General features: G+C 36.4%; 2 protein-coding genes across 8 annotated transcripts; one reads left to right on the top strand and one right to left on the bottom strand.

Moving 5' to 3' along the window:
* The first annotated feature begins 30,898 nt into the window (after window positions 1-30,898).
* Window positions 30,899-110,498, top strand: SMARCAD1 (SWI/SNF-related, matrix-associated actin-dependent regulator of chromatin, subfamily a, containing DEAD/H box 1). Of its 7 annotated transcripts, none has more exons than XM_043572171.1 (24): window positions 30,899-31,040; window positions 31,656-31,897; window positions 49,318-49,495; window positions 56,088-56,259; window positions 59,089-59,155; window positions 64,186-64,289; window positions 72,001-72,102; window positions 73,640-73,721; window positions 75,145-75,536; window positions 85,088-85,287; window positions 90,961-91,051; window positions 93,432-93,531; window positions 94,241-94,300; window positions 94,402-94,477; window positions 95,950-96,085; window positions 96,597-96,734; window positions 98,193-98,288; window positions 98,387-98,504; window positions 98,822-98,943; window positions 101,678-101,866; window positions 102,480-102,598; window positions 103,508-103,690; window positions 104,633-104,742; window positions 109,149-110,498. In XM_043572171.1, the coding sequence occupies exons 2-24, from the start codon at window positions 31,708-31,710 to the stop codon at window positions 109,208-109,210; spliced, it is 3,087 nt and encodes a 1,028-aa protein (XP_043428106.1). In that variant the 5' UTR covers window positions 30,899-31,040; window positions 31,656-31,707; the 3' UTR covers window positions 109,211-110,498. The 7 variants fall into 7 exon arrangements, with proteins under 7 accessions (XP_043428106.1, XP_043428116.1, XP_043428115.1 ...); XM_043572181.1 differs by having other exon boundaries at window positions 30,917-31,040; window positions 31,686-31,897; window positions 64,189-64,289; XM_043572180.1 differs by having other exon boundaries at window positions 30,928-31,040; window positions 64,189-64,289.
* A 2,651-nt stretch (window positions 110,499-113,149) lies between these two features.
* HPGDS (hematopoietic prostaglandin D synthase) lies at window positions 113,150-141,977 on the bottom strand. The gene is given in 7 exon segments (XM_043572165.1): window positions 113,150-115,047; window positions 119,411-119,509; window positions 125,015-125,113; window positions 125,115-125,125; window positions 125,708-125,800; window positions 134,170-134,311; window positions 141,805-141,977. Coding segments are annotated over 6 exon segments (600 nt in total). The 5' UTR covers window positions 134,303-134,311; window positions 141,805-141,977; the 3' UTR covers window positions 113,150-114,882.
* Between the last annotated feature and the right edge of the window lie 2,202 nt (window positions 141,978-144,179).

Genomic DNA, 144,179 nt, shown 5'->3' with positions numbered 1-144,179 from the left:
TGTATATGTTTATATATGTTTGAATACGAGTCTTTATCAAAGGTTCTGGGCTGAGTAAATTCACTGCCACTCACTGAGTTGCCATTTCCTTTTTTTCATCGGTTTTCTTTTTTAGTTTTTCTGTTTTATTTACTTATTTGGCAAGAGAGAAAGAGAGAGTGCATGTGAGTAGGGGAGGGGTGTAGAGAGAATCCCATCTTGAATGCACGAACCGTGAGATTATGACCTGAGCCAAAGTCAAGAGTCATATACTTAACCGACTGAGCCACCTAGGCATCCCGCCATTTGATTTTGTTATATTTTTATATAAGTACACATTTGACCACATAAAACAGACAAAAAGAACCAAGTAACAAGAATCTCACCAACAAACTCCCACCAGGAATCTTAGGGTAGTCCTGAATTTTTAATAAATATGTGTGTGTATAATATATATATATATGTGTATATATATATATACATACATATATATATATATATATATCCCTCTTAAATTCTCTTTTGACTCTACTACCTTACTAACTTATTGCATTCTTCACAATTCTATTCACCTAATTACTGAAAGTAGGGATTTAAGGCATTTCAGTTTGCCCATACATTCCAGAATTTTGATTTTTGTGACACACTCCCTACAATTGCTATATAATATATATTGATATATTTTAATTTTTTTTTAACTTTGTTTACTTTAGGGATAGAGAACAAGCATGTGCACACATGTTCCTGTGACTTATTCATTCCTTAACTGGAAACCTGTATCTCCTACTTCTCTTCACCCATTTTGTCCATCCCCTCACTCACCTGCCCTCTGGTAACGATCAGTTTGTTCCGTATTTATGGATCTGTCTGATTTTTGAGTTTATTTGTTCTGCTTTTAGATTCCATATACAAGTGAAATCATGGGGTTTGTCCTTCTCTATCTGACTTATTTCTGGGTATTCTTGGGTAAATACCCAGTGGTGGAATAATTGGATTGTATGCTATTTCTATTTTTAATTTTGGGAGGGATCTTCATACTGTTTCCCACAGTGACTGCACCAATTTACATTTCCAGCAACAGTGCACAAGGGTTCCTTTATCTCCACATCCTTGCCAACACTTGTTGTTTTTTATCTTTTTGATTCTAGCCATTCTGAATAATGTGACATGATCTCTCACTGTGGTTTTGACTTGCATTTCCCTAATGACTAGTGGTGTTGAGCATCTTTCTATTTGTCTGCTGGCCATTTGTATGTCATCTTTGGAAAAATATGTATTAAATCCTCTGCTCATTTTTTGATAGGATTATTTTATTTTTTGTGTGTTGTGTTGTGTAAGTTCTTTATATATTTTGAAGTCTAATGCTTTATCAGATATATCATTTGCAAATATCTTCTCCCATTCGGTAGGTTGTCTTTTAGTTTTGTTGATTATTTCCATTGCTGTGAAGAAGCTTTTTATTTTGATGTAGTCCCAATAGTTTATTTTTTCTTTCATTTCCCTTGCATTAGGAGACATATCTGGAAAAATGTTGCTACAGCCAATATCAAAGAAATTACTGCCTATATTTTCTTCCAGTTTTATGGCTTCACATCTCACATTTAGGTCTTTAATCCATTTTGAATTTATTTTTGTGTATGTTGTAAGAAAGTGGTCCAGTTTTCCCAGCACCATTAAAAAGACTGTCTTTTCCCCATTGTATATTCTTGCCTCCAGCACGTTTTAATGCCTAAAAATGTTTAAATAAAAAAACCTGGTGTATCTTATAAGGTTAGATAAAACAAAACTGTGAACTCACTTGACCTGGGTGCCTTTTTTAATGTTATAGTTTAAATCACATTTCCAATCATCTTTATGGCAACTGTTCTATTTCAGTAGTTCTTATATTGTAGCATATTTCTACAATTACACAGATTAATAAGCCCCATTCCCAGAGTTTCTGATTTAGTGGGCCTGAGGATTTTACTTCTAACAAGTTCTTGATGATGCGAATACTGCAGACTGAGGGACCACACTTTGAGAACCATTAGTCACCATAAATAAACTTTTTTTTCTGGGTTTTCAAATTAGTAGCCATGAAGTCTCAAGTAATGGTCTCATAATTCCTTTTGCTCTGTGATATTTGCTTGATCATATCAAACCTTGTATACTTGTGGGTTGTTTTTTTTTTGTTTGTTTGTTTGTTTTGTTTAGTTTTGAGAGAGTGAGCAGGGTGGGAGGTTTGGAGAAAACCTAAAGCAAGCTCCGTGTTGACAGCACAGAGCCCAATGGAGGGCTCAAACTCATGAACTGTGAGACCATGACCTGAGCTGAAGTTGGATGTTCAACCAACTGAGCCACCCAGGCACTCCTATACTTTTGCTTTCTTTCACTTTTCCCTAGTCATGTTCTATTTGAATGGTCTTATCAAATAAAAGCTTTTGGGTTTTTTTCACCTATCAAATATGTTTTGTTACCATTTCCCTAATTTCAGCCTTGTGTTTAACTTTTTTGCTTATTTCTTCAGAAGATTATCAAATTCCTTTATTTCTCATCTTTAGGATTATTTTTAAAAGTTTTCAGACAATGTAATGCTGAGTATGTCAAAGGTGTACTATAATCTTTCTGTAAGGGAAAAGCCAATCCAGAGATAGTCTCTTAGTAAAAACAGAAATAATTATTTGCCTAAATACACACAAAAATAGTTTGGTATAAGGTCACTAGACTCCAATCTAGGTAGATTGGAGACTAGTAGTTAAATATATATTGTGATAGCCGATGATCCAAAATGGTCCCCAATGATCTCTGCCTCCCGGTTTTCACATCCATGTATATAGTTCCCTCCCACATTGTACTAGGATTAGTCTATGTGACCAGCAGAAACAGCAGACGTGGAGGCATGTCAGTAATGAAATGAGATTATAAAAGACACTTCTAACATTCTCTTTTTGGATTACTTATTTTGGAGGATGCTAGCTGCCATTGCCAGGCTGACTAGTGAGGACCCAAAGTCTGCATATAACAATGTGAGTGAGTTTGGAAGTGGATTCTTCAGTCCTACTTGAGTCTTAGGATAATTGTAGCCTCAACTAAAAAACTTGATTGCTATCTCATGAGAAACCTTGAGCCAGAATCACCCAGCTAAGTCACTCCTAATGACTTCCTAATGCTCATAAACAGTGTGAAATAATCAATGTTTGTTGCTTTAACCCACTATGTTTTGGAGGATAATTTGTTATGCAGCAATAGATAACTAATACATATTATTTTTTAAATTATCAGAATTTTTCTACCAAAGTTTCTGGAATTATGAAAGTACAATTTATACCAACTAAACAACTAGAAGAAGGTGAAGAGTGGAAGATTATTAGAATGTTAGAACATTTAGGAATATTGTATATTTTACTTTACTGGAATCTAGATACTTGTGTAGGCAAAGGAATAGTAAAATTGCTATAGAAACAACATGCATTATATACATTCTTTCTCATGTCCTCAACAAATATGGTTAAGCTGGTTTAAACACTTCAGAACTTCTTTTTTTCCTTCTTTTATTTTTTTTCAAAATTAATATTCATGTAGAAACTCATCTGAGACTGACAATCTGGATTTTAGTTTACAATTTATAGCAATGCAGAACACCTACTTTTAATGATGCTGAACAATCTTTGGGGACAGGTTCTAACACATGTGCTGCAAATGTTTGTTTCCAAGACAATGATAACCATGTCAATTACACACAGGAATGTGTTAGAATGGGGCTGTGTGCCAGTATTTGTTAAAAAACTTAAAACAATCATGAATCAATGACCAAAAAGATAAGGTTTAAAGGAAACTGGCTTGACAGAAAACTACTATCTTATATTATTACATATGTTTCTTAAATATACTAAAAATTTATGCTGAGATTATGTTATTTTAAACAAATAAATGTATTTTAAAAATTAATTTGGTAATCCCTACATTATTAAAGTTAGACAGTTTTGTAGAAATCACATGGAATATAAAAACAAAAACTTCTTGAGCTACAAATAGAAGTACTATAACTTTATGAAACTAAAGAACAAGGAGTTTACAAGAAAACTCCTTAGCCTCAAAATCCTAAAACGGAACACAAATATTTTTCATGCACTAGGAATCACCAACCCAATGTTTTTATTTACAGATGTGAAGCAAAGTAATAATAATGGTAGATAATATTTTACTGAAGGTTCATATTTGTCAAGCATATGCACCCACCTAACCACCCATCCCTACTTCTGATTTTCTCAATCTTACTTTACCCTCTTCTTTCCAAAAGCAATTATCACTTTGTAATATACCACATAATTTACATATTTATTAGACTAGTGTTAGGTTAAGTGACTTACCTGCTTTCATACAGCTTGAGCTGGGATTGGAATCTAGATTTCCTTATATTCATTTGACTCAATCTAGTCAACAAATATTTGAGTGCCTATCAGGTACCAAAGGAATCCGTCCAACCAACACAACTGCTTCTTATTTTACAGGGAATATAAAATTTTTTGAGAAGGAAATTGCTTTAAAAATGATTCTAAAAGTTTTTATTGCTTATTTAGAATATGAATGCATATTGTGAACTATTTTGTTACTTGAAAACACCTCTTATTCTATGACTCTCTTTTCTAAGTATACAGAAATGTATGTAACGAAATGTCCCTTGCAGTATCAGTTCTTTTATCTTAAAATGTTGTCACGTTTATAGTTAACTTTGTAATTAAGAACTGGAATTCAGGCACCGTAAAGACCTGTTTGGTTTGTGACTCATGGTGTTTAGATTTTGGGTGGCTTGATGCCTCTGGCATTTCAGACCTGTAATGACAAATCACTGCTGGAATAATGATTTTTTTCTCTTCAGTTTTGAAATCCTTCATCAAATGAATAAGTATACTTAAATAGTTTAACTTATGTGGGCTGATACAGCAAAAATAGATTTGGGGTTATGCTGTTAACACATCTTTCCCATAATTTTCACCAAGAGCTCACATTTAACCAACTACATTTCGATACCTATTTTTCCCTATAATTTAATCTTAAAATTCAATTTTAAATATCAAAGGTGTTTGTATGCCAAATTGTTAAAGTACATTTATACATTTCTTAACTATTTCTCATTTAATCCAGTTAAACTTGATGAGTCTTAGTCTGAGCTCAAGTCACTGATTCCTTTATTACCAAAATATTTATAGAGCATCTATTTTAAAAAAGCACTTTGATAGGCTCTGTCATGCAGCTTAGAGTCCATGAGGGGTGACAGAGAATTATATAAGCAATTATAATACAGTGTGATAATGACATCTGAGAGGGAAACCCTGTGATCTAAGAACACTGAGAATAATTGAGGGAGGACACAAAAGACAGTCAGCTAAATGAAGTGGGTCGAGACATCACCAGAATGGAATTAACAGTTTTTCAGGGCAAGAGAAGAGTTTGTGTAAAGGCTAGGAAAGGAGAGGGAAAATAGCGCACAGGAAGAACTGAAAGTTCAATGTGACTGGAGTAGAGGTAGAAGGGTCATGCCTAAAGATGAGACTGGAGAGGATCCCAAAGATCAGAGGCCAGAACACCTAGAATCCTATGAGCCAGGCTGTAGATTTTGTACCTAATCCTAGAGCAATAGAGTCACATAAATAAGTAAAGCTGATGCAATATCTCTGGAGAATGGATTAGAGACTGGCAGACCAGGCTATGGAAGTTAAACCCAAAGAAGGAATTGAAGATATAAAGGGTATTATCTAATTGAGAAGAATAAGTGTGGCAATTGAAATGGTGTTCAAGAGTCTAATGATTTTGGTAGGAAGAGATGGAAGTAGAAAAGATGTTGCACACAGAAAGAACATCCAGAATTCTTGAATTTAGGCTAGTAGTAATTTCCTTTATGAAATGGGAATCAAAAGACTGTTGGGATATGTGGCAAACACTGTTAACTGGCAATGTAAAAGCACCCTTAATCCCTCTTTTCTCTTTGGCACTTTCTACAATAAATCCAGGAAAACCAGGTTCTCATTTTCCTGGCCTCCCTTTGATCTCTTGGGTATACACATAACCCAGTTCTGATGAACTGATAGGAGCAACCTTCCTAGTGGCTTTCTAAAAGGAGGGTTGAAAAAGCAAGCTCACTGCACTGCCTCTTCTTTCTTTTTGCCTTGAATGTGAAGTGATGTTTCAAATTGTGCAGCCCTCTGGCAAATAACATAAGACAAAAATATGTGGATAAAATGCTAAGGCTATTGGAGACAAAGTTAGAAAAGTCTGGGTCCTTGACGATATTCTGATCAATTCTGAGTCCAACAACCGGTAGTCTTCTTATAAAGAAAATAAGAAATGGCCTTATGATTTACACCACTGTTAATTTTTTCTGCTTCTCATGGGAAAAGCATTTCTGAACAGGAAACTGAAACAGGGAATTACATGAGGAAAGGAAGACAGGGAGGAATAAACTGATACCAAATTAAGACTTCTGTGTCACCTGGAAGTGGCCTTAGGTACAAATTCTATTGAATGAAGAAATGTTCTCCATTTCCAGAACTGTTTCCTCATCTATTTACTGATGTTTCAAATTCAATTAATTTCCTTACTGGTTTCCTCCCCATTCAAACCAGACTCTTTTACAATGTAATTAAAAAATTACATGTAAACTGCAAAGATATATGGCTGAAATAGCCACTAATAGTGTTGATATATTATTTCATTAGTTCAGACAGCCAGGAAATGAGTCCTAGAAACCTAAAGTTGGGGAGCAAATCCATGAGGACTGGAATGTTGACCATTTATTACATATACCTTGAACAGATAGATTTTATCTGCACTTATCTTCACCCCTCTTTCAGAAGACACCAAAACATTCATAACTTAGTGTCTATGTGCAGATATTGCTTCCAGCCAGAAAGTCTTATCTCATCTCCTTGTTTGTCTTCTTCCAACTCCTCCTTTCAGGACCTAACTCAATTGCCATCATCTGAATGTAGGATATCTCCCAATATCCATAAAGTTAGTTGTATGTTTTCTGTGCCACCAAAGTATACGTATGTCATTTGTAGTACTTTTTACCCTGTGGTAATACTCTGTTGGCAAGCCTGTCTCCATCATTTGATAACAAGATCTTTCCCCTGAAGGTAATTGTCTAGGGATTGTCTCTGTATCCCTAGCACCAAGAATTGCAATTAGTATATAAAACATAAAACTACTGGGACGGAAGTCAAATTACTGGCTGGCAGGAACTGGGGAAGAGGGGAGAAAACTGGTAATAGGGAGACAAAATGGAACTTTTTGGAGTGATGAGAATGTCCTAGATCTTAGTCGTAGTGTTTAAATGACTATATACATTTGTTAAAATTCATTGAACTGTACACCTAAAGGGGTATATTGTACTGTATATGAATCATACCTCAATATAAACATGTATTATAAAAGAACTACATAAGAATGAGGAAATGAACATGAATGAATGCAAGACACATTGATATGTTTACCTGAGACTTAATTTTTTTTTCTAGAAGTGCTTAGTTTTTTTAAGCACCATCTAAAACCAAGGCAATGCTTAGCACAAATAAAACTTAAATGGCGAGAATTTTAGGTAAGCCAGTGAGATTTCTGAACAGTGATACTTGTATGAATTCTTAAATTATTCTATATAATTTGCCTAAGTAGAAAATATCTATCATTTAGAGACAACTTTAATATTGATTCTCACATAGTATGAAGTAATCCTTCCTAGCACACTAACTCAAATGTGCTTTGCAGGAAAAAGCAAGTGTGCTTTAAGAGGAAAAAGCAAGTATACTATAGAAATTTCAAATGAAGCCAAACTGAACATGTAAAACTTACAAAATATTTTGTCTACACTGTATTATATCACATTAGATTTCTGATCTTCTTACATATGTTTTGAGATTATCTTCCTAAAGAATTATCCTTGTACACTTTCAACTTGGTGGTAATCTAACAACAAACTAAATTTTTTTTTTAACGTTTATTTTTGAGACAGAGAGAGACACAGCATGAACAGGGGAGGGGCAGAGAGAGAGGGAGACACAGAATCTGAAACAGGCTCCAGGCTCTGAGCTGTCAGCCCAGAGCCCGATGCGGGGCTCGAACTCACGGACTGTGAGATCATGACCTGAGCAGAAGTCAGACGCTTAAACGACCAAGCCACCTAGGCGCCCCAGTTTGACAACAAATTAAACTGATGTTGAGTTAGAGTCCTAATAGACAACTAACCTATCTTTGCTTCATAAAGACTTAGGTTTAATTCCTCTTAGGGCATAAATTTAAATGTTTACTACTTCTAATCACCAGTGAAAGATGGTGTATGTCTGTGTACGTATGTACCCACAGCACCCATGTCACCTCTCATGAATTTCAATCTCTGCTCAGAAAAGGCACAATCCTACAATTAAAAGTGAAACTTTAAATCATATAGAGTGTCATTGTACATTCCCTGAAGCAGTGTCTGAGATCACATAAAGTTCACAGTTGTTTCATTTCTTCTTGCTCAATTTTTTAAACTCAGCATTTTCTATAGCACCTATGGGGCAGGGTAGGCCCATGTCTATTTTCCAGTTCTGCTTCTTACCAGCTAAATCATGGGCTAAGTTACTACCATTTAATCTTTCCGAGAGTCAATTTCTTCATTTATGATATGTAAAAATATCATCTTCATGATTAAAGTCAACATTAAATGAAATGATATATGTCTTTTATTATTTTTATCCTAGATTCTTATCTTAGGGCATGGACAAATCAGTAACTTTGTTGTAACTGGTCACAGTACAAGGCTGTTGATTGGTAGGATGAAAAGTGAACATGGGGAAATTTCAGAGATGTTATATTTAATTGAATATATATTTATTAAGCACTTATTATATACATGAGTATTATAGTAGGCACCTGGGCCACGATACAATTCCAGCTTTCCTGAGGTTTATTACGATATGACTAAGTATTATCCCTGTTTTACAGTCAGGAACTAGGCTCAGAGAAAAAAATATAACAAAAATTATTTCATTGGACTGTGTATGGATTATATGTGTAAATGTATTTGTAACTGCCTAACATACTTCTTGGTTTTACAATTTATTGTGAACTACATTTAAATGTCATCTAGGGGAAAATGGGTGGCTTTTCAAGCAGGTCTATAACATGCTGTGGTTATTGTGAGAGCTTTGTAGGTCCTGAAACCCTGATTGGTGATTATTATCCAACATTGATTTCACCATCTCCCTCAAACTAGTTCCCCCTTTTCCTCCTCTTCTCCCACCTCCACCTCCTCCTTTATTCCTTATCTATCTCCAGGGAACCAACATTTACATCACCGTTCACTCCAAAATTCTTCCCTTTCCTGGCCAACACCCTCACCACATGTCAAGCTATCAACAAATCTTGCCAATTTTACTTCATAATTTTGTTTTAAAATCCATTCTTTCCCCTCCATCTCCACCATCACCACCCTGGTTTAAACCACCATCACTTCACATTTGGAATATTATGACATCCCACCTGAAGTTCATTTGGCCTTCAGACTTGTTATCCTCTCTCTCCTCAAATTCTTACTTTAAATGTATAAAAAATAATGTAATTAGTTACTACATATTTCTCACTTAGATTCACCAATTAACATTTTGCTACATTTGCTCTGTGTCTCACTTTCTCTCTATATACATCTGTAAATTTTTCTCCCCAAACTCTTGAAAGTAACTTGAAAACACCTTTACCACTAAATGTTTCAGCATGAATGTCCTGATAAGAATATTATCCTACATAAACACAGTATCATCATTACACCAAGAAAATTAGTAATTCCATAATATTATGTAATTTAATATGTAACAATCCATATTCAAATTCTCTCAATTGTTCCAAAAATCCCTTTACAATATGAAAATATCTTCTTTCTCCCATTTAGGATCCAATCAATATTTACATATTGCATTAGTTATTAAGTTTCTTTAATTTTTTTTTTCATTTGGAATACCCCTCTCAACATTTTTTTTGGGGGGGGGTTTGTTTTATGAGTTTGACTTGACTATCCAGGTGAATTGTCATAAAATGTTCCACTTCTGGGACACCTGGATGGTTCAGTCAGTGAAGCGTCCAATTCTTGATTTTGGGTCAGGTCATGATCTCACAGTCATGAGACTGAACCCTGCGTCAGGCTTCACACCCAGCGTGGAACCTGCTTGGGATTCTCTCTCTCCCTCTCTTTCTGCCCCTCCTCCCTAAATAAATAGAAAATAAATAAATAGCTTCACTTCTGATTTGTCTCATTGTTTCCTTATAGTGTTTAACTTGATCCTGTATCTCCTGCATTTCCTGTAGATAGAAAGTGAGGTAGAGACCTAACTAGACTATTTTAAACATTTTTTGGCAAGAATATTTATAAAAGTTTATAAATATTAGTTCTGTATTAGTTTTCTAGGACTGCCATAACAAAGTACCACAGACTATGTGGTTTATTATTATTATTATTTTTTTTAATTACAGTATAGTTAACTATAACAATATAATAACACTTATATTATCTTATATTATATTGGTTTCAAGTGTACAACATAGTGATTCAATAATTCTATATATTATTCAGGGCTCATCAAGATAAATGTGCTCTTAATCCCCTTCACCTATTTCACACATTCCCCCTCCCACCCGCTCTGGTAGCCATCTGTTTGTTCTCTATAGTTGAAAGTCTATTTTTGTCTCTTTATTTTCTCTTTGTTCATTTGTTTTGTTTTTTTAAATTCCACATATGACTTAAATCATATGGTATTTGTCTTTCTCTGACGGACTTATTTTGTTTAGCATTATACTCCCTAGATTCATTCATGTTGTTGCAAAGGGCAAGATTTCATTCCTTTTTATGGCTGAATTATATTCCATTGTGTAGATATATACCACATTCTCTTTCCATTCATGTATCAATGGACACGGGCTGCTTCCATAATTTGGCTATTGTAAATAATGCTGCAATAAACATAGGGGTGCATATAGCCTTTTGAATTAGTGCTTTCATATTCTTCGGGTAAATACAAAGTTGTGAGATTCTAGATCATATGGTAATTCTTTTTTTTTTTTTTTAAGGAACCTCCATACTGTTTTCCATAGTGGTTGCAACATTGTACAAGGATTCATTTTTTTCTCCACATCCTTGCCAACACTTGTTTCTTGTGTTTATGATTTGAGCCATTCTGATAAGGGTGAGGTGATATCTCAGTGTGGTTTTGGTTTTCATTTCTCTGATGATTAGTGATGTTGAGCATCTTTTCATGTATCTGTTGGACATCTTTGTATCTTCTTTGGAGAAATGTCTGTTCATGTCTTTTGCCTACTTTAATTGGATTGGTTGTGGGTTGTTTTTGGTGTTTTGTTGATTATTTCCTTTGCTGTGCAGAAACGTTTTATTTTTATATAGCTCCAGTAGCTTATTTTTGCTTTTCTTTTCCTTGCCTCAGGAGACGTATCTAGAAAACTGCTGCTATAACCAATGCATGAGAAATTATTGCTGTGCTCTTTTCTAGGATTTTTATGATTTCAGGTCTCACATGTAGGTCCTTAATCCACTTTGAGTTTATCTTTGTGTATGGTATAAGAAAGTGGCCCAGTTTAATTCTTTTGCATATACCTGTCCAATTTTCCCAACATCATCTATTGAAGAGGCTGTCTATCTCCCAATGTATATTCTTATCACCTTTCTTGAAGATTAATTGACCATATAATCAGAGTTTATTTCTGGGATGTCTATTTTATTCCATTTATCTATGTCTATTTTTGTGCCAGTACTATACCGTTTTGTATAGCTTTGTACTATAACTTGAAATTTGGAACTGTGACATCTCCAACTTTGTTTTTCTTTTTTTTTTTTTTAATTTTTTTTTTAACGTTTATTTATTTTTGAAACAGAGAGAGACAGAGCATGAACGGGGGAGGGGCAGAGAGAGAGGGAGACACAGAACCGGAAGCAGGCTCCAGGCTCCGAGCCATCAGCCCAGAGCCCGATGCGGGGCTGGAACTTACTGACCGTGAGATCATGACCTGAGCTGAAGTCGGACGCTTAACTGACTGAGCCACCCAGGCGCCCCTGTTTTTCTTTTTCAATATTGTTTTGGTTATTTGGAGTCTTTTGTGGTTCCATACAAATATTACAATTGTTTGTTCTAGCTCTGGGGAAAATGCTGTTGGTATTTTGATAGGAATTGCATTAAATCTGAGGTTGTTTCGGCTAATATGGACATATTAACAATATTTGTTCTTGGGGTGCCTGGGCGGCTCAGTCATTCAAGTGCCCGACTCTTGATTTCAGCTCATGATCTCAGTCATGATCTCATTTGTGGGACTGAGCCTGTGTCAGGCTCTGAACTGACAGTGTGGAACCTGCTTGGGATTCTCTCTCTCCCTCTCTCTCTCTGTTCCTCCCCCACTTGTGCTCTCTCTCTTTTGCTCAAAATAAATAAACATTTTAAAAAACACTAATATTTGTTCTTTCAATCCATGAGCATGGAATTTCTTTCCATTTGTTTGTTTCTTCTTCAATTTTTTTCACCAATGTTTTATACTTTTCAGAGCACAGGTCTTTCACCTCCTTGGTTAAGTTTATTCCTAGGTATTTTATTCCTTTTTGTGCAATTGTAAATAGGATTGTTTTCTCAATTTTTCTTTACATTGCTTAATTATTAGTGTGTAGAAATGCAGCAGACTTCTATACACTGATTTTGTATCCTGCAACCTTAATGAATTTATTTACCAGTTCTAGCGGTTTCTTGGTGAAGTCTTTAGGATTTTCTATATATAATATGTCATTTGCAATTATGAAAATTTTACTTACTCCTTACCCATCTGGATGCTTTTTATTCTGTTTATTTATCTGATTGCTATTGCTCTATCAGTACTATTTTGAATAAAAGTAGTGAGAGTGGACTTTGTCTTGTTCCTGACCTTAGTAAAAACCTCACTGTTTCACCACTGAGTATGGTATTAGCTGTGGGTTTTTCATATATGGCCCTTATTATGTTGAGGTATGTTCCCTCTAAACCTACTTTGTTGAGGGTTTTTATCATGAATGGATGTTGTACTTTGTCAAATGCTTTTTCTGCAGCTATTGGAATGATCATATGTTTTTTATCATTTCTCTTATTGATGTGATGTATATTGATTGATTCATGAATATTGAAATATCCTTGCATCCTAGAATAAATCCCACTTGATTGTGGTGAATGATTTTTTTAATGTATAGTTGAATTTGGTTTGCTAATATGTAATTGAATATTTTTGTATTTATATTCATCAGAGATATTGGCCTGTAATTATTATTTTTTTTTTGTATGTCTTTATCTGGTTCTATTATCAAGGTAATGCTGGCCTTGTATGAATTTGGAAGTTTTCCTTCCTCTTCTATTTTCTGGAAGTTTGAGAAGAATAAGTATTAACTCTTCTTTAAATATTTGGTAGAATTCCCCTGTGAAGCCATCTGGTCCTGGACTTTTGTTTGTTGGTAGTTTTTTGATTACTGATTAAATTTCATTGCTGGTAATTGGTCTGCTCAAATTTTCTGTTTCCTCCTGATTCAGTTTTGGGAGGTTATGTGTTTCTAAGAATTTATCCCTTTTTTCTAGGTTGTCAATATTTTTGGCATATAAATTTTCACACTATTCTCTCACAATCCTTTGTATTTCTGTGGCTGTCAGTTGTTATTTCTCCTCTTTCATTTCCAATTTTGTTTATTTGATTCTTCGTTTTCTTCTTCTTCTTCTTCTTCTTCTTCTTCTTCTTCTTCTTCTTCTTTTTTGATGAGCTAAAGATTTATCAATTTTGTCGATTTTTTTTCAAAGAAACAGCTCCTGGTTTCATTGATGAGTTCTATTGTTTTTTTAGTTTCTATTTCATTTATTTCTGCCCTAATATTTATTATCCCCTTCCTTCCACTGGTTTGGGGTTTTGTTCTTCTTTTTTTTTTTTTAGTTCCTTTAGGTGGAAAGTTAGGTTGTTTGAGGTTTTCTTGCTTCTTGAGATAGGCCTATATTGCTATATACTTCCCTCTTAGAATCACTTTCGCTTCATCTCAAAGATTTTGGACTATTGTGTTTTCATTTTCATTTGTCTCCATGTTTTTTTTTTTTTATTTGCTCTTTGATTTATTGTTTGAGCTGTTATTGTTTAGTAGCATGTTATTTAATCCCTATGTATTGGTACTCTTTCCAGATTTTTTTCTTGGAGTTGATTGCTAGTTTCATAGCACTGTGGTCACAAAAGATGCATGAAATGACTTCGATATTTTTAAATTTGTTGAGACTTGTTTTGTGGCCTAATACACGATCAATTCTGGGGAATGTTCCATTGTGCACTTGAAAAGAATGTGTATTCTGCTGTTTTAGGATGGAATGTTCTGAATATATCTGTTAAATCCTTCTGGTCCAATGAGTCATTCAAAGCCATGGTTTCCTTTTTAATTTTCTGTTCGGATGATCTGTCCACTGATGTAAGTGAGGTGTCAAAGTTCCCTACTATTGCATTACTATCAATTAGTTCCTTTATGTTTATTGTTAACTGCTAAATGTATTTGGGTGCTTCCATGCTGGGTGTATAAATATATACAATTATTATAACATCTTGTTGGATTATGCCCTTTATGATTATATAGTGTCTTTCTTTGTCTCTTGTAACAGTCTTTGTTTTAAAGTCTATTTTGTCTGATATAAATACTGCTACTCCAGCTTTCTTTTCATATCCATTTACGTGATAAATGCTGCTCCATGCCTTTACTTCAAGCTGCATGAGTATTAGGTCTCAAATGAGTTTCTTCTAGGCAGCATATAGATGGAACTTGTTTTTTTCATCTGTTCTGCCACCCCATGTCTTGATTATTTAGTCCATTGACATTCAAAGTAATGAGTGATAGGTATATACTCATTGTCATTATGTTATTTGTTTTATGGTTGTTTTGTAGTTATTCTCTGTTCCTTTCCTCGCTTGCTCTCTTCTCTCACAATTAGGGGACTTTCTTTAGTGATAACAATTGGATTCCTTTTCTGTACGTTTTGCATATCTATTACTGGTTTTTGATTTGTGGTTACCATTCAGTTTGTATGTAACATCTTCTTAATATAGCAGTATATATTAAGTTGATGGTTGCATAAGTTTGAACCCACTTTTTATTCCTCTCCTTCCAGCATTTTAGGTAAATGGTGTAACCATTTTATATTTTATTTTATAAATTCCTTAACTGATTTTTACAGATATATTTATTTTTACTGATTTTGTGCTTCTTACTTTTCTTACTCTTACTTATGGCCTTTCCTTTCCACTAAAAGAATCTTTCTTTAACATTTCTTATAGGGCTGGCTTAGTGGGCATGAACTGTTTTAACTTTGGTTTGTCTGGGAAACTCTTTATACCTCCCCCTATTTTGGACGATAATCTTGCTGGATAGAGTATTCTTGGCTGCTGATTTTTTTTTTTCTTCCTTTTAGCACTCGTAATATATTGTGCCACTCCCTTCTGGCCTGTAAAGTTTCTATTGAAAAATCAGCTGTTGGAGGCGCCTGGGTGGCTCAGTCGGTTGAGCGTCCGACTTTGGCTCAGGTCATGATCTCGCGGTGTGTGAGTTCGAGCCCCCGCGTCAGGCTCTGTGCTGACAGCTCGGAGCCTGGAGCCTGCTTTGGATTCTGTGTCTCCCTCTCTCTCTGCCCCTCCCCTGCTCACGCTGTCTCTCTCTATCTCAAAAATAAATAACAGATTTAAAAAAAAAAAAAAGAAAAGAAAAATCAGCTGATATCCTTATGAGGTAGGGGAGGGGTTCCTTGGTGTGTAACTGTATTCTTTTCCTTGCTGCTCTTCAAATTCTCTTATTATGGCTACTTTTTGTCATTTTAATTACTATATGTCTTGGTGTGGGTCTCTGAGTTGATTTTGTTGGGGGATCGTTCTGCCTCCTAGGTCTGGTTTTGTTTCTATCCCCAGATTCAGGAAGTTTTTGGCTATTATTACTTCAAATACATTTTCTGCCCCTTTTCTTTCTCCTTTTTTTTTTTAAATTTATTTATCTATTTTGAGAGGGAGAAAGCACACATGTGAGTGGGGGAGGAGCAGACAGAGAGAGAGAGACAGAGACAGAGACAGAGAATCCCAAGCAGGCTCCACACTGTTAGTGTAGACCCCAATGAAAGGCTCAAGCTCACAAACTGTGAGATCATGACCTGAGCTGAAATCAAAAGTCAGACACTTAACTGACTGAACCTCTTATCCTCTTGAGATCCCTATAAAATGGATGTTATAATGCTCTGGTGTCATGGACTTCCCTTAGGTTATTCTCTTCTCTCTCTCTCTCTCTCTCTCTCTCTCTCTCTCTCTCTCCTGTTCAGCCTGATTGCTTTCTATTACTCTGTCCTCCAGGTCATTGATCTATTCTTCTGCTTCCTCTAGTCTACTACTTATTCTATCTAGTGTTATATTTATTTTCATTTATTGAGTTCTACATCACTGATTGATTCTTTTTCATGTTTTCTATCTCTTTGTTAGAGGTCTTGTTGTCCTTCCACTCTTGTGTCAAATCCAGTGAGTATCTTTATGATCATTACTTTAAATTCTCTACCAGGAATATTACTTATCTCTGTTTCACTTAGGTCTCTTGCTGTGATTTTGCCCCATTCTTTTATTTGTGACATATTCCTCTGTCTCTGCATTTTGTCTAACTCTCTCTGCCTGCATCTGTGTGTTAGGAAAGTCAGCTATATCTCTTACTCTTGAAAGTAGTAGACTTATGAAGAAGAGGTCCAATAGTTCCCTGCAGTGCAGTGTCCTCTGTTCACTAGAATCTGGGGCTTCAGGGATTGTCTGCTATGTGTGTTCCTGCACCCTGTTGTTGTGTCTTGGCCACTTTTTTTCATGAGTCCTGTCATCTGCAGTAGGTTTCTTTGGCCTGTTGTGGGCTGTATTTGGTCCCTGTGGTATTAATGGACCAGTCTGGGGCTGACCTGGGCTTAAGTTAGACCAGGTATTTGCCAGAGATGCAATACCACCAAACTACAGGGCACTTTCCCTGTATTGTCTCTGGAGAAGCTTTCACTGGTGGGTGGAGCCTACAGTCAGACCAGCTGTCTGCCCCACCCCCTGCTGGGGCACAGTGAGACTGGTATGTTTGGTTATCTTTCCTTCTACTTGAGATGAGAATCACTTTGAAGTGGTGCCAGCTTCTTTCAGGGCTGTTTGCATACTGCCAGACTTGTGGTACCACTTTGGATGGGATCCAGCCAAGGGCGTACTGGATGGGGGCATTGGAGGGGACAGAACTGCAAAGTGCTCAGGGGCAGGACATTCAGCATTAGTAAGGTTTGCATGCCTGTTCTCAGCAAGAGGGTACCAGCAGCCATGGGGCTGGTTTGAAAGTGGGGAGGGGATTGGGTGGGTTGCACAGTGTAAGCAAGTTAGGTAGTGTTAGCATCTTTCCGGTTCCCACAAGTGAATGTGTGTTTATGCTGGAGCATGGAGAAGGGAAATGGTACCTTCCAGCTCCTTTGTTCCTGGACAAGTCTCCCATTAATCTCTGTCCCCCCAGCACATCTTCTGAGATTAGTAAACAAATCTCCCTCTGGTATTCCCCAAGCATTTTTCAAACTCCTGCTTTTATTTGGTATCTCTGTATCTCTGCTTTTAGTTGTGCTGTCCCTACAAGGGCAGGGACTCAGTTTTCTCTTGACCTCCTTGCTCTCCCAGAGCCAAGCCTGATGATTTTTAAACTTCTAGGTTTTAAGTCTCACTGGTTGTTTGAACTCACAAAATTTGGCCCCTTTGTTTTTCAAAGCCAAATGTTATAGGGATTCATCTTCCCCATGTGGGCTCCCTGATGGAGGGTTTCTCTTTCCTCTCAACACCCCCAGTGTACCTCCCTCCAGCAGACAGTCCCATTGTCTGTTTAGCTCCTGACTATGTCTCTGCCCTTCCTATCCTCTTCAGTGTGGTCTCTTCTCTACATTTAGTTGTGGAGTTTGTTCTGCCAGTCTTTTGGTCATTTTTTGGGTTATTTACACTTATGAGAGTGTTATCTAGTTGTATCTATAGGACAGGGGAGTTTAGTGTCTTCCTACTCTGCCATCTCCCCTGGATGGACTAATCTGGGTTGTTTAAACAACAATTCTGGAGGCTAGACATCAAAGTTCAAGGTGTCATCAAGGTTAGTTTCTTCTGCAGGCATCTCTTCTTGGCTTGTATACATCCATTCTGTCTTCACATGGTCTTTCCTCTCAGTGAATCTGTGTGCTCATCTCCACTTCTTATAAGGACAAGGGTTGTATTAGATAAGGTCCATCGATGTGACCTCATTTTACATTAATTACTTCTTTAAAGGCCATATCTCCAAATACAGTCACATTCTGAGATACTGGGGGTTAGGATGTCAACATATGAATTTTGGAAAGACAAAATTCAACCTGTAACAACTTAGTATTGCATTACATCAAGAGGCACACAATGTCAAGCTCACTATATCTCTCCATGTAAGGATACAGATTTTGCTTTCTAACTAGTAAATCATCTCTGGGATGAAAACTTGAATATCTTGTGATTATCCTGTTCCTTATCATCCTTTCACCCATTCATTGTACTATCATCAATTAATGATTCTTCTCTAAATTATTATTTTAAGGATGCACAGTGGTGGTTTTCCAACTTCATCATTTCTCTGAATTTATTAGCTGTCATTCTTTTTTAAAGATAGACCATTAGTGATATTGCACTCCAATTCAATGTTTATATAATACCAGAGTCTATAACTGCTTAAAAATTTTTAATCCTTTCCTCTGCCCTGAAGATTAAAAACAGACTCCCTTACACAGCCTCTATAGGACTTCAGCCTCTTCTATCCTTGTCATCATTTTACCTCATTTACGGGTTTACTTCTAATCCTCCTTCAGGACTCAGCTGTCACTTTCTCCTTGGCTTCCTCTACTAAAATCCTAAGAACTCTTCTAGAATTCTATACTTCCACTATCATAGCATAATTTGTGCTATTTTGTAATTTATGGTTACTTGTCTCCCTGACAGACATTAAGCCCTCTGAAGACAGGAATCATATCAGACTTTTCATTCTTATGTTTCCCATCATCTCTCATTGTCCCTGGCACAGGCTAGGCACACAATAATGATTAATTAAATAAATTAATAGGAGTTATGTACTATTATAAATCTATGTACTCTATAATTTACTACTGATTTATTGAATTTACAAGTGTAATTTAATTTTTTTAATTTTGTAAAGTTTTATTTATTTAAGCAATCTCTATACCTAATGTGGGGCTCAAACCCATGACCCTGAGATCAAGAGTCATATGCTCTTCTGACTGAGCCAGCCAGGCATCCCATGGTAATTTTAATTAAAAGTGATTTTTTCACATAATTTGCTTACTGGGAGACTAACTCTTAAATAAGGTGAATTTTACTTTAAAAATCATAAATCAGAGCACGTGGGTAGCTCAGTTGGTTGAGTACCCAACTCTTGCTTTTGGCTCAGGTCATGATCACAGGGCCATGGGATTGAGCCCCATGTCGGGCTCCATGCTGAGCATGGAGAATGCTTAAGTTTCTCTCCCTCTCTCCCTCTACCCTTCTCCCCTACTGTGCTCTCTCTCTCTCAAAAAAAAAAAAAAAAATCATAGGTGTGCCTGGGTGGCTCAGGTGGTTAAGCAGCCAACTCTTGGTTTTGGCTCAGGTCATGATCTCACAGTTTGTGAGTTTGAGGCCCACATCAGGTTCTGCGCTGAGCATACAGAGCCTGCTTAGGATTCTCTCCCTCTCCCTCTCTCTCTGCACCTCCCACATCTCTCTCTCTTTCAAAATAAATAAATGAATTTTTAAAAATCATAAATATTTACTTGCTATTAACTATATGTCAGGCCTTACCCTAAGCATGAATTGTTTCAAATTTAATGCACAGAAACCCTTTAGTGCAAGTACTATTTTCCCTATTGTACAGATGAGGAAATTTAAAGAATATCCCACCACTAATCAACAAAAGAGATGGGATCAGGTGTCTTTAATTTCATAATGACCTTGTAATTTTGAAATTGCTTTCTTATGAAGAATTCATTTTACTCATTACAGACAACTATAAATATATCATCCATGACTATTTCTTGAAATCCATGTCTTTGGTTCAGTAATGCTTGTACTTTCAAGAGTATAGACATGTATAATGCAAAGCATTTATAATATTATCAAATAACGCAGTAGGAATAGTCCACAGATATATTGCACAAATATTGCACATATATTGCACAATAATGTAAAATGTTAAAATGAAATTTATCCTGAAAATTGTGTTTCAACTAACTAAGGTAGATCTGGCAGTAAGAAGAATTGTGAATTATACTTAATGTTGGTAGAATTTGAAATGGCTGAAGGAAAGGAATAACTTTTTTGGGAAAATCTTTGTAAAGACCATTTCTTTTTTTTTTTTTAATATTTATTTACTTTTCAGAGAGAGAGAGAGAGAAAGAGAGAGAGAACACAAGTGGGGGGGAGGGCAGGGACAGAGAGAGACACAGAATCTAAAGCAAGCTCCAGGCTTTGAACTGTCAGAGTTGTGTCCAAACTCACAAACTGTGAGATCATAACCTGAGCTGAAGTCAGACACATACCCAACTGAGCCACCCAGGAACCCCATGTAAAAATCATTTCAAGAAAAAAAAAATACATATATATATATATATATATATATATATATATATATATATGTGTGTGTGTGTGTGTATGACTGATTACAATGATACAATTTGAGTTAAATATATTGTAAAAAATGATATTTGCAGAATGAGAGATATAAAAGGTTAATTTCAAGGCAAGCATTATTACCGCAAAAAAAATGAGATGCCACAAGTACAGATGTGGTAAAGTTTGGGCTAGATGTGTGAACTGAATGACTCAAAGTATCAAATGCCATCCTGACATTGTGGGTATAGACAATGACAAAATGATGACACCACAGTGTCATGAGGAAAATGAATTGCAAGAACACAGGGAGAAAAAAGTAAAGTCTTGTGTGTTTGTGTGAACTCAAATTTCTAGTTGAAAGTGCCCTAACAATGATAAGACATACTTAACTAGAAAAACAAAAAGAGAAAAAAAAATTAGGATGAAAAAAATCAAATAAGGAAAAGATATAACATGAAGTTTTCTCGTTAATGGGCAGTTATTGAAAATCAAGCATTATGTGCTTTATATAGAATTTAAATCCCATCTTTTTCCAGAAAATTTATTATGCTAGTTATCAACATATAGCAGGTAGTTATCAAAAGGTGAAACATACTCAATACTTTTATTCTCCTAATTTGGTTTATAAGGATTTCAACATAATAAACACCATATATGAAAAACCCGCAGTTACTATCACCCTCAGTGGGGAAAAACAGAGCTTTTCCTCTATGGTCAGGAACAAGACAGGGATGTACACTCTCACCACTGTTATTTAACATAATACCGGAAGTCCTAGCCACAGCAATCAGACAACACAAAGAAATAAAAGGTGTCCAAATTGGCAAGGAAAAAGCAAAACTTTTACTATTTGCAGATGACACGATACTCTATATAGAAAATGTGAAAGACTACACACACACACACACACACACACACACACGCACAAACCTACTAGAAGTGATAAATGAATTCAATGAAGTCATGAGATTCAAAATCAGCATACAGAAAACTGCTGCATTTCTATATACCAATAATGAAGCAGAAGAAAGAGAAATTAAGGAATCAATCCCATTTACAATTACACCAATTGTAAGATACCCAATAATAAACCAAAAAAGAGTAAAAGACCTGTGCTCTGAAAACTGTAAACCACTGATGAAAGAAACTGAAGATGGCACAAATAAATGGAAAAACATTTCATGCTTATGGACTAAGAAAACAAATATTGTTAAAATGTCTATACTACCCAAAGCAGTCTACACATTTAGTGCAATCCCTATCAAAATACCACCGGTATTTTTCACAGAGCCAGAACAAACAATCCTAAAATTGATATGAAACCACAAAAGACCCCAAATAGGGGCACCTGGGTTGGTTGGGCATCCAACTTCAGCTCAGGTCATGATCTTGCGGCCTGTGAGTTGAGCCCAGTATCTGGCTCTGTGCTGACAGCTCAGAGCCTGGAGCCTGCTTCAGATTCTGTGTCTCCCTCTCTCTCTGCTCCTCCCCCATTCATGCTCTGCCTCTCTCTGTCTCTCAAAAATGAATAAATGTTAAAAAGAAAGAAAAAAAAAGACCCTGAATAGCCAAAGCAATCTCGAAAAAGAAAAGCAAAGCTGGAAGCACCACAATTCTGGACTTCAACTTATATTACAAAGTTGTAGTGATCAACACAGTACGGGTACTAGTACAAAAATAACCCAGAGATCAATGGAACAGAATAGAACACCCAGAAATCAATCCACAACTATATGGTCAATTAATCTTTGACAAAGCAGGAAAGAATATCCAATGGGAAAAAGTCAGTCTCTTCAACAATGGTGTTGGGAAAACTGGACAGCAACATGCCAGAGAATGAAACTGGACCACATTCTTACCCTATACACAAAAATAAATTCAAAATAGATTAAAAACCTAATTGGAGGCATGAAATCATTAGAATCCTAGAAGAGAACACGAACAGTTACCTGTTCGACACTGGCCATCACAACTTCCTTCTAGATATGTCTCCTGAGGCAAGGGAAACAAAAGCAAAATTAACTATTGGAGCTTCAAAAAAAAACTTCTGCCCAGCAAAGGAAACAATCAACAAAACTATAAGGCAACCTATAGAATGGGAGAAGATATTTGCAAATGACATATCTGATAAAGAGTTTGCATCCACAATATATAAAGAACCTATAAAATTCAACACTCAAAAAATGAATTGTCAAAAATGGGCAAAAGACATGAATAGAAATTTTTCCAAAGAAGACATCCATATGGCTAACAGATGCATGAAAAAAAAAAATGCTCAACATCATTCATCATCAGGGATATGCAAATCAAAACCATGAGATATCACGTCATACCTGTCAGGATGGCTAAAATTTTAAAAATGCAAGAAACAACAAGTGTTGGCCAGGATGTGGAAAAAAAGAAACCCTCTTACACTGTTGGTGGGATTGCAAACTGGCACAGCCACTCTGGAAAACAGTATGGAGGTTCCTCAAAAAGTTAAAAATAGAACTATCCTATGATCCAGCAATTTCACTACTAGGTATTTACCCAAAGAATACAAAAATACTGACTTGAAGGGACACATGCATGCCTACGTTTGTACAGCGTTATCTACAATAGCTAAATTATGGAAACAGCTCAACTATGCATTGACTAATGAATGGATAAATAAAAGGTGGTATACATATAAAACAGAATATTACTCAGCCATAAAAAGAAGAATGAAATCTTGCCATCTGTGATGACATGGACAAACTAGAGGGTATTATACTAAGTGAAGTAAGTCAGTCAGAGAAAGACAAATACCATATGATTTCATTCATATGTAAAATTTAAGAAACAAAACAAGTGAGCAAAGGGGAGAAAAAGAGAGAGACAAACCAAGAAACAGACTCTTAATTACAGAGAATAAACTGATGGTTACCAGAGGGGAGGTGGGTGGCAGGATGGGTTAAATAGGTGATGGGGATTAGGGTGTGCAATTGTTGTGATGAACACGGGGTATTGTACGGAAGCGTTGAATCACTATATTGTAAACCTGAAACTAATATTACACAGTATGTTAACTAACTGGAATTTTTTTTTTTAATTTTTTTTTTCAACGTTTATTTATTTCTGGGACAGAGAGAGACAGAGCATGAACGGGGGAGGGGCAGAGAGAGAGGGAGACACAGAATCGGAAACAGGCTCCAGGCTCTGAGCCATCAGCCCAGAGCCTGACGCGGGGCTCGAACTCCCGGACCGCGAGATCGTGACCTGGCTGAAGTCGGACGCTTAACCGACTGCGCCACCCAGGCGCCCCAACTAACTGGAATTTAAATATAACTTTTTTTAAAAGGCACATATAGGGATGGAATCATTATTAATTCCACCAGTTATGAGGATTCAGGACCTCTGTGTCAGAATTTATCAATGTGAAAAAAAAATTTCTCACTATGAAGAGCACAGAGCACTAGGGGGTACATGACCCTCCTGAAATTATGTACAATCCATAACATGCATATGCAGGTTTTTTCTAAAGCATTCCATGGCTTCTTAAAACTCAGATTCTCAAAAGAGGTTCATGACCATCCCCTCTACCTCACCAAATTATGAATTATTATTTTGAGAAAAGAAGTATTTACTTACAAACTGGTAATATTTGTCTTAGTTTCTTGTTACCAAATAAGAAAGATCTACTTAGTTTTATGACTTGGTATCTTGTATTTTCCATTTCATATTTATGTGTGGAGGTAAGATTAGTTTATACAAGTTTCCATTACCAACTAGGTGTGGTTTACATTTTAAGATATCAAGTTAAGAAGGGATCCAGGTTTGCAAACCCTATTTTTAATCTCTGTTGCTGTTTATTATTTTGTTTTGCTTCTTATTCAATTCAAGTTTGGAAGGATTTCTCTTTCCTTGAATTGCTTCATGGTTTTATTTTGGTAAATATAAAGCAAAAAGAAATAAAAATAAAATGTTGACAATCTTTCCTCCTATTTAATGAAGAAATTTGAGGCTTCTATAAAACATTTTCACTGAGCTTATTTCAAAGCTAACAAGCAATTAACAAGATTTTGGCAGCTATATTAGTCTGGAGCCTATGGAGAAACAGAACTGGTACAATATATGTAAGTATACAGAAAGAGATTCATTATAGGGATTGGTTTATTATTCACTTTTAGAAGCTGAGAAGTCCTGCTCCGAGCTAGAGCTGGTGCTCTACTTCAAAAGCCCAAGACCCAAGTCTGAAAGCCTGAAAACAGGCTCAAAGGCAAGAGAAGATGGATGTCCCAGGTCAAGCAGAAGGAGTGAATTTGCCGTTCTTCTACTTTTTTTCCTATTCAGGCCCTTCAAGAATTATGTAATATCTACCGACATCGGATGAAGGCAATCTTCTTTACTCAGTCTACCAATTCAAATGCTAAACTCTTCCAAAACACTCTCAGAGACACACTCAAAAATGTTTACCAGCGATCTGGGCATCCCTTAGCCCAGTCAAATTGATACATAAAATTAAACATCACAGCAGCCTTACGTAAATATTTGTTTTAACTTAAAAGGTGAATTAGGGGCGCCTGGTGGCTCAGTTGGTTAAGCATCCGACTTTGGCTCAGGTCATGATCTTGCAGTTCTTGAGTTTGAGCCCCACATGGGGCTCTGTGCTGACAGCTCAGAACTTGGAGCCTGCTTTGGATTCTGTGTCTCCCTCTCTCTCTGCCCCTCCCCCACTCACAACTCTTTCTCTCTCAAAAATAAACATTAAAAAATTTTTAATAAAAAAATAAATAAAATAATACCCATTTTACTGTATCTTATGATTTTATAGGTTAGGAATTTGGGCCAGGCTTGCTGAGTGATCAAATTTTACCATTTCTTTCTCATTTACTAGTTGGAATACTTTTATAAAGAAACACTCTCTCTCATCTATTATTTAATTACCTAGCAGAACCCTTCTGGGTAAAGGCAATATAAAAACTTGATTCTTTTCCTATACTTGTCAATTTTCATAACAATGAATTATCTTTTCCTTTCATTCTCCAAAGATAACCAGTTTAAAAAGAAAATCAAAAAGAACTGATGGATTTAAACATATTTGATGGCTTTCAAATAAATTCTTTAGGAGTACTCATGAGAACAACACCCATAGAGTTCCTGCACAATGTTAATAGTTTATCTGTGCCTATATATGTATATGGGTATATATATATATATATACCCATATACATATATACATATACACAGATAAACTATTGTATATTGTATAATATACAATATAATTGTATATTATATACAATATATAATATAATGTATATTATATTGTACATATAATATACAAATGTATAATATATATATATACATTTGTAGGCTCTGTGCTTGGAAGAACCCAACGTGCAGAGCCTGATGCAGGGCTCAATCACAAACTGTGAGATCATGACCTGAGGCAAAACCAGGAGTCAGACATTTAACTGAATGAGCCACCCAGGCACCCCTGTGCCTTTATATTTTAAAAGCACTTTTTGCCCAATATAAAATCTTTGGATCACATTTTATTTCTTTGAGCTTCCTAGATACAATGTTCCATTTTCTTTCAGCATAAAGACTTGTTGTTAAAACTGTGACGGTAATATAATTTTCTTTCCCTTATAGGTCACTTGCTTATTTTTGTCTAAATGTTTAAGGAATTAAAAAAAAATATTTTTAAGTCTAAATTTTATTAGAGTATGTCTTGCTATTTGCCATCTGGGTTGATATTCACAGGTATTTATGTGCTCTTCCAATATATGGTTTCAAATCTTTTTAATTTTCAGGAAATACTTTGGGAATTACAACTTTTAGTTATTTCTTCCACATCTTTGTTTTAGTTTTCTTCTGTAGTGATTCCTATTATAATTATGTTGGATCTTCTTTGCTTATTTTCAATATTTATTATTTTCTCTTGAAATCTATTTACCTCTCTTTTATTTTTTATTTTTTTCCCTTTCACCTGCTATTTCTCTTTAGGCATTATGTGTCACATCTAGTTTAGTCTTCATTTAAAAATAATACACACACACACACACACACATATATATATATATATATATATATATATATATATATATAACTTTCCTTCCCTTCTTGAGTTACATTATCTCTTTCCTGAGTTTTTTGTTTGTTTGTTTGTTTGTTTTTGTTTGTTTTAACTCTGGTTTAAAGGGTGCCTGGGTGGCTCAATTGGTAGAGCATGTGACTCTTGATCTCAGAGTTGTGAGTTCAAACCCCACAGTGGGTGCAGAGCTTACATAAAAAAAGTAAAAAAAAAAAAAATTAGTAAGAAAACACCTCTGGTTTATGTCATTCTTCCATGACATGTAACATTTTGAAGATACTCAGCTTATTTTAACATTTCCTTGTGGTTATCTGTATGCTTAAGGCATTTTATATAGTTATTAATATCATTCATTCACTCAACACATATTTATTGAACAAGTACTATGTGCAGACAGGCATTGTAGCCTGATTTTGAACCATACTAGCCAATCAAGATTAATGAGTTATGCAATTCAAATTTTGTGGTTGTTATGCAACAAAATGTTGACAAATATACCCTACTTACAATTATTAAGTCCTAACCGTGTTTAGTCTCAACAGAATACTTTTATACCATGAATTCTGCTTTCTTGAAATTCTCATTTTTGACCCTGTCAGCTGGATTTATGTCTTTAGGAACAGCTTAAGGAAGATATATTTTCAAGGAATTAAAAGTTTGAATTTTTTTTTATCCATCAATGAACAGCATATAGATAATCTAAACAATTACTGAGCCACAATATTTTCCCTCCCCATCTTTGTAGTTGTGTCATCATTAATTTCTGGCATTTAGTTTATTGAACAAGTTCTGACTTTTTTTTGCCCTTTGTACACTGTCTTTTCTGGAAAAAAAAGGGGGGGTGGGGGAGGCACCTGGGTGGCTCAGTCAGTTGAGCATCTGAGTCTTGGTTTCAGCTCAGGTCATAATTAATCAAAGTTTGCTTCTCACTACTCTGATCCTATGTTTATTATTTCTTTAAATTTCATTGATTTCACTTCTTTGTCTTTTCCCTCTTCATTCTAGGGGGAAAGGTGGTTTTCAAATTTTCTTCCATATCAATAATTAAATGTTGATAGTCACTTTTTACAAAATGTGTTAAGTTTATTGAGTTACAACTTATAAACAATTAGATTAAGCCTTAAAAAAATTTTTTTAATGTGTATTTACTTTTGAGAGAGAGAGAGACAGAATGTGGGGGGCGGGGGTGCAGAGAGAGAGGGAGACATAGAATCCAAAGCAGGCTCCAGGCTTTAGTCATCAGCACAGAGCCCGACATAGGGCTTGAACCTACAAACTGTGAAATCATGACCTAAGCTGAAGTTGGATGCTTAACCGACTGAGCCACCCAGGTACCCCAAGATTAAATTTTTTTAAGTATATAGTTGAGTAAGATTTGACAAATACATTTAGTTACCACTATAATCAGCCCACTTTGGGAAAGAGTAGAGTGAGACAAGCAGGACACCAAGGACTGAATTTTGGAGAATGACCATATTAAGGGTCATAAGGAAGAAAAGTCAGAGGACTGGTTTTTAGCCCCAATTACTGCTATAATTTTAGAAGATTTTAGGTTCATATAGCAATCCTTCCACTCTTTTGCCTCCTGTTATGGGCTGAATTATACCCCCTCCAAATTTATATGTTGAAGTCCTAATTCCCATTATCTCAGAATGTGACTACACTTGGACATAGGGTTGTTAGAGATGTAATTAAGTTAAAATGTGGTCATTTAATTAAATTATGAAAATTAGTCACAAGAACAGAGGGGAGACCATTTAAAGACACAGGGGAAAGATGCCCAAAGAAAGAGGGATAAAGCAGAAGAAGCCAATCCTGCCAACATCTTGATATCAGACTTCCAGCCTTCAGAGCTTTTGAGAAAAAAAAAAAATTCTGTTGTAGAGGCCATCCAATCTGTGTTATTTGTTATATATTCCCTTAACCTTTTAATCCACAATCAAGCAAAATCCCTATCATGGAAAATTCCAAGTCTCCCAGGTCAGTGAATGCTATAGAACAATCCCACCCTTAGAACTGGGCAAGAGTGGGGGGCCTGGGTGGCTCAGTCAGTTAAGCATCCAACTTCAGCTCAAGTCACGATCTCATAGTTCACAGGTAGAGCCCAGCATCAGGCTCTGTGCTGACAGCTCAGACCCTGAAGCCTGCTTCAGATTCTGTCTGCCTCTCTCTCTGCCCCTCCTCCACTCACATTCTCTCAAAAATAAATAAATGTTAAAAAATTAAAAAAAAAAAAAAAGAATTGGGCAAGAGGGGTCCCTCTACTGGACCTACTGCTTTACAGAACTCAATTCTGGCTCTTTTCCTGCTATGCCCAACCCCAAAGAGCAAGGAATCAGTGGGACCAAAACCTATGCCTTCAATTTTAGAGAATGCTTTTGAGTAGGTGGTCCCTGAGGTCTCTGCTTACACAGCTCCAAGAAGGCTAGCAGTGACTTTTACCCAGGTCTTTCCTGCTGAGGGCCAACAGATACTTCCAGTATCTATATTCTTAGATCCAACATGAAGCAAAAAGGCTTCTAGGCCCAAAAGGTGATGAAGCAGTAGGGCAGGAATAGGTTTGCCAAAGAAAATACAGGATATCTTGTTAAATTTGAATTTCAAACAAACAAGTTTTTAGAACAAGCAAGTTCCAAATATTTAATGGGGCATACTTTTACTAAAAAGTATTGTTTATCTAAAATTCAAATTTAACAAAAAAGCCTTTATTTTTTTAAACAAATATGGCAACACTAGATGGAGTTATAGCTAGGCATTTGAGCTGGGTGTCCATATGCATGAGCACCAGGCTCCTAATGGTATCAAAATGAATGGGAGGACATGATACAGGGAAGGCAGGATATACATGCCAACCAATTCTTGAATCATCCACATGCTGTCCAAAACAGAAATTCTAAATTCAATCCGGCTTTCCAGGTTATTTTCAAAATAGGGCAATAGGATGTATTTTATTTTTACATTTTGCTAACTGTATTTATGTTTAAATATTTAGACATATGATGTGTGGGTCTCAATTTTCACTCTTGTTCCAGTTGTACAAATGTCAAGGGGTGCTGTAGAAAATTGCCTTAAGAAATCAACAGAATCATCAATCACATATATAGGATTAGGAAACTAAGGGTTAGAGAAGTGATATATTATTTGCCTAAAGTCATTCAGCTAGTGGAATCCATTTTCAATGTTAGATCTATCTGAATATAAAGCAAATATTCTTTTTTAAAATTACATGTACTGAATGGTGACTATGGTTAATAATACTTTATTGCATACTTGGAAGTTGCTGAGAGTAGATCTTACAGCAAATATTCCTTACCACCAAAAATCACTTACTATGTATAAGTTGCTACATCCCTTGATCACATCAGTTACCATGCATGCACTAAGTTGGTGCATTTCACGGCATATCAAAAATAGGTATAATGAAATCTTAATTGTTCAGGCTTTGATTCTGAATTTTATGGTTAAAGACAGTTGATTTATAAGTGTGCCTGCATTTGATAAACCTGTGGGTTCATGTTATAATTATACAATTCAAAACACTGATTTATAAAGTAGAATGCCAATTTAGGATTACAATGGCCAGTGTATTTGGCAGAATGTTTTGTAGTAATTTCTCTTTAAGGGAAATGCCAACCAGAGGATCAAATTAAAACACAGGAAACTGCCTGTTTAGCCAATGCTAGGACAAAAAGAGTAAATATTCTAAAGGTAATATTTCGGTCAACATACATGAACGGTCATATTCCACTCTAAGAACAATCCAGCGAACAGTGGGGAGGCAGTTCATATGCTCTGAAGTTCAACATACCCGGCTTTTTACTTCTTATTATTTAACGTCTGCAGGCCTCAGTTTCCTTTTTTTGTATAAAAAAAAAAAAAGGCTTCATGTAAGGGTTGATTATTCACGTAAAATATCTAGCACAGTATCAACATGATACTATGTATAAATTATACAACACATTATACATAATACATAAAATACTATATTATTATTATGTTACTTATTGGCATTGCGCAATTTATTACTGTTTCATTTAATAACTCTCTAGCTAACCTGGAGAAAGAGGCCATAAACGAGCTCACAAGCGTAGAGGCGGGTACGAATTACCATGGCAACAGCGCGCGCCTAGACATCTTCCGCTCGCGCGTCGCTGGGGAAGAAAAAAAAGCCTAAGCTGCGTGTTGCGTCATCACCGCGCGCTCCTTTGGTCTCTCCGTGCTGTTTTGGAAGGTCCCGGCCCGGCTACCGTCGCCCCACGCCAGGAATTATTTTTTTCTTTCAACCTTTGTTACATTGCATCGAGCCTGCAAGACTGTAAGTACTAAAGAAAGAAAGAGGGCGATTGGGTGATCATTAAAAGAGATGCTGCAGCACACTCTCCACCTCTGAACCCTCCCTGTGTTTTCTTGATCCTATCAGCTTCCTCTCAGCTGGGATCGCGCCGCGTCAACTTCCGGGCGGGTGCCCGCCAGCACGGCCTCCGCCGCTCCCCTTCTTTGGCCCCTTTGTGTCCCCGCAGTATCGAGGCGCGGGCCCTGGCACGTCTTTTCTCGAGGCAGGGAGCACCGTAGTGCAGGGAGCCTCTCACTGTGGGCGGGGGCGCGGCCCGCAGGGGGGTTAGAGTGGGGAACGTGCCTGCGCGTGCTGGGGTAAGAGGAGGTTGCACGAGGGTCAGCGTGTGGTTTGAGGAAGGCGGGGCGGGGAGGGGGGTGAAGAAGGGGAGTAGAGACAGAAATGGAAAATTTTAAAAAGATATCCCTGTTCACCTTCTGATCATTGTGGCCTAACAATGAGGCGCAGCCATAATAGTCATCCTGTGCCACTGGCATGTTTGTGTGCTCTTAATTGCCTTGGGAATGAACTGCTAAGGCTTTGTATATTTTATATTGTTTTCATGGCCTCTTTTTCTCTTTTTATTTTTTCCTGCAGATAGTTCATTTAAAGCTCTTAATTCCACAGGGTGGTGGTGGTTTCTGCCAATATGAATCTTTTCAACTTGGACCGTTTTCGCTTTGAGAAAAGGAGTAAGATTGAGGAAGTGCCCGAAGCAACCCCCCAACCCTCCCAGCCTGGCCCTTCTTCACCAATTTCTCTTAGTGCTGAAGAGGAGAATGCTGAAGGGGAGGTTAGCAGGGCAGGCACACCTGATTCAGATATAACTGAAAAAACAGGTGAGTTACAATGTTGCAAATTGATGTAGCATCAAGAGGTATTTAGAAGATGAAAAGCAGAAGAGATTCTAATATTTATTCTTGATGTTATATGTACTAATACATTGTTCTCCACCTTGCGCTTTTAAATACGGCTTTGGGGCTGCCATAGGCACCATTGTACCATCAACTGAGCATCCATAGCTTCTTCAGTTTTATGTGAGTTCTTGGAATGTGGCCCAGTGATGGAAGTTGATATCTGAATTTAGGTCATCCTTAGGTCAGAATAGTTGCTGCTGGAAGAGAAACTAGGTGATTCAGTCCTATGATGTAGACTGAGTCTGCTATTTGGCCAGGCGTTTATATTAATTCCGGTATTTTCCAAAAAATAATTGCTCACTTAGTATGAACCAGACTTTACTCAAGGTGCGTGAAGACCACCTCTGAACAAATGAAGAGCAGATCTCATTCAGATTTTGCCACCACTGGACTTCTGGAGATTCCCCAGGGTGCAAATGAATAATTGGTATTGTTCAAGGTGAATGAACCATTTTTAACTTCTTAAGCTGGTTGTCACAGACAATAACACGATTTGAGAGGAAGCCAAAAATTAGCATTTCCATTTTAATCTATGTTCTTTGAACAATTAACAGAAGATATTTGAACTCTTCTTACGTTTTAGGCATAATACTGAGTACTACGCAGTCTCATTTAATTTGCACAGCAGTCCTGCAAGATTTTATCCACATTTTGTTGAAATGAGACCCAGAGAAGTTAAATTGTTAGGAAGTTGATAGCACTGGAACTCAAATCCAAGCAATCTAATTACTGAGCATAAACTTTTAATTGTTTGCATTATGCAGTTTCTTTTGAAGGGTGAAAGGAATATTAGAAGTTTTATTTTAATGTTTATTTTAGTAATTCCTTTTTTAATGCAAAACTCAGTATTTCCCTAGCAGCTTTTATGTTGATGTGGCCCTGACAAGATTGGTAATACATATGTTGTAATGTTGGTATCTTATTTTGTTTGCTAGTCTTCTGTTTAACAGTGATGGCAGACTCCCTACAAGTTATCATTTGAATCACACCTCAGAATACTGGGGTATAATTGGAACATGGTGGAATGATTTGGTAGGTTGAATTATGTGGTAATGAGGAGTCACATTTGGAAAAGCTTCGTTTGTATGAAAGGTTCTGAACTTGTCCAAATTCTGTGGGGGAACCACAGAAGCCCAGGAGTGATGTCCTTGTGTCCATTCCTTCAATAGATACCTACTCTGCATATCATGCTCTAGTTAATATGTAAACACCCAGGTACTTTAATATTTTAACAACACATGTATTAGTCTGTTTCCTATGTAGTTAGAGAGGGCTGGGAAGGCCAATGTGTAGGCATGGGATTTTGAATCCTTAGAAGTCTCGGCTGCTTCATTTTAGTTAAATTAGACATTGGACAAATTACTTACAATTTGAGATTAACAATTTTTTCATCTCTAGAATAAAAATCACTTTCTAAACTGGAGTTCAGTGGAATGTTTTTATCAATATTAATGTAAAATTCTTAATTGTCTCTTCCAGTCAGAAGATGCTGGTCTACTTTTTTTTTCTGTTTAAGGAGATTTTATTCACCTTTATTGGGATTTTTTTTCCCTTATGTGTACACTTTTACTACAAACTGAGATTGCCTTTACAAATCACATGGGTAGTCTTCATGACATTGGGAAATAGAAAAATTAAGTTTGTTCTGAGAATGGTAAGAAAAGATGACTGTAGGTGGTACTGTGAATTTGGAAGAATCTTAAAAACAAAGGTTAGGTTTCAATTTTACATTGTAGTTACTAGGGATCCATTAAAGCCCTCTCAGATAGAAGGGTAAAATGATGAAAGAAAGTTGTTTTGTCAAGAAAAATCAGTCTAGCAGTCATGAGTACTGTACATTTTTTGAAGGGAGAGAATTCATTTAGGAAGCTCTTTTAATCTAAACTTGATTATGATAGAAAGGGAGAAGGAACAGATATGAAATATTTCAAAGAAAGAAAGGGCAAAGTTTTACAACCAAATCTGGAGGAGGAATGAGATTAAACAATAATTTTAGTTTAGGTTATTGAAAAAAATGGTAGTTTTGTACATCAGAATAGGTATAAGGGACCCATCCTCAGCCATTGGGCATGCCTTTAAAAATTCAAATAATAATTAAATGTGCTGCCCCCAATGTAGCATGTCGGACAAGACCTGAGGCAACTTAGCATGGGGTGGGGAGTGCTGACCGAGTGTTGGAGTTTGGGCCCCAGTAGAGGACAAGGTACCGAAGTTCGTTTAGAATCCTAACTAGATAATGGAGATTAGGGACTCATTGGTTGGGATGTGGATTTTGACCTTACTTCCTTTATCACCGTATAACTTCTTATTCTACCATTGTGTGATAAATGCTATATTTGCTTATTTACAATGGGGCGTTAGGGTCTAAATCAGGTCTAAATCATCTAATTTTTAAAAAATTTTTGGGGCGCCTGGGTGGCGCAGTCGGTTAAGCGTCCGACTTCAGCCAGGTCATGATCTCGCGGTCCGTGGGTTCGAGCCCCATGTCAGGCTCTGGGCTGATGGCTCGGAGCCTGGAGCCTGTTTCCCATTCTGTGTCTCCCTCTCTCTCTGCCCTCCCCCGTTCATGCTCTGTCTCTCTCTGTCCCAAAAATAAATAAAAAACGTTGAAAAAAAAAATTTTAAAAAAATTTTAATTCTACTTATTTTTTAATTTACATCTGAATTAGTTAGCGTATAGTGAGTGCAACAATGATTTCAGGAGTAGTAAGTAGTGCCCCTTACCCATTTAGCCCATCCCCCTCCTGTAACCTTCTGTTTGTTCTCCATATTTATGAGTCTCTTATGTTTTGTCCCCCTCCCTGTCTCTATATTATTTTTTATTTCCCTTCCGTTATGTTCATCTGTTTTGTCTCTTTAAGTCTTCATATGAGTGAGGTCATATGATATTTGTCTTTCTCTGACTAATTTCACTTAGCATAATACCCTCCATTTCCATCCACGTAGTTGGAAATGGCAAGATTTCATTCTTTTTGATTGCTGAGTAATACTCCATTATGTATGTATGTATGCATGTGTGTACACACACACACACACACACACACACACGCCACATCTTCTTTATCCATTCATCCATCGATGGACGTTTGGGCTCTTCCATTCTTTGGCTATTGTTGATAGTGCTGCTATAAACATTGGGGTGAATGTGCCTCTTCAAAACAGCATACCTGTATCCCTTGGATAAATACCTAGTAGTGCAATTGGTGGGTCATAGGGTAGTTCTACTTTTAGTTTTTTGAGGACCCTTTATACCGTTTTCCAGAGTGGCTGCACCAGCTTGCATTCCCATAAATCATCTAATTTCATAAATAGGATGGGAATTGTAAAAATTACCTGTAATGACTCTTTCAGCTAACTCTTAATTTTACCAATCTTAAGATCTTATTTCCTACCACTAAGTTACTGTGTCACAGCCACACCTTTTTTATTTTTTTATTTTATTTATTTGTTTTTTTAATGTTTATTCTTGAGACAATGTGAGAGACAGAGTGCAAGCAGCAGAGGGGCAGACAGAGGGAGACACAGAACCTGAAGCAGGCTCCAGGCTCTGAGCTGTCAGCCCAGAGCCCGGTGTAGGACTCGAACTCACGAACCGTGAGATCATGAGATCATGACCCGAGCCCAAGTCAGACGCTTAACCGACTGAGCCACTCAGGCGCCCCCAGCCATACTTTTTAAAAATATGGCAGGCACAGCGCAATCTTTCCTTCTTCCCATTTGCTCTTTCTTCTGCCTCCAAGACCCTTCCTGCTGATATTTGCATATAACTTTGGGCTTAGTGATATATTTACTGCCTTTAGAAGGCCTTCCCCATCACAGTCTTTGAAGTAGCAACTCCAGCCCCTCCCCCCCCAGCTGTATCTACTGTATTTTTCTATATAGTATTTATTACTGCCTAACGTGGACTATATATTTGTGTCTCCCTTATTAGAAGATACCCATGCGAGCAGAGAGTTTGTCTATTTACTTGTTCACCATTGTTCAGAGCAATGACTGCTGTGTAGTAGGCTCTTAATAAATATGTGTTGAAGGAAGTAGTATTGAATAAGTGGGGTGATACTAGTAATTGTACAAATATTTGAAAATATCCTTCCTCCTGTTTATAATCTTGAAACAGTCTCATAGCTGTCAGGCATTCTTCAGCCATGGTCACTTGAAACTGCCTTTGATACAGGACAGGCTCCCTTGATCCAATCCGGCTTTTGGATATGAGATGACATACACTTAACTTGTGGGCACCTCTCCCTCCCAGGTATTTTGCTTTTATTGTATCCAGAGTTATTAGTGATTATTGCTTACACATTATTTCTCTCTTTTTCTTTGACCTTTTTGAGACCACAGTGAGTTTCAAGGGAATAAAATGATGGCAGATGAGAGAGGAAAGAGCTTATATTTTATGCATAAAGAATAAAAATATGAGCAAAGCTTGATCCTCAAGGAGCACGAGGAGAAAAGGACATGTATACGTACATAGTTAAAATGGTATAACGTAATAACTCACAGGGGAAGATGTTAAATAGTGTAGGATTGCAATGCAATTCAAAAATGCTCATCTATTCTTCCTGGGCAGGATCAGGAAGAGTCACAGAGAGATTACTTTGGACCCTAAACAATGAATCAGGGCTTATTTGGTGAACAAGAGGTGAAAATATATATTGCTTTGAAGTGTGGTATGTCTATGGGAATAGGAAGGTTGTGTTATCTGTGGAAGAGGAGGTTTAGGGCTGTATGGATGAAGCTGAAAAGATAGAAATGTAAACTGCTAGGTTGTGAGGGGCCTTTTTATGCTGTGCCAGGAAGGATGGACTTTTTTGGGTATATGCTATAGAGCATTTTAGTATGAGAAGACCATTGATAAAGCTGTTGAATTAATTGAAGTCTAAATATGGGAAAATGATAGTAGGACAGAGGAGGCATTTTAGGGAAATTTTATATTTCAGTATTTGATGGTATTTGGTGATCAAGTAAATGTGGAGAGTTTAGGGGCACCTGGGTGGCTCAGTCAGTTAAGCGTCAGATTCTTGATAATGGTTAAGGTCATGATCTTATGGTCCATGAGTTTGAGTCCCACGTTGGGCTCTGCACTGATAGTGCAGAGCCTGCTTGGGATTCTCTCTCTGTCTTAAATAAATAAACATTAAAAATTGTTTAAATAAATGTGGAGAGTTTAAAGATAACTCAGATATTTCTTGCTTAAACAGCTGGGTGATTGGCACAGTCTACTGAATTAGTGTATTTAGGAGAAAGATACTAAAACATGTTGAGTTTCAGTTCTCCTATTTTATTTTTTTTAATGTTTATTTATTTTTGAGAGAGAGACAGGTGTGAGTGGGGGAGGAGTACAGAGAGAGGGAGACAGAGAATCCAAAGCAGGCTTCAGGCTCCAAGCTGTCAGCAGAGAGCCTGATGCAGGGCCCGAACCCACGAACCGCGAGATCATGACCTGAGCTGAATTTGGACGCCTGACCGACTGAGCCACTCAGGCGCCCCTCAGCTCTCCTATTTTAGAAGCGAGATCTAGTAGAGAGTTGAACATTAGAGTTTGTAGCTCAGGGATGGTTGGAACCTGAGAAATCAACTTTGGGGGTCATCATTATAGTATTTAAAAAATGTCCCCAAGCACAGTGTATAGTAAAAAATATTTAATGATGGACAGATGAAGGGAAACCAGTGGAGGTATAAAGGATAACTAGAGTAGTCATAGAAAATGATAGTACCTTGAAAGCTAAAGAAAGGTGAGTTTCCAGTTTTGTGTGTAGTGAACAGTATCAAATACTGTAGAAAAGTCAAATTGGATGGGAACTGATAGAGACCACTTTCCTTGGAAATTAAACGTTGCGGTTAACCTTTTACAGACCTTTAACCCTTTCAGTAGAAAGGTAAGGAAGTGAAGATTAGTCTTTCAAGAAGGGAGAGAAACAACTTGACAGGAAGGCAGTGTCAAAAGATGTTTCAGGATTGTTGGACTGAGATACTTGTTGGCCAAGGGGAAGAAGCTAGTGGAGAGGGAAAGGATGAAGGGACGGGAGGTATCTGAAGACAGGCATCTAGGGATAGGAACAGGAGCACAGCTAGACTGTTTAATGTCACACAGAAATAGAGACACATTTTATCTGGGGAGAAAAAGTGATAAAGTAAAAATAAATGGGTTAATCAATTATTTTGAGGTTGGAATGGAAGAACGTTTTAGTATAAGCTTGATTAATTTCTTAGTGAAATATTCAGTGTCCTAAAATAATTGCCATTTCACTGTGGTTGTCATGTTGAAAGTAACTTTTTAATAGAAAAATTTAAAATTATTCCCGTTAATTAGAAAGATTTCCAGAGAGCACTGCTGTGTCATACAGGTTGTATGACCTTGGGTAAGACATCAGCATTAAAAACATTTTTTTTAGTTTTTTGTTTTTTTTTTTTTCCAACGTTTATTTATTTTTGGGACAGAGAGAGACAGAGCATGAACGGGGGAGGGGCAGAGAGAGAGGGAGACACAGAATCGGAAACAGGCTCCAGGCTCTGAGCCATCAGCCCAGAGCCTGACACGGGGCTCGAACTCACAGACCGCGAGATCGTGACCTGGCTGAAGTTGGACGCTTAACCGACTGCACCACCCAGGCGCCCCTAGTTTTTTTTTTAATGTTTATTTATTTTGAGAGAGAGAGAGAGCAAGTGAGCAGGGGAGGGCCAGAGAGAGAGAGAGAGAGAGAGAGAGAGAGAGAGAGAGAATCCCAAGCAGGCTCTGCACTGTCAGCACAGAGCCCGACACAGGGCTCCATCTCACAAATGGTGAGATCATGACCTGAGTCAAAGCCAAGAGTCAGATGCTTAACTGGCTGAGCCACCCAGGCACTGCAAGACATCAGCATTTTTTAACTTCACTTCCTTTGCTTAGAAGTTCTCTGAAGTCTCTGCAAATGGTAAAACAGGTATGATCCTTTGAATAATGGAGCTGAGTGTATCATTTTAGCATCATGATTTTGTAACCAGGTGATCCTAAGGTTTTTAGGTGTGTGTCACCAAAATGTGAATCATCTCTATATCTTTGGATAGTCGCTCTGGTTTCTTAATGTGTGCAAGTGTTGAAAAGCAATACTTTGTAGAAGGCTTAGTGCTGAATTGTTCTGATAGAAGAAAGTACAATGAGTACTCATACTTAAGTAAAAATCTTAAGTACATTTTAAGTGTATGCTTTCATCTGTCTTTCCTTTCTCTACCATTTTATTCTATGCTTAGCTATTGTTTCTTTCAAAATATATTTTAAAAAGATGCAATATTGTGTAACAAGAAGCTTCTATAATCCCTTAGTTTTGGTGTTTATTCTTTCACATTTTTTTCTGCCTGTATATATTCCAGGTTTTTGTTTTTACTATATGTATAGTGTATATTATATGCTATACCTTAATTTTTTTTAATGACTACAGAATGTTTTATATAGATGTATTATAGTTCATGTAGTTTCCTATTAATGGACATTGGTTGGTTGGGTTTTTTCTTTATTTGTGTGTGTGTGTGTGTGTGTGTGATATCAAAAGAATGTTATAGTGACCATCCTTTTACACAGATATTTTAGCTTGTGTATAATCTGTAGAAAAATTTTTGGAAATGGAATTGTCAGATTAGAGTGAATATTAGTAATATTTTAGTAATCACCAAGGTACCCTACAAAGCTTTGCCAGTTTGCACCAGACTACAGTTTGGTTTTTAGAGGTCTACTTTTTCATACTAAGCCAAAATATTGCACACCTTTTTAATGTTTAATAGGCAATGAAATTGCTTTATTTTTATTCTTAATGTTAAGGTTAAGTATGTTTTCATTAATATATTAGCCATTTGGACTTTTTCTGTGTTCCTTTTTCTCTTTTTCTGATAAACAATTTAAAATCTTTTGTTCTTTTGATTTCTTGTTTGTTGTTTGCCATAGAGAAATTTTACATTTTCATGTGGTCAATTTGTTCATTTCTTTGATGGCATTTAGAGCATAAGTCCTGATCAGACAGGCATTCCTTTATTGTAATAATATATATATATATATATATATATATATATACATATATATATATATATATACACACACATACACACACGTATAATATATACAGGACAGCTGTGTTTTTATTTTTAATTGTACTAAAATAAACATAAAATTTACCATTTTTGCTATTAAGAATACATATTGCGGGAGTGTTAGGTATGTTCACATTATTGTCCAATTAAACTTCAGAATTCTTCATCTTGCAGAAATGAAACTTTTTCCCATTAAACTCTTCCCTCCCATTAAACACTTCCCTCCTATCCCCAGCTTGTGGCAGCCACCCTTGTACTTTCTGTCTCTGAATTTGACTTCTCTAGATACCTCATAAAAGTGGAATTATACAGGATTTGTCTTTTTGTGAGTGGCTGATTTCCTTTTGCATAGTGTCTTTAAGGTTCACCTATGTTGTAGCATGTATCAGAATTTCCTTTTCAAGGCTGAAAAATACCCGATTGTGTGTATATACTACATTTTGTTTATCCATTCATTTGTGGATGGACACTTAGGTTGCTTTTACCTTTAGGTTATTGTGACTAATGCTTCTGTGAAATGGGTGTGTAACTATCTCTTAGGGACTCTGCTTTCAGTTCTTTAGGGTATATACCCAGAAATGGAATTGATAGATCATATAAGAAGCCATCACGTTTTCCAGTAATGCTTGCACCATTTTACTTTTCTGTCAGCAGTTCACAAGGGTTCTAGTCTCTCCACATCCTTGCTAGTAGTTGTTTCTTTCTTGTGTTGTTTTGTTTTGATAGCCAAACTAATGAATTTGAATCAGGTTCTGCGTTGATAGACAAACTGCTGAGTTGGGTTTTGTGTTGATTTTTATTTTGATCTTAAATCTCATCTGGAATTAATTTTGTTATCAGGACCAAAGAATGGGTGATACTGTTTTCTCCTTTGCTCATTATTTGTCTTTACTAGTTTGTTGTCCCAGAACAGCTTATTGATAAACCTTTCTTCTTATATATGAAACATCATTATAGTCTAAATTCCCATGTATATTTGTATCTTAACAGGCCATTAATCAATTTCTCTAATTCTATATTTGTTTACAACATTATCTTAATTCTGTGGTTTTAAGGTATGTATACGGTAGGTCATAGATTTTGAAGTGTTTTTTTGTTTTGTTTTGTTTTTTCTTCTTCTTTGACCTGAAAGTCCAAAGAAGTGGTTTCTGTGGCCTTTTTTCTTTTTTAAATTTCTAAGTAGGTGAAATTTTGCTTCAGTATTTTTATTAACATTTATTTCTAATTTTATTATTTTATGACCAGAGCATATGGTCTACAGTATTTCTACTTTAGCTAATTTACTGAAATTTTCTTTGGGGCCTAATTTGCCATTACTTTCTATAAAAGTTATAAGATTTCTTGACAAGATGACATAATCTAAGTGATAGATAATTATGTGCCAAATAATAGATGAATTTTATTTATATAATTTTTTTCAAACTGTGGAACACAAACATTGCGTCATAAAGTCAGTTTCTTGGATCCTGACTAATTACATGCAACTGTTTTTTAATGGAGTGGAATAAATAGAAAATTATCAAAGTATCATTTAATAGAAAGCCTCTGAAACTTTTATTTCAGTTATATGTATTTAAAAATGGGGCACTTGGGTGGCTCAGTTGGTTAAGCATCTGACTTCAACTCAGGTCATGATCTCACGGTTTTTGGGTTAGAGCCCCATGTCAGGCTCTGTGCTGACAGCTCAGAGCCTGGAGCCTGCTTCGGATTCTGTGTATCACTCTCTCTCTGCCCCTCCCCAACTTGTGCTCTGTCTCTCTCTCCTCTCTCTCCTCTCTCTCTCTCTCTCTCTCTCAAAAATAAACATTAAAAAAAAAGAAAAACTTTTCAAATGTCTCTCTTACAGTGGGTCCCAATCAAAAGTGTTTGAAAAGCACTAATCTATGTCTTAAATATTTTTGTGCTATTAAGAGCTTAGTTAAAGCCTCATATTTGTTTCTGTTAACTTTTTGCTTTATATATCTTGCAGTGTTTATCTCTTGTTATTAATATGAAGTTACGATGTATGTCAGTTATATTTCTATTGTAGATGTAAATTCTGTTATTAAAAAGTATCTCAAGTTTAACACATGCTTTGTCCAATAGTAATAGCATGGCTTTCTTTTTCTTTACATCTTTTATATTTATCTTTTATTTGGCTTAAACCTGAGATGCTTCTTTCTCATGTCATCTTAGAGTGATGTGTTAGAAACTATTCTTCAATCTTGTATTCAGTATATTCTTTGTCTTTTTATAGAGTTTTCATCAGAGAGATAGTTTATCTTTTAGAAGATAATAAAGGTATTTCTCTTTCTACTATGACATTCCAATTAAGACTGCCCAGATTTTACTATTATTTTGGTTACCTTTTAAAAAGGTAAATCAGTGATGTGTTTTACTTGGTATTCAGAGTTAGTTGCCATGTTAGAGAATTGAACCATGTAGAGCAACACAATTAGAGTATCATAAATGGCACAGTTTTATAAGTCTTCAGGATAGATACAAAGGTTTATGTGTTTTCATTCTACTTTATATATGGATTATCAAATTAATTTGGACTACTTTAGTGTCAACTCATAATCTCCTAGTAGTGATTTTTTGTTTTTGAGTGGTCCTTGATCTTGGACCATTTGGAAAGGTCATACTAGTGTCAGGCTTATATGCTGCTTCTTTTTTTTTTTAATGTTTATTTTTGAGAGAGATGGAGCATGAGCGGGGGAGGGGCAGAGAGGGCAGAGAGAGAGAGGGCAGAATCCGAAGCAGGTTCCAGGCTCTGAGCTGACAGCTCACAGCCCAACGTGGGGCTTGAACCCACAAACTGCGAAATCATGACCCGAGCCAAAGTTGAATGCCCAACCAACTGAGCCACCGAGGCACCCCAAATGCTTCTTTTTTTTTTAATGGTAGACTTAGATATGAGAATGGGTACAAACTGGAAAAATTTGGAATATAAGATTGCCTTCTTTTCTGCCTACCACCAATGGGGAATTTAGTTTGGAAAAACTTCCTGGAACCGTGGAGTCTTCTTGCATATTCTCATGATGGAGGTTCCCATTAACTTTTGGTAATGAGAAAATATCATCATCTTTTTTTTTTTTTTTTTTTAATGTTTATTTTGAGAGAGAGAGAGCAGGGGAGGGGCAGAGAGAGAATCCCAAGCCGGCTCTGCCCTGTCAGCATGGAGCCCGAAGTAGGGGTCATCTGGGGCTTGATCTCATGAAGTGTGAGATCATGACCCAAGCCGAAATCAAAAGCTGAACACTTAACTAACTGAGCCACCCAGGCGCCCAAAATCAGCTTCTATCTAAAACATGATAGGCCTTTTTATTGTTTTTATACGAAAGGGTAGGCTGTTTTCCTGCATGTTCCTGTAGCATTTTGTTTATTCTGTCATGGCATGAATTATATTTTATAAGTTACTTGTGTACGTGACTACTTAGTTCCTATTATTTATTTCTTTGGTGCAAGTTGGACGATAACTTGCCCTTTTTTTTCTTAACTAGTCCCTACCTCCTGGACAGTGTCTTTTACACAGAAGACAGTCAGCACATGTCAGATTTTAATAGTAGCTGATACCTTTATAATTATTTCTACGCTTTACCATTCTTTAATTTCCCGTCTCTTTTGTGCTGCTGTTTAAAAGTGCTTGTTTGCCTTGGCTCAGCATCATTGCATCAGGTTTTGGCCATTCCCTCTTAGCTATTTTTGCTGTTGCTTACTTCCAGAAATAGTTCAAACAAATCTAAGCATTATTATTCTAATTCTAAATTATTGACTATATTGGAAAGTTGATATTTTTATATAAACAAGCTCTTATTCTGTCCCACCTGTTTTCAGACTGTGGTATGTGAACCTTTAGGATCCCTAAGGGCAAGCTACTTTCATGACCATAAGATATTACTTGCCTTTTTACTCTGTTGATATTTGCCCTGATGGTACTAAAGCAATGGTAGGTGAAACTGCTGGTGCCTTAGCATAAGTCAAGGCCGAGACTCCAAACTGTTCTAATAGTTACCGGATTCTTAAAATTCTTTACATGGTAGTTTCACTTAATATTTTGGATAGGGGCACCTGGGTGGCTCAGTTGGTTAAGCATCCTACTTTGGCTCACGGTTCAGGAGTTCGAGCCCGGCATCTGGCTCTGTGCTGACAGCGTGAAGCCTGGAGCCCCCTTGGAGTTCTGGGTCTCCCTCTCTCTCTACCCCTCCACCCTCCAAAGAAATGTTTTTGATAAAGCGGTAAAAACTGTTAATTTTGGTAAATCTCGGCTTAGCAATAGGTGTCTTTTGTTTTTAATGTTTATTTTTGAGAAAGAGTGTGCAAGCATGAGTGTGGGAGGGGCAGAGGAAAGAGGGGGAAGAGGTTCTGAAGCAGGCTAACCATGAGATCAAGACCTGAGCAACTGAGCCTCTCAGGTGCCCCAACAGTGAGTGTCTTTTTAATACTTCATAAAACAAAATGTGAACCAGCCTTAGCTGCATCTTGAAGTATACAGTAATCCCTTTCTCAAGGGAAAACATTTGAACAGTTGCTTTCAGTTGTGAATTTAACTTACCATTTTTTCACCGAATACCATATTTACTTAAAGAATGACAAAATGTAGCTAAGCAGACTTAGGTATTTCAGACATTTTCTCAGAGATGAACAGTGACACCAAGGAAAACAACTGGCAGCATTTATTGCTGGTGTTAAAATTCCAGTTTTTGGGGCGCCTGGGTGGCGCAGTCGGTTAAGCGTCCGACTTCAGCCAGGTCACGATCTCGCGGTCCGTGAGTTCGAGCCCCGCGTCAGGCTCTGGGCTGATGGCTCAGAGCCTGGAGCCTGTTTCCGATTCTGTGTCTCCCTCTCTCTCTGCCCCTCTCCCGTTCATGCTCTGTCTCTCTCTGTCCCAAAAATAAATAAACGTTGAAAAAAAATTTTTTTTAAATAAAATTCCAGTTTTCAAAGGAAAGTTCGGATTTTGGAAAACTAGCATATCCACAACTGTGAGTTTGACAGTCTCCAGATACTTGAAGATCAATGGTGACATTAATGAATTTAATTTTTTGATAAAATATGAGATGTGTCAACATTTGGAAGATCTACAATAATCAGCAAGTGAACCAGTATTTTTCAAATCACCAATGCATTGGTGTTACAATGCACAGTGTTACAATGCACAGCACAGTGTTACAAAATAACACATTAAAGTGCAAGATAGACCAGTGGGTTTTAATGTAATAAGATGCAGAAGTTTATTCATATAGTTTCAGATTCCACATTGCAACTGGCCTTTAAAAAACTTCCACTTGTCAAATTCGGGTTTAGTATCAAGGAATATCCACAATATTGTAAAAAGGCTATGAAAATACCCTTCCTAACTCTATAACTGAGGCATGATTTTCTTCATAAACCTAAATAAAAACAGTATACTACAATAGATGAATTGCAGAAGCAGATAGAATCTGTCTTATGTTAAACCAAAGATTTTTACAAATGTAAAACAGTGGCATTCTTAGTAAATTTGGGGGAGCGGAGTGGCATGAGGGGATATAGTTTTCATAATAATATTTGTTATTATGTAAACAGTTTAATAAGTAAAGTTTCTCAGTTTCCGCTTTCCAATACGGTAGTATCTTAGATGTAACCAGCATAAGCAAGAGTTCTTTCGGGTCCTCAGTTTTTAAGAGTGCAAAAGGGGTTCTGCAGTTTGAGAAATGCTGTTGTATTGTAACCTTCCCTTATCCTCTATATTATCAAACTACCTCTTCTTTTTTTGTTTTTGTTTTTGTCTTTTAGTTTTTTTTTTTTTAATGTTTATTTATTTTGAGAGAGAGAGAGAAAGAGACAGAACGTGAGCAGGGAAGGGGCAGAGAGAAAGAGACACAGAATCCAAAGGAGGCTGCAGGCTTTGAGCCATGAGCACAAAGCCTGACACAGGCTCAAACCCATGCGCAAGATTATGACCTGAACTGAGGTCGGACGCCCAACTGACTGAGCCACCCAGACGCCCCTCAGACTACCTCTTCTGTTAGTCACTTACTATTTGGGCTGTGGGCATGCCACTTGGTTCAAAGCAGTGTACATGTTTAATGTATATTTTTATATATAGGTATATGTATATGTATAACATATCCTACACAATGTATGTTGTATACATAGAGTATAATGTGCATATTTTTATGATATATGTTACATAACCACTGAGAGCTCTAAGTGATTGCATATGTGATAGAGAGTAAGCCAAACTTCTTTATTTTTTTTTCTTGTTAAGCATCAGTAAGCATATTAAGCATTAGTTTTATTTGTTTTTTTAATGTTTATTTATTTTGAGAGAGAGAATGCGTACCGGGCTCGAGCAGGGGAGGGGCAGAGAGAGGGGGAGACAGGAGAAAAAGAATCCCAAGTTGCCTCCATGCCAAATGGGGAGCCCGACACAGGACTTGATCCCACAACTGTGAGATTGTGACCTGAGGCGCAGTCAAGAGTGGGATGCTTAACCAACGGAGCCACCCAGGCACCCCCAAGCATTAGTTTTAAAAATTGATACATCTTCATTGTATATTTTGTATTATAATATATGTAAAATAAGGGGAGAAAACCAAAGATGAATATGTAATCAAGTTCAAGAAACTCTAGTTCTCCTAATACTCATGAATAGATTTGTTTAGCCCTGCCCCCTCGGGCATTTAGGCATTTAAGTAGCTAATTTTGAAAAGATTATTATTCATATTGAATAAAGAGACTGAAAAACAGACATTCCAAATCATTTTGCCTTAGCCTTTTTTTTTTTTTCAACGTTTATTTATTTTTGGGACAGAGAGAGACAGAGCATGAACGGGAGAGGGGCAGAGAGAGAGGGAGACACAGAATCGGAAACAGGCTCCAGGCTCTGAGCCATCAGCCCAGAGCCTGACGCGGGGCTCGAACTCACGGACCGCGAGATCGTGACCTACCTGGCTGAAGTCGGAAGCTTAACCGACTGCGCCACCCAGGCGCCCTGCCTTAGCCTTTTGAAAGACAGCACTGTTTGGGCACCTGGGTGGCGCAGTCGGTTAAGCAGCCGACTTCGGCTCAGGTCATGATCTCGCGGTCCGTGGGTTCGAGCCCCGCCTCGGGCTCTGTGCTGACAGCTCAGAGCCTGGAGCCTGTTTCCGATTCTGTGTCTCCCTCTCTCTGACCCTCCCCCGTTCATGCTCTGTCTCTCTCTGTCTCAAAAATAAAATTAACGTTAAAAAAAAAAATTAAAAAAAAAAAAGAAAGCACTGTTTAATATATTTAGCTTTAGGTCAAATTTTTGATACAGTAGACATCTAGTTTTTAATTTTATGTATGATTTGTAATATATCAGGAACACTTTGTAAAAACAGAGTCCATAGGATGCTTATACTTATTCTATAGGAGTTGGGCTATAATCACTATTAACATAATTATCAGAATTTTTAAGTGTCTTCATGTTTATGGCAGTTAACGTAGCTGTAATTTGTTCCAGTGCAGAGTTCTTCATCCAGGTTCTTCACTCAACATTTGTAAAATTGTTGTTTTGGAAACAACGTAACTCGTTTATCAGTAGTGTTGATAAGACTTCATTGTGCTACGTAAAAGAAATTTGTTTTAGTGCCCTACAGGTGAATAGTAGTCATGTAGGCCTTGGTTAATGTTACTTACCAATATGGCTTATGAGCTTCATTACAATGATTACTACCATTTTGTGACAGGTATTGGGGATGGCCTGAGTATTAAGAGTACAAGGATTTGGACCTTTAGGCATGGATTTCAGATTTGCTCCTTATCTTTTATGACTTTGGACAAATTGTTTTCTCTATACTTAATCTGTAAAATGGTGATATAGTATGTGCCCTCAAGATTACTGTGATGATTAAAAATGTTTATGCATCACTTGAGGACTTGATACTGACCTAGAAAGTAGTTAATGGCAGTGATTGTTTTTTAAATTGATACCTTTGAGCTAAAAATTCATCTGGCCATTGCTTTGTAAAATCTATTCACTAGACTAAGACACTAACTACTTTAATATGAATTTCTTAAATCTGATCTTTTCCTTCTCAAATATGTAAGGGAGAATCGTGGTTTTGCTGAGAGTAGAGAGAATAATTTTGGAACTCAAATATTGAAGGGGAAAGACCTTGGTAAAATATTTTACTCACCTATTTGTAAGGATGCCAGCTTTTTTTTAGCTTGTGACAAGTGCCATAACAAATTACCATATTAGGTGGCTTAACCAACACACATTCATCTTGTTACACATCTGGGGGCTGTAAGCCCAGGATCAAGGTCGTTGGCGGTTTGGTTTCTTTTGAGGACTTTTGCCATGGCTTGCAAATGGCCACCTTCGCACTGTGTTCCCACATGGCCTTCCCTTCATGTATACATTTTTTGTGTCTGTCTCTTCTTGTAAGATATCAGTCATACTGAATTAGGATGCCCACCCAGACAGCCTTGCTTTAATTTAATCTCTCTGAAGACCCTATCTCCAAATATGTTACATTCTGAGGTATTGGGGTTTGCAACTTAAACTTAAGAATTTTGGAGGGGCCATAATTCAACCAACATTTGTGTAAGAGGTAATGTTTATTGAATATAAGCTATATGCCAATGACAAAACTAAATGCTGAATGTATATTTTCTGATTTTATATTCACATTAACCCTGTGATTATTAGCATCTCTACAGGTGAGGACACTGAGGTTTGGAGTGATTGATTACATTGAAATCCAAGTCTTTTAGGCTGTAGCGTCTGTGGTCATTTAGGCGAAAACTGGATAGTAGGAAATAAAAGCACAGAGAGAAAAAGATGAGACTATAAAGCACAAACCTCTCTTTTGCAGTTTTTACTAGGGCCTTGAAAGTAAATTAACCTGTGAAATGGGAAATCATTTAACATCAGCCCTGGTTGACTATTAATTTTTTCTTTAAAAACTCGTAGGGGGACCCATGGGTGGCCCAGTTGGTTGAACGTCTGACTCTTGATTTCAGCTCAGGTCATGACCTCAGGGTTCAGTTCCTGAGAACGAGCCCTGCATCGGACTCTGCACTGACAGCACGGAGCTTACTTGGGGATTCCCTTTCTCCCTTTCTCTCTTGCTCTCTCTGCCTCTCCCTGCTCATGCTTTTTCTCTCCCTTTCAAAACAAAATAAGTGAAACATTAAAAAAATAATAAAAATAAAAACTGGTAGGAATTTTTGGCTTTGAAATGGAAACTGTGAACAGAGTTAGAGACGTTTAGCACATGATTATAATTACCAAAAACACATTTATTTTCAAGTTGCTCAAAATGCTTTTCTCCTTTTTTTCTTTACAGAAGATTCTAGTGTTCCAGAAGCTACAGAAAATGAAAGAAAAGCTGGTATATCCTATTTCAAGAATCAAAGGGGAATACAGTATATTGATCTGTCTTCTGATAGTGAAGATGCCGTGTCTCCAAATTGTTCCAGTACAGTCCAAGAGAGAAAGTTCAACAAAGACACAGTGATTATAGTGTAAGCAGCTCAATAGATTGGTTATATTTGTCTATGTAAGAGGATTTTCAAGAAAAAATTGTTTAATTTGAAAATTACCTTGGTGACTTCTCTCTTTTCTTCATTTTTTTTGCCTTTTCCCTATTGCATCTTTGTTATTTTTCCCTGACTTAGAGCTATAGAGAGGTACCGTGTATGTGTATGGGCATGCACACACAGCGTATGCTTCTGGATAACAGTCATTTTCAGTAAAAAGGTTAGTGAGAGGAAATAACTTTTTTAGCCCTCCATAGATAGGGAAATTATTTTAACATGTACCTTTGATCATCTGTAACTGCTTTATGATCTGTTCTTGAGTCTCAGAGTCAAATCATTTTAACATTTTTGGGCACATCCTGTGGAGTAGCACGGAGCTTATATTATAGTCAGGTAGAAAGACAATAAACAAACAAACAATATAGTATGCCAAATAATATTATGGCCAAAAGGGAAGGAAAATAATGGAGCTCAGGGTCAGGGATAGGAGTGTGGTTTCTAAAGAACACAGTTGGAAAAAAGCTTTATTGAGAAGATAATGCTTGAGTAAAGACCTGAAGGGGGTAAGAAAGTGTGAACTATCTGGATATGAAGGTGGAAGGAAGGGAGGAGTATTCTGGTCATTGAAAGTAACTTGTTCAGTGACCCTGAAGTGGTATTATGCCCGATGTTTCTTTTTTTTTTTTTTTTTTAATTTTTTTTTTCAACGTTTATTTATTTTTGGGACAGAGAGAGACAGAGCATGAACGGGGGAGGGGCAGAGAGAGAGAGGGAGACACAGAATCGGAAACAGGCTCCAGGCTCTGAGCCATCAGCCCAGAGCCCGACGCGGGGCTCGAACTCACGGACCGCGAGATCGTGACCTGGCTGAAGTCGGACGCTTAACCGACTGCGCCACCCAGGCGCCCCTATGCCCGATGTTTCTAAGGAAACAAATGATAGAGAGTGAAAGACATAATGTCACAAGGTAAGCAGCAGGGTAGAAGAGGGATTTAATGGTATTAAGCCCATAGGCTATTTAGCTTTTATTTTGAATGAGGTAGGAAGCTAATGGAGTGTAGTGATAAGAGGCGTAAAATTATCTCACTCACTTGTTTAAAAAGGTCTTTGAGGCTGTAGGGGAGCAGTGTAGAAGTATGGATACTGTTATAACCCAGGCAAGAAATGATGGACACTTAGCCTGGGCTACTACTTGTGGGGATGATTAGAAGGGGTTAGATTCTACATATACTTTGAAGGTAGAGCAGAGAGGTTTTATTGTTGATATTGGGTGGGAAAAGGGAGGCAAACATGACCCTGAGATTGGCCTAAGCAACTGGAAGGACTGTTACTAATAGCTGAGATACGGAAGACAGTTTTGAGTGTGATAGGGGGAGCTCCTTTTGAAGGCAAGAAGACTCTTAGACATCTAGGCAGGAGATGTTAAGTAGGCAATTGGATTTGTGACATTTGAGTTCTGGGGGGAGGTCTGGGTAGCATCTAAATTTAGGAATTGTGAGAATATAGATCTGATATTTAAAGTCATATGATAAAATGAAATCACCAGGGGACACTAATATAGCTGGAAAAAAGAAGATCTCTTGGTTGAAGGACTCAGGTCAGGGGAACTTGGGATTTTAGGAACAGAGAAATGGGAAGAAATCTGGAGAGGTTCTAAGAAGGAATAGTTGTTGAGGTAAGAGAAAGGTCAAAAGATTGTGTGATCAGAAGCTAAGTGAAGAAAATGTTGCAAGGAGCGAGAGATCGGTACTGCCTATGGCTGATGAGAAGATGAGAATTTCCTCTTAAAATGAATTTATTGTAAGCTATGATGAGTATGCCTTTCTCCTGAAATTCACTCTGAAATAAAAAATAGTGAAGAAAAATAGTGAAGATCCTGCGTGGTTAAATGTATTAGATTCACATGTACCTGCTAAGAACAAGGTTATTCTCTTAAATTACAAAAGTAGAATTTCAAATGCAGAAATACCAGTTAACATTGGCACAGTATAGTTATCTAATGTACAGTGTATATTTAAATTTTACCTGTTAATCCCAGGTAAATGTCCTTTATAGTAGCGGTATTCCAAAGTCCTGGTTTGTAAATAAAGAATGTGCCCTGGAATGTAAATCACTGTACAGTTCCTTTGCCAGGAGGTTGTATAAGGAAAAATCAGCTGGATTAAGCAATATCCTTAGTAATGTTACTTGTTTTACCTTCTCGTATAAATTTCTTATCCTGTCATTGATGGATATAACAAAGTGTGAGTTTAAGAACTAGCGGTCGATCCTTGGACCATATTTTAAATAGTACTTTATAGTAATTTTTCCCTCAGTGTCATGTTGAATTTTTTTACCTAGTATCATACCTCTTTAGTCTCATTGAATCTGAAACAGTTTCTCAGCCTTTTTGTTTGTTTGTTTCTCATGTTTCTGGCCTTTGAAAGTAAGAGGCCATTTTTTTTAAGGATGTTTCTCAGTTTCTACTTAACCTGATTTTCTTCATGATTAAATTTAGGTTAAGTGGCAGGAACGCTACATAAATGATTTTGTGGCCTCAGTGTGTCATGTTTCAAGGCACAGTGATAGTGATTTGTCTCTTTATTGGGGAAGTATACTTGGATCACTCAGAACCCTGCCAGGTTTCACCTCTAAAGTTACCATTTTCCCCTTTACAGTGATTAATCTATGGGCAGATCCTTTGAGATTAGCTAATGATCTTATTCCTTAGCAGACCTTCACTTAGTAGTTACAGTATTTATTGATGATTCTAACCAGAATCAGTTATTATACTGATGGTTGTATATTGCTGGTTATTTTAACTAGCATTTCAGATTTTTTACTTTCATTATTTGGTATTCTAATAGAATGTGTGTTTTTCAATCAGGTTTTTAATCAGACTTTTTTTTTTAAGTTTATTTATTTATTTTGAGAGGAGAGAGAGGGAGAGAATCCCAAACAGTGCAGAGCCTGATGTGGGGCTTGAAGTCATGAACCATGAGGTCATGACCTGAGCCGAAATCAAGAGTTGGATGCTTAACCGACTGAGCCACCCAGGCGCCCTTAATGATTCCTTTAATTCTACTCTACCATTATAAGCCTCTTCCTTGCCTCCTTCTATATTTCCTTTTGTGAGTATGAGAACTCTGCCTTCTTACAATAGCAGTTTATTTCTTAATTGGTTCAATTATCCAGTATACATAAGATAGTTTAAGAATTGCTGTAATCCTACCACTTGACCATTGTAAGCCTATTAAGTAGAGTTCAGAATTTGTTTACAAGTTTTATTTTGTCTTTAGATTGAAGGCATATGATCAGAGTACTTGGATGACTTATTTAATGTTTTCTATGTGTCAAGGCTAAAGAAAAGCCTTCTTTAGGGGCGCCTGGGTGGCTCAGTCGGTTGGGCGTCCGACTTCAGCTCAGGTCACGATCTTGCGATCTCGCCGTCCGTGAGTTCGAGCCCCGCGTCGGGCTCTGGGCTGATGGCTCAGAGCCTGGAGCCTGCTTCCGATTCTGTGTCTCTCTCTCTCTCTGCTCCTCCCCCGTTCATGCTCTGTCTCTCTCTCTGTCTCAAAAATAAATAAACATTAAAAAAAAAATAAAAAAAAAATAAAAAAAAAAAGAAAAGCCTTCTTTAGAGATTAAGGATAAGTGGAGAGGTAAAGGAAAATCACAAGTACTAATGTTCCAGAACCCATGGGTATGGGGCTAGATTTTCAAAGAGATGTGTCAACAGTGGATGAGACTACAGAGGAATAGATAACCAATGAAAGATTTTTATTACATTTGACATTTTAGAGGATATTATTGCCCTCATAAGAACAATTTCATTGAAATGGTGGGGCAGGTGCATCTGGGTGGCTCAGTCTGTTAGGCGTCCGACTTTGGCTCAGGTCATGATCTCACAGTTTGTGGGTTCAAGCCCTGCGTTGGGCTCTGTGCTGACAGCTCAGAGCCCGGAGCCTGCTTCAGATTCCGTGTCTCCCTCTCTCTCTGCTCCTCCCCCACTCATGCTTGCTTGCTTTCTCTTGCTCTCTCTCACTCTCAAAAATAAATAAAGCCTAAAAAAATTTTTTTTTTTTAATAAAAAAAGAAATGGTGGGGCAGAAGGTAGTAAAACATTGAGATGAGAACTATATAGGAAATGAGCAAGTAGAAAATCAGTTTTATAAAATTTGTGGAGGAAAGGAGAATTTGCTTATTTCTTACTTTTTTTTTTTTTTTAATTTATTTTTGAGAGAGAGCGAGAGTGTGCGCACATACGAGTCGGGGAGGAGCAGAGAGAGAAAGAGAAAGAGACACAGAATTGGAAGCAAGCTCCAGGCTCTGGGCTGTCAGCACAGAGCCCGATACAGGGCTCGATCCCACGAACCGTGAGATCATGACCTGAGCTGAAGTCGGATGCTTAACTGATAGCCATCCGGGCACCCTGAGAATTTGCTTATTTCAGTGCTGTGTCCACAGTTCTAGAACTCTTGGTACATTGAATTCATTAATTCAGTCTTGAGCCCATTGTAGGCTTGGGAGGAAGAGCTTAGAGAGAGAGATTGAGGAAAGAAGACAGTAGATAGTTGAAACAAGGTACTGTAGGAAGTAGAAAGGGCTAGAATCCCTTAGCACTGAGAGGGGACTTTATCTTCAGCAGAAGGGAAGAACTTGATCTGAGACCAGATAAAAGGACACAAACTCTTGTTTTTGTAGATTTTTTTCCTTTAGTTTTAAATCTTTTAGGCATATAAGAAAATAAAATAATGGACAGTGAACACCCATATACTTACCACCTAGACTTAACATTTGTTAACATTTTTCCTTGTTCGTTTCATTGTTTCATGTATTATTACTGACCTAGAGTTTTTTAAATTATGGACATCCCAACATTTCTACCCTTACTAATACTTGGTGATACATCTTCCTCCTCCTGAAAATCCAGTACTGCTATCAGTGAAAAATTCTCCAGTATTTTCTAATTCCCAGTTTATATTCATGTATTTTATAGCTACTTTTTCAAACCAGGATCCAAACAAGGAGAATCCACTGCATTCGAATGTTAAAACTCCTGACTTTTCTTTTGATCTTGAACAGTCCTCTTCCCTCTTTTTAAATGATTTTAACTTAGTGAAGAATAGGCTTTTCTTAGAGAAAACAGATTTTTCTGATTGTTTCCTCATGATGGTATTGAATGTATTCCTCTCTTGCTTTTATTTCCTGTGAACTGGATGTTAAATCCAAGGCATGTTAAGATTTGTAGGCAACATAAATACTACGTCAAAAGGTACATGAGTTTGTCTCACCAAATAGTGGTGAATCCAATCATTAGGTGAAGGTAATGGCTGGCAGAATATGAACCTTTGAAAGTGGTTATCCAGGGCAGAAATTGTGAGAAGATTACAACCTGAATTTTCTCACTGAACTAGGTGGCAGAATCGGGAAATGTGACTGTAGTAAAGCAGAATGAGAATTCAAAGTTTAGTACATTCAGAATGAGAGGTGTGGGTGTCATGGAAAGGGAGAGCCATGTAATCACCTTCAAATATTGAAGGACAGGCATTAGTTACAAAGGAAGTGATTTATTTTACCTAGTTACTTTTCTCAAAGCATTTTCTCAGAGCAGGATCAAGATGTCTGCCAAAAGCTTGTTAAAGTATATATTCCTGGTCCTTGGGGATCTGCCTTTAAATGTTTTGGGGGACTCTCAGGAAAAACTAGTGTCCTGACCAGGACAACTGAACTAATAGGAGTAGGTAACAGTGAAGTTACTAAAACACAGATTCTGGATATGTTTCCAAGTACAGAATTAGCTGCATAGCAAAGTCATGTATTCTCTGACACTAGGAATGTTCATAACTAAATTCCCACCTTCCTTTCTCTGATCTTTATAACCTTTATCCACTTGATATACTTCTACCTTCAGATCTCCAGAATGGCCATCATGGTAGAAAACCAGCATTTCAAAATGAGATTTTTGTTAGTTTGGGAGATGGATGAGTAAAATTTGGCCCCAAATGTCTTTTGTATAGGATAAACATATAAATTAAGATGGAATGAGATTAAAGTTAGTTGTTATAAAATAAAACCTCACATGGAATAAATGCTCCTTGTCTGAAGACATGTTTTGTTCTTGGCAGAGATTCTGGTACTGAATGGGACCATTATGATTTTAATACTTAGATTCTGATCACCTAGGTAGGCCATGAAAGTTTGTTTATCTTTGTGTTAGTGTAGGCTTTATAATTTCTCAAGAACAACTTGACAATGCTGGTCTGATAATAGAGTATAGGTGAAAAAAGAATAGGAAAGAGAAAGTGGACATGTAATACATGTTTGTGTATCTTAAAATAAATACCAGGTATCTTATTGTTCTTTTCCATCCCAGCCCAGATAATATGAAGATCTTTACGAAGTATGCTAACTCTGGGAATGTAGGTTTATATATACAGTATAACCATACTGAAATGGAAAAATTTCTTTTAATCTTTGACAGGGATAGATTGCATTCTGATTGAAAAGAACTGTATTACATATATATGTATATGATTGTAATAAAATAACAATAATCCATTAAAATATTGTTTTTTTCCTCTGAAAATATTTTTAGTTCTGAGCCATCTGAAGATGAAGAGTCCCAGAGCCTTCCTACCATGGCAGGTAGACATAATGATGATATTTCAGAAATGGAAGACTTTTCGGAATTGGAAGACCTTAAAGATGCTAAACTTCAGACCTTGAAGGAACTTTTCCCACAAAGAAGTGACAGTGACTTACTTAAGGTTATACCATTTTATAGTAATTTGTTATTATAGCTATAATAATGTTGTATTTCTCTTGTATCTAGTACTGTATTTAGAGGATAGTCTTTTTTTAAGATATGTTTGAGATAATTAATTTTTATTTTATGTAATAATAGAAGTAAATGCCAGAGATTTTCTTGTTGGGAGTCTTAACTTTTTAAATAGGTAAGGTTATTCGCCTATAAATGATACAATAAGTTGTGTTTCCCTTAATAGCTAACATAGCTTGTGAAATTTTGTTTTGAGTTTAAATGGTTCTAAAGTAGAGACTTCCCCATCTCCCACTAGAAACTATCAGAAATGACAGCAGGCTTTTTTTTTGGTCATCATAATGACAAAGGGTTGGCTATTGACATTTAGTGCCATGGGGCCAGGAACACTAAACACCCTCTGTATGCAGGATGATCCTACATAACAAAAGAATTATCTCACCAATAGCACCCTTGCTGAGAAACATTGACCCATGTAGAAACAAAATACGTGGCTATATTTGGATTATAATAGGCAGCTCGTTACAAGGGCACATAAAAATTGATTATCAATTAAATTTCAGGTAGAGAATAAATCTCGGAAGATTACTAGTAAAGCGTTTATTCCTAGCTCTGTCACTTATTAGTTAAATGACCGTGTAAGGGGATCATTTAATTGCAAGTTTATATGTTTTTCACCTTTTTATCTGTCATCACCACTGTCTCCAGTCTGAACCTCAGGAGTTTCCATATCTGTATGGGCTAGGCAGGTAACTTTGAAGTGATAGACACCAGCATATTATAGAGTATTCGCTCTTTCTCAAACGGGTAGGTACTCTCTAGCACCACCGTGATATGGCTGTGTGATATCCGTGATAGCCCATTTTTTATCAGGTATTCAGATTTTCCAAATAAAGTCAAAATGCTGGATTTTTTTTTATTGTTGATCAATTTAATAGCATTCTTGGGATATAGTTTAAGTGTCATAAAGAACACCTATTTAAAGTGTGTCATTTAGTGGTTTTTAGTGTACCTGCAAAGTTGTGCAATTGTCACTGTAATCTAATTTTAGAACATTTATATTTCTAAAAAGAAACTCTGTAGTCCTTAACAATCACTCCCCACTTTCCTCCTCCAGCTCTAGGCAACCAATAATCTCTGTCTTTAGGTTTGCATATTCTTCACATCTTATATAAATGGGATTATATAATATGTGATCTTTTGCCACTGGCATCTTTTATTTAGCATAAGGGTTTGGGATTCATCCGTGTTCTATCAGTAAATTTGTTAACTTCTTATGGTAACAAATTTAAATAAAAACATAACAATACTGTTCAGGCCAAACAATGTGTCTGAACTGAAGGTGGTCCTGAGCCTCCTACTTTAAACTATAGAATAAATTATTACCGTTCTCTGTTACTTTTAACATGAATCTTTTTTTCCCTAAGTCATTTTGATACCCTCTTACTGTTAGCTAAATGAAACTTTAGTGGTATCTTGAGTTTGCACTTTGGGGTGTTATTTTCCTCCTGATGTGATTTTTTTTTTTTTTTTTTTCTTGGAATAAGAAGACAATGCATGTAATGAGTAGTAGCTACAGAAGCTACTTAACAATGTTGGAAAGAGCTTCTAACAGAATATACGTGATGGAGTATTAAATATTCAAAGGAACAAATCTCAATTTAAAAATATTTCTTAGCCTGATTGCTAATTGTTCATGTAGTTTAAGGGTATTTTTCTTCTGTAAGAATATTTATCTCTAATTTTATAATTACAGAGGGAGAATAGGATTGATACACAGAATTGTGTTCATGTTTCATTGCATGAATATTTGAAATTTAGGGAGTTTAGCATATTACTCCAAAGCAGAGCACTCTTGAAGTACTCTTGTTTCAGCTGATCCCCATCATTTCAAGAGATTTAACATAACATTTATAAAGTGCTTTGCAGAGGCTCTTACACCCATATAAGGCAATTCAAGAAGTTGTAAAATATAAATTTAATCCTAAACTTGATATGCATGTGATTTGGTTATTTTGATAATTGGGGGGGTCGGGCTTATAGGATATTTAAGGATTCAAGATTAAGAAAACCAGTAGAAGAGAGTGCTCTTAATTGATTTTAGACTATTTAATTTAATATAAAAATAGCTTATTAAAAGATGTAAGATTTTTCATTTGTTTTATTTTATCTTTTCCAGTTTTTAAATAAAAGCATTTATTCAATAATTATAAAACAAGTAAGAAAGATCTGAATTACCACACCAAAATGCAAGATTTTTTTAAAACAAGTAACTCATTGGAAATTAGGGAAACTATAGCAAAAGGAAAATGTAGGATGTTTAATTCCTTATGAAATACAAAGTGTTATAGAATAGTATAAAAATTATATATTGAGGATATTAATTATATAAATAGTATAGGACTATGTTCTTTAATAAATTCAGGCGATTCAGAAATAGAGGAAAAATCAAAAAGAACGCTTCATCCCACTCATCTTAAGAAGTATTAGATGTTTTAAAAAGTGATTACAGAATTGTGGGTTATTTTTTCATAAACAAAAAAGGAATAATACAGATGTCTACAAGTGTCCCTCTTCCTCACTACCTCTTCTCTCCCTCATTCTTTGCCTGGACATATAAGTAGGGAGTTTTTAAGGCTTCAGCGTAGAACCTTGCAATTAAAACACAAAAATAACGAAAGCTTGAATATACTGTATGTATTTCACCAACAGTGATAATACATCCAAAAACGTTTTAAGAAATGCTTACATTGTACAGACTTTTGTGAAAGACTTCTTAAACTGTTCTTTTTCAAACAATGTTTTCTCGTTCTGTCAGTTGATTGAATCAACAAGCACTATGGATGGAGCAATTGCTGCTGCCTTGCTGATGTTTGGTGATGCAGGTATGCCTGGCTTAGTTTCCACCCATGTGTATTTATTAGCTTTATAGTAATAAATATCTTCACATTTTTAATACTGCTCTACAATTTACCAGGCACATTCATGAATTCTTACAGGATCCTTACGAGTTACTAATAGCTTCAGTTTTTTTAAATAAAGAAACTGAAGCTTAAGAAGGTTAAGTGACTTACCTGAGGTCATACAGCTATTTGGGAACCACATTTTCTAGGTTGATTTTTTTTTTTTTTTTCCCCTAGGGAGGGGGCAGGTTTTCATTGGTAATTTTGCTTGTTTTCTACAGATCAAATCTCGTAACAGTGAAGTTTTGGAAGGTATATTTTCTTTCTTTCTTAAGTGTCCTTTCTAATTGCATTGTGGTTTTATTTACAGGTCTACAAATCTGAGTCAGTAGGAACATAATGTCTTGTGGAAAGTCCTAGCTGGTAATCAGCATTCCTTCATTTAGTAAATATTTATGCTATGTTCCAGGCTTGGGATACAAAAATAAATGCATTTCAAGGAGCTTGCAATATAAAAGCACCTCCAATATTCTTTTGGCAAATACTGTATTTTTCCCCCTAACTTGTGTATACCAAACAAGTAAAAATAACCTATAATCCCAATACCTAAAAAGCATTTAAATAATGAAGGCAAACCCACACTCCCATTGACCACCCTTGAATTTGCTTTGTATCATTTTCAGCTTTTCCCGTTTGTACCCACCACTACTGTACGACACACACACACACACACACACACGTGCGTGTGTCCGTTAAACTAGGAAATGTAATAATAGTATCGGTTTGCATTAAAAAAAAATAATTTGATAATTTTTCATGGATAACTTGTCAGAACAATCAGATTTATCCATCTTTTAAATATGGCCCATAACATTCTTCTGTAACTGCCTGTATGATTGGTTTATTAATTATTTCTCTGTTAATTAGCATTTATATTTTTATTATTTTATTATAGTGCTAAAGTAAATAGTCTTATAAGGAAATATTTATGTTATTATTTCTATAGGCTAAATTTCAAACTGGGATGCTGAATCAAAGAATATACACATTTAAAAGTTTAATATGTACTTCCATGTTACTTTCTTGAAGGTTGTGCTAATTTATTTTTTCATTAACATTGTGTGAATAAGTGCCCATTCCCCTAAGTGGATCTTTTTGGATTTTTAATATTTGTGAAACTTTAAAATATATATGCAAAAATAGAAGATGGCATAGTGTGTTCCCATGGGGCTGTCATCCCTCTTCAGCAAGTAGATTTTGTTGGAGTGCATTCCAAAGATGATAGTTGTTTCCTCCATATGAAATATTTTAATTCTTTCATTTTCTTCAATGTGAGTAAGGGAATAGTATTGTGTTATGTGGGTGCTACCTGTGCAGAATGTTAAGATTCTTCCTTTTCTTCCACTTACTAGCTGTGTGACCTTGGGCGGTGTTGCCTAACTCTTCTGTGTCTCTGTTTCCTTATGAGCAAAATAGTGTAATAATAGTACCGGTGTCATAGGTTGTTGTGAAGAAATGATAATGTAAATTTCTTACTGTAGTGTGTGGCACATAAGTATATAGTAAGTGTTAGCAGTTGTTTGTTCCCAGCGGCCATCTGATAGAAAATGGTACATACAGGAGAAGGTTGATATCTCCCTCGTTAACCATAGCCCTAGCACTTACTGGAAAAATTCCTGAAAAATGGTAGACTCAATGAACTCAATTTCTTGAGTTGCAAAATGTTTGGAAAATTTTACATATTCTTTCTTGTTCTTATAATACCTCAGTAGTCCATAATCTTTCCAAATTTGTAGAAACATTTTATTCCATAATAGCGTCTAATCTTTTTTCTCTTGAGCAACTTTTATCATTCAACTTATTAATTTAACAGATATTTGTTGCGCATCTACTGCTAGATGCCAGATGCTGTGTTAGGCATTGAGGATACGTATGGAAACAAAATGGACAAAATCTTCGCCTTTATGAAGTATAATCCTCATTAAATGTGAACTTCCTTTGAGTTTTTTTCTTCTCATTCTTGCACTATACATTGATATTTTCTTTCTTAAAAAGTATTTTCAAGAGGAAAGTTATAAGGAAAGAATAAATCAGGGCCTTCTTGGTTTTGAAGTAAACTTCCATGCTTCATTGTAGAATGGAACGGACAGTCGTATCGGCCATCTTCATCTTTAGTACATTACGCTTCTGAGGTGTATAGAATGGCAGCTTTGCCTCACCAACAGAAGATAGCCCTTCGATTTACGGTATCAACAGGAAACTGTTTTGGATATATTAGGACAGTTTTCCCCCAAAAAGGCCTTTTTAAACACATGTGAGAGATTTTGGACAGTTCTGTGCCTCATGATAAAGGATGTTGGTTTTAGCACAAATTATAATCTTATAGGTAATAGCTCCCATATTAAACAGTAAGGGTACCTTTTATGCATTGCTTTCTGAAAGTTTTCATTTATGAACACTGGGTTACAAAAGTTTTTATCCTATTTTAAAAAGTAAAAATGTGAATTTATTGATGTTGTCCAGAATATATCTACCTGTTTCTTCTTCTCTGTGTTTATATAAAAATAAGCAAAACATTCTTAATGTGATTGTGATCCTATTATATTTGTTGCTTTGTAAGCTTTTCATTAATTAGAGACATCTTTCCATGTTTATTTTTAGAAAGTCTACCTAATTTATAACAGTGGCATTTATGGGTATATTCTAATTTGTTTAATATCTTGGGCATTTAGACAGTTTGGGAAAATTCTTGTGTGTATACTTGAGCACACATTTCCATCAGTTTGTGGAGTAAATTCCTAGAGAAGGAATTGTTGGACTAAAAGATACGCATATCTAGAATTCTGAAGTGTGTTACTTAGATTGGAAAGGCTAGAACGATGCATAATGTTTAAAAGTGCCTTTTTGCCCGTGGACTGCTAGGGTCTATTTACTGTTTATTAACAGATACAAAATAATGGTATTTTTAAATTTTACTTGTTTTTAATTATTAAGAAAATTGAACATCTTTTCATTTTTTTTCTGTTAAACTGCCAATATGTGTTCTTTTTTTATAGTTTCATGTTTTATTTTTTATTGTTAAATACTGAATTTAGATGAAATTTCTTTTCATGTGGGGTATAAGGAATAATTTTAACTGTTTTTTGTTTTGTTTTGTTTTGTTTTTTCTGAAATTGATGGTGAGTGCTCCCAATAAAAGATGAGACCTTATGAAACACAATTTGAAAGTGATATTTAGTGTAGAATATTAACTTATTTTATTTAGATATATGCAAAAACTTTTTTTATTGAAGTATAGTTAACACACAGTGTTACATTAGTTTCGGGTGTACAACAAAGTGATTCGACAACTATATTCTATACTCACCACAAGCGAGTACATGTCACCACAGCACAGGGAATATAGTCAATAATAGTGTTGTATGGTGACAGATGGTAGCTGCACTTGGGGTGAGCATAGCATAACATATAGATAAACATAAAGTGTTTAATTACAGAGAAGATATAGATGTAGATAACAGTGTTGTGTACTGTTATGTAACATTTTTGTACTCAAATTTTATATTTGCATTTTCTCCCACATTTATTTGCAAATTTTTTGCCTGTAGCCTTTTTAACTATATGTAAATATTTGGTGTCATAATACTACTAACAAAAAGTAAAGCTGTATAAGCAGATATTTAAGGTTGAAGGATCCTTTATTGACAAAACAAAGCTCTTAACTCTTTCAGGAAAGAAATCTATCTAGGTGACCTGGCGTAAATCATCTGGTTTCATTGAAGCTTTTTTTTCAGACTTAGAATATGACTAACAGTGCTTACCCTACCCTACCCCAACAAATATAATTGTGATGATCCCTTTTCAAAGTGGATGCTGGGAATTACTTGGTTTTTGCAGACTGCACATTTACTCTATGAAATATAATTAGAAGACAAAAATTTAAGCATTCCCACTTACATGGAAATTATACTTTAAAATGTTAGTAACATTTACTTCTTTTGTTATAACCATATTACAAAATTTTCAGACTTAACCTTAAAAGCTGTCATGTTTGTATTTAGTTTGAATATTGTGCTTCTACAAGTTTTATTTCTGACAGCATAATTAGGATACTGGTGTAATTAATACTGCACTTTTGTAAACTGTAACAGATGCCTTCATGTTAGCAGTATGTCTAAGGAATTGGCTCTCTGAAAGTAAAAGTATATAAGAAATAGATAAATGTCTTCAAACTACAAATATGTAATATAGCTTCCTTTTTTTTTTTTTTAAGATTTTATTTTTAAGTAATCTCTACACCCAACGTGGAGCTTGAACTCACAACCCCGAGATCAAGAATTACATGTTCTACCAACTGAGCCAGCCAGGCACCCCTGTAATATAGCTTCTTTAAGATCATGTAGTTTGAGTTTTTCTTTCAGTTATGACAGAATATGTAAATTTTCTATCACTGTTATAGTCTCTATGTTACACTCTTCGTTTCTAGGTTAAGAGCATTAATCGCTTGAGCTATCCATGTTTCACTTCCTCCTCATTTATTAAATGAGACTATTACCTACTTTGTAAGTTTATTGTGGAAAATAAATGAAACAACAGTTTATAAAAGCCCTTTGCAAAGCCTGGTACATAGTAAACTATTATTGGTATCAGTGATGCTATTCAATAAGCTAGACAGATAGGGCTCAACTTTTTTTCACTGCTAAACACTCAGTCACTGAGGAGAACCCTTTCCTTTCAGTATTGCTCTGTAGAATGACCATTCAGTTTAGCGATGTTTGTTGTTACTAAATAATGTGATGGTTTACAAATAACATGATAAGAGTCTCTGTTTACTTTTCCTTTAATTCAGTTGACATTTATTGAGTATACATGAAATGTAGAAGAAATAACATTGGGCCTGATGTCAAGAGAACGATCTGCACGTGTTCATTATAATAACTTTTTTACCTTTGTTTTACATTAATGGTTCTTACAATACTTGTGCAAACTTTGATCGTTCATCTCCGTTTTAGAAGGTGGTGGACCCAGGAAAAGAAAATTATCATCTTCTTCAGAGGCATATGAGGAAGATGAGTTTAATGATGATCAGTCTATAAAAAAGAAAAGACTGGATCACGTAAGTTACCTTTGAATTGAAATATCAAAATCAGCTGTTAGACACAGAATGTGTTGAATATGTGGATATCAGATCTAAATGCATCTAAATGAATTAGACTTCTCTCTCACAACCAAATCAAACTGGGTTTGCATTTCATTTAGGACTGTTTTGCTTTCTTTTTAATTTATCCAGTATTAATTGCTTATCTCTGAGTTATAAAATTAATTATTAAAAATATTCTAGGGGTGCCTGGATGGCTCACTGGGTCCGACTTCAGCTTGGGTCATGATGTCGCAGTCTGAGTTCAAGCCCCGCGTTGGGCTCAGTGCTAACAGCTCGGAGCCTGGAGCCTGTTTCAGATTCTGTGTCTCCCTCCCTCTCTGCCCCTCCCCCACTCACATTCTGTCTCTTGAAAATGAATAAATGTTAAATTTTTTTTTTTTTTTTAATATTCTAGTGGCATGATAAAGTAACTTTGGGGAGAAATATACTGTTGTGGTTTTTTTTTTCCAAATATTTATTTTGTGAGAGAAAGAGAGTGTGAGCAGGGGAGGGGTGGGGGCAGGGGTGGGGGGGGAGAGAGAATCCCAAGCAGGCTCTGCTGTTAGTGCAGAGCCTGACATGGTGCTTGAACTCACAAGCCCTGTGATCATGACCTGAGCCAAAACCAAGAGTTGGACTCTTAACCAACTGAGCCTCCCAGGCACTCTGAAAATAGACTTTTAATATATGGTTGAACCAGCACCATTTCCTCCTCTCCAGTGTGACAACTAATTATAATTCTTCCAGATGACCTCTTTGATAACTTAAAACTGCTCATCTAAAAATAATTATGGTTATGCTTTTATTGGGTTACTCTATATTTTTCCATTAACTTTTGCTTTAAGAATAGAACTACTGAGGCCTCCCAGTGAAACCAGACATAGTCCTCCCTGTCTGCATTCAAGACAACACAGTTTCTTTTTGGTAATCAAAATCCGTCACCCCTGACCAGTATAGTAACTTGTTTTATTTTATCTTTTTACCTGTGACTTAATGGTATAAGAAGCCCAAAGTAGCAAGGTAGCAACCTCTACCCTAATTTAATGGGATAATTGTTATGTCCCTCCACGGAAGCATTCTTTTCTTGTGAACTAATACTGATGGGAAGTTAAAAATTCTGTGATTGGGTTTTAGGTATGGAGAGTAGCTATAGTATAAGAGACTAGGCCTACATTTTAGTTTACAAATCTATATATAACAGTTATGGGGGAAACAGCATCAAATTGGTGATTCAGAGCATTTACTTTGCTTGTACATCCTGTTGAACAACACATCGGTCTTAGGCGTTCTCTATAAGTTCATGCTCTATAAGCGATACCACTGTTCTGTGGTAGGTTTTGAGGCATGTGGTGAAATCACTAGACAAATTCATTGATGCACTTTTCTTAGTGACCTGGTCAGGAACACTGTGGTATCATTAGTGTACTGTGTGAATTAGGTTTATTTATTTTTTTTTTTTTAAAAAGTTTTTTTTTTTTAATGTTTATTTTTGAGAGAAAGAGACAGAGCATGAGCCGGGGAGGAACAGAGAGAGAGGGAGACACAGAGTCCGAAGTGAGCTCCAGGCTCCGAGCTGTCAGCATAGAGCCTAACTCAGAGCTTGAACTCTTGAACTGCAAGATCATGACCTGAACCAAAGTCAGACACTTAACCAGCTGAGCTACCCAGGCGCCCCTCAGTTAGGTTTTCTATATATCTATGTATATGTTAGTTGCTTATGGGTTCCATAACACAGCAGCACAAACTGGGTGGCTTAACCAACTGAAATGTATTGTCTCACAGTTCTGGAAGCTAGTGTGTCAGAAGGGTTGATTTTCTTCTGAAGGCTTTCCATTTCTTTTTGTTCCTGATGGTACGCTGGAACTTTGCCGTTCCTTGGCTTGTAGATCCTTGCCTTCATTGTCACATTGCATGTTCTTTGTTGACATGTCTATCTGTAAATTTCCCCTTTTTTGTAAGGATACCAGTTGGTAGATAGGGTTCACCCTAATTTTAACTTCATTATGTCAGTAAAGACCCTATCTCCAAATAAACACATTCTGAGGTGCTAGGGTGTTATTTATCACATGAATTTTGGAGGGACACAGTTCAACCCACAACTGGTATTGCCAGAGCAGGTAGATAGGAAAGGCATCTTAGAGTAGATTTCTGTTACTGTCCTTTCCATGATGAAAGGGGTCCAGTGTAATCAACTTGCCTCCAGACAATTGACTGACTCTCCCAAAGAACGGTGCTATTGTCGGAACTCCTTGTTGGCCTGTGCTCTTGGCAGGTTAAATATTTGTTGGTAACAGTAATCAGATAAATCTTGGTGTGGGACCATCTTGTTGATCTGTATACACAGCCTCTATTCCTGTTTCCATGGCCATTTGTTTATAGACCCAGTGATCAAGCATTCAAGTGGCTGTGTTGTTATTGGTGTTCACAAAATAGATCATGTTGTCTTCCTCATTACTCAAAATTTCCTCTATAGTAGATGCACTTTGACGAACATTCCTAAGGAAAACTGTTGCTCTTGCATTCTGTTCTCAGAAAAACTCTTGAGAAGTTCAACAGTGCACCTCTTTCCCAGACTTCTGGTCACCAGTCTTCTATTCTTATTCTCTTCCTTAGCTCCTGTCCATCATATATCATAGCTCTCTACCCCTGGCCACCTCTTTTTATACAAAGTGGATGGTAAGATTACTGCCCAAACCTTTCTTAAATGAGGCTAAATCATTTAACCTCAGTTGTTTGTTTACTTCACTTTGGGCTTCTTCTAATAGTATGTGAACTCTTTGAAAACCAAGTTCAAGATTTCCCCTCACTTTATCTGATTGTAAAGAATTCCCCAAATGCCATAAATCCTGTTTGAAGGAGGGGCAGAGTAAAGCAGAAGTAGGTACCGTGGGAGCCTGGGACAGCTGCAGAGGCAGCTTATCTGTTCCTCCTGAGCCTGCTCAAGTTCAGTTTCAAATCTCCCATTTTCACTTAATGATGGGTTGCTGCTCTTCATACTCAGTTTTAAGGTTGGTGGGTCAGATAACCAGATCACATAACAACTCGAGTCTCATGGTCACTTGATGTGCCATGATCATTCTGTTCCTATCAGGACTCCCTTTCAAGCCAACGATTTTTTCACAAGAAGACATCAGTCCCTTCTGCTTTTATTAAATCTTTTTTTTTTTTTAATGTTATTTATTTATTTATTTGAGAGAGAGACAGGCAGACAGGCAGCATGAGCAGGGGAAGGACAGAGACAAAGGGAGACACAGAATCCGAAACAGGCTTCAGGCTCTGAGGTGTCAGCACAGAGCCAGACACGGGGCTTAAACTCACAAACCATGACATCATGACCTGAGGTGAAGTCGGACGCTTAACTGAGACACCCACGTGCCCCAAGTCCCTTCTGCTTTTAAAATGTGAATTTGTTCCAGGGCAGTAAATACGTAAAACAGCAATTTTAGTATAACCTAAATTTTATGTTATTTTTGTGCAGTGTTGTTCATGAGAAGTACTAGGTGAACACAGAACACTGCATCCAGCTGCACTGAGCCACATAGATTACATAAAATGCACACACCCCAGACATGTACTGGCTGCCTCATTTCACCATGCTTATTTTCCCACAAGGCTGTGTTTTGCTATTCTTTCACATTGGTGAACTTTTCTATTGGAAAAACACCCATTCAACATCCCAAACATATTAAGCAATTTCATTAAAAAATATCAGGTAGTACATATAAGAAGGTTTAAGTATTGAGGAAAAGCTTGAAATAAATGTTTGGGAAGGAATGAGAACATGTGCTGTATCCTGAGCCACAGGCATAAAGGAATCCACATTGTGGAGCATCAGAGACAGTGCCCCAAAATAATATGGTTGGACTGTCATCAAATATTGGGAAGTCATAAAGAAAGGCGTAAAGAAATAGAAGAAAAGGAAAGATTGTTGAGCATCTGAATTAAAGACAAAAGTGAAAAAAGTCAGGAACAACCTTTTCCGTATAGATCTTTTTTTTTTAAGAAAATAAGTGTGTACTGCGGAAGTAGCTTCTTTTGGTGCCCGTAGTGGTTGCTTTAGTAGCTGCAAATAGTGCTACAAATTCCTAAGCCATCGGGTGTCACACAAAGCCATGAGTGCAGATGGGAAAGCTGCAAAGAATTTTTCAGCTGTGATATAAAAGTAAACCGAAGAAAGCAACTATACATTGAATTAAACTCAGATTTCATGAAACAGATATTTGTTGTGAATGCATGCCTCACAGATCCCAAATCTGAAAAACGGAAAACGGGAATTAAGATTTTGAAACATAGCATTACTGTGATATTCACTACTAGTGCCAGGTAGAGACTCGGAGCTGAAACCAGCAGTAGTTTATCACTGACCAAACTACGCTATGCCTTTTAAAAGAAGTAAGTCAGCCTTAGAGTTCACTACTGGTACAGGGAAAATGGGTGGAGTCCCCAAATCTGCAGTGATACTTTTACTTAATTCTCTGTTGTAAGAGGATTTTTGCAAAAGCAAAAACGAAAAGACTTAAAACCTCTTCTAATGCATCAAGCCTCTCTCTCTACAAAAACTGAACTCAGCCCCGTTTTTTTCCTTCTTTTTCCTCAAAAAACCACCTGAGATAGCCTTGTGATAAATTTATGATTACAGCATTTATGGCTTATTGTTTAAAGTGAGTATTTAAGACACTAATTGCTGTTATTGAAAGTGAGAATGCAGATTTGGTTATAGAATTTTGGAATAGATTTAACATCAGAATTTCATTAGTACCATTGTAAAAACCTGGAGTGATAAGAGCATTTGTATTATGTGTGGTGGAAAACTCTCCTTACCTTGATTTGCAATTTTGAAAGATTTGGTTCTTACAGAGAAATTTTTAAAACTCAGAAAAAGGTGTGTTGATTGAGGAAAGAAGGTTGGATTTGAGGAAGTAAAAAGTGGAGATGTTGAAGAGATAGGGTCCCGCTGATGATCTAGCCACAGAACTCTTGTAGTAATTTGCTCCTGATAGCCATGTGGATACAGAAAGTAATCATGATAATGATGGTGAAGACTAAAAGGCTACACCATGACAGCTTAACACATCAGGTTGTCAGATGCTTTAAGTGTTACTGAAAACAGTTGTGCTGGTTTGAAGATACTGGTTTTAGTACTGAATACAGTAAGAGTCCTAGCATCCAGTTGCATTTAGAACCTTACAGATGGCATTAGTATGAGAGGAGGAGGCTAGCAAAGGAGCAGAAATGTATTTATTTTATAATTTATCATTTATATTTTCAGCCAGTATAGCAGAGATAACACAAGGACAGTGAGCCGTGCTGTTCCATAGCTGGCGTTAAGAAATTTGTTCATTTTCAGATAACCTTTTTTCTACCGCTTCACAGTAACTCACAAGCAGTCCTTCCAGTGCTAATATTCCCAGGCAAGCTTCAGTTTACATTTATTGTGGTATTTATGCATTTCTTAGCCATTTAATGTGTGTGAAATTGTGCTATCCTGTTTCAAGGATCCTTCCTCTTTTTTTTAATGTGTCACTGATGAAGCTTTTGAATGTTGTGCCTCTAACACGATTTTTCTGAAACACTAATTTTTTATTTTCCTGATTTTGCACAGTGCAGTAATTTTGGAAATGGCATATGTTATATTGATTTTCTTGTGATTGGGGCTTTTAGAGACTTCATACAGCATCCTTATTAGCCACAGATTCTTTGAGAATCATTGCATCTACTTGGTCATGACGCCCAAGTGACAGAGCACCTTGTAGTGTATCCTGGGCCTCCTACGGAACCTTCTCAATCTTGGCCTCATTCATAACTGACAGTGTTAAGAGAGCTAGTTCATAAACAGATTAAGCAAAGAGGCCGATCCCGACCGATTGTTCTGCTCCTTTTTAGAGTTAGACAATATGTACCTTTTCTGTTTCCTTTTTTTTTTTTTTTTCTGAACGGCATTTGCAGCATGCCCCAGATTAGACGCCCCCATAAAATTCATGAAAGTGGTGTGGTGGTTCCCAGAATTGGGGGGGAGGGGGCGGTTATTTCCTATTCTTTGGCCTGCATGTGTCTTCCTGAGGTACCCATGCTTCCTGCTTACCAAGTCCAGTTAGTGATGTCTTCAGTGTAGGTGATTAAAGTGATATTCTGTGGACTGTGCAAAACCATCAGTCCTAGAGTACTATATTATGAAAGAGCAGGAGACCCCTGAAGACTGTGAAGGTATATCTATCCCTGACCCTTCCCAGATGAAAACAAATTGCTTTTGCTTGTCATTTCTAATTGGGATGGGGCAGTGTGTGAAGAAGCATGATAGATTTTAACTGCACGGTTATACTGATTTGCTCCATTAAAAATACCATACTGGTATAGTAACTGCTAGCTACAATTGGGGTTATCACCTCTATGTTTATGATAACTAAAATAATTCTCCAAAACCCATCACCCAGCTTTTGTATAGGCCAAGGAGCCACAGTACATTGGGATGGGATGGTGATACCAGTTTCTGCAGTTCCTTCAGTAACATGGTATTGCTGCTGTGGCTGATTCTGCTTGTACTTCTCTTCTTCCTCTTTCTTCTTCTTCCATTTACCCCTCCTCAGTTTTAGGGACTTGAATTTGTCTCTTTCCTGCGAGAATGGCCCTTACTCTCTGGGCCAAGGAGCTAACATGAGATTACTGCCAGTCCTAAATATGCCTGTTCCAACTCTCTATTATGGAACAGGAAAAATAACCACAGGATTAACTCATAACCCTACAGCCCACTGAGACAGATTTAGGCCCAAACTCTTTGTGTCACTGGTGTAACCACTGGACTACATAGGTATATGTCCCTGCCGTGTGGAACTTTGTCACATTTCTGTGTGCAAGAGAGGTATCACTCACAATTTTTAGTATTTGTACTTTGGGTAGTGAAAAAAAAACCTAACAATTGTTGGATAAGGAAGGAGGTAAAAGAAAGCATGAGACTGTGTTTTTCTAGATCTTGTTTGTGTAGCATGTGGTACAGTTGTAAGCAGAGTTAGGTAAATGATTTTTGATTGACTAAAATATAAGACTTTTCCTATGCATGACCCCAAGAATCTTTTTTTTGCTTAAATGTGGAATTTTAACCATTTTTTTTTAAGTGAAGTTAAGTGACAAAAGAAGAAAGTGATTATATGAGTAACACTAATTATTCCCAGATTAATGTTTTGGTTTCACATAAATTCCTATCATTGTGTTACTTTTATATTGTGGCTGAACAATTAATATTTGAGCCATTCTATAAATCAACACTGAAGTAAAAGTAACTTTTTTCTCTCAGTATTTGCAATTTGTAGGGAGGTATAAAATTGTGAGCATAGCTGAGATATTTGAGTCATTTTCTTTTACTTGCCATTAGGTTGGAAAGACTTCAGTATACCTGAATTATTTAGGGTAATTTGAGGAACATTCTAGTCTTTTAGCAGATTTATTTCGAGTACTGTATGAAGTGTGAGTTACTGGATATGTAGTCAGGGTCTTGCATTTTGTGATCTTAAAGCAGCAATATTCTTTACCCTTAAAGATATAAATTTGTCAGTTTTCACAAGAACAGAAAGAAACATTTTTGGATTCTTAACTGAATGTGGTAAGTTCCAAATCAAGCCAAAATATAAATGTAATTGTCTTAAGACTTAACGTTATAGGTGATCTCCTTAATTGTTTTTTTCTCCCCCATTAGGGAGAAGAATCAAATGAGTCTGCAGAATCTAGCAGTAATTGGGAAAAACAAGAAAGTATTGTATTGAAATTGCAAAAGGAATTTCCCAATTTTGATAAACAGGTGGGTAGTCATGAAAAGATGTAATCAGTGTGTATTAAATGTTTGAAACAAAATAGTGTTTGCGATCAGCTGTGTAAAATCTCAAGATGCATTTTACATTTTTCTAATTAAATACTCTTATCACTATTATAAAATACTTTTATACTACTTGTTAATTCCTCACATTGTTAACTGTATCAGCATAACAGCCATAATAATAACAAACATAACCGTAACAGTTGTAACTCCTGTATAAAATGTGAATATTTAGAAAACCAAGTTAGCTGTTCGCTTTTTTCATATTCTTGTCCTTTAAATTTCTCATTAAGAATTTTAAAGGGGTGGCTGAGTGGCTCAGTCGGGTAAGCATGTGACTCTTGATCTCTGCTCAGGTCATGGTCTCACAGTTTGGTGAGTTTGAGGCCCATGTCAGGCTCTGCACTGACAGTGTGGAGCCTGCTTGAGAGTGTCTCCCTCCCTCTCTCTCTGCCCATCCCCTGCTCGCTTGCTCACTCTCTCTCTCTCTCTCTCTCTCTCTCTCTCTCAAAAAATAAACAAATAAACTTAAAAAAAAAAAAAAGAATTTTAAAGTGTCGGGGCATCTGGCTGGCTCAGTCAGAAGTAGGTCCGACTCCTGATCTCAGGATCGTAGATTTGAGCCTCGCTCTTGGTGTAGAGATTACTAAAAAAATAAATAAATAAACTTAAAAAAAAAAAAAAAAGAAATTTACTTATTTTGTTTTAATTTCTATTTTTTTTAGAGAAAGAGAGAGCACACATGTGTGAGTGGTGAGCCAGGGAGAGGGGCAGCGGGAAGGAAAGAGAGAATCTTAGGCATGCTCCACACTCGTTACAGAGCCCGATGCAGGGCTGTATCCCACCATCCTGGGATCGTGACCTGAGCCACAATCAAGAGTCAGTTGCTCAGCTCAACTGACTAAACTACTGAGGCACCCCACCCCCAGAAAAGAATTTTAAAGTGTAATATTACATCTTGGTACTTTAATATTCCATAAGCTTTGTTTTACTTGTTAAATAGTAAGAAGAATTTCAGAGCCAAGCATGCCACTGGTAGAAGTGCCTCTGTTTAATCACATAAATGTATGTGGAAGCACATTATTTGTTTAACATTTAGAATACATTTACACTTGCATTATTTTATTCAGGTATATGCACAGGTAGTATTTTGATGAGCTAAATGCAAAATCTTGTTCTGTTTGTTCTTTACATGTGTTGAAACTATATGTTTTGAAGTTGGCAGTTCGTAAAAGCCTAACTGCATGTTAAAGTTTGAGCAGATATTTTTGATCCTCAAGTTTTCATAGCACTTCATAGGGAGAGGAGAAATGCAGAAAAAGTCAAACTGCTTTTCCTTTGAAGACTTACGTATTCACCCAAGTACATATACACAGAAAGTATCTGTAAAGCAGCATGAAAACAGGTGTGAAATAATCAGATATGAATTTTTAAGTGATTGACTTATTTTTAAAAGAGTATACAAGTTCTACAAGTTGCTAATTTTAGATTTTTAACAAAAAGATCAATGACTTATTTCTAGGAACTAAGGGAAGTACTCAAGGAACATGAATGGATGTACACAGAAGCTTTAGAATCTTTAAAAGTGTTTGCAGAAGACCAAGGTAACTAGCTCCTTTGTCATAGAAAGCACATACTTCCCATTGTATTCTGTATTTTGGTATATAAGAAAATGGTAAACCTGTGAGCTAATAAGCAGTGAATGGGATTGCAAAAGATACTGGAAATAATGATGTAAAAAGTTTTTAAATGAGTAGTTTCCATATGTTAATGGCACTATAAAATGAAATAGAAAATATTTTTTTCTGTTTAGCTAACTTTTTTTTTTAATAGGGCTACTTTTAAATTGCCATGTATTTTTGAGCATAAAAGAAACATCTTTTTAATATTTTAACATCTCTCAGGATGGATCGTATGATTGCTTGTGTTTTATAATCACTGAAATATAGGTGTCCTAGCCTGCCCTTACATGAATATCAAAAGTGCACCACTATCAGAAACCTAAAAGACGAATATCACTGGCATGGAAGAAAGTCCCTAAACCAGTATTGGAGCACTTTTAACTTTCAGAACCAAACAGTAGAGAAGTGGTGGAGAAGAGTTGAATGTTTATTCACATCCTTAAGCAATAATCAGTTAGATCAGCTCTTCGTAATTTCAAAGCCAGTTTAAAAAGGCCAGTACAGTGGCATTGGGGTTTTTTGTTTTCATTTTTTAATGAAGTCTTCTAAGAAATACCCTAGTATGGGTGCTCTTGATGGTACAGAGAATTGATAGTCTGCGGAAAGAAGGAAGCCACCAAATCACCAGTTCTGAGTCTGAAGAATGATTCAAAAGAGATAGATTGTGAATGTGGAGAATTTAAGGAATACTTTATCCAATTTATTTTTCCTTTTTTTGACATATGCACCAGAATGAATGTATAATAATGTGTAAGTCTGAAAGTTCTTTGAGTCAGTAGAACAAACATCCTAAACAGTAAACTAACGTGTTATAGGCTAACTGATAAGAGCTAACAGAACCTCTTCAATCACAGACATCTTAGAAATCTATGGAATACGATGGATAAACCAGCGAAAAAGTAGCAGTGCCTTTCAGTAATGATATATTTAAATAGGTGGAGATGGCAATGGAAAATTAATATAATCGGAATGGTTTTAATTTAGGGTGAACATTGTTTTTGCTATACCCATCAGTGTTGGCATAGAGATGGGGCTGCTAAGTGACATTGGGGATATCTTGTGAATATGCAGCTGCCATTTATATTCTCAGGACCTTTGTTAGGAAATGGGGGTTTATATTCGGTTTTTTAAAACTTACCACCTATTTTTTAAACTAATTATTTCAGCTCATTGTACGACTTCAGATTCTACTTCAGTATTTCTCTTTAAAGTATATCAAGATTTAATAAATTATAGTTGAATTCTGTATTCAAAACGACAATATCATGTTTAGATATTTTTTTATCTTACTTGAAGGCTTGTATTTATATCTTTCTAATTTAATTATTTTTGTCTACCTATATAGATATGCAGTATGCTTCACAAAGTGAATTTCCAAATGGAAAAGAAGCTTCTTCAAGAAGTCAGAATTATCCTAAAAATTCAGCTAAAACAAAACTGAAACAGAAATGTTCCATGAAACCACAAAATGGTTTTAATAAGAAACGTAAAAAAAATGTATTTAATCCTAAGAGAGTTATTGAAGACTCTGAATATGATTCGGGTTCTGATGTCGGCAGCTCACTAGATGAGGACTACAGTAGTGGTGAAGAAGTGATGGAGGATGGCTATAAGGGTAAAATTCTTCACTTTCTTCAAGATGCTTCAATTGGTGAACTAACTTTGATTCCTCAGTGTTCTCAGAAAAAGGCTCAGAAGATAACTGAACTCCGGCCCTTTAATAGTTGGGAAGCTCTGGTAAGGCTACATTACTTTTTTTTCCCCTGTCTGTGTGTATGTGTGTGTGTGTATATATACATGTGTGTGTGTGTGTTTAATTCACAGTACTGTTTATAGTCAAGGTGTCTTCAGCCCAGGGAAGCATAGATGGGTCGCCTCATCCTGTGTAGAGTCAAACATTACTTTCATTGTAAGCCAATAGTATTTCAAATAGTGTCATATGACCTAATTTTGAATGAATTAAGGGGTGATTTTCCTGAAAAAACCCAAGCTGATTGGCTGGGCATACTGTCACTCATTCTTTTGCATAGAAACTTGGTTCATTTCACTGCAGAAGAAGAAATTAGAGCTTACATTTAGGAAGGAGTCGTTTGCTAGCCTGTTCTGATCTGTTACTGCTGAGACTCCATGCAGAAAGCAAGAATGTGGCAGAAATTTTACTACAGCTACTTGAAGAGCAATAGCAACGTCCAGGGGAGCTCCATGATTCAAATACCAGCCTCAGTGTTTTATGCTTCACCTCAAAAGAAGCAATTGTTTATTTTCTTTTTCTTTTAAAAGTGACAGCTCAATCTCTAACATGTTTTTCTTGGTTAAACAACACGGCCATTTTATGGAGTGTAGCAGGCTGCAAGCGTTTTTTATTGGAAAGATAGTGTGTGAAGCCTAGAATTCAGGCGTTAGGTGAAGGGAAGGCATAAGCAACTGGTAAGTACACTTTGCATGATCGTTTTATGGAATTTGATCTATAAACAAATGTTATCCAAAATACCTGTATTTTGAGTTTTGTAAGTGTCAGCAGTCAGCAAATCTTACTCATACAGAGGAATAGAAGAACTCTGTCTTTTAAATTTTGCCTTGACTTTTGTGAGAATGGGGGCTTTTATATCATGAATTGTATATATAGGCCCTGCTGTGAAAACACTGTGGATGGTTTTTTACAGCTTTAGAAGATCAGCTGCCTCTTGAAGCTTTATAAGTTTTAAGGAAGTTTCGTGCTCTATCTTTGGGAGGAAAGTTGCACTTGTGATTAATTTTATACTTGTGACAAATCTGTAAGAGCTAAGTTCCCTTAGTGTCTTTAAAAGTGGCAGTGTGGGAGGGTCCCTGAACAGTGGTTCTAGAAAGCATTTTTTAAAAAGTTAAGATATTTGAAAAATAAAGAAACAATATTGCTAGTATTTCGTAGCTTAAAAAAAATAAAATAAATAAAGCCACTCGTTTTGCCTGCAGCCTTTGCTTTTCCAGAGAACATCTGTCAAAGCAGGCCCTTTCAAAACTTGTTCGGCTTTGCCTGAGTGATTATTTGTTGAAGTATTTGCTGAAGGGCTTTCTTGTTCTTCTTTTCTTCCTTTTCTTCTTTCTTTTAATCTTTAATGGTCTCCTGTGTTATTGCAGAGTCAGCTGCTTGGGCTTGTTGGGATTCTAATTTATTTCATAAGGAATGCAATTATCTGCAACCAGTGTATTTAGTAACTGTAACTACTTGCCCAAATATCTTACAGTTAAAGTAAATTATACCGGACTTATATGTGCCAGATGCTTTCAAAAATATTCAAGTTAACATGTAGAAAGCATATTTCCCCCACTAATTAATCGGCATAGTTTAAATTAGTCTCAACATGATTTTTTTGTAGATTATGCATTACCTTTTTAAACCCCCTGTTGCATCTTGCCTCCTCTCTAGAAATTAAATGCAAAGACGGTATTTAGTTGCTAGCTATTTAGCTAAATGTTGGTTATTTTATGTAACAGTTACAAAGTAAACCTGCTATTTCAGCAAAAACAGGACTTTGCTGTCCTGAAAAACGTAGGTAAATGAAGAGTTTTTGGAAATGAACAGTTAACATTGGCACATCCATGTATATGAGCTTTGAATTTTAATTTGCGTGGAACTTTTAAGCTCTACTTTCAGTCATTTTAGAATTTTGAATGTGACTGATTTAGGGAGCAATTTTGTATCTTAAAATCATCAAAGATAAAGTTAATCTTACGTACACGGTACTAAAAAGTTGTATATATGATTTACTACTTCATAGCATGTGAACTCTTAACATTATTGTTGAAGCTCTTTAGTCTTAATGATTGGGGAATTTGTGAGAACTTTAAGAGTCATTAGTATTTCATTTAAAAAGGCAAACTGAGCCAACAAATCAAGTACACATATGTTTTAATTATCATTTTTGCTAAAACAAGTCTACAACATTGGTAGATTAAATGTAATCATTACTGTTTCATTGCCTTATTAGAAAAACAATTTGTGAAAATTAGGTTAGCAGTGCCTTTTAAAACAAAATGTGGAAAGTACATCATTATGACTTTCTTGTCAGAATTACACTTTTTAAACATTAAATGTAAGATATTCTAGTCACCCTTATTTTTACATGAGAATTTGTTTAACAAAATAAGTGCATTGTTTACAAGGGTGTTTATGTTCGCAGCTTTATGCCTGTTTTCTTTGAACCAGAATTTATTGTTTGCCAGGTTTCTTCGTAAGTTTTCTGTTTTTCTGCTTTAGTAAAGGATGTGTTTTTTGTAAGAATAGACTTTGGAAATACAGCAAGCCAATGTCAGTTTAAAACATGCTATTAATGTGGTAAAATTGGTATTTTAATTGCCATATTTCACACATTTGATGGCATCAGTTCACCAACCACTTATGGGGTTTGTGTCTAGTCTTGTGCAGAGTATGGTGGGGACTGTTGTCTGTGATAATTTTATTATGCTGCGTCTTTTATACCTTAATCTGAATAGTAATGTGTGCTGACCAAAGGAAGATACCTGAGTAACTCATTCATGAATAACTCACCTTAAAACTTCATATATGCATCTGTTCTTCCTTAACATTTAGGTCAGTGTAGATGCAGTTTTCCTTGATCGCTAACCATGCAACCCAGGTTTTAGTTCATGCCAAAACACTTCATGCTCATTGTACTGTTCTCAACTGCTGGTAACTTGGACCACAGGTTTTCTTTTCTGCTTTGTTTTCCCAGTGGTTATTGTAAAATGTCTGCTTAAATTTGTCACTTAAAGCATGGTAATGCCTGTTCCTTCCTTCCTTATAGGGTCGTTTTCAATAAATTATGTTTAGGATGACTGTATTCCGGCTTTATTTTTATTTGCATAAGTTTGATAAACATTTATAAAATGTATTATAAATGCATTTTGAGTACTTTGTGAGCTGCTGCCAGGTATTTATAGCAGTGAATAAGATCAGGACTCTGTCCTCAAAAATGTTACTTCTTAGGTAGGGAGTTAAATCTGGCCTTAAACAATCCCTCCCTTCTTGTAGAAATTAAAAGATACTTGTATTGTAAGAGTGACACACTGTGGCAGGAGAGAGGTACTTCAGTATGTGGCTTTTTAAAAAAGTCCCCGAAGTGATACTTGAGTCTTTTAATCAAAGAGGTGGTAATCAGGGCCATATTGAGGTTCTTTTTTTTTTTTTTTTTTTTTCCACATAATTATCCAGCAAGTAGGAATTGCTTTTCCCCCCTTTCTTCCACCTGAAAAAAATAGCTTTATCATATTTTTTGGAGGAATAATTTTTCTTTGTCTAAAACAATACCTGCAAGAACAAAGAAGGTCAGGTTAGCCAAAATTCTACCAAAGATGCCCACCACTTAAGGCTTTGTTGAGCATCTTATTTGTGCACCATTTGTATATTTCATATTATGTAAATAGGACCATATTTTCTATGCTCATCAATAACTGTAGATTTACTAGTAGATCCTGCATTTACAGAGTCTCTGCATTTCTTAAAGCCTTTTGTGGTGAGGTATTTTGGTGAAGTATTTTATAGGATTATTAACATGCCTTTTGTCTTCAGGAAACAGTAATTTAACAGTAGAGTGTTCTTATACATTTCCCTAAGTGCCAGCTCATCTCTCTCTCTCTCTTTCTCTTCATCTCTCCATCTCTCACTTTCTCTTCATCTCTCCATCTCTCTCTCTGTCTCTCTCTGTCTCTCTCTCTCTCTCTCTGTTTCTCTCTCTCTCTGTCTCACACACACACACACACACACACACACACACCATTAATAAAGATATTATGGAATTACGTATTGAGATTTATTTAAGTTAATATAATTTTGAAGATCATTTTTTAGTATCTACATTATGACTTTGTAAATGCCTTTCTTAGCCATGTAGTATATTACATGATTACTTTTTTTTCCTTGCTTAGCATTTTGTTTTCTCTAGGTAATAGTGGTCTTGGTTTTACTTTGTCCAGTTTTCTCTATATTTATTATTTCAAACTTTCCCAGCTGTCTAAATTTCCCCTCAGTTTTAGACACTTCTGGTATTCCATTTGTATTTCATCTTCCTATAAAAAAAGTCTCATCTGGAATCTTAAGACCTGCTCTGGTTTAGACTGGTTGGATTATAGGCCCACTATTCAGCTGTGACCTTGGTATGTTATTTCCCTGACATCCAGGGGAATCCTTGTTGTCTCTTGTGTGTTGGATCTCTTCTTCCTGAATTTCATGCATGCCTCTTTATTCTCTTGGTTTTGTGAGTACATACTAGGAGGTAACAGGTGGGGGAATAATATAGTGGTGCTAGATCGCCTGATTTTGAGTCCCAGTTGTGACATTTCTAATATTTATCTGACCTATAGCAAGTGCTTATTCTACATTTCTTCATTTGTAAGTTGGGTGTAATTATGGTACTGACCTTTGGGAAGTCTAAGGGTTAAATAAATGCCCATTCAACTGAATTCTGGTTCTTAGAAAATGTTAGCTGTAGAGATCCACAATATTTTGCTCTGGAAGTGTTGTATATATTTCTAGTGAAATGCTAAGAAACTGTTGTTTTCTGCTTATCCTCCATATCAGTTATAGCCATATCAAATGCAACGTTTTTGGATCAAGAACAGTTTTTCTTTCTGTACTTTAAGCTGCCTCGAGGCTTTTAAACAGATTTATGGCTGGTTACAGTACCCACAATATATTAAGATGACATTTTTTTCAGCCTCCCTTTGTGGTAATTTGACAAAGGTCTGTCCAATGGGATGTAAGCAGAAGTATATTATGACTTTTGGAAAGTGCCCTTATAGGATCCCTTCTTCCTGTTGATTGAGATGTCAGTATGATAGTAGGAACCCCACGTATTGAGGATATGAAGCAACAAAGTAGAAAAATCCTTGACTTGGGAACCATCATATCGGATCTGAAGTGTTTCCACAGGTCTTCGTTTACATGAGAGAGAAATAAACTTGTTGTATTTAAACGCTTAGTGTTTTGGATTTACTGTTACTCATAACTGAACCAAATCCTGACAATTTCATCTTTCAGTGAAACCTTTTCCTTGAAAATCTGATGTTTTACATTCATGGACAACGTACATTACTGGATAGATTTAAATTCCAAACTGGCAACAATAATTTGGACCATCTCCGATGTTGGTTGGCTTAAATGGGAGGAGAGGTAGGGACAGTAGGAAGTCCCAAGGGAGGTAAATTTTGAAATTTTGACTTCAAAAATAACCAAAATGTCAAGCTCATTTAAAAATCTCAGTAACCAATCAAACTGATGCAGCTTGAAGTAAGAGTTACCTTTTGCACTCTCCTCGATTTCCTCTACAAGAATTTCAAACATAAAAAATTAGAATAAGGTGGCAAAGCCCCATGTCCTCAGCAGCAGCTTCAGTTCCTGGCTGATAATCTGATCTTGTTTCATCTATATCCTCATCCACTTTCTTCTGTCTCATATTATTTTGAAGCAAATCTCAGAATTCATTTTATCCATAAAAATCTAAATATATATCTCAAAAAAGATATTTTCCCTAAACAAAACTAACTACATTGTCACATCTAATAAAAATCATCAATAATTCCTTAATGTTAGGAAATATCCAAAAAGAAAATGTCTGCATTCAGTGTTCAAATTTTGTTTCTCCTAAATGGTGTAAGTTTTTTTGTTAAGTAATTTTGAATTAGAATCCATTAAATAAGGTCTACCTGCTGAGATTGTTTGATACCAGTCTTTTTTTTTTTTAATATTTATTTTTGGGAAAGCACAAGCAGAGAGAAGGGGACCAAGGGTCCAAAGTGGGCTCTGTGCTGACTGACTGAGCCACTCAGGACCCCATTGATATCAGTCTTTTAATTCTCTTTTAATCTGTAGGTCCCCCACCCATCTATCTTTCTTTCTTTTCCTATAATATCTTTGGTGAAGGAACTGGATCATTTTTTGTACAGTTTCCCAGTCTGGATTTTTCTCCTTCTGCTTCCCTGGTATAGTTTAACCAGATACAGTGTATATCTGGCTGTTTCTTTTTTGTAATGTTAGTTTATTTCTTCTCTAGATTCTGATGTAATTGAATTGATCTTCTTTGGGCCAATGTAGTTCTTTCTTATTTCTGGCCTTATTACTCTGGAAGAATTTTCTAGGTCCTAGATTATATTAGTCTCTATGAGAAAAGTGCCCATGGAGTTTTTTACTTTCCCTCATAATACCAGTTATTACACTTAAAATTATTGGTTGCATATCTTTCCCAATGACTGTAAACCACATGAAGATAGGGACTGTGTCTACATGCCAGGTACCTTCACCAGCTAAGCTAATATTTGCCAAAAAATTAAGAGAGCAGTAAATGGTAGTTGTTTACAAAAAAATGTTTTGTTTTTTTAAACTTTTAAAAGGTCTTTTTTTTTTTTTTTAATTTGGGAGGTACTAATTGTAGTGAAAAGAAAACAGTATGAACTTTGGAATCTTATCGTACTGTGTGACCTTGGAAATTGTACCTTGGTTTATTCATCCAGAATTGGTGGATTGATCTGGAGTTATTGTGAAGATTTAATGAGTTAGTGAATAAAAGACATCTGGTAGTTTCTAGACCATACAAGGCACACAATATATGTTCTTTATTTCCGGGTTATTCTTGTTCTCTCACAGACATACACATCATAAACATATACACTCACACACACCCACAAAAGACATGAGATTAGTTTTAGGCCTATAGTTTTGGGGTTCCTTTAAAAATATATTTAATTGGGGCACCTGGGTGGCTCAATCAGGTGAGTGACAGACACTTGGCTAAGATCATGATCTGACAGTGGCAGGATCGTCCTGCATCAGGCTCCACACTGAGCTTAGAGCCTGCTTTGGGATTCTCCCTCTCCCTCTTTCTCTGCCCCCTCCCTCTTGGTGTGCACATGCTTTCTCTCTCTCTCCAAATAAATAAACTTTAAAAAATAAAAATATATTCCTTTTTTGTTATTTTTTTTGAGAGAGAGTACATATACTCGCACAAGCAGTGGGGAGGGGCAGAGTGAGAATCTCAGCAGGCTCCATGTTGGGGCTCAATGCTGGGGCTCCATCACACCAACGTGAGAGCATGACCTGAGCTAAACCAAGAGTCCATGGCTCAACCTACTGAACCACCCCGGTGCCCCAATAAAATATATTTTAATTAAAAGTTCTTTTTTTTTTTTTAATTTTTTTAATGTTTTATTTATTTTTGAGAGAGACAGAGTGTGAGTGGGGGAGGGACAGAGAGAGAGGGAGACACAGAATCTGAAGCAGGCTCCAGGCTCCAGGCTGTTCGCACAGAGCCGGACGTGGGGCCCGAACTCACCAAACGCACCCAACCGTAAGATCATGACCTGAGCCGAAATTAGATGCTTAACCCACTGAGCCACCCAGGTGCCCCTTAATTAGAAATTCTAATAGAACCTCCTTAAAATCTTCATGGCACTTATTCTAATATACCCTGTTGTTTATGTGTAAATCCTTTCCTTGGAAAGCACAAAATGGGAGATCATATTGTGATTATTAATATTGTCCATGTGAAAATGTAAAGTAGTATGCAGATAACTTTGTATTTCACAGTGCCATTTTGTGAAGTGCTAAGTTGTTGTGTTTTTTAATCCTGCAGTACAATAATAACGTGGCTTTAGAATAGATTGGAAATTTTCTTTCCAACTTTTTCTATGTTAGAAGTGAAAAGTGCATATTATAAACACATTTTAGGGGCGCCTGGGTGGCGCAGTCGGTTAAGCGTCCGACTTCAGCCAGGTCACGATCTCGCGGTCCGTGAGTTCGAGCCCCGCGTCAGGCTCTGGGCTGATGGCTCAGAGCCTGGAGCCTGTTTCCGATTCTGTGTCTCCCTCTCTCTCTGCCCCTCCCCCATTCATGCTCTGTCTCTCTCTGTCCCAAAAATAAATAAACGTTGAAAAAAAATTAAACACATTTTAGTTAAATTATCATAGTATATCTTGTATTTCTATTATTTTAGCTTTTCTGTGAACTTAAATAATACTGTGATCACAGGGATTATTTAGAGTTGTTCATGTGATTCTTTTTTTTTTTTTTCAACGTTTATTTATTTATTTATTTTTTTATTTTTGGGACAGAGAGAAACAGAGCATGAACGGGGGAGGGGCAGAGAGAGAGGGAGACACAGCATCGGAAACAGGCTCCAGGCTCCGAGCCATCAGCCCAGAGCCTGACGCGGGGCTCGAACTCACGGACCGCGAGATCGTGACCTGGCTGAAGTCGGACGCTTAACCGACTGCGCCACCCAGGCGCCCCGTGATTCTTATTGTAAATAGGAATATGCTGAGTAAATAAGATGACATGAATCAAAATCATGTGTAGTTTTAACACGTAGTTTTACTCTAGTTTCCTTTATTCATTTCTGGATTGTGGGACATTTCTTTTTGTCCAGCCAGGTTGTTAGCTTTGTAGACAGCTGTGGGCTTTCTGTTATTCTTCACTAAAAATATTTTTTTATAACGTTCTTCAGGATATTCTTTTCAACTATCTATATAGAAAAATTCTAATTCTTTTACAGCTTTTACATGATGAAGTATTCAGTGTCTTCTTTAGAAAAAAATGCGAATACATTTTTGAAAGAAATTCTTTGAGCTTTCACAGAAAGCCATTTATACAAGCATATATGTATTGAAATTGACTTTTTAAAAAAGTTTTACCAAATTACTGATTGGTCATGGTTAACTTTTGATTCATGCGATATTTTTCCAAGCAATAGTCTCAGTTTAGGAACAAAATTTAAGTGACAAATAATAGTTGGAGTTTTGAAAGCTCGAGGGGTGGTACTTTGATGATAGATAGGGAAAAGTATATTTTAGGAAGATTAATCATGTAGTAATATGTCATAGGCAGGGAAAGTGATGAAAATGGGGCAAGATATCAGGTATGCAATTATACAATACTATTACTTTTGGTAATGAAGGCGAATCTGAGATTTTGAAAACAAAATTTGATAGGAGATGTTAACCATCACTTTAGAGTTTCTCCTATAAGAGAACAGCCACTAGGTTCAAAGTAATAACTAGCTTGAGATTGTGCATTTTGGGGGAGAAAGATATGTTTTATTTCAGCATGGTGAGTTGGAGGTGACAGTAGGATTTATCAAAGAGAAACATGGAAATTCAAATATAGACATGAAGAAAGAAACAGGTTCTCTTAGCACTTGATTAAGGTCATTAGTAAAATATTCAATGAACAAATTGTCTTTTCCTCATAAAGAAAGAAATTGATACTGGATTTTTATTTACTAGATCTGAACTGTTAAATTATTTTTCTTTTTATGCCATAGTTCACAAAGATGTCCAAAACTAATGGCTTATCAGAAGATTTGATATGGCATTGTAAAACACTGATCCAAGAAAGGGATGTAGTTATAAGGCTTATGAACAAATGTGAAGACATTTCAAATAAATTGACAAAACAAGTTACCATGCTCACTGGAAATGGAGGTGGATGGAACATAGAACAACCCTCCATTCTAAACCAGAGGTAATATTTGTTATACATACCTATTTCTTATTTTATCTCAGCTGTATGAAAATTCAGAACTTATTTCTGTATTGTGCCTAGGGAACTTACATGTGGAAGTTTTATGAAAACTAATGTTAGAAGGGAAGCCCAGAGTTTCCTTTAATGACACATAAGTGATGCAAGAATTATTTTTTATTGATACCCCTTTCCCCCGACCCTGCCAAGGGTATTTTACTCCATTATATCTTTACAGATTAGAGGGAGGAATTGTTATGGTCTTATATAACCTATGTTTTCCTTGTCTGATGACAGATGATTTCATATATAATCACAAAAACTGGAAAGGTGGTTTTAGCTACTACCCCTTTACACAGTTTGGTGCTTCAGAAAATCAGCTGCTTAATTGTATCAATGATAAAATTTGTCTTAGCTCAGTTTCTTTTTAATCATAAATAAAATGAAATTATTAACATATACTGTATCTGATTTAATATTTTAAATGCTTTCAAAAGCCCAGAGTTTTAAATCTCTTTCTGGAGTAGAAACATATCAATAATGAAAAGGACACTTATTAAATAGATTATGTAAGGAAAGATTATAAAAACTATATTTCCCAAAACTGCTAGTGTCAGTAAAATGCCTTTTCAGAATTCTTACAAAAAAGCAGATACTAAATTATTTTCAGTAAAAAAATTGTACAACAACCAGTACATATTAAAATGGCATTTTATAATTGTGATGCCCCCAGTTTGCATGGTGTTGGGATATTGGGATGGAAAGATTATTTTGAACTTCTTTAAAAGTTTATTTTTAAGTGGTTTGGGGACTCAGAACTATTCAGGATACTTCCTTTTAAAGAAATGTATAAAATTGTTTACTGTGATAATATTTATAGTGGCAAAAACATGGAAACAATCCAAGTTCCTAAAATCAGAGAATAGAATGAATTATGGTATGAATAGTTAGAGTGGATTATGGTATATCCATAGTATTCAGTAATACGTAACGTTAAAAATGAGTTACATTTGTTCAGAATATTTCTGATAGGTATTTAATAAGATTAGCACTAGGTACTAAAATTAATTACCTTGGTGATTTTATTTACTTCTTCTAGTCTTTTTCTAGTCAATGATCAAAGCATATTTGCTGATCATTGGTTAATTAAAAGTCAAGATATGGTTACTGGCCTTTAATAGTAAGCTACAATCTTTTCTGTGCCCTTCTAGGGTGCTATGGGATGGTGTAGGGAAACGTGATGCACTTCCCACAAAGAAGCTCTTTTCTCTGTAGAGAAAGAACTATGGCCATGTCAGCAAATTCATCTCCTAAAAGTGTAGTTGGAGCTGCTCCTTCTTGTTCTACAGCATTGGATATGGGGAGTTCTTCACTCTACAAGACTTACCCAGTTGAGTCTACTTTATCATAATTTGGATTTTAAAAAATCAAGTGCTTTATTGCATCACTTGAAAAATTTCTCTCTTAAACCCACATCCACAAAGTCCTGTTACTTGTAAATAGTATGATCAGGTAATACACTGTCCTTCCTTTATGCTGAGGAATTTTCTGATGAAATATTTAATAGATGAGAAAAATCGCTCTTTTTAAAAATTGCTCATTGGCTCTAGCCCGAAATAGAACTTCTAATACCTGTGTAGATAGTTTCTTGAGAGTTCATGTAAATGCACTTTTAGGGGGTGAAATTTGTTGTCTTGGTTTTTATTTTTAGCCAAGGTAAGAGTTGCACAAGCAATTTTACTTGGTATACTGGCCAGGCATCATTGCTGCTGAGCATAGAGACAATTAAAGTAGTTTTCTTGCCTTGGGAAAGGAGTTATTAGCATGGGAGGAAAATGTCAAACCATCCTGATGACTAAGCTACCCTGCTTTTCTTAACAGAACCAATTCTTTGTAGCAAAGTTTACGTTGAAGCAAAATTATGTTAACCATTTATTATTACAAATTTATATTAATTGTAACAGAAAAAAGTTGTCTTTCAGAGATAAAGGACATATAGACATACCAAAATCCTTATTAAAAATAAAGTCTTTGCAGAGGGAAATAAAATTTCTTGCGTGTATCTCGAAGCTCAAAACTATTACGTTCATAATTTTTATTTTAAAATGTCAAGACTAAAGATACCGAAAGTTAAAATATAATACAGTGAGGGAAAAGAGAAAAAAACCTCAGTATTTTTCCCTTTTTATTCCTACTGTTAATGTAGCCATCTCTCAAACTTTAGCAGTTGATCTAAAACATATTAGCTTTAAATTGTTTTATCCGAAAAGATTTCTCAGATGTTCAATATAAAATGTATTTAATTATATGTGTCCTGTCTTCTCTGGGCTAACTCTAGCAGGTTACTCTGATTTTGTTTGTCCTCAATTTGATAGGATGGTTTCCTATCATGTTCTAAACAGTTGCTGTGAAGCCTTTTGACAGTGATGTGGATGCAGATCAGTACTGCAGATGTGACTTGAGTAACTCCAAGTGCTATGATGTAAATATTTTAGCCGTTTGGATACTGTTAGTGCAAACTAATATTGTGGTATTGTCATCAGCTGTGTCACACTTAGGGAATATAAAGCTTTTGGTCAGCTACTATCCCTAATCTTATTTCATATCAACTGCTTGCAACAAGTCTCTCTAGACTATTTCTGCATTTTGAACTCACATTTAGCATATTATCTCCATTTCAAGCTTATCTCACCTTTCAAAACTTCGATACCAGTTTCTCCCAACAGGAGATTTAAACCCAATTAAATTTTCACTCTGAAAATAAATCCTGACTCTGGAAGGATTTTTTTTTTCCTCCTAACAAAACAAGTAACTTCAAAATAACATGCTGCCTCATTTTCTTTCATGGTCTCAGAAAATCTTAAAATAATTTTTTTTTTCTTTAGTGAGAGGTACCAAAAGATATTTATGGTCTGCTGATGAGAAGAGAGCACTTAAACTAATTCAGAAGGCGTGGGCAGATTACATTTTTATCTATAAACTGGTGGGGGGGGGGGGGTTATATGCAGTCATGAAAATTCTTAGAAAATGATAGAATGTCAAAATAAATAGAAGGTGTGATTGTACAGCATCTAAATATTAGATCCTGCTAGAGAAAGCATATAGCTGCCCTATTTTAAAAATTGGTCATAACAAATTGGATTTAAAGCATCTTTGTCAAAATCGCATTTTCATTGATCTTTTTGCCTTCTGAAGAAAGGATCTGTTGATGGGCAGCATTGTTGGGATACTAAGCAATAAAAAGTTATTGGAAGCTTAGATAAATCCAGTAGAGGAGCGTATACACAAAAATACATATGTGTGTGTACACATACACAAGCACACACATTGTATTTTTAAAACAAACATTTCAGTATAACAAAGCTATTTAGCATCTTGATAAGAAACAGCCAGCAGAGCTGTTTTGTGATATGGATGAAGCCATTTTTATTTGATTGAAAAACTCTATATAGTAGATGCTTCTCAAAACTCCTTCATCACTTTTTAAAGTTTTATGTATAGTGAAGAGTATTTTAACAGCTACACTAGTTTCTCAATATTTCTTGGCTATTTGTGATAGATCGATGTTGGGACAGCATGCTTGGAGCTTTGATGCATTTATAAATGATGTACTTTGCCCACCTTATGAAGTTTCATCATTTTCATAAAGTATGAACCTTACATGTGTGGGATGACTAAGGCATCAAGAGCGGCTCAAAAATAATAAAGAACTCAGTTTTGACCATAGAGCGGGTGGGTCAGGAGGAAAGAACTTTTTCATGTTCTGCTGTTGAAGGGCTGAGCTCTGGATCAGACCTAGATTGGATACCGTCTCTGCCACTGCAGTACAGTGCATTTGGATAGCTATATGACCTTGGGCAAGTTACTTCTCTTCTCCGAGTCCCAGAGATCAGCTCATCTCTAAAATGGGGATAATAATATTACTGCTTTATCATTAGATTATATGAAGTAATCATGCATGGCATGCCCGTAGCCTTGTGTCTGGAATAGAGTAAATATTCCAGTATGAGCATTTACTTTCACCATTGTAGAAAATTCATTTGGATCTGGAAATTAAAATATCTATGGTAATATGTTTTATTTATTATTACTTTTGTAGTGGCAGTTGAAATTACATGTCCAGGAAAACAAAGACTTTTTTTTTAAATGAACTGTAAAGATTTCAGCAATATTGCTGAATTTTTCCCCACCAATGCTTTTATTTTTTTTTAATGAGAAATGTTTTATAGATTGCATGCCCCACAGTTGAAACATAGATTTATTTTTAATTTTTTTTAATGTTTATTTTTGAGAGAGAGACCAGTGGGAGAGGGGAGGGGCAGAGAGAGAAAGAGACACAGAATCCGAAGCTGTCAGCTTCAGAGCTTTCAGCACAGAGCCCGACATGGGGCTCAAACTCATGAACTGTGAGATCATGACCTGAGCCGAAGTTGGACGCTTAACCGACTGAGCCACCCAGGTGCCCCGAAACATATTTCTAATTTAAGATGTATATCTTTCTACCCCACCTCTTTTACCCCATTCTAATTAAAGTCTATTGATTTTAGAATTTGGCCCTTTAACCATTTTATTATACCATAGCTGTGTTCAGACTCCTTACCTATGTGCAGATAGGGTGTGTGTAATAGGTAATTAAGGGGAGATGATAAAAGCTGGAGAATGAGAGGTATGTCTTTATCCTAGCTTTTCATGTTAATATGTATTGTGTGCTGACCTAGGGAGTATAAGAATAAACTTTTGAGTGAGATGGACTTCCTTAGTTAAAATCTTAGCCATCCATAACACTTTGTAGCTATGCAGCCTCAGGCAGATTACTTAGCATCAGGTTTTTCATCAGTTTCAAATAATGATAAAAGGCAGTCTTAATGGATGTTAAAAGATTAAATGAGGTGGTGCTTGAAAATGCTATTTGTGTATCTGTATGTAATAGGTATTTAGTAATAATTGCTATTGGTTTTTAACTACTTGAACTTTTAGAAAAAAAATAGTGTTTTTATTGGTAATAGCCTTCCAATATTACCTTCCAAACAAGTTATTTCCAAATTATGTGTTTCCAAATTAAATGAGATTTTTGACCCTTGCCTGCTACTTTCTACTTTTTGATGCTCATTGATGTCTCTCAAATTTATATTCATATACAGTTCAAAAACAAATACATATATATGCCTTCCAGATATACATACCACTGACATTAGAGGTGACTGACACTCATTCAGAAAGTGTTTATTCAGTCAACCTGGCAAAGAGGCAAATTAAGCTTGTGTTGTCCTAATACTTGAAGTTCCCTAAAGTGGTATAATTCAAATCCATACAATACCATTTTCTAGTATATATTAGGTTAGTAATATGTTATCATGGTTAATATTGTGATCATTTATGGAATTAACTTGGTGACATTACATTATGACTGAACATGGAAATATTTTTTGTAATTCTTAAAGCCAGAAAAAGTAAGTCAATACAAAATAAAAGTTGAGAAAATAGAAGAAAATGCATTGTGTTTGGGGCTCTTTTTTCTTAACTAAGTGTAAATAGCTTGTAAGTTAAAAGGTAAGATTAGACATAGGTATTTCAGTTTTTGTGTGCATTGTAAACTTAAACCTCATGTCATAAAACTAGTAGAGTATAAAAGTATAGAAGTATAAATCTGTAATATTTTGTAACTCTCTTTACCAGTTTGTCACTCAAGCCCTATCAGAAGGTTGGTTTGAATTGGCTGGCATTGGTACATAAACATGGACTTAATGGCATTTTGGCAGATGAAATGGTAAGTAGTACTCTATTTCTAGGATTCATCATTAAAAGGCCTTCTTGATATCATTTAAAAAGTAAAATTTTCCCTTGACCCCTGTAGTTAACTGTTCTCACGTCAGTATTTTATTACTCCAGTCACCCCTTCTAATTTTCTAGCACTTCTCTTAGCTCTGGCCTCCTCATTGCCCCTCAAAATGAAAATGGGCTTTTACTTTCTTTCTGATTATCAAATTAATATATATGTTTTAAAAATTAGACGTTACGTAAAAATTCCAAAAATAATCAAGATCCCTCATACTCCTGCTGCCTTGAAATAAGTACTATTTTGGTGTATATCTTTTGAGATTATTTTCTTATGCAAGTGTGTGTTTGTATGTACATACACAATATGCGTATGTATAATACTAAGATTTTGTTTTATGTGCTTTTCTATAGCTACTTTGAAAATTTATAGAGACTTATAAATAAATCCACACATTTATCAGCAACATCATTTCAGCCATTTTTTGTTAGCTGTCTCTGAGTTTCTGTGCACCCCCCCCCCCCCCATCACATTTGCTTGAAGCTGAGCTTAGGAAGTTCATTACACCCGGTAGTTCAGGTATTGTCACATAGAAACTTGACCTTTAACCTTAATGTCCTTCTGTTAAAAAGTTTATTAAAAATTAGTCCTGTTCAGTGGAGAAAATGCTTATTAAATACATATGTATTACAGTGTATATTACATTTTCAAAATAAAAATTAACAGTGATCCTTATTCTGTAGTTAGCTTCTAGTAATCTTGTGTACTTTAAGACTATTCCCACACATACATTATATTATTATAACAAAGATGCTCTTTATCTGATAGAAAACAATATATATGCAGGATTTCAAATAGTTATAGAATTAGATATAGAATATAGAACATTACAGTTGTGGAGAGCTGGACTTGAGAATCAAATCTGGGTTTGAAACCCAAACCTTTGCTTTTCATGGGCTAATCCTTACCGAATGGCCTAATCTCAGCCAATATTAATGAAACATGAGTAATTTCTGTATCTTATTATATTTGGCATCAAATGAGGTATAATATGTGAAACTGTTTTTGTAACCTGTAAAACACAATATCTATAAATTAGTGTCTTGCCTGGTTTGCTAGGGCTCCCATAATAAAAGATCAAAGAGTGGGTGGCTTAAAAAATAGAAATTTATTTCTCACATCTGTGGAGACTAGAAGTCTAAGATCAAGGTGTTGGCAGATTTGGTTTCTCCTAAGGCCTCTAGCCTTTGTTTGCAGATGGCCACCTTCTTGATGTGTCCTCACATGTCTTTTTCTCTGCTCACACATCCCTGGTGTCTTTTTCTCTGACAATGGGGATTGGGCCCCCATCCCTGTGATCTCACTTAACCTTAATTACCTCCTTAAAGACCCTATTTCCAAATATAGTCATATTGGGCATTAGGGCTTCAACACAGGAATGAGGGCAGTTCAGTTTATCACAGCTGGCAGTGTTTAGCTAAACTTGCTCAGTAGCCTAAAAATAAACCCCACTTCGCTTATATAGAATTTACTTGCAGTAAAATTCACAAATGTTCAGCTTAGTGACTTTTTACATATGTGTGCACCCATGTGACCACTTCCCAAATCAACATTTCCATTGTCCCAGGAACATGCCCTCATGCTTCTTTTTAGTTATTACCACCACTATTCTGATGTCTATAAACACAGGTTATTTTTTTTTTAATTTTGAACTCTATATAAATAGCGCCATTCAGTATATATTGTTTATTTCTGGTTCATTTGGTGCATGATAAAGTTACAGAGATTCATCCGTGTTCTTATATGTATTAGTAGTTTGGTTTTTGATTGGTATGTGATAGTCCATAGTATAAATATGTTGCAACTTGTGTATCCATTTTCCTGTTGAAGGTCATTTAGGTCATTTCCTGTGTTTGGCTACTGTCAACATTCTTACCCAAGGTCTTTGTGGATATATGTCCTCATATTTCTTGAATATACTCTTAGAAGTGAAATTGGTGGGTGATAGGATAGGCATATGATCTGATTAGTCATCGGAACATTGTTCTTTATCTAGTATGTATTAAATATTTGTTTTATATAAATAATTATCAAAATGATATCCTTTATATGCATTGCAAAGCTCTTCCATATTAATGTGTGTCATATTTTAACTAGCAGGATACATCCTGCTTATTAAACTGAGTTTTAGTGTAATTTGGACATTATGGTCTGTTTTATCAGTCATTGAGAACTAATATAGAACTCTCATACGGTTGCATTATGGGGAATCAAAAATAAATAAAACCAGAAGTATTATTTTTCCTTTTGTGTTTTCCAGTATTTTTTGTTTTTAAATTTCATATATTTTCTTTTAAACATTTAATTTTAGGGCCTAGGAAAAACTATTCAAGCCATTGCATTCCTGGCATACCTCTATCAGGAGGGTAATAAAGGTCCTCATTTGATCGTTGTTCCAGCATCAACTATAGGTTTGTAATATTGTGGACAACTACACTTGACTGTATAGGGTTGTGTATAGGGAGAAGAAAATCTGTGATTTCTTAGTTTATAGAGGTGAATATTATGTGGTCACCTTATATTTTTTTCTCCCTTTGTATATGTGTGAGTATGCATGTTTGATTATACTGGACATCTTTTAAAATAACTGCAATACAAGTCAGTTATTCACCTTTTGAATTATTATGGAATTATTATGGATCAGGGACCATCAACAAGATCATTGAATATTGTAATACTTCTAGAAAATTGTTTTAATGAAAAAATTGTTTTGATGAGTAATTTAAGAGAAATAAGTGCTTTTAAATTTATAATTAAACATTTATAGAATCAGAAAGTATATAATTCATCCCCATTGGAGTTACTCTTTCTTAATTGATTGGATGTTGACTAGAGTAAGAGAATATACGTATGAACATAATCCAAAAAAAGTCTTTAAAATGGAAATTAATGATCTATAAATATAATGGTTGGCCATCTGCCTTTCATTTTATGCCTCTTCAAAATTACTTTAATCATCAGGAGTAAAATTCTGAAAGGTCTTTGATTTTGATTTTTTTTTTTTTTTTAATCATTATTTTGCAAAAGAATTTCTGGATAGAATTCATTTCACTACATATAACCTGTTGTAGCACATAACCTGTTGTAGCAGATACAAATAATATCTCTTTTGCTTTATAGATAACTGGTTGAGAGAAGTTAATTTATGGTGCCCCACTTTAAAGGTGCTCTGTTACTATGGTGAGAATGTCATTTTGCTTTAATTAGAAACTTTAAAATCCTTACATACAGTAAAGTACAGTAAATGTAACCAATATGTGTGTGGTGTTTTTAAATTGTAGGCTCTCAAGAAGAACGTAAACAGATTAGATATAACATCCATAGTAAATACGAAGAATATAATGTAATTGTGACCACGTAAGTATGGAGACAAAGAAGTATATTTGAGCAGGAAAGATTTTGTGTAACCCTCAAATTTTTAAAAGTATCTTAGTAGTAATATGAAGGAAAATTTATGCTAAGAACTATGCAGCAAAAGTAATGGAATGATTTATGTTGAGAATTCGGGCATTTTTCAGTTTTTTAATAGTATAACAGATGATGGTTAATGGTTATAAAAAGGCTTTGTCCACTTGATTGAAAGTGTAGTTTTATAAGACTTTCTGTTAAACTTAAAGTAAAATTTAAGATTTCCCACCAAATGATTTGTAATATTTCTAACTTATGTCAATTATTAATCATTGATTGTTGGAGAACAAGAAGCCGGAAGTACCGTGAGAATGTCCTGAAGGAAAAGCACGGAGCAGCAAGGAACTGAAATCAGTTCCATTCCTTTCCTTCAGGACATTCTCACGGTGCCTCCAGCTTCTTGTTCTCCAACAATTAATAATTTTGTGTTAATAAATACAGTGAAATCTCACTCTCTAAATGAAAAAAAATTGATTTATAGAAGTACGGGTGGAAAATATAACTTTCTACCAAGTTAATCATGACTTGGTGTACTGGCTGTTTTAGCGTAAATATTTAGCAGAGGGGTACCTGGGTGGCTGTCAGTTAAGCGTCCGACTTCTGGTCAGGTCATTATCTCACAGCACGTGGGCTCGAGCCCCACATCCGGCTCTGTGCTGACAGCTCAGAGCCTGGAGCCTGCTTTGGATTCTGTGTCTCTGTCTCTCTGCCCCTCTCTCCCTCATGCTCTGTCTCTCTCTCAAAAATAAACATGGAAAAATTATTTAGCAGAGAAGTTACTGCTCTCATACTGCATTTTTAAATATAGGTTATTTCAATCTTCATGTTAACTCTCGGTAGTTACTATTTTCTCTACTGACTTCTGTAGGAGGCCATGATTAAAAGAATTCATCCAGAATTCATCTTTTCTAAATAAAATGGACTTCATATATAGTCTATATAGTCTATTTTCATATATAGTCTAGTACTGGTAGCTGCTATTAACTTTTTTCTTGGATGTACTCTACTACTTTAATACAATAGTATTATGTACTTAACAAATGTTTTAATTTCATGTCCTTTTTTTTTCCTGTTTGTTCTGAATGTATAACAGTTCATGAGAAAAAGTATATAAAAATTGCAGATTACATATAAATTATACCCAAATTGGCTTCTTCCTAGGTCTGTAGATGTTGTCTAATTGTAACATTTAAATTTTCCTTTACCTACATATGGCAGCTTCTGTAGTTTGGTTACATATAAGTAATTATTGGATACAAGTGCATCAGTATTTATTTGAACAGCAACTATGTCTAGTGGTATCTTTTAACTACTGGTTATTAAAATTGCATGAATAAAAATTTTATAAAACACTAAATCTCACTGTGGTCCAGGCTTTTAAAGGTATAACCTTAGACTTTTTTTTTTTTTTTTGGTGACAGGTATAATTGCGCAATCAGCAGTTCTGATGATCGTAGTCTGTTTCGAAGGCTGAAACTTAATTATGCTATTTTTGATGAGGGCCATATGCTGAAGAATATGGGCTCTATCCGCTACCAGCACCTTATGACAATTAATGTAAGAGAGGATTTTGTGAATTATTCCAATTATAATTTAATGTATTTAGTATTTGATATCAGGGGTCAACAAACTTGTTTTGTAAAGGTCCAGATAATAAATATTTCATGCCTTGTGGGCCATTAAGCTTCTGCCACTTCTTTGCTTTTTAACTACCCTTTAAAAATATAAAAATCATATTTATTGGTTCATGAGCCTCAATTTGCAAACCCCTGTTCTATGTGATAAACTTTATGAATATCAAATATAATCTACTTTCATTGCCTCGTAAAAGTGATTGATAGGAGGACATAAGTTACCTACTTACAAATGAAAACCATTATTTTTACACATTCTACCTTAAAACACAATAGATGATAATTTTTCTCAGTTACTAGTCTTTCATCAGAGAATGTTACATTATTAATAATGGTCTTAACATTTTTTTCCTCCCCCACTGAGAAATGCAGACAAGGATTTGGCTTTAAAAAAAAAAAAAAAAAACCTAAATTTTACTTTCATTCATTCACAGGCAAATAACCGTTTGCTGCTCACGGGCACACCCGTACAGAATAATCTGTTAGAACTCATGTCGCTATTGAATTTTGTTATGCCACACATGTTTAGTAGTAGCACCAGTGAAATACGAAGAATGTTTTCCTCTAAGACAGTAAGCATAAATTCATTATTTTCTCCCAAGTGTGTCACTTTGTGTTTCATGGGGGCCATTTTTCAATTTTGTCTTTTTTTTTGTTTTCATAGTGTATTTGTGCTATCAACTAAGTTTAAGTAGTTGATATCCCTATACTTGGGTGAATTGGGAAGTTAGCCAAAATACAGTGGGAAATAAGTTGGTAACTTTTGTAATTAATGTCTAAGAGTTTTGGTTTTAATATCCTGATTTTCTGAAATGACAGGTTTAGTTTAGTGGAGAACTCAGATACATAATTTGTGTGGAAAATTTGGTGATTGCATTTGCCTTACTAAAATTAGGTAAATTAGGAGCATTTCTTTATAGGTAAACTGTAGAACTGGACAAAGGTAGAATGTCCAGAAAATTCCTATACTGGAAAATATATTTTGAAATAAAATTCAAAAGTAACAATTTCTAAAAGTTACCCTTAAATTCTATTTAAAAGAAAGTCTGGTTAATTTTCTCCCTGTTGCTTAGAAAAAGTACAGGATTTGCCTGGGTGGCTCAGTTGGGCATCTGACTCTTCATTTCGGCTCAGGTCTAGATTTTGTGGTTTGTGGGTTCAAGCCCCACATCAGGCTCTGTGCTGACAGTATGGAGCCTTCTTGGGATACACTCTCTCTGCCCCTCTCCTGCTCACTTGTGCTCACTCGCTCGCTCTCTCTCTCTCTCAAAATAAATAAATAAACAAACTTAAAAGTACAGTATAATCTTCAGAGACTCCTAAATTTTCTAGTACAGCAATGTTTATACACATTTTTGACTGTCTCCCAAGTCTCACATATTTTCCAAGAATTTCCTATGGTGGTCTTCCACTGCAAATTAATGGCCTTTTAAACTTTCACTAATGGATTCACTCCCACTTGATGGCCAAGCAGATTATAGAATATGAAGGACTTTGTCACTTCTTAGAACAAAATTCCACTTCTTTAATTCTCCAAAATTAACAGATTTTGATTAGGAACCATCCCTGTCTTTTAGACCACATGGTTTACATCCCCGGCACTAGCTTTCTACCTAGAACATAAGTTTCCTACCTATCTCTCTTTCTCTTCCTCTTCTCTTCTTTTTCCCAACCTGTTAAACACACACACACACACACACACACACACACACACACACACACACTTTTTCATGAGACCTGGTATAATTTGTTACGACTCATTAGTTGTGACTTAATGATTCTGAACGCCATCCTAGAACAGTTCAGTTTCGTTAGCTTAGCAGAATACATGAAACCTCAAAATACATATGGAGCTTGAAGAGGTAGATTATAGCCCAGAGTTGACATGTGATATTCCATCTAGAATGAAGTGCATTTCTGTGGAAAATAACTCCTGATGATAGTGAGGATGATTTTCATGTTATGTAATGTTGTTACTGTGATCATTTAAATAAGTAATTTCTAAAAGGATATGTTCTTTTTTTACTTAGAAATCAGCAGATGAGCAAAGTATATATGAAAAAGAGAGAATAGCACATGCAAAACAAATTATAAAACCATTTATTCTCAGAAGAGTAAAAGAAGAGGTAATTCTTATTTGCATATTTTTTTATTATGATTGCTTTTTAAAAATCTGTTTTCTTCTTTATTTGAATGATCTGCTTAAATTGTTTTCCTTTCTCAGGTTCTCAAGCAGCTACCTCCCAAGAAAGATCGAATTGAATTGTGTGCAATGTCAGAAAAACAGGAGCAACTCTATTTGGGTCTTTTCAACAGATTAAAAAAATCTATCAATAATATGGGTATCATCTGACTTTCACAATTTCATGTGAAAAATAATCTGTACTGGGGCTACATTTTGTTTAGTCATGTTATGGTGGGATTTGCTCATTTTTAAAAAAATAGTTAGAATTTGAAGAAATAAACTTTTGTTTGCATTGAGGTATATTTCAGCAAACATCAGCTTGGGTTTTGTGGGTGTTTTGTTTTTAATGTTTATTTTTGAGAAACAGAATGAGAGCATGCATATGTGAGGGAGGGGCAGAGAGGGGAGAAACAGGATCTAAAGTGGGTTTCCTGGTTTGGGGGTTTTGTTTAATGCATGTTCTTTGGATCACAGAAAAAAATACAGAGATGTGCAATGTAATGATGCAGTTGAGAAAAATGGCCAATCATCCTTTATTACATCGCCAATATTACACAGCTGAAAAGCTCAAGGAAATGTCTCAGCTTATGCTAAAGGTAAGGATTTCACATTATGTTAGCACTAAGCTTTAGCAACATAAGGTTAAATTAAACCTAACGAGCATATTGACCCCATACTTAAGAAAAGCATGTTTATTTTTATGTATTTTATTTATTTATTGAGAGAGAGAGTGCAAGTGAGCAAGTGGCAGAGAGAGAGAATCACATGAGGCACACTGAGGGAGAGAGAGAGAAGCGGGGCTTGCCCGATTCAGGGCATGAGCTCAAAAACCATGAGATCATGACCTGAACTGAAGTCAGATGCTTAACAACTGAGCCACCCAGGTGCCCTAAATTTTTTTTAATGTTTATTTTAGAGAGGGAGCATGAACAGGGAAGGGGCAGAGAGAGGGAGAGACAGAGGATCCGAAGCAGGTTCTGCACTGACAGCAGAGAGCCCAATGCAGGGCTTGAACTCAAAAATCATGAGATCATGACCTGAGCCGAAGTTGGATGCTTAACCAGCTGAGCCACCCAGGCATCCTGCATTTTTTTTTTTTATATTGTTTATTATTTTTGAGAGAGAGAGACAGAGAGCAAGCAGGGAAGGGGCAGAGAGAGAGGGAGACACAGAATCGGAAGCAGGCTCCAGGCTCCGAGCTGTCAGCACAGAGCCTGACGCGGGGCTCGAACTCACAAGCCGTGAGATCATGACCTGAGCCGAAGTCGGCCGCCCAACCAACTGAGCCACCCAGGTGCCCCTGCATTTTTATTTTTAAGACAAAGGTCAAGATGGGGCATCTGGGTGGCTCAGTTGGTTAGGCATCCAACTTTGCCCCAGTCATGCTCTCACAGTTCATGAGTTCAAGCCCCGCATTGGGCTCTGTACTGACAACTCAGAGCCTGAAGCCTGCTTGGGATTCTGTGTGTGTGTCTCTCTCTCTGCCCTTCCCTCGCTACACTCTGTCTCTCTCTCTCTCAAAAATAAATAAACATTAAAATAATTTTTAAAAAGACAGTGTGGAGAACTTCTATAATACCCAAGAGGACTGACAGTATGTATCAGAAGTCAGCAAACTGTGGCCATAGGGCCATTTTTATAAATAAAGTTTAACCAAGTCTTTTAGTTTCTGTTTTTTTTGTCTGTGACTACTTCCTCAATACCTTGGAGATATTGCAGGCTTTATTCCAGACCACCACAATAAAGCAAGGCAGATGAATTTTTTTGTTTCCCCATGAATATAAAAGTTATGTTTAGGGATGGCTGGGTGGCTCAGTCGGTTAAGCGACCGACTTTGGCTCAGGTCATGATCTTGCGGTCTGTGAGTTCGAGCCCCACAATGGGCTCTGTGCTGACAGCGCAGAACCTACAGCCTGCTTTAGATTCTCTGTCTCCCTCTCTATTCGCCCCTCCCCTACTCATGTTCTGTCTCTCAATGTCTCTCAAAAATAAATAAAAATGTTAAAAACCAATTTTGTAAAAATTAACAAAATAAAAGTTACGTTTACACTGTACTGTTGTCAACTAAATGTGCTACAGCATAATGTCTAAAAAAGTGTGCATACCTTAATTAAAAAATATTTTATTGCTAAAAGAATGCTATTGTCATCTGAGCTTTCAGCAAGTCGTAATCACTGATCATCATAACAAATATAACAGTAATGAAAAAATTTGAAATATCTGAAGACTTACAAGAGAGACAAAGTGAGCAAATATTCTTAGGAAAATGGTATCAATAGACTTGGTCAACACAGGGTTGCCACAAACCTTCAGTTTGTTAAAAAATACATTATCTATGAAACACATAAAGTGAAGCAACATTATGCCTGTACAAGTGCAAAGTTGAGTAGTTGCAAAACAAATCATTTTGCCTACAGAGCCTACCTAAGATATTTACTGTCTGGCCCTTTTTAGAAAATCTGCCAGCTCCTAATCGAGACTTCCATAATGCACTTCTTTATTATTTTTTTACCAAAAAGATCCCTCAGATTTTATGTCCTAGATAGTGCATTGGTTTTCTTCATTTGTTTTCTTCATTTTTTTCTTTATTATATTTTGTCTGTAGGTTATTATTTTTTTTAATGTATATTTACTTAGAGAGAATGCATGGGGTGGGGGGGTGGGTGGGTAGGGACAGAGAGAGAGGGCAGGAGAGAATCCCAAGTAGCTCCAGACTGTCAGCACAGAGCCCAATGTGGGGCTTGATCCCATGAACCCTGAGATCATGACCTGGGCCAGAATCAAGAGTCGGTTGCTTAACCAGCTGAGCCACCCAGGTGCCCCTTGTTTATAGTTTTAATTTTTGTTTTTGCCTCATTCTCCCTTAGCACCCACCCATAGTTCTTCTTTATAGATCTTGGTGTTAAAAGTCATTATTTGCTGTTTTAAATGTGTTTATATTATTTTAAATCTATTATAGAAAATTTTAAACATGTAAGAGTAGAGAGAATTGTATAATTAAATCATCTACCCATATAACCTTCACCCATTTTCTTACACAGTTATTATGTGGAATGACACTGCTCTCATTTCATCTAGACCCCTCCTTAGGATTATATTGAACCAAATTGTAGACCTTATTTCATTTCTGAATATTTCAGTATGTTATCTCTAAAGCAATAAGGGCTTTCCCTTCTTTATTGTACCTAGAAAATGAGTATTTCCTTTGCTAAATTGGTTGCAGTGACATGTGATATTTAGCTATTTTACCAGATGTGAACAATTTTATTCAAGTGTTCTGATCATATAAATTAGCTTCATTTTTAAGTGTGTATTCTGTTTTGTTTTGAGGAACCTACACATTGTGAGGCTAACCCTGATTTGATCTTTGAAGATATGGAAGTTATGACAGACTTTGAATTACATGTACTTTGTAAACAGTATCGACATATTAATAGCTTCCAGTTAGACATGGACTTGATTTTAGATTCTGGAAAATTCCGAGTTTTAGGATGCATCTTGTCTGAATTGAAACAGAAGGTAATAAAGAAGAATGCTATTCCTTTTACATTTTTACAATTACATAAACTTCTTAAAAATAATTCTGACATGATTTGACTTTCTTGAAGTTGTAGCCTGTGTCTGTTCTACATTTTTCTAGAAACTAATGTTTTGACCATTTAGGGGATATATTTGGGGATATGTTTTCCTGATTACATTTCCTCTGTTGAGTCTCAGAAAAAAAAAAAAAAGAAGAAGCTAGTAGAGTTGCTTTTAAAAAATAATCTTGTCATTTCATAATGACATAATTGGTTATTTGTATGATTGCCTCTAAATTATTTTGAAGATATTTTGAAGTTAACTACCACTCTAGTTTCTATGTGAAATAGTGTGCATTTTTAAGATCATAATCCAAATAGTACTTTTGTAGTTGTTTTCATTAACTGTCCTTAAAAACCAAAACTAAGCATTATGTTTTAAGTCTGAAGTTCAAAAGTTAAGATAATTTATTTATATATAAACTTGTTATATCTATAATAAGAAATTTACCTTAGCTGTGACTACTTGATTTTTATTAAAGAAGCAGTTGATCATTATATGCTTATATCATTTTATTTTTCCATGTATCTAATCCATATATGTATTTTCACAGGGTGATAGAGTTGTATTATTTAGCCAATTTACCATGATGCTGGATATTTTAGAGGTTCTCTTAAAACATCATCAGCATAGGTACCTCAGATTAGATGGAAAGACTCAGATTTCTGAAAGGTTCGTATACTTCACTTTAGTTTCAGAAAAATCTCCACTTCACCTTCAAATAAGAGTAAATGCTAGAATTTTAAATGTGTATAGAGCATTTGAATTGTCTTACTTTGAGTCTTTCATGTGGTTATTTGAAATCATTGTGTTAAGATAAGGAAATTTTCCTTTTTTAAGTTTTTGATCTGAATTGCATAGAAATATATTTCAGTGTCTAATTGGAATTGTGTACCTTAAAATGTTTTTCCCCTTTAAAACTCATTCAAAGCCTTGAAGCACCTTACATTAAACCAAGATTGTTTTAAAACCTTGGGCTTTTTGTATTTTAACAGTAATTGAGTAAGTTTGGTTGTTTATTTTTTTAATACCCAGAGATTAGAAAGATTGTCTTCAAAACAAAAAAAGAATGTTTTTAATAGTATGTTTGCACTTCATTATTTCTTTTGGTTTGCTTTTTATCAGCCAGGTTTTTTTTTTTTTTTTCCCCCTGCGTTAAAGATAGAAGTCATCCTAAAAGAGAACAAACACCTGCTAGTTTGATCTTGAGATCCTTGGTTCAAAGGTATCAAGAGCAGCTGCTGACAGACTTCTGAGAAGACTAAAGCTGACGAAGGCCAGAGATTGAAAAGCCATACACAAAATTTAGATAGAAGTCATTAAACAAAGGAGAAAATAATCCATTAGGATTACTCAAACCTGAATAGTTGAATTAAAGTGAGAGTTAGTAGGAAGATACATGGTATGGAAAAGAAGTTAGTGAATCGAGAAGGTCTTTCAGTAAAATAACTGCAGGAAAAGTGCTTTAGTGCCAGGAGCATGCATTTACATCTTCAAGGTTTTTTTCCATGTAGTGTGATTGTTTTCAATTTTAATTGTGTACATTTTAGTGAAATTTAGCCTAATATATTTATCTGACAGGATTCATCTAATTGACGAGTTTAATACCGATATGGATATCTTCGTGTTTCTGCTGTCAACAAAAGCTGGTGGCCTAGGAATAAATCTGACTTCAGCAAATGTTGTTATACTTCATGATATTGACTGTAACCCTTACAATGACAAGCAAGCAGAAGATAGATGCCATAGAGTAGGCCAGACTAAGTAAGTGTTTTGAATTGAAATTTAGTTTTAACCAAATGCCTGTTTAATTTGTATAGAAGAGTAGAATATAGTCTGTCAGTATTCTGCTTCAGTTTTTTTTTATTTTCGGCAAAGCCTGGCTGCTGATATCTTTCATACCAGCAACGCTGAGTATGACATATCTCACTATGTCATGTATTCACTTTCTAGTAGTTAAAATAACCTCGCACCCACCCCAATTTTGATGAAAACAAAATACTATCAATGGTTCAGCTCATTTGAAAAATATTAGTAACTGAAAAGGCTTTTTTTGTTAGACCATTTAAGAGCCAGATAGACGTAATAATATATATACTGTTGATACTCTATTATCCTTTAGGAAGCACATTATCTGAGTTGTAGATATTTTAGGTGAAGGATCATTTTGACATTGGAGGTGAAAATACCTGTAATTCAACTCTGCTGTCAGATGTGAGTAGCCAGTAATCATTATTTTCTCTGTGGAGTATATGTTTCCAAAAGACATTGATAAAATCATTTATGAACCAAATATTTATCAGTGCCTATTTTGGGACTAAAACTTCCTGTGTAATCTTTTTACTTTTCTATACTTCCTTACTTTTTGTACTGAATTATTCATTGGAACCTGATGAGCAAAGCATGTTCCTTTTTAAAATGGAATATCTCTCTGAACTCAGACTGTTTGTTGAAATAAGTTTTACTAGTAATTTTTGGAGTACAGATATCTTTCTGTCTTCTTGGATCAATAAGAAAGGATGTTTAGAAGTTACACGCTCAGAAAATGTTAATCCCACGTAATATGAATAAAAGGAAATTTAAAGTTAGGGATCTATTTATTATGCAATCTTCACATTATTCTTACCTCTAAGATGTTTTATATAGTTGATATATATTCAAATTTTATATTAAGTAACCAATGGACATATTTTCTATTTTCTTTAGAGAAGTACTAGTTATAAAATTAATAAGCCAAGGGACAATTGAAGAATCCATGCTAAAAATTAACCAACAGAAATTGAAACTAGAACAAGATATGACCACAGTAGATGAAGGTAAGTTGTTTGTAAGCAGAAACTTCGGTATTTGTATGAAAAAGAGCAGTAGCAAGGAATTAGCAAAAATGGCCTGAATCCTTACCTGGCATACAGTATAGGGATGGCATGGTAGAAGATAAGCATACTCATTTCAGAAGTACTACAATAACTAAGATTATTTCACCAGAACTGATATAAATGTTTGATTTGGGGAAATCCTGTCTCTTCCATCCCTTATCTCTTGACACCAAGATATCCCCCAAATAAAATTAGATCTGTAATTTTATCCACAGTTTTATGATATACTTACTATATAAGTAATATATATGAACCCAAAGATTTAAAATGCCTGACATAATATTAATTTATTAAGAACTGTAACATTTACATTTCATTTTGACTGGTAATTACTTACTGCACTATAGTGCAATAAGATGCTTCTTCCCCCACAGCCCCCAAAATTTAGTAATTTCAGACTGAAGTTTGTTGGGTACTACAAAGAACCCTCTAAGAGAGCCCTCTTCACTTGACCTTTTTGAATTTTTTTTTTTCAATGTTTATTTATTTTGGGGACAGAGAGAGACAGAGCATGAACGGGGGAGGGGCAGAGAGAGAGGGAGACACAGAATCGGAAACAGGCTCCAGGCTCTGAGCCATCAGCCCAGAGCCTGACGCGTCACTTGACCTTTTTGAAAAGAATAATTTTAAAGTTTTGAAAAGATAATACATTCACATAATTCTAGATTCAAAAGATACGAAATGGCAAACAAGACTCCTTCCCACTCTGTCATCCAGTTTCCCCATAAAAGTGACATATTGTCCTTTTTAAAAAGCATGTGACCACTTTTTTTAGGTAGATAGAAGTAAATAAGTCTGTGTATTCTTTCTTTAACACAAGTTAGCAGGCATTTACATCTTACCTAAATTCAATTGGATGTAAGCTATTTTATCATTCTAATAAGGATATTACTAATATTGATCACAGTTTATTTCAGTTCAGCAAACTTCCATTGAATATTTACTATGTCCCAGTATTTTGCTGGGCACTCTGTATTATAAGAGTTCAGTATATTTTAATCTGTTTTAAGAGCGAGAAAGCCATATGATGAATTACTATGTCTCCTTCCTGTGTAGTATTTATTTCCGGGTGCTTCAGGTTGGGGGGGGGCACGCATTAGAGCAAGTTTGAGTAAGAAGTAACCGTGACGATTATAACCTAAACAGTTAATCACTGGGCTTTGAGTGGAGGTGGCAACTTGCTGATTTCAGATTATGTAGCAAAAGCAATAGAGTGAATGCATAAGACAGATTCCGCAGGGCAGCATTTTTTCCTGATTGTTTTCTTAGGGCATCTTTTCAAATTTAGGAAAACAATTAAATATTCTCATTTAGTAATGTTAGCACATACCCAGATATGTAGATTTTATTCTAACGAGAAGTCTTCAAGTAGAACCATCATAGTTAGTTAATTGAGGTTTCAGCAGTTTGATTGTTGGACTCCCAGCTATCTTTAAGTATACAGGTTGCTTCTCATGAGCTAGTTCATTTCCCCAGAAACATACTTTCCAATCTTTTATGAAATGAGGATGGTGGCAGATGCAGTAAGCCTACTGACTGCATTCTTACAGCAAAGGAGAAGCTGTTCCAGTCTTCTACTGTCCCCACGTCCAGCATTCTTCAGATTCAAACTTTCCACAGAATAAACCTTCATTTGTATATGGCTGGCTCTTGCACAGGCTTTAGGTATCCTATTCTGCAACCTGTTTTAGCTCTGTATATTCCCCATCTTTTAGAAGCCATGTAGTACCTCCATGTTCTTGAGCTTTGAGAGGCAAGGAAAGGATTGTGAATGTGAAGTAACCTTCCTACATTTCCCACCTGCACACACTTAAGTGTTTGCTTTGTCTGTTTTGCTAAAGTCCGCTTCCATTCTTCCATTTGCTCTTCATCTTCCAAAATTTGACAGCTTTCTCTCCACTGTTGTCTTTTTTTTCTGTTCGTTCTCTTTTGTATAGTACCCTGGACTTTCTTTTTTTTTTTTTTTTATAGCATTTTAATTGTATTTCAGGTGAGACCAGTGTGTGTTCAGTCATGTCTAGTCATAATTCATGTAAATTGTTTATATTTACATAAATTTGTTTAGTCTAAAATTGTACCTGTGTTTTCACATCAAGTATTTGTTAAAATAGCAACTTATTTCAGCTATGCTTTTAGGCTGTTAGCTTTAAGATGTTCAGAATTAAAGAATCATTCCCCCCATTATCACTCTTCGTTTCTGTAGGAAATTTTCCTTTGTCTTGTTTTAACAAGAAAGAGCTTTAGCTATTTGTGTATCCATTTTTCCCAGTATGTGTTTTATTTGGTAGGCTAAAGATACAATAATGTCTTTACTCTCTAAACTATGATTTTGCTTCTGATTTCATTTAAATAATTTGACACTGACCTAATGAGAGTACATGTACCCTTCTTTTCATCTCTCACAGTAAGGTTCTTTTCCACTGTAAACAAAAAGTATATTTATAATTGTGTCTATGCTTTATGTTAACAGTCTGTATGCCCCTCTTCCCATGAAACTGAAAGATTAAGTACCATGATTCCTCTCAGAAATGCTTGTCAGATTTTTGTATTTCTAGAGCTTGCCTTAGTGATTCTCAGAGTGCAGTGCCCCTGGACCCACAGCAGCATCACCTGCAAAATTGCCAGTTTGAAATGCAAATTCCTAAGCCTAACTCCAGCCCTTCTCAGTCAGAAATTGGGACTGGAACTCAATCTGGTTGGAGTTTCTGATCCAAACTAAAGTCAGAGAACCCTTGCTTTAGAATAAGAATTATGGTTTTGGGATGTGTGTGATTTTTCTTTAACCTCTTTATGTGATTATATTAATAAATTTTCTACCTTTTAAAACTTTTATTATGGAAATTTTCATGCAAAAATGTTGAAAGCATAGTATAAGTGAGTTTAACAGTTGTAAACATTTTGCTTCATCTAGCTTCTTTTACTCATGAACCATTAGTCAGTTGTAGACTTGACACTTCATTCTGAATATTTCAGCATTTCCTCTCAGTTGCCACAGTACCATTATACATCCAAAAAAATTAACAGTAATTTCCAAATATTATCATATATTGCCCATATCTGGATTTTTCCCAATTATCCCCTTAAAGTCTCTTATAGGCTTAAAAAAAAAAAAAAAAAAAAAAGGATCCAGAGTTCGTACATTGCATTTTATTGCATTATATCATTAGTATCTTAAAATTTAGAAGAGTTTCCTCACCCTTTGCTTTTTTCTACCTCTTTCTGAATTCCTAGAATACTGAATTCTCTACAGTCTTGTTGTCTTACATGTTTGTAACTTTGTTGTCTTACTGTCTTCTGGATCTGATTATTTACTTGGCTCACTTAATTTGGGACCAGTTTCAATTTAGATTTCATGGGCTATTGTTAAGTCTGTGGATTCGTTTCAAAGCAAGGGTGTCAGTGAGCTCCCTGATAGTTTATGGAATAGTTTTTCTTTCTGTGCATATGTTTTTTACTAAAAGGAGAAGAGTAGGTAAAAGTACTCTCGTAATTTTAGATTCTAACTAGAGTGTGTATGTGTGACAGAGAGAGAAAAGTGATTAGTTTTGCTGCATTTTAGCCATATCTGATTTCTAAAATTATCCATTGCTAAAAATCTACAAATAGTTGTATACCATTGTCACTTTAATCAGCTCATCTAAAAACAGCTATACCATTGTCCCTATAAACTAATAAATCAGTTCATCTAAAAACAGTCTGAGTGACTCATTGAATTAATCAAGGATAACTAGATTCTACACCACCTTGACACAAGATGTTTTCCCACTGTAGAAAATCCTGAATACTAACTGGGTAAGTGTCTAGATACTGGAATCTCATTTAATATGGGGAAAACATTGGGAAAGGGTTATTTATAGTTATGGGCACTTTACTCTTCAGCTGGTATGCCATATTCACTATTTTGTTTAGATGTGCCAGTTTTAAGTCTAAGCCAGTGATTGTATCTTTGTACTGAAAATAAGGGTGTTGATGGATGATTCTGTTTGGTTGTCTTTGTTTCCACTCTTCAGTTTGTTACATGAAGGTTTTCACCAAATAACCTGAGGAGAAAATACTGTGTACTGTATGAATAGAATGTCTTCCAGATCAATACCTGTGTATCTTTAGATATTAACTTATGTGAAATCAGAGCCTAGCCTATAGATGGCTGTGCCGGCATGAACGTTAGCACAGAGGAAGTAGCCTTAAATACACATAGGGCTTTGCGAAGGTTTTTAAACAAGGAGTGACACTGAGACAAACGGGGCCTTGAAAAACAATTAGGCATTCACCAAAGTTAGAATCAGAGAAAATATATTTCATAAAATATTTTTATGAAACTTTTAATGCTGCTTTCTGACCTGCAGGTGATGAAGGGAGTATGCCAGCAGATATAGCCACATTACTAAAAACGTCAATGGGCCTGTGAAGTTAAGAATTGTGAATTCCTAATTGATGAGGAAATATCAACTTGGTGCACTCAAGGACATTTACATTATGATGACCATGGGGTTTATGAACATTTATAACTTTTTATAATTTCCATATTACATTTCTCATAGTATGGACAACTTTTTTGCCACTAACTGAATTCTCCAGATGCTCACATGTGAAATTTCAAACAAAAAGCCACAAATAATGTAGTCCTGAAGATGTTGAATAATCATTTTACAAAACAGTTTTCTGAATGGGGATTAGTTGGTGATTGTTTGTAACAAATATGCTAATGCTTTAGAAATGTCAGTATTTTTGTAATTATTTCTACCTCCAAATATATATATATTGTCTTTCACTGGATAATGTGTGTAGATTTTTACATGTGCCTTATTTGACAATGCTTATGTCTTGTTTTTCTTGTCTCCTTTGAAGTTCTTTTTTGTTAGTTTAAAGGATGCAGCTGTATAGATTATATAGCTTTCATTTTATTGCTATTTGAAGCAGATGTTCACCACTGTCAACAAGAACTCAACCTGAATTTAAAGGTGGCATTCCATATACTAACACCCCCAGGTCCTTCCAAGTACTTCTGTTAAAACAAATTTGTTTGGCTAGGCACTAAGTTGTTTTCCAGTGAATAGTAACTGAAGAAGCCCTTATCTTGCTCCTTGGATTAATTCCTTCTGTTCATTTCCCAACTGCACTAATTGTGCTTATTACTCTGCCTATTCTTGTGCATGTTTTCATTGATTTCCCTCTCCTGGCTTTTGCTTCTCTTGAAACTGTTGCCCAGTCACTTCTGCTCCAGTTCTCTTTACTCTCTAAATAGTAGTTTATTCCTGCCACGTCTCCACGTATCAGCAAAATGTGGGTAACATTTGTCTAGCCTGGCAGAACAGATTAGCAGGCTATTTCACTTCAAAGCAGACTGAACGTGACTTCACATTAAGGCAGCGATAGGTACTGCATGGAAATAGGTCATTAACGTTAAACACTTCTCAAAATATAACTTACCAGTTTCCAGAATTTCCAGTACAGGACCTCCTGAAGAGAGAGCCATTGTTCAATTCCAATTCAGTGTGGGTGACAAAGTGAAATTTAGAAGAAGTAAAGTTGTCTATTTGATATTTAACTCTTTATTAAATCTTTCTTTAAAATTTTGCCTGTCAGTCTATCTTGCTGTTTTTATTATACATCAGTTTCTTTGTATAACTTGTGGGTTTCATGTGTTTTGTTTTTATTATGTAAATATCATTATAAATAAACTTATTTATAAATCACAGACTTGGTAATTATTGGAGATTATACTTTCGAGGCATCCTCACTTGCTAAGATGCTAAGGTAATATAGTCCTCTGGAGTTAGAAGAGTATTGAAGCTCTCAAAGCAGTCTTTAGATATTATAGACTCTGAAACTCACGATTGAGTAGGTTTACCCAATCTTGAAGGTACATTGAATATATTCAGTATATTTTAGTATAATGGGGCTAGAAGGAATCTGCAAATATTATTACTACCTCCTACATTGCAGGACCCAAATCACTTAGATTGTTGGAAATACTACCTTTTAAAAATCTCTCAAAATGGATTTCTCATAAGTTTTCTGTGTTACTGTGTCTTCAGTGATCGGCTGTTTCATTTGCTGTTAAATCCATAATATCTTTAATAAAAGCATTCATGAACATAAGTTGTATTTTCACACCCTTTTTAATAGTTTCTAACTCTCCCTTTACCCTTAAAAATATAATATGGAGCACAAATGAGATCATATGTGCTTAATATTGTCTGTTTCTCAATAAACTGAAATTTATTACTTAGGATATATTCCCATCAGTGTATTCATTGGACTGATGTCAGTGAACATCATAATCCATTATCAGTAAAGGGCATGTGAAGCCATAGTTATTGGAATATTATCTTGACCAACCGAAGCAACTTTTATTTTTTAATGCAACTTACAAAGAGGTAGGAAACATATGCCTTATGTGTGTTCATAACTGTATTCCTGACCCAGAGACATGTTACTTTATACCAGGAGATATTTTTGTCACAACATTACTGTTGTTTCTGATGGTATTACTGTATAGTGGTTAGATTGGAGTATCAGGAGATTTGGTTTTCATTTACTTGACCCTGAGCCAGACACTTAAATGTCCATAAAATTAAGGAAATGATTCTTACGATTCTTTTCTTCCCAAAATGTGTTTTTGTCTGATTACAATATGCAACTTTGATTCATTCATATTCTCTCATACTTGCTCACTCACCTAGGAGCCATTTAACTTGGGGACAGGATGGGATAATGGAATGTCCTTCAGTGAAAAATGGTGACCTAAAGGTTAATGATGATGCTATGATTGAAATATTTACTTATGAAACCTGCTGTGGTTGCATTTTATAGTTGAATTATGATTTGTGTAAACAAATTGATTATCTTATTTTGAATTATTATAATTTTAGGTAAGCATTGTATTTCTCACTTTTCTCACTTTTTCCTAAATTCTGTTTTAATTAAGGCTTGTCAGAATGTAATTTTATGGCAGAAAACGAACATGCATAAGAGGGAAGAAAAGTTACTACCTTCATTATCTAGAGTATCAATTTAAATTCTTTTGCAAAAGATAATTTTTTTTTCTTTAGATTGCCTTGATAAGAGGATAGAGTACTTTGCAATGAGACTCACTTAAAACCAACATGTTATTATTTATTAACAGCCACTAGTGATAAGAAAATGTGACCCAGGGTGCCTGGGTGGCTCAGCCAGTTGAGTGTCTTGAGTCTTGATTTCAGATGATCTCGTGGTTTGTGGGTTCAAGCCCTGCGTCAGGCTCCACACTGACCTTGCAGAGCCTGCTTAGGATTCTCCCTCTCTTTCTCCCTCTCTTCCTCTCTCTCTGCCCTTCCCATGGGTGCTCTCTCTCAATAGAAATAACGCTTTAAAAAAAAAAAAAAGTGATTCAAAGAAGCAAGTTATTTGGGAAATGCACTTTGTTTTTATGTATAATTCTTAATAATGTATAAAGCATTTAACATCTTTTCTCCTATTTCATAGAACATTGTTGTGATGAAAGAAGCACCTTAAAACAAGATCATACTTGGCCGAACATCCCTTTTCTTTTTATTCCCTTACACTCCCCATTTCTGGCTTTTCAACCATGTTCTCCTTCCCCTGTCCTGCATTTCAAGTATAAGGCCATCTATTTCATTGGTCTGTTTCTATATATAACATGATAATGCTAAGATTAGACAAACCAATATTAATAATATTAACATGTAAATTGAACTGAAATATATACCAGTGCTGTAATTATGGTTTAAAATTGGCTGAGGGCTAATCCATATTTCCTTGCAAGATTTCTAAAACTTGTTTAGAAATCACTTGTTTATATGGGTGGTTCTTGCTTTCCATGGTAGCATGGGGCCATAAAAATGACTGCCAAATTGAGATTGTACGAAATAATCTTAGTCATTGGAGAAGACCGTTGTTCTATGACTTTAAAACTTTTTTCTCAGCACATTAAAAACATTGTTGGTTATAAATGTGTAGGTAAATGAAAAAAATAAAATTTTAGTAGTAAAAGAAACATTGATAGTTACTTTTGTAAAAAACGTTATCAAGAATAGTAATAATACTTTCTTTTTTTAATTTTTTTTTCAACATTTATTTATTTTTGGGACAGAGAGAGACAGAGCATGAACGGGGGAGGGGCAGAGAGAGAGGGAGACACAGAATCGGAAACAGGCTCCAGGCTCCGAGCCATCAGCCCAGAGCCCGACGCGGGGCTCGAACTCAGGGACCGCGAGATCGTGACCTGGCTGAAGTCGGACGCTTAACCGACTGCGCCACCCAGGCGCCCCTAATAATACTTTCTTGTATGATTACAAGAGAGCATTCTTTTTATACCTTGGCAAATTATAATTCTGAATTTGTATCACCTTCCAAAATTTTATTGCGTTTTCAGTGTCCTGAAAACTATGCCTGCTCTTTTTTTCTTTTTTAATAGGCTTTATTTTCTAGGTGAGCTTTAGGTTCACAGCAAAATTGAACAGTAAGTAGAGATTTCCCATATATCCCTTCTCCTTCCCTCCCCCACCCCCCACTTTCATCAACGCCCCCATTCCAGAGTAGTACATTTGTTACAATCAGTGAACCTACATTGACACAAGATAATCACCCAAAGTCTATTGCATTAGGGATTGCTCTTCGTTTTGTATATCCTGTGAGTTTAACAAATTCATTATAGTATACAGAATAGTTTTACTGTCTAAAAATTATATTCCATCTTTTCAACCTTCCCTCCTGCTCAGCCCCCGCACCATCACAGGCTCCACAGTTTGCCTATAGTTGGAATCAGAATGTCCTATAGCTGGAATCATAACAGTAGCCTTTTCACATTGGCTTCTTTCACTTAGTAATCTGCACTTAGATTTCCTCTGTGTCTTTTCATGGCTTGATAGCTCACTTCTTTTTAGTGCTGAATAATCCCTTGTTCGGTTGTGCCATGGTTCACTTATCCAACTCACTATCAAAGGGCATTTTGGTTGCGTCCAAGTTTTGGCAGTTACCAATAAAGCTGCCACAAACATCCATGAGCAAGTTTTTGCATGCACCTAAGTTCTCAATGCCTTTGGGAAAGTACCAAAAAGTGTAATCGCTGTATCATATGGTAAGAGTAAGTTTAGTTTTGTAAGAAACTCAAATTCTAAGTTGTCTTTACCATCTCGCATTCCTGTCAGCAGTGAATAAAAGTTCATTTTGCTTTACATCCTCACCAGCGTTTGATGTTGTCAGTGTTTTGAATTTTTGCCATTCTAACAGGTAGGTAGTGATATCTCCTTGTTTTCATTTGCCTTTCCCTGGTGACATGATGTTGAGCATCTTTTCATATACTTATTTACCATGTATATGTCACCCAAGAGGCGCCCATTCAGTTCTATTGTCCATTTTGTAACCGCTCTTTCCATTTATATGCAATTTGAATTTGGCTCCAGCATTGTCACTTTTCCTTTCTTTACTGTACTTCATCTTTGTTGCTGAGCTCCCTTTATAAATTATCCACTTTTTAAAAACTTTCGAGTGAGTGTATCACTGAGAACCAAGCAGGCAATGCAACTACACCCTTTGCTGTCTGTACATGAATAACAGATGTGCAGTGACCAGTCACTAACAGACTTTGAGAGCAGTGATATGATAGGTGGTTACTCATGAGACGTATCTGTTACCTACATAGTGATTTGTGGACTGAAGAGTTAGCAGCAAACTTAATACCTTATGCAATTACAGCAGAAGTCCAACCCATTTGGGAAATGTGTTACTTAACCATTGTGACTGAGATCCAATGCTTGTTGAAACTGATGCAAAGTGAGCCCTGCCTGGATTGTAAACTTTTCTTTCTCAGTTGTAAATGATGTGAAATTATTCTGGGGAAAAGAAAAAAAAAAATGGATACTGGAAACTAAATGTTCTCACCCCCCCACCCCCCACCCCCCACGCCCCACCCCCGCTGCTCTTTTTTCCTTGTTTGTTTGCTTAAGCAGAATATGGAAAGAGTGAAAGTCTTGATGGAGCTGGGGAAGGGAGTGTGTGGGTTACATGGCTGCTGTAGCTTATCTGATGGAAGCGATGCTGTGAAGAACAGTAAAGCTTGGAGGTAGCACACGTCACCTAGAGTTTGGTTTGGGGCCTTCGTTGTATCCAGTCAGCGATGGCAGGAATGGCTTGAACTTTCTTCCTTAATGTTACCAATCTAGGATGGTTATCCAGCAAGTCAGGTTTAAAGACCAAAAGTGTGGTGCTGCAAATTTCCCAGTAGAAATCTGCCCAAGTTACCTAGTTGAAACAAAAATTGCCATTTGAACATAAAAGGCATGGCTTCTTAAATCAAAAATAGTTTCTTTTGGGGGCACCTGGGTGGCTCAGTCAATTAAAGTGTCTGACTTCAACTCAGCTCATGATCTCATGGTTCATGAGTTTGAGTCCCGCATCAGGCTCTCTGCTGTCAGCACAGAGCCCACTTCGGATTCTCTGTCTCGCTCTCTCTCTCTCTGCCCTTTCCCTGCTTCTCTGCTCTTTCTCTATCAAAAATAAACAACAACAACAAGTTTCTTTTTAATTTAAAGTTCTCTTTTACTATGAAAGTGGAATAGTATATGATAGAAAATAACAGATAACACTATACTCCCAATACCTAGAGGTTGCTAATATTAACACCTCTGGGTGTAAGATATTTGTGTGTGCGTGCTCCTTCCAAAATGAGATCTTACAGGGGCACCTACATGGCTCCGTGGGGTTAAGAGTCCGATTCTTGGTTTCAGCTCAGGCCATGATCTCACAGTTGTTGAGTTCTAGCTCCTTGTCAGGCTCTGGGCTGACAGTGCAGAGCCTGCTACGGTTCTCTCTCCCTCTCTCTGCCCCTCCCTGTTCACGCTCTCTTTCTCTATCTCTCAAAAGAAATAAAAACTTTATGAAAAACACAAAAGGAGATCTTACAGTACATATTCTTGTAACTTGATTCACTCTCCACCTCTCTGTGACAATACATCGTTATCTTACACCCAATCAATACTTTTCATCTCTTTCAAAAATGTCCCTTACAGGACACAGCAGACCCATTTCAGGACATGCGTTTCATCTGGTTATGCCACTCAACTCCCTTTTACTGAAGAGTTCACACTAGTCCTGAATAATGTGCTATCTTCAGGATTTGTGTGATTATTTTGTCCTGTTGTTGACTTTGTTCCTTTATTCTGCAGAGTATGAAGGGATAGAGTGCACGTTATCCCTAGAGAGTTCATAGTTGCAAGTTAAATATTTTTCACTAACACATTATATTGCATCACATCAAAAGACATAATGGGTACCTGAGCATTAGTGGAACCCTTAGAGTGATGGCAGCCTGGTCCTACCCTTGTACACTTTTTCTTTGTACACTTCCCCCGCCCTGCCCCTTTGTGACTAGAAATTAATCCGGCTGACATTACTTTCGCTCCAGATGAATGTCAAAAAGTGAAGTTTAAATGTGGACTATCCTTAGTTTTCTTTTTGTATGGAATTTAATAATGCTAATTCTAGTGTTTTATGAACATGGATACTAAAACCCTGTCAGCCAGGAGAGTTTTATGGGTTAGAGGATTCAGAGTTCAGGCAACAAATATTTATGGAGTACCTATTGTGTGTGATGCGCGGGTTTAGGTGCTGTGATGGGCTGGAAAGCAAAATGTGCTGCAAGCCCTTTCCTGGATGCAGCTTTTATTTAAGAAGCAGGAAGACAAACAGGTAACTGATAGGGACAGTGAAGAAAAAGTGAACGACTTTCAGGTGGTCATGGAGGGGAAGACCTTTAGCAGGTGACATTTAAGCCAGGCTTCCATGAGGATAGGACCCAGACAGGAAACATGCCGGAAATGAAGCATTCTAGGCCGAGGGGCCAGCAAGCGTAAAGGCTCTTAGGTGGAAGTGAGATTTGTGTCTGAGGAACAAACAAAACACAAGTGTGTGGAAAACTGTGAGGAAGGGAGAGAGTGCTAAGAGATGGGGTCAGGAGGTAGTTTACTGAAGAGTTTTAAGAGAAAACAAGGGGAGTACATTTTAAGTCTTTAGAAAGTGTTCATTCAATAGGGCAGGGAGAGGAATATTATAGGAAAGTCTACTGGGGAGTCCATGGGAGGAAATGAAGAGGCATGTGGTGAGTTGCAAGTTGAGAATAGAGATGCGACAAGCTTGCTTCTGTGTCACCCAGAAGGATTCAACACACTGTGACCAGACTAAGTCACCAGAGTGCTGCGAAAAGCAATCTGTGTCTTGTCTCCTAGAATGTAGTCTCCTTGAAGGACCCCAACGTACCCCAGTACCTGAATCGTATTTAGATCTGAGTTTTTGTCCATAGTACTTTATAGGTGCCACTGTGCTCCTCTGTCAGTAGTAGGGCTGTAATATCTGGTTGTCTCACTTTTTGGGACATTAACAATTATTATTAGTCAATGCCTAGGTCCATTCCAATTATCAGGGGTTGGAAAACGGTAACAGTTTGTTTTAATCCCCCTTTTTATTTACTAACTGGAATACTTTGGTGAAGACAAACTTGGCCCATCGATTTTTGTTATCTTGAGGTGCAATTGGCATAGGAAAGGCAAGGTAAATTCTTTATTCAAACCCCCCAACCTTTTAAAGACCGTTTTCAGAACAATAATTTGACTCCGTATCATCTAAAAGTAACCAATGAAGCTCTATTTGGTTTGGGGGTTTATGTGTACACGTTTGTGTTTGGTTGTGGTGGTAGTTGCCATCATGTCTTCATTTTGATTTGTTTCAATCCACTGCCAGTAATATTCTTAGTGAAGCTTGAATTGTGCCATCTTTGGCCACTGGAAGCCTCTTCAAGTTAACTTTTGAGTCCTTGTGACACAACCCCAGTTGTCTTTGATAAATCATTTGTTTCCGGTGTGATGAGGTATTCCCAGCTCGTCTCTTACGTTTCCCTGCCCGAATTGAGAATGAGCTATTTCTCCAAGAACCCCTCATTCCTTTTAATATTTAATATTAAATCCTTTAATACTTAGACCCAAAATCTGGGTCCTGCAGGTGCCCAGGACAATTGGATTGGTCATTGTGTCCAGAAAAAGGGATACAACATGCTTTTTTCTTTACCCTGAGATAAAGTTCATCATGACTTCAGATATAGTTCACTTTCAGGAATAGGATGTTTACTCAGCTTCATGCATCTGACATCTCTATCTTCTTTCTCCCACACTGAAGGTCCTGGTTCTCAGTGACATCTACATATTTTTTGTATTGCTTAACCCCAAAATATGATATACTAATATTAGAAGAAAACAATATGACTATACCCAGTACCACCAACAATATAATTACAAGAACACTCACTTTACTGTACTTTGCTTTATTGCATGTTGCAGATACTGAGGGTTTTTGTTTTTTTTATTGTTTAAGAGACAGAGAGAGGGGTGTGTGTGTGTGTGTGTGTGTATTTGTGTGAGTGGGGGAGGGGCAGAGAGAGAATCCCAAGCAGGTTCCACACTATCAGTGCAGAGCCCAGCATGGGGCTCAAATTCATGAACTGTGAGATCATGACCTGAGCCAAAATCAAGAGTTGGACGCTTAACCGACTGAGACCTAGGAGCCCCACATATACTGTGTTTTTTACAAAGGTTTGTGGCAAACCTGTGTTGAGGAAATCTATTTTGTATTATTTTTCCAAGAACATTTGCTCACTTTGTGTCTCTGTGTCACATTTTGGTAACTCCTGCAACATTGCAAGCTTTTTCATTATGGTGTCTGTGATCAGTGATTGCAAGGTGCTGAAAGCTCAGATGATGGTTAACGTTTTTTTAGCAACAAAGTATTTTTTTTAATTTTTTAATGTTTATTCATTTTTGAGAGAGAGAGACAGAGTGTGAGTGGGGGAGGGCCAGAGAGAGACGGAGACAGAATCTGAAGCAGGCTCCAGGCTCTGAGCTGTCAGCACAGAGCCCGACACAGAGCTCAAACCCACGAACTATGTGATCATGACCTGAGCTGAAGCCCGGTGTTTAACAGACTGAGCCACCCAGGCGCCCCACAACAAAGTATTTTTTAATTAAGATATGTATATTGTTTTGTTTTGTTTTGTTTTAGACAATACCATTGCATGCTTAGGGTAAACATAACTGTATACAGGGAAACCAAAAAATTCATTTGATGTGATATTCGCATTGTTGCAGTGGTCTGGGACCGATCCCACAATATCTCCGAGGTATGCCCCTACTAACAACGGTGTACGATTTCTATTTTTTGTCCTGAGAGAATATTTACAATAAAATGTATAGTCAAATGACTGTGTTTTACTGTGATATTTCTTAAAACAGTTCTACCTCACTAATAAAGTACTTAGGTACTTTACACACTTCATGCATCAATTTGACACAGGTTTATTTGTTTCACTTTGCTTTTACTTTGCAGTGTTAGCTTTTTAAAATATTTTTGTTGTTTTTATATAATTATATAAAATAGTTTAGTTGATGGTTTCAAAGTTAAGTCCACTAAAAAAATTTATTCAGAGAAGTTTAGCTTTTATCCCTGCGCTCTAACCTACTCTCTCCCGGTGGGTAACTTTTTTTTTCCTCAATGACTCTTTGTAAGTTTTTGGTTGGGTGTGTGTGTGCTTGCGTTTTTTTATGATGTAAAAGGTACTCACAGAGTTACCAATGAGCCACTCTTTTTCCCCTAAGTATGTGTCCAAATCTTGCAGAAGATGAGGTCCATCATATGTAAGAAGCTCATTAAACATCTGATCCTAGGAGAGAGAGAAAAAGCTCACTTTAAGGATAATAGGAAGAAAAACAAATAATATGATTGGAAGAGGAAGTAGATTTTTCCATATTTATTCTCCCGTATGAGTTGAGAAAGGAAGAGAAGTAGCTTATGTGTTGTTGGTGGGGGTGGTTGCTGTTTTCAAATGTGTGACACGGAGATTGGGGTCTGATTCTTTATACTTAGTCATCCCTTTGTTACTCATGGATTAAAAAATAACTGTCACCAGTTCTTACAGCTTCTTTGTATATGATGACTAAATATTTCGCCCACAAAAACTTCTCATGATTTTTATCTTAATTTTTACTGAGAAAAAAACGATTCCATTATGTTTTTACGTTTTTAAAATTAATCTTTTTTCTTAGGCTCACTCTTTTTGAAGTGAAATGACGTAACTGAGGCTAAAGAAATGAATTTTAGTTTGCAAGGCTAGGTTCCTTTTGTTTGGCAGTCTTTCATTTCCCCATTGCACTTAACAGAAGTAATCTATAATAAATCATTATGCTCTCGGGCTTTTATGCGTTTTTTCTTGTTGGCTTGACATGGTGCCTTAGTATGAGCCTTGTCTGCCTTGAATATCATCTACAAAACCATCATCTAGGTGCACTCTTTTGATATATTATGTAAGCTAACATTACAAACCACATGTTCTTAGAAGAGACCATGGCCTCTTTCTTGGTAAGAAGTGTTTGTTTATATATGAAAATTCTGGCTGGTGTGTATCTTGGATATGAAATGTAAGCCAATCTCAAAAATATTATAAAATATGTGTGTACATATGTTATTTGCTAATAATGATAAATGATGTATAATAAAATCCAGCCTTTATTAAGACAGGTCAGGTAGTGGATTAACTCCCTCACCAACTTGCCGATTTCCTTTGTTATTACTATAACTGCTAGGTAATAGAGATTACTGTAACATAGTGCCTTAGGTTTGTAGAGCACAGTTTGCAAAAGCATCATTACATATCTACATACATTGGTCAGATTTTATAAATGAAACATGGGAAGTTTGTCATTATTTTGCCTTTTTATTTTTTCCGTTCTATGCTACCTTCATTCATAAGGTTCTCTCTCTATCATTAATATGTTCATAGTTTACAATAAAACAGTGTGAGTTCTGCCTCTTACACATCATGTGCAAGCTGAAAAGTAATGGACCCAGATCCATGTGGCACTTCCCAGAACCCAGCCCAGCTCAGCATCAGTTGGAAAGGTATTTATGGCCAACTTGACTCTCCTAGAATAGCTAGAAATGGGAAGGAGTCAAATGGAACAGGATGTAGCTACTGGACAGGTTTCCAAAACTTTTGTATTCTCATCTGCACAATTTTGTTCCTTCTTCTCATGTGCATTTTCCACAACTTAAGGTCAGGTATACTGATGCTTGTGCATATGCAATGCCAAATAAAAATCCTTTCTCTGCACTAAAAGAACCTTTTAGTGCAGGTTCTCTTTATATGTTTGGTGAATCATCTAAGTGATTCATCTCCTCGGATGACATGTAAATTATAACGAGCATAATTATTAGTATTTAAGAATCATTTTGAAGAATACTCGCTAAAATAACACAAAGAAGATGAAATTTCATTACACATCCTTTTTTCCAGATGTGTACTTTTAAAAATGTATTTCCTGATAAACCCTAGATAGCCACTCGGTAGACTCAGAAATTTCCTTCTTCCTCCAGAGCATTGTAAGTCAGGAGGTTTTTGAACCTGAGAACTGATGGCTATAGTATTCTATCAGATGACTTTTAGGGGAATTCTATTTCTCCAAAGCATTTGTCTTTAAATCCACACTTCCTCAATCATTTAGTATTGGAAATGGGCCACTGGCATTCCTTCAATCCTGCTCATCTTTCATCTTCCCGTTCCCATTCTTTAGGGGGAAACTGAAAGAGATATGTTGAATAACCAGGGAAACACAAGTGGTAACTTCGAGGATTCTCAGGGTGACCAATGTCCAGAAACATATTTTGCCTTCTAAATTTAATTTTTTAAAAGTTGGAAGTGGAATTTTTTAGCAACCAATACTGTAACATTTATAATTATGTGTGTTTGATAGATCTTTAGGGCTCATACAGTAAGAGGGCTATTTTCACTGTCTGTCCATCTTCATTGTATCAATATTCTGCTCTTGAAAATGGTACCTGACCACAAGGTGGCAGCAGTGCAACCTACTGCCAGGAGACTAGGCAATGGAATATACTGCCACTTTTGCCTGTTCATTATATACTAGCCAGATCCTGCTTATTAATCAGATGGTATGTAGCCAATTGCAATATTTCTGTAACATGTCCTCCTTTCATATGATTTATTTATAAACTTGGATTATATCCTGTGAATTTTGTTTTTTTAGCTGGAAGGTATGTAAGAGCATGGTTATTCTAATACAAAGGTAGGTTACTCTAATCATAAACATCCAAAGAATATTTTCCTCTGGGAGTTAGCTTCTATTATGGAGCCTCGGCCACAGAAGAGTACAAAATAGAGAAATAGAGAAGAACAAGCCCATCGATTGATAGATTGCCAATCAGTGGGGTCTTTAGCACATCGAAGGGAAAGTTTTAGATACATTTCTCTAAATTGGAGATTATGTATCTACTTGTCTCTGCACTTATAAGGATGTGTTAAATATAGATGGCCATGTCTGACAAAAGGAAAAACAATGAGCAATGAACTATACAAGCACTATTAATTATATATCATAGAATAATTATAATATCTAATATTTCTCAAAACATTGCTACCTTGTCATAGGTACTCATGCTAACTTTTCATTAATCCTGCCAACACACTTCAAAGTAGATTCTGTGGTATCCCTACTTTACAGACAAAGAATTTGAACTATTGATAGGTAGTTATGTGACAACTAGTAAGAAGGGAATCAGAATTCAAGCCTGGCAGTGTGACTCCAGAGCCTGAAGGTAATTGCTATAAATCAAAGCTGAGCTTTTATTTTAAACTTTGTGCTGGTTAGTCAGCCATTACATTCATGTCAAGGAATCAGGAAATGTGAATACTTTGATGTTCCAAATATCTCTATTGAAATCAGAAATTCCTAGTTAAGTAAGTTGTATTTAGCATAAATATGTTTAAACAAATTGATAAGACTGTCATCCCATGCTGTAACTTTTGGATACAGACCATAAGCGATAAGACATACATAGTGACCAGCTGCTGGCATTAAAACCAGCGGTTGAGAACATGGAGTCTGAGTCCGAGTGGCTGGGATTTGAATTCCTTGTGTACTACTTACTAGCTAAATAACCATATACAAGTTACTTATGCTACATGAACCTCAGTTTCTCCATCTGGAAAAATGAACATCATAGTTTCTCCCTAAGGGAGGCCCTGGGTGTTAGTCACTAATTTAAAAGAAAGAATGCACAGGTGATGAGGCAACTCCATAACCACTCTATCTCTTAGTTTCTTCATGTGCAGAGTGAGCATGGTGATAGAAAGCACTTATCTCACGGGTGGATTGGGGGGACTGGCTGAGACCACGTGTGTGAAGGGGCTGGAGCCACACCCGCACGTGGTGTTTGAGAAGTTCAGCTCTTGCTGTCTCTCACGCATCACATATGTAGTGCCTGCTAAGTGAGAGGTGCAGTGCCAGGTGTGGGGACATGAGTGAGTAGCACGGACATAATTACTACCCTCATGGGTGTTCTACTGGAGGAGACAAACAAGTAAATACATTTTAAAATACGATTGTAATGAGGCCCTACAGGACACCACTAGGGGGCTGTAATGGAGAATAACCAGCAAGGTCTATTTAGAATTCTGGATAAAGATGATGGATGTGACACACATACATATTTTTCATCCAAAAACCACAGTAAATACGTATTTTTGAAAAGATAGAGCCCACAAAGAGGTGGAAAACAGGAGACAAGACAAAACAAAATTTGAAGCCGTAAAGAAAATGGTTGAATGGTATCTGCAAAGGTAAAGCTGAAAACTTTAATATCTACCTCATCACACCCTCAAATGGTTCAGGAAGAGGCAAGATATATCGAGAATTGGGGGTAAGGAGGTAAGAGAGAGGATAATGTCAGGACTGGTGGAAAGCTGTGGAAGAAGTCGTTTTAGCATGAGATTTCCTCCTTCATTTTACACTTGACACGTGCCTCTGCCCCATCATTAGCAGAAGGCTCGAGAGGGTGAAATCGATGGTTTGTGGGTTGGGAGTTGTCATTCATAATGTATTCAAAATAGGAGATTAAATGAATATATGCACACTGAACTCTAAGTTCTGAGATTCTTAGCCCTCTCTTTGCTGATTGTTTCTCAGAACACTGGCAGCCACAACTTTATTTCCAGGCAAAAGACTGGAAGTCCTCTCTTGGGACTCTTTCTAGTCCCTAAAGATAGTGCTGTGGGGAAATACTCTGCAAATGGCCTGGTGATGCTCAAAATCAACGAACCCTGTCCACATGCCGAGGGCTTTGGGTAAACTTTTTAATCTTCCTATTCTTTATCATGGATTATAAAGGGTGGTCTGGCTTGTGGGGAAAGACAGAGACCAAAAAAAGAGGAAAATTAGGGTAATAAAGATCTCAGGATGACAACTGTGCACCAGGTGTTTAGGGCGACCAAACCAGACTGAAGCAGTGTGGCACACAAGACAGACATATCCATGCTGTCTGTCATCATCACACCTCTTGTCATCAAGCCTTCATTTTAACTTTTGGAATCCTGGAGGATGCACCCCAAATAAAGAAGTAAGTAAAAGACAGAGATGGCATTCAGGAAACAATAGGACTCCACTCAGGAGAAAGACATCCCTGGGATGACAGTGAAGGGAAGTCTGGTGAAGACAGATGTGCAGAAACCTAGACAGTTCAGCAAAAAAGAGAGGATCTCGGCCAGGTATCTCCAAGAAAATAGGGGACATAATAGATTATCTGGTATCATCGACCTTGTGGAAAATCGTATTGGCAGGCTACTGGATGGTGTGGGAAGGTTTAGTGGTAAGTGTAAAAGCAATTAGGCAAATGAAGGAAAGGCAATTAGTAACTTCGAGGAGGTAAAGTGAGAAAGGAAATAAAGTATAGTACAATTCACAGTTCTGTATAATATTTGCCTAGGAATACTAATGTAACAACCAAATATCAATTTGAACAAAACATTTTAATATCATTAAAATTGGGAAGAAGGGAAGCAGAGATGATGATTACATAAGAGATAAATTCTTATTACCTTAGTAATAAGTCCAGAGAAACGATCTAAAATTAGTGAATCAAAGAAAGCCATATGTACTTGTCTTAAAGAACTAGCTAAACGAGGGTTATGTCTGAGGAGGGGTTAATGTGAAGAGGTAAAGCAGGAAATCGCTGTACTTTGTTTTAAATTTAATGTAATTTGATATTTTAAAACTATAGGTATGTCTTACTTTGATAGAAAGGCCATTTTAAAGCAAGCCACCTAATGCCTGGCAAGTGGATATGATTAATAGTAACAACGAACTGATCACATTACTTTTATATCTTGTTTTTTCTCTGCCCAAGGAAAACGTGCCATGAAATCATCCAATGTGTCCACAATCGCATCAGCTTGACATCGTTCCAGTTCTGTTTTTTCCAGCCAGGTCTATAAAATAAGACCATTTTAAGCCCAGAAATACACTGGATTTGATCGACTATATTAAAATGTTAATTTTTTAATAGGCAATATATTCTTATAGTTCAAAAATTCAAAATATAAAACTGTATCCAATGAAGACTAACTTCCACCCCCACTCCCATCCTCTCATTGTGCTCCCTTACCTACCATTCCGTTCGGAAGGGGGGGCGGGGGTTGGTATTCTTCTATTATTTCTTTATGAAAATAAATCTATATATCCCACTCAATATAAGCATCCCCCATATATCCTACAGATCTTTCCTCACAAGTTTGTTAAGGGCATCTTTGCTCCTTTTTCAGCTACATAGAAGCACCACTGTCTAGCCTCTGCTGATTAGGTTTGTTTCTTTCATGTCTTTTACTAATATTACAATAAATAACTCGTACAACAAATAACCTGCGTTATCATCGATACTTCTCTAGCATTTAGTTTCATTCTTCTTTACACTATAATGTTCAATAATAAAATTGTTTGATGAGTAGCAAATATATGTCCTGTATTTTTTTTTTTTCGGTTATCAAAACTCTTCCACACAATAAACATATTACCTGTGTTTTTGGTCAGGTATCTTGCTATTGCTAGGCTCTGGTGGAGGTTAAGTCCATCGACTTCCAAAATGGGGATTTTACCGAATGGAAGAGCTTAAAATAAAAGAAGCAACAATTAAAAAAAAATCAACTTCCGTACCAAAATCAGTAATAATTCTTCCATTTTTACTGATAATTACAGAAATAAATCATGATTTGAAAGTTATAAAATGTTTGAATATTTATTCTAAAAGGGACAGTAAGCACCAGAATCTTCATAAGTTTTATATTTTTATTTAAAAAAAATTCTTAATGTTTACTTTTGAAGGAGAGAGAGACAGAGACAGAGCATCATTGGGGGAGGGGCAACGAGAGAGGGAGACACAGAATCAGAAGCAGGCTCCAGACTCTGAGTTGCTGGCACAGAGCCCCACGCAGGGCTCGAACCCACAAACCGTGAGATCATGACCTGAGCTGAAGTTGGAAGCTCAACTGACCGAGCCACCCAGGCGCCCCTTGATAAGATTTTTTTTTTTTTTTTAAGTTGTCAGAAGACCTACTACAGAGTTAGTGGCCGCAGCAGGTAGAAAACCCAGGTTTACAGTGACACTACATATTAACCTGTGTATTACCTCATATATTACATAACACTTATTACTTATCTTTTCAAAAACCTTTCTTTTAAAGCTTCATTAATTTTTGTGGCTTCCATGAGCAATAACGTGAGTTATTCTTTAAAACCATAATCTAAGGAAATGGAGAGTTTGATTTACTTATCGAGTTATGGTAAGAAATTTAGCCAATTTTGATGAGAGACTATGTGAAGTATATAGTAAGGTAGTAAGTAAGCAATTTGTACAAATATTAGGGCAGACTCCTAGCAGATGTGTTATTTTACCTGTAGATCCTACTTTGTTTTATCTCAATCTATTGTGTTTTGTCAGAAAGAAACATGTTTTTATAGAAAAATTCTAAGTTGTAGATAAATAATAACTACCATATAATTACAGCTATTTGAGTATTTTAATTGCTTACTCATATGTATTTAAAAACAACATCATAATGTATTTATAAACCACTTTTTTAATTTGATAACCTCTTTTTGAAACCTTTCCAAATCAATGACACATCAGCCTTTTTAAAAAAAAAATGTTTTTGGGGCGCCTGGGTGGCTCAGTCAGTTAAGCGTCCGACTTCAGCTCAGGTCATGATCTCGCGATCTCGCGGTCCGTGAGTTCGAGCCCCGTGTCGGGCTCTGGGCTGATGGCTCAGAGCCTGGAGCCTGCTTCCGATTCTGTGTCTCCCTCTCTCTCTGCTCCTCCCCCGTTCATGCTCTGTCTCTCTCTCTCTGTCTCAAAAATAAATAAACGTTAAAAAAATTTTTTTAAAAATTGTTTTTAATGGTTATTTTTGATAGAGAGAGCACAGTGCCACCCAGGCGCCCTGAAACATCCCTTTTTAATGGCTGCATTATATTTTGTCACATGTATTGATCACAATATTCCCAACCGGTGCCTTAGTTTGGGAAATATCATTATTTTGGAAAGGGAGAAAAGAATAAAGTGCCACTCATAATCCCATGACCCTAATGCAACTAGAATCAACCTAGAATCAGCCTTCAAGTGTCTTCCATATGCACATTAAATAAGTACAAGATGGATTACAGTTCACATCAGGAATAAAAACATCCTTGAGTACTTACCTAAGGAGTGTGCTAAGTACAATTCTAGGTGCCTGAGATACTGCAGTGAGCTAAACAAAGTCCCAAATAAAGCTGACACAAATCACGATGCCTTATTCGGAGCAAAGTATGTGATTAGAAATTAACATGCTTAACATTTAGAGGGCTGCCCCCTTTATGCTAGGCAGTGTGCTAAATATTTCATGTACCCATTAGGTCCTCTGGTACTTACAACAATTTTGTGAAGTAGGTATTATCTCATTTTATAAATGAGGAGATGAGGTGAAGAGAGGTTGTGTCAAGAGTCCAGGTCACCTACTTGGTAGAGGCTCAAACTGAGTTCAGTTGGAAACTTTGCTCAGCTGTTTTGCTAGTTCTAAGAGCTATATTTTGTGAAATACATTAAAAATCAGAGCAAACCCAGAGGACAGTAGCCAAGTTAGAGAAGGGTCTGAAAACCACTTTTTATAAGGATTGGCTGAAAAACTTGGCACTCTTCACTGGGGAGAACAAAACAAACGAAGTGTAACCTAATGGCCACCTTCATATATGGCACAGCAATCAAAAGGATGAAAAATTGTACTTATCCTGACTATCTCTAAAACACAGAACTGGAACTAAAAAGTAATTTAAAAAGGGCAGATATTAACTCAAAATGAAGCATAATTTTTTAGCATTGGAACTATTGATGATGGAATGTGTTTTCTTGCGAGATGGTAGGCTTTCAGCTACTGGCAGCATTTGAGCCAAGCTCGTGATAATTGCCAACAGTGGGAATAAAGAAATTTAAGAAGATAAGTGCCAAGGCCTTCATTTGGTTCCAGAAAAAAATAACTTTGGGGTTGTTGGAGATGTAACTAAACAGGAGCATCTGTCAAAAAGCTTTAAGGAATTTAGTGACGCTGAGTATAAGGCTGTGTGATATGGCTGCCAAAGTAAGCACTGTGATCTTGGTAAAATGTCCTTGGAGAGTATCTCGGACTTATGCTAAGAGTGGTGGTCCCATTGTGCTCTGTGCTCTTCTAATGCCTGGAACATTGTGTTTCCCCACAGGCACCATCCATTAAATGGTGGACATAATCTAACAGTAGCTTGTCCTTCTTCGGTAGTGAGGAAATCCAAACTAGGGGACATAAATAGAACCCTCCAGGAAGAGAGGAGAGTTGTCCCTTGGACCCCCACCTCATATAACCCATGGGAAGCAGCATATAAATCAAGAAGTAGAGTCAGGGCTAGAAAGTTTGGACTGAAATTCACAATGATGATCAGAGAAACAAGCAAGGAAGTTCTAAAAGTTGATATCTAGAGGAACAGATGTATGAGTTAGCTGGGACTCAGTTCTGAACTCAGCCAGTGAGCTTTATCTGCACTCAGAGTATTATCATTGAACTGACTACACAGCAATGTCTTTTTTTCTCTATGATCTTAAAGATACTAAATTTCCTCAAATAATTGGATGTGATAGAAGGAATAATCTATTCTCCACAGATTAAAATGCTAAGTCCAAGGCCAATGTATGAAAACCATAAGGAGATAGATTCTAATTTTGTGTAAAGAAGAGTCTTTTAAAAGTTTTCCTCCTTCAAAAATAAACATTAATTTTTTTTAAAAAAGAACAGAAATAAATAAACATTAAAAAAAATTAAAAAGGTTTTCCTCCTTTTCTGTTTTCTGTTCTCTCTTCCCAGAATTTCACTGAGACATTAGACATCTTCAACTTGAGTCTCAATTTTTCTAATCTTTTTTCTCCATTTTTTATTTCTTTTTCCTCCTGTGCCTTCTGGAGAAGTTCTTACTTTTTTTTATCATTTTATCAATTTGACTTGTTTTGTCTATATCAAATTTTTAGTTTCAACACCTTTTTTGTCTCTGAACATTCCTTTTTATAGCATATTTGTTCACAATGTATAGAATATCTGTTCTCTTTGAGGATTTTCTATTTTTGAAATTTTTTTCTTGCTATATCATCCTGATGCCCTCAGTTGATTTTTCCCCCACTACTTCTTTGTGTAGGTCTGTTTCATATTAGAGGCCTTCTAACAAATATCTATTAAATTTTGGTTTGCCATTCCTGTTTTAAATAAGTGAAAAGAATAAAAGCTAATTGGAACCTCAGTGGACATGGGGAGGGCTTACAAACAGACTGGGCTGGGCCGTGTCACTGAGATGCCCACCCGTTCAGTGTCTGCTAGACATTTCTCTTGGACTGACCAGCTTCCCTGGAGACAACATTTTGCATTTCCTGCCCGAGGGATACTCATTTGGTTGCAGCATTCTGACTGTAGAGCAGGGGATAAGGGCTTTGGGTCTCACTATTTAGTTTCTAGATTTCCGTTGAATCCTACCTATAATATTTTGTCCTCAGACATGACTGGTGTCCTAGAATCCTCTGGGTCATCCTTGATTGAGAGTAATCTCCATCCTTCTTCCAGGGTGGGAAAAAAGATCTTGTGGTCATGCTGCTGCCTCACATTCTTCTAGTCAATCCTCTGTCAGTTCGGTTTTTAGAGTTCTCGGTTGCTTCCAATTCCTGAGAATTTGGGGGGACCCCTGGAGTGATTCAGCTTGCCTCCTCCTCCTCTAGGCTTATATTTGAGCATCAGTAGCCTACTAAGTCACCTTACCATTCTGTTTTTGCTAATGTTTATTTATTGATTTTGAGACAGAGAGAGAGAGAGAGAGAACAAGCAGGGGAGGGGCAGAGAGAGAAAGAGAGAGAGAGAATCCCAAGCAGCCTCCAAGCCGTCAGTGCAGAGCCTGACACGGGGGTGAACTCACAAACCGTGAGATCATGACATGAGCTGAGATCAAGAGTTGGTCACTTAACTGACTGAGCCACCTAGATGCCCCATCATCTTACCATTCTTGGACCTGTTTTCCAGCTTTGAGAATTTTGTGCTATTATATTCAAGCTTGATTTCTTTGTCTTTGTAGGGCTTTGACTTTTTTTTTTTTAAGAAGTACTTCAATGTTATTTCAAGAGAAAAAAAATGTCAGCACCTGTGTGCAGGGTACCAGGTTTGACTTGGAAGAACTTCTTAATGGAAATATCCAATGATATTCTAGGTTATCACAGAGGGCAGGTCGTAGAGGATTTCAAACACCAGCGAGCATTCCTAAGTCAGATGGGAGATGAGGCCAGCTAAAATATGTAATAAACTGCTTTTCAACATCTGCTCTTGCCTTTTTTCTCAAAGCTATAAAATCCTGGATTTTTAGCTGAGCAAATGATTATCCACAATAACGTCAGCATTTCCCAGCTTCCCCTGTAGTAATGTATGACCACATGAATAAGTTCTTACCAAGGGGCTACAAGCAGAAGTGAAATGTAAAACTTTCTGGTCATGCTGTTGAAAGAAAGAGATGTGCCCCTTTCCCTCTTAGACTTCCTGTGAGCTGAAATGTGGAAGGAGGGGGAGCTATCTTACACTATATAAATTAGACAACCAACAAGGGGTGGCAGATCAACAGAAAATAACGAGCCTAATCTTTGACAACTTCATGGAGCAGCACCACTATACCAGCTTGGGCTTTTATGCAAAAGAAATGAATTTCTATTCTCTTTAGGCCATTTTTGTGTTGGGTGTCTGTTAAAGCATCTGAAACTATGAATATATATATATATATATATATATATATACATCCTAACCACCATGTACTTTAAAATTCCTTTCGACTCTAAGAATCTGTGAAAATATTAAGAAAATGTAGCAATTCTGTTTTTAATAACATAATGGAAAGTCAAGGTAGAAGAGGGTATGAGGCACTCAAAGAACTTATATCTAAAAAACTAAAAGGCAGCATTTGTTATATGTAATGTCTGTGCAACTTGCTATCCATCTTGACTTCATTAATGAATAAAATTTAATTTCACCTATTTCACGTCCACAGAGTTAAAAATCCCATGTACAAATTCTGATGGCAGGGGGAGAGTTTGGATATTAATGAGAAAGTTTCATGATAAAAGGAAATGAAATATTCAAGCCCTCCAGGGAAGAGTTCTCTGATAAGAAAAAGAGTGATTACAGGGGCAATGACTTTTAAAGAACTCATGTTTTTAAAAGGCATGTGGTGATATGTATTGTTAATATGCCAGTTATCCTGGTGTTAGTGGTTTTATTCATTTATATATTTATTTTAATATAATTTATTGTCAAGTTAGCTAGCATACAGAGCATACGGTGTGTTCTTGGTTTCTGAGGTAGATTCCCATGATTCATCACTTACATACAACACCCAGTGCTCATCCCAAGTGCCCTCCTCAGTGCCCATCACCCATTTTCCTTTCTCCCCCACCCCCATCAACCCTCAGTTTGTTCTCTGTATTTAAGAGTCTCTTGGGGCACCTGGGTGGCTTGGTCGGTTAAGTGTCCGACTTCTGCCCAGGTCATGATCTCGCGGTCTGTGAGTTCGAGCCCTTCTTCAGGCTCTGTGCTGACAGCTCAGAGCCTGGACTCCGTTTCAGATTCTGTGTCTCCCTCTCTCTCTGCCCCTCCCCTGTTCACGCTCTGTCTCTGTCTCAAAAATAAATAAACGTTAAAAAAAATTAAAAAAAAAAGAGTCTCTCATGGTTTGCCTTCCTGTCTGTAACTACTTTTTTTCCTTCCCCTCCCCCATGGTCTTCTGTTAAGTTTCTCAAATTCCACACATGAGTGAAATCATATGATATCTGTCTTTCTCTGACTGATTTATTTCACTTAGCATAATACCCTCCAGTTCCATCCACGTTGTTGCAAATGGCAAGATTTCATTCTTTTTCATTGCTGACTAGTATCCCATTGTATACATAAACCACATCTTCTTTATCCATTCATCAGTTGACTGACATTTGGGCTCTTTCCATACTTTGGCTATTGTCGATAATGCTGCAATAAACATTGGGGTACTTGTGCCCCTATGAATCAACACTCCTATATCCTTTGGATAAATTCCTAGTAGTGCTATTGCTGGGTCGTAGGGTAGTTCTACTTTTAGTTTTTTGAGGAACCTCCACATTGTTTTCCAGGGTGGCTACAGTTATTGGCATCTAGTGCAAATAACTTGGGCCACTGTATGAAATTGACCTGTGTTTGAAAAACAATTCTACCCTGCTAGGACTGTGAACGTAGATTACATAAATTCTGTGTGCTATAGCTATCCCAGCTATAAAATAGAAACAATAATACATCCCATGAAGGCAGGCTGGAGAAATTAAATGAAATGAGTCTGGGGAGTATCTACTAGGTGCCTGATAGTCTTCCAATACTCAATAGTCGTTTTCTTCAACTTCATCTTTATGCAAGTTCGTAATAACTTCATCACAAAAATGTGAATTTTAACCATACAACTAATATTTAGTTAGTATTTCTAGGTGGATTTCATGAACAAAAGAATTAGCTCATCTATTTTTTTCTTCATTCAGAAAAAAAAAAAAGCACCTAGGGGATGACTCACAATTTACTGAGAGCCACACACTTTTTAATGTAATAATATTTCTAATTCTTCCCCTTTGTCTTGAGTGCTAAGTAGCATGTTTTCATTTGGTTACCTGCCCAATTTGTCAATTTGCTCTTTCTTCTGATCAAACATCCTAGTTTTGCTCACATATCCATCCTTCTTTTGAATAGTCACATGCTACATGAAAATAGATTCCACCCCCAACTTCAGAGGTAGACTAGATGGTTCAAGGTACTTCTTATCTGCTTTGTCGGTTCACACGCAGACACATAACCCAATTTGAGCCAGTGAGACATGACAAGTTTGCCGACGTCTTCTAGGAAAGATTTTCTTCACTCAACATTTATGGAAGCAGTGCTCTTTCTCTCTCTCACATATCTCTCGACATTCCTGTTCAAGGCTGTGGGGCTGGAACCGCAGCAACCTTATTGTTACTTGTTCCATGATGCCGCCAACACACAGAAGAAAGTCATCTCTTGAAACCTGTCCTATTTCTGATTTTTGGTTATCTGAGACAACTAATTTCCTTGTTATCTAAGCGATTTTGAGGTCGGTTTTCTGTTAGAGCAGCATATCTGATCCCTTGTCAAAACATTATAGGTATCTGCAGTGAGCCCATCCAATTCCAATTGTCAAGAATAATGACTTTGGTATTCCCCATTTCAGCTCTTCTGACACAGCTTTGTGTTGTTTATATATTCTTTCTATGAGGTTTGTGTTTTCACCTTGAATAGAACATTTTGGGGGCCACCTAGCTTCTCAATGTAAAGCTAAATCAGATTTAAAAACCTCTATTTAAAAAAATAATAATAGGGGCGCCTGGGTGGCTCAGTCGGTTAAGCGTCCGACTTCAGCTCAGGTCATGATCTCACGGTCGGTGAGTTCGAGCCCCGTGTCGGGCTCTGGGCTGATGGCTCAGAGCCTGGAGCCTGCTTCCGATTCTGTGTCTCCCTCTCTCTCTGCCCCTCCCCCGTTCATGCTCTGTCTCTCTCTGTCTCAAAAATAAAATAAACTTAAAAAAATAATAATAATAATAAATGGGACACCCGGGTGGCTCAGTCAGTTAAGTGTCCGGCTTCAGCTCAGGTCATGATCTCGCGGTTCATGAGTTCGAGCCCTGCGTCAGGTTCTGTGCTGACAGCTCTGAGCCTGGAGCCTGCTTCGGATTCTGTGTCTCCCTCTCTCTCTGCCTCTACCCCACTTGTGCTCTGTGTCTCTCTCAAAAATAAATAAGCATTAAAAAATTTTTTTTAATCAATAAATAAAAAAATTAAAACCTTTCTTTTTATTCATTTCCCTGAGGAAACACAGAAAGTTCTGGAAATATATTTTCCCTACATTTTCATGAACTATTTGTGCCACTTACTTGATTTGACTTCAGGCCAATCAGCTTGTTCTATTCTGTGGTCTTCATACTTTATGTCCAAATATGCAAATATATATCGAATAATTTCCGCTCTCCCCCTCATATTAAAATAAGTGAGTTTGTAGTTTGGCATGGTGGGATTCTGGAAAAAGAAAATTTTAAGATTATTTTAGCAGCCCTCTAGGGATGTTTTGATATTTTTCTTTGGGGATTTTTTCAAAACTTTATGGCATCTTTTGAAATAGCTGTAGATATTAGAGAATATTTCAAAACCTGAATTATAAATCACCATCCTAATAACATATGGGAAAGACTTGTTAGAAGATCATGACTACCTCTTTAAGAATTAGCTGGAACATTCCAGTGAAATAATCAAACTCAAATTTTACTTACAAAAAAAATTCAGTGTGAGAGGGTATCTATACACCAACCTTCAGAGGACAGAGTCTGAAACTTTCCATTTTTTCCATTTTAAGCTGTTTTTTTCCTGCCTTTACTCACTTGTAGACAGCTGGATAAGGATTTCATGAACAGGGTACATGCAAGGGGAATGTGAGCCAGCCTTGCCAACCTGAGCTGGCCATCGCCTCCCTTCTCTCGCCCATGGCATTTCCCTCTAGGAATCAAAGGCTTAGGGAAACACTGCTCTCTTTTCTCTTTTACTGCATGCATGCTGCTGGGTTTTATTGGGATGCTAGCACCCCGCAAACAGAACCCACCTTGGTGACCTTTGTTGGGAGGGGGCAATGGGAGGCATATTTCTCTGTACCTCCCGTAGAGGAGCAAGGGAGAAAGAAAGCAACTTTCTTACATTTCATAAAGTTTGCTAATACTGGCTACATTGGTTAGGTGTAGGTCGTTATAATTTCATGAGTTTTCTGTGATTTGTATCATCTCATTTCCATTGTTTATAAACGATTAATGATTTCAAGCACTAATGGTAGAATGTCTTGTAATTTTTTAACGATCAGGTAACCTAGAAAGAAACATTGTCATTTGAAATTCAGCTCTTGCACTAAGTTGCCGTGTATCTTTGGACTAGTCAACAAAATCTCTCTGAATTTCAAAGTCCATTTTTTGGAAGTAGAGATATTAATATGGACTTGGAGATGTACTGAGGTAGTACAGGTAAAGCGTTTCACACAATGCCAGACGCTTAATAATTATTAGCTATTGACGATAATAACTCTGAGTTAATTCTATAGTCAAAAATAACCACTGTGAATACAGTACACTAAAAACAAATAATGTTCATAGTAATTACATGAATAGAAGTCATAAAGAGTAATTATTTTTTAACTTTTTATTTTTGAGAGAGAGAGCATGAGTGGGGGAGGGGCAGAGACAGAGGAGGACAAAAGATCCAAAGTGGTCTCTGTGCTGACAGCAGCGAGCCCCATGCGGAGCCCGAACTCACGAACTGTCAGATCGTGATCTGAGCCAAAGTCACACACTCAACGAACTGAGTCACCTAGGTGCCCCAACAATTATTTATTTTAAGTGGTAAGTTTAAGTAGTTTATTTTCTGCTAGGGAAGTCTTTCAAGGATGTTAACAGAATAGTAAATAAAAAGAAAAGTTAGGCTGAAGTCTCAAACCAAAATTCTATCTGAAGTCACACCACATAAACGGTCAAACACAAACCACAAAAATCTAGATTGCCAAGTTTATGCACTCCCAGTATCCCGCTGTGGTGCAGATGACCACAAACAGCTGTCTGGTTGCCTATTGAGACCCCTTCAAGACCCAGGAAACAATGGTGACGGTAATTTCTGGTGAATCCATTTCTCTGGGCCTGGGTTTTCCCCGTCCAGGTATTGTGGGTGGAGGTGATGCTCCTTGCTAGAAACACAGTCACCCTGAACATTCCACAAGCCAGCCTACTCCTGTTGGCCAGTCCAGTCCGTGTCCAAGTGAAATGTGGCACATGCCTCGCATATCAGGTATGTGAGTTAAAAACTCACTGGAGTGAACTAATGAAAATTCCAAGGTACAGAGCCCCCAGTTCTTTGGGGGAGAAATATGCATACAGGGAGTTCAAATTTGGGGAACTAAGTTAAACTTAATGTTGAGCTTAGAAATAAATAGTGGGAAAAACACGAGAGTATAAAAATAGTAAAAAAGGTAAAGTAATAAGTTTCCTTCTGAAAAAAAAAAGGGAATAGTTTATGTAATCACAATAAAGGGAACACTCTTTTTTTTTTAAGTTTATTTGTTTATTTTCAGAGAGAGAGACAGTGGGGGAGGGACACAGAGAGAGGGTGACACAGAATCCCAAGCAGGTTTCGTGCCGTCAGCACAGAGCTCAATGTGGGGCTTGATCTCATGACCTGGGGATCAATACCTGAACCTAAGTCAAGAGTCGGTCACTCAACTGATGGACCTACCCAGGCGCCCCAAGGAAACATTCTTATCTAGGAAATAAAAAGCATAATTGTTACAACTCCTTGATCTAACAGTTCTAAATCTCAAAACAAAAAGAGTCTTCAGAGTGGAAAAAATGTCATTCTTGGTCACAGTTTTTATTTGAAGAACATCGTATACAACTTTTTTTTATTGATTTTTGCTGTCGTGGGTCAATGTTTCCTCAGCAACAAAGAAATTATGTGTATTTTCCTTATAAGCATTATATGAATATGTAGATTCATATACATCCATTATGATCAATGTTAAAAAAAATAAACATGACTTTTTACCATTTGGTCAAATGCTACATAAATATCAGTGTCCACCTCCTAATTCTGCATGAAAACAAAGGCACTTGTTATTGTTCATTTGCAAAAATGTGCCATTTTATATTGTATTTCACTCAAGTAAAGAAGACATTTAAAAAAGTCCTTAGTATAAGTTGGCAGCTATCTACAGTTCTCTGCAAATATATCTTTAAATCTAAGATTAGGCACAGGTCCATGAACAACTGACAAATGCTTATCTTTCAAGATAGAACATCCCTTCAACAGTTGTAACTCATTGATGAAGCTGTACTTACACAACACATTCTTGTAGTTAGTTGCATAATTATATTTTCTATTGAGTGAAAGTCTAGTTTTCTTGATTCTTACAGCTACAAAATTCCAAACTTGAAGACTTTTGTTTTTCAGGACATATGTGCACATTTTATAACATGAAAAATAAGTAAATGTAAATGCAATTGCAAACATCTACGAAGTTTAAAGATCCTTTCTATATTTCATAAAGTTTTTGCATAAAAACTAACCGAAGAAATTCCAAGTAAATGTTTGTATGGTGAAAATAGACAAGGAAATTTACAATAGAAGCTAATGAGAACTACAGAGCATAGTGTCTGGAAGATTTTTGTTCCTCGTACTGCACTCAGCAGTCTATTTCTGTTACAATAACCTCACTTTGTTAAAGCCTTTATTTCATAAGGATGATAGGCTAAAAGGATGAAGGTAAGATACACCCCGCTCCCACAATGGATGCAGTGAGGAATGCGCTTAAGGGTTGAGTAGGTCAGTGTGGTTTGCAGGCACCGTGCTACTTAGTATCTAAGTGGCCTTGGGCGAGTTACCTGTTCCTAGTTTTACTTTCCTCACCTGCCAAGTGGTAATGAAAATATTGTGTAGAAAGTACCAATACAATGCTTGGCACACGGTGTACATTCAGAAAGCAAAGCAGGAAGGATGAAAAGGGAGGGCGGGAGAGAGGAAGACAGGGAAGGACAGTTCCCACCCTAGTTGAGGTTCAAGCCCAGCTGTGTGTAATTTGATTGGACTCTGATCCTCAAAGCACATAAAAATAAAAGTAAGTTAAGGATAAAAAGAAAAATACAGTGTCAGGATTAAAAGCCAAGACAAACTTTGCCTGGATCAAAGCAAACAGACACCAAATACAGTAAGCAGGACCTTGAATTCTGAGAGAGGCAGCGACCATTGAGGAAGGTAGCTCCTTTGGAAAAAAAGAGAATAAAATCCCCCACACAAATGAGAGACTGTAGGGAAGCACTGCTTGAAACTAGGGCCTGGCAGGCTCTTACATACAATCTCTAAAAGGTCAAATTGTAAACCTCTAGTAAAAGTGAAAACAAGGAAAATATATGAAAAGTCACAAAAAATTAATATTATAAGCAAAAAGGGTCATAATAGCAGATGAAATAGATCATTAAAAATCATAAGCTAATGGGACACCTGAGTGGCTGAGTCGGTTAAGTTACTGACTTCAGCTCAGGTCATCATCTTACAGTCCGTGGGTTCGAGCCCTGTGAGGCTCTGTGCTGGAGCCTACTTCGGATTCTGTGTCTCCCTCTCTCTCTGTCTCCCCACCCCTGGCTCGAGCTCTGTCTCTCTCTCAAAAATTAAAAAAAATTTTAAAAATTAAAAAAAAAACAGTAAAAAAATCATAACATGACATGTAACATGACAAATAACTGAACACTTAAATGGAAAGATTTTGAGAAATATGTAAACTAACACAAGCAAATAAAAAAACTGAAAGCCTGCATTTAACACTAACCAGTGAAGAAATTGCTTGGTAATTACCCATTGGTAATTATCCATTATGTAATGAATGGAATTAGTTACATTCATGAAAGACACCAGACCCAGAAGAAAACTTCTTTAACCTATTAGAGTCTCTTTTTACAAAAAACAAAACAAAACAAAACAAAAAACAAAAACAAAAACTTAGAGCAAACATACATAATGGGAAGCCAATAGAAGCATTTTCTTTAATGTCAGGAGTAACGAGAGCCTCACTACTACTCTTACTGTTCAACATAGTCCCAGATGCCTAGCTACTCAGTAAGATGACAACAATAAACAACATATGTAAGGAATGGAAAGGCAGAGACAAAACTGTCCTTATTTGCAATCAAAGTTATTGTTTGTATTTAAAATTCAAGAGACTCTCTAGGGGCGCCCGGGTGGCGCAGTCGGTTTTGCGTCCGACTTCAGCCAGGTCACGATCTCGCGGTCCATGAGTTCGAGCCCCGCGTCGGGCTCTGGGCTGATGGCTCGGAGCCTGGAGCCTGTTTCGGATTCTGTGTCTCCCTCTCTCTCTGCCCCTCCCCTGTTCATGCTCTGTTTCTCTCTGTCCCAAAAATAAATAAAAAACGTTGAAAAAAAAGAAAAAATTTAAAATTCAAGAGACTCTCTGGATAAACCTGAGCCTGAATTTCAAACAGAAATGCTAAGGACCAAAATAGCCAAGACAAATGAAAAGAGCAGAGGGAGAGGACTTGACCTACCAGACTGCAAGACTTACATAAAAAAACAAAAAAAAAAAAACCAAAAAAAAAACAACTTGCAATTAGGGTAATGTGATCTTTGTTCAGGACCAGACACACAGAGGTGCATAGAGCCTTTAACAGAATCTCAGATATATGACCAAGATGACATGACAGTGAGAACATAATGGGGCTAGACTGAAATGGTTCTGAGACAAAAGAAGAAAATATACAGAATTAGATCTCAATTTCACATAATACATAGAAAGAACACCGGATGGATTATACCCCTAAGTATGATTGGACTGGCCTAAGCAAATTCCAGTGTCATGCTGTTCCCTGTCAGTTTCATTTCTGAGCCTTTCCACTATTACTACACGTTAAGAATCCCATGTAGGAAGGGGTGCCTGGGTGGCTCAGTCAGTTGAGCATCTGACTTCCGCTCTGGTCATGATCTCACTGTTCGTGGGTTCAAGCTCCACATTGGGCTCTGTGCTGACAGCTGAGAGCCTGGAACCTGCTTTGGACTCTGTGTCTCCCTCTCTCTCTCTCTCTCTCTCTGTCCTTTCCCCACTCGTACTGTCTCTTTCTGTCTCTCAAAAAAGTGAATAAATGTTAAAAAAAAAAAAAAAAGAATCGTATGTAAGGAAAGCTGTATATATTTCCTGAAATGATACAGAAACAAGAAGGAAAAAGATAAGCTGATCATGCTTAAAGCTTTCCTTTATAACTGAACTGGAATTACTACTTGGTTAAAATAATCTGCTTTCCGGGGCGCCTGGGTGGCGCAGTCGGTTAAGCGTCCGACTTCAGCCAGGTCACGATCTCGCGGTCCGTGAGTTCGAGCCCCGCGTCAGGCTCTGGGCTGATGGCTCGGAGCCTGGAGCCTGTTTCCGATTCTGTGTCCCCCTCTCTCTCTGCCCCTCCCCCGTTCATGCTCTGTCTCTCTCTGTCCCAAAAATAAATAAACGTTGAAAAAAAAATTAAAAAAAAAAAAGATTTCAGCAGATAACTGAAAAAAAGGAATTGAATTTTTGAAATAATTTCGATGGATAGAAAAAATTACACATAGGGAATTAAGTATTAGCCATTTTACAATTCACCTCAAAACCTAAACACTATTTATTTTTATTTCACTCATAAAAGTGTTGGTCTACATGAGCTCCTACTCTTAAATAAAAGGAAAGTCAAGCATTCTTGAGAATAATGCAATAACCTACACATTTGAAGTATAAAAACACAAATTATTTGTGAATTTGCCAACAGTTCTTTGCTGTATCTCAACTTGACCAATGTTTAACCTGTACAAAATGTTCTGGCATAGAGTACATAGAGTAACATTTGTACTCCCATTATATAGACTGCAGTGTTTTGAAATGCGAAAATTGGATTCAGAGAGCAATCACATGAGATGCTATTGTCTACATAAGAACTTCTTGCACATTATGACCTTAAATAACAGTACTGCATTACCTACTAACAGTTGGTGGTAGAGAATGTTGATTTCCTTCACTCACAGAGTTCCTGAGCATTTCTAGTTCAGTTCTGGAAAAGTTGCCAGGTTGGAGTTAAATTGTAGGACTACAGAGAAATATCAGCATTTTTGTTAACTGAGTATAATATTGATTTCAGTCAAACCCTGAATGTTTAATTTCACATTGGCAGGCCAGGATTTCTATTTTCCCATCAAAGACCAATGAAATATCATTTTAAATGGCTGCCTCACATTAAAGCCAAGCAAGAGGAATAATTGAAATATCCTTTGGGAGCTGTGAGCCCAAATTCTTAGCCTGGAGTAAATGCCTTGAATTATCTTTGAAACCAAATGATGATAGAAGGTAATTCTTGGCAAAACATGAAGACATTTCAACAAAATGAGCCTTAAAGTGACAGAAAATATTACAAAGAAAATCCAAGAGAAAGAAAGAAGAAAGAAAGAAAGAAAGAGAAAAGACAGAAAGAAAGGGAGAGAGAAAGAGAAAAAGAAAGAAAGAAAGGGAGGAAGGAAGGAAGGAAGGAAGGAAGGAAGGAAGGAAGGAAGGAAAAGGGAGAAAGAGAGAGAAAGGGAGAAGAAAGAAAGGAAGAAAGAAAGAGAGAAAAGAAAGAAAGGGAGAAAGAAAGAACTTCAGCTTCATACATTAAAAAACATCACTTGTACTGACTGTATTTTGTATGTTAAAGTCTACTTAAAGGATATTTTAAAATCTTTTAAAATCTTTAAAAATCTCCAGTACCTATATTTCTCTTAGAAATTACTGTTTGATTTCTATTTGGCCACTAACATAGGGAGGATCTGAATGAGACCAGATCAGAGGAAGTGGCACAGTGAAAAGAGGTCATCAAAAAGTTGCTCAGTCACACACAGAATACGACAGTAATAAAAATAAGCACTAAGATGAAGAGAGAACACTCTCATTTCATATCTTTATAGAGTTCAATCTTACCACTTACTTGTGCTATGTTTCCGTGGAGTCTCTAGTATCTTCTATGCCCTCATAAGTGACTGCATCTTGGGTTTATATGATGAGTAAGTCACAGTCACAAGCCAATGAGAGTCAAGACGACTTACTTCCACCCAAGTGTCTTCCTTCATTTCTCAGATGAAATATGCTCACCAAACAGTCCCGCCTGCAAAGACTTCTGGTTATTCTTGGCATTTGATAGGCTCTTTGTGTGTAAATAATCTAATGTATTTGCATTCAATAGATAGAATCAAAGTTACAGGTGCTGACATGTATCTATTGCTACATGCTCATTTATGTTTAAAGTTTTACGCCGCAGGCTCCTGGAGAATGAGACAACGGGAATACAGCCAAGCCTTCTTTTCAGATACACAAGTGGCTTGCTTCCTCAATTCATTTGGTCTCCTTGGGGAGCCCTTGGCCAACCACATCCTCACCAGAACCCTCCTCCCACAGTCTTGTCCTCTACCTGCTGTGTGTTTCTTCATTACCATGTCTGACAATAGAGTGTATTTTCTTGGTTTGTTTTCACCCTCCTCCAGCAGAAGGTAAGCTCCATAAGAGCAGGTGCCTCGTTATTCAGTTTACTGTTATGCCCTCATTGTGGAAAGAAATACCAGGCACATCATAGGCACTAATATATCTTTGATGAGTGAGTGATTCCAATTTATATTTCCCAACCATTCACATTTTTTACAAGGACTCTTTACAGCTCTCATTACTGCGAGGATATTTCATTTACATTCCTTTTCTCAGAAGAGCCATAAAGCTGGAGTGGAAGATTCTAACATACCTTGTTGATAATCGTTATACAGATGAGTAACAAATGCCTAAATGTTCTAGAAATTTATTTATTTTTTCCACTCCAATTCATTACAGCTATAATATTAGGACAGCTCAGTGAAAGGATCCAGTGAAATACCTGCCTGTGCATTATAGGGCCTGCAGATTGTCCATGAAACATATTAATGACAGGTTGGCTTGCAACTTCTAGAAAATAACACTTATAGGCAGCAATAGCAACCTGTCAAATATTTCCTATTTATTAGCACTTTAAATGTTGAATAATATGTTTACATCCATTTATTGTATACATTAGAAATGAAGAAAAATATAAATATTAAGTCTGCAGGAAGCTTAAGATATAAATCCAGCCCCTTATTCACCAAAGAGATCTATGTAAATCAAAATCAAGTGCAAAGGAAATAGGAGCTATACAAAATTAGCATATTGTATTTTTTATCTTTCACTGAGTTTTAACTTGCATTCAAAAAAACCTTTTTGTCCTCACCTCAATCACTTCTAATTCCCACTTTATAGATGATGAAACAGACATAGGGAAATTAGGTAAATTGCCTAGGAATTTCGGGTGGGACAAGCTAAGATCAAAGCTTACACCTTCTGATGATGCATTTAATATTCGCTTCCTACGTTATGCTTGGGTTTAAAAAAATCAAATATACAAGATATAGCACTTGCCTCATTTTCTATAATAATAGTCTGCTTTACAGCCCATTTTTCTTGGTTGTAGGAAAACAAAGCAACCAATCATCTCTCAGGGGAGGAGTGCCATTCAATTCTTGGTCATCCATCTACAGCAGCTGTCCTGGAGGCTGCCGCCATTCATGTGTGCATGGCCATCCCACCAGCAGCTCTCTGCTGCTTCTGCAGTGTCCTCATTCTGCCACTCTCTTGCCCAAATGTGGCAGCCTAGCCACTTCGAATGCTTTCTCAAGTTCCAATTGTACACCCTCCAACACAGCCATTTCTTCAAAGTGGTCTTGCCACCTCCCTGGCAGCACAATATGGCCCCGGGGCCCCTCTGCTGTCTAGAACTACACATTTCCCCTCCTTCTGCTTCTCCCATCCCTGGCCCAGGTGGGTATGCTTTAACTCTTCTCATCCACGACCAGTCTTGGGATTTTGCACAGGTTATTAACCTCTCTATGCCTCAGGTCCTCCATCTTTAGATGGGCATTTATTCTACAATAAATATTAGTGAGTACCTAATCTTTGCCAGGTACTATTCTGGATAGTAGAGGTTAAACAGTAAATAAAAACAGAGAAAAATCCTTGCCCTCATGGAGCATTCTTAACAATATTAGTAACAACAACCTTATAAGGCTCTGAGAGCATTCAATGAGTGCATCCAGTGAATGCATGGAGGTCGATGAGTATTAGTGATGGTTAATGCAGTCAGCAATCCATCCAAAGGGGATCCATCCATCGTGTCCCTTCACCAGTCCATGCTGAAACATCCTTGCCCTCTTTGTAGTTAGACCTTGGAGCTAAAAGCCAGAAAGAGGAGCAGTTGCCAACTTTTATTTTTTACCCCGCTTCATCCTCTCTTGAGGAGATGAACTC

The sequence above is a fragment of the Prionailurus bengalensis genome, chromosome B1 (assembly GCF_016509475.1).
Source record: "Prionailurus bengalensis isolate Pbe53 chromosome B1, Fcat_Pben_1.1_paternal_pri, whole genome shotgun sequence".
Classification (NCBI taxonomy): Eukaryota; Metazoa; Chordata; class Mammalia; order Carnivora; family Felidae; genus Prionailurus; species Prionailurus bengalensis.
Note: the sequence above shows the minus strand (reverse complement) of the source record. Positions and strands in the feature narration are given on the sequence as shown.

Excerpts from the sequence above, each read along its gene's own strand:
- SMARCAD1 (XM_043572171.1), top strand. The coding sequence starts at position 31,708 with ATGAATCTTTTCAACTTGGACCGTTTTCGCTTTGAGAAAAGGAGTAAG. Across the intron at positions 103,691-104,632 it reads CATAGAGTAGGCCAGACTAA|AGAAGTACTAGTTATAAAAT; the intron begins GTAAGTGTTTTG and ends TATTTTCTTTAG. Across the intron at positions 104,743-109,148 it reads TATGACCACAGTAGATGAAG|GTGATGAAGGGAGTATGCCA; the intron begins GTAAGTTGTTTG and ends TCTGACCTGCAG.